The 144,179-nt window shown below is 42.1% G+C and overlaps 6 protein-coding genes and 2 pseudogenes across 9 annotated transcripts in view; 3 read left to right on the top strand and 5 right to left on the bottom strand.

The window, feature by feature from the left end:
* Nucleotides 1-19,314: 19,314 nt before the first annotated feature.
* Nucleotides 19,315-21,672, bottom strand: LOC135574792 (RNA exonuclease 1 homolog; annotated as a pseudogene).
* Nucleotides 21,673-21,956: 284 nt separating this feature from the next.
* Nucleotides 21,957-23,552, bottom strand: LOC135574793 (uncharacterized; annotated as a pseudogene).
* A 7,614-nt stretch (nucleotides 23,553-31,166) lies between these two features.
* On the top strand, nucleotides 31,167-35,513 carry LOC115139829 (ras-related protein Rab-27B-like). Of its 2 annotated transcripts, none has more exons than XM_029677647.2 (6): nucleotides 31,167-31,265; nucleotides 32,583-32,784; nucleotides 33,045-33,130; nucleotides 33,349-33,452; nucleotides 33,700-33,823; nucleotides 34,600-35,513. In XM_029677647.2, exons 2-6 carry the CDS (start codon nucleotides 32,629-32,631, stop codon nucleotides 34,784-34,786), a joined length of 657 nt encoding a protein of 218 aa, XP_029533507.1. In that variant the 5' UTR covers nucleotides 31,167-31,265; nucleotides 32,583-32,628; the 3' UTR covers nucleotides 34,787-35,513. The 2 variants fall into 2 exon arrangements, with proteins under 2 accessions (XP_029533507.1, XP_029533506.1); XM_029677646.2 differs by having other exon boundaries at nucleotides 32,604-32,784.
* On the bottom strand, nucleotides 35,127-44,192 carry LOC115139830 (alpha-N-acetylneuraminate alpha-2,8-sialyltransferase ST8SIA3-like). Its single transcript, XM_029677648.2, has 4 exons — nucleotides 43,312-44,192; nucleotides 42,363-42,485; nucleotides 41,633-42,190; nucleotides 35,127-38,648 (listed from the first exon to the last, which is right to left on the bottom strand). Exons 1-4 carry the CDS (start codon nucleotides 43,470-43,472, stop codon nucleotides 38,366-38,368), a joined length of 1,125 nt encoding a protein of 374 aa, XP_029533508.1. The 5' UTR covers nucleotides 43,473-44,192; the 3' UTR covers nucleotides 35,127-38,365.
* A 1,549-nt stretch (nucleotides 44,193-45,741) lies between these two features.
* Nucleotides 45,742-53,330, bottom strand: LOC115139831 (cyclin-G2-like). Its single transcript, XM_029677651.2, has 8 exons — nucleotides 53,139-53,330; nucleotides 49,046-49,175; nucleotides 48,797-48,934; nucleotides 48,330-48,580; nucleotides 48,111-48,189; nucleotides 47,918-48,016; nucleotides 47,475-47,677; nucleotides 45,742-47,246 (listed from the first exon to the last, which is right to left on the bottom strand). Exons 1-8 carry the CDS (start codon nucleotides 53,174-53,176, stop codon nucleotides 47,132-47,134), a joined length of 1,053 nt encoding a protein of 350 aa, XP_029533511.1. The 5' UTR covers nucleotides 53,177-53,330; the 3' UTR covers nucleotides 45,742-47,131.
* Nucleotides 53,331-53,809: 479 nt separating this feature from the next.
* LOC115139832 (coiled-coil domain-containing protein 158-like) lies at nucleotides 53,810-63,765 on the top strand. The gene is given in 26 exon segments (XM_065026546.1): nucleotides 53,810-54,269; nucleotides 54,419-54,473; nucleotides 54,653-54,795; nucleotides 55,007-55,203; nucleotides 55,369-55,435; nucleotides 55,438-55,477; nucleotides 55,614-55,920; nucleotides 56,027-56,103; nucleotides 56,273-56,383; nucleotides 56,548-56,662; nucleotides 56,990-57,109; nucleotides 57,345-57,542; nucleotides 57,661-58,113; nucleotides 58,381-58,549; nucleotides 59,025-59,168; nucleotides 59,589-59,639; nucleotides 60,189-60,301; nucleotides 60,516-60,674; nucleotides 60,781-60,864; nucleotides 60,985-61,104; nucleotides 61,438-61,586; nucleotides 61,820-61,879; nucleotides 62,042-62,112; nucleotides 62,322-62,498; nucleotides 62,706-62,810; nucleotides 63,634-63,765. Coding segments are annotated over 26 exon segments (3,480 nt in total). The 5' UTR covers nucleotides 53,810-54,160; the 3' UTR covers nucleotides 63,720-63,765.
* Nucleotides 63,766-76,324: 12,559 nt separating this feature from the next.
* On the top strand, nucleotides 76,325-102,049 carry LOC115139833 (lysosome membrane protein 2-like). 2 transcript variants are annotated; one of them, XM_029677657.2, is made up of 13 exons: nucleotides 76,328-76,859; nucleotides 84,630-84,787; nucleotides 85,099-85,246; nucleotides 86,419-86,613; nucleotides 87,870-87,961; nucleotides 88,295-88,414; nucleotides 88,889-89,067; nucleotides 91,171-91,289; nucleotides 92,221-92,294; nucleotides 92,416-92,467; nucleotides 92,694-92,846; nucleotides 93,684-93,731; nucleotides 96,458-102,049. In XM_029677657.2, the coding sequence occupies exons 1-13, from the start codon at nucleotides 76,737-76,739 to the stop codon at nucleotides 96,593-96,595; spliced, it is 1,599 nt and encodes a 532-aa protein (XP_029533517.1). In that variant the 5' UTR covers nucleotides 76,328-76,736; the 3' UTR covers nucleotides 96,596-102,049. The 2 variants fall into 2 exon arrangements, with proteins under 2 accessions (XP_029533518.1, XP_029533517.1); XM_029677658.2 differs by lacking the exon at nucleotides 93,684-93,731 and having other exon boundaries at nucleotides 76,325-76,859.
* Nucleotides 102,050-136,428: 34,379 nt separating this feature from the next.
* LOC115139834 (long-chain-fatty-acid--CoA ligase ACSBG2-like) overlaps nucleotides 136,429-144,179 on the bottom strand; it is an 18,084-nt gene continuing 10,333 nt past the window's right edge. For both annotated transcript variants that reach the window (XM_029677661.2, XM_029677660.2), the window contains 9 exons: nucleotides 144,150-144,179; nucleotides 143,650-143,799; nucleotides 143,208-143,375; nucleotides 142,830-143,011; nucleotides 141,980-142,213; nucleotides 141,535-141,752; nucleotides 140,050-140,189; nucleotides 139,615-139,858; nucleotides 136,429-137,111 (listed from right to left, as the gene is read on the bottom strand). The exon at nucleotides 144,150-144,179 is cut by the window's right edge and continues 51 nt beyond it. In XM_029677661.2, coding sequence (XP_029533521.1) covers nucleotides 137,026-137,111; nucleotides 139,615-139,858; nucleotides 140,050-140,189; nucleotides 141,535-141,752; nucleotides 141,980-142,213; nucleotides 142,830-143,011; nucleotides 143,208-143,375; nucleotides 143,650-143,799; nucleotides 144,150-144,179 — 1,452 coding nt within the window. In that variant the 3' untranslated portion in view covers nucleotides 136,429-137,025. The remainder of the gene's footprint in view (nucleotides 137,112-139,614; nucleotides 139,859-140,049; nucleotides 140,190-141,534; nucleotides 141,753-141,979; nucleotides 142,214-142,829; nucleotides 143,012-143,207; nucleotides 143,376-143,649; nucleotides 143,800-144,149) is intronic.

Raw genomic sequence — 144,179 nt, forward strand, 5'->3', positions numbered from 1 at the left:
AAGATTTTTATTTTACCATCTTTTCTCAAGGCTATTGTGATTAATATGCTTTTTGTAAAATGTTGGTTAATATTGTTATGTTATTTATTGGAACTATTTATTTAATAAATTATTTGTAAATTAATAAAAAAAAATACTTTGTTTGAATTTATCAAAAGTAATTAAGTGCCGTCCTCTTATCGTTAAAAGAGGATTCCATTGACACCATGCAACCATTTTTACTGATGTAACAGAAAGTGCTGATCCAGTAAGTCAAGAGTACAGCTGCTCCCTGTGTGTTTGTACTGGTCCATTCTGGATCCCATAGTCTAGTAAAGCCCTTGTTCCCTCTCAATGGGCCAGTAATGGCCATCCCTCTGATTGTCCACTACAAACACCCTGCCCACCGTGTGGACACAGCAACCACCCCTGACCTCTGAACCCTTATCTAGTGTCCGAGGGCAGAGGGAAGGGAAGTGTAAAAGGACAGCTTAACTTGTGCCCTGCAGTCACACAGGTCACCATGCAGTCAAACCCTGACCACTGACCCAACAAGCAGATGTAGTACTGCTCATCCTGAGGGTCTCCCATGGGCTCTTGGTGTGTTTTTCAAATCACAAATCTTTGTAAACAAAGTGAAACAGTGAAATGCTTACTTATGGCCCTTCCAAACAATGCAGAGAGAAAATAAAGATAAATAACACGAGGAATAAATACACAATGAGTACCGAGTCAATATGCTGGGATACGAGGTTATTGACGTAGATGCACTACATGACCAAAATTAATACGGAGTTTGTCCCCCCTTTGCTGCTATAATAGCCTCCACTCTTCTGGGAAGGCTTTCCACAAGATGTAGGAATATTGCTGCGGGAACAAGAGCATAATTGAGGTTGGGCACTGATGTTGGGCGATTAGGCTTGGCTCGCAGTCAGCCTTCCAATTCATCCCGGAGGTGTTTGATGGGTTTGAGGCCAGGGCTCTGCAGGCCAGTCAAGTTCTTCCACACCGATCTCAACAAACCATTTCTGTATGGACCTCGCTTTGCACGGGGGCATTGTCATACTGAAATGGGAAAGGGCCTTCCCCAAACTGTTACCAGAGTTGGAAGCACAGAATTGTCTAGAAAGTCATTGTATGCTGTAGCATTTAGATTTCCCTTCACTTGAGCTAAAGGACCTCGCCCGAACTATGAAAACAGCCCAAGACTATTATTCCTCCTCCACCAAACTTTACAGTTGGCACTATGCATTTGGGCAGGTTGCGGTCTCCTGGCATCTGTCAAATGGTGATCTTAAGCTTGTGTGCTTCTGCTCGGCCATGGAAACCCATTTCATGAATCTCCTGAAGAACAGTTTTTGTGCTGACGTTGCTTCCAGAGGCAGTTTGAAACCTCAGGAGTGAAAATAGCAACCGAGGACAGACGATTCTTTACACGCTACGCACTTCAGAACTCCGCGATCCCGTTCTGTAAGCTTGTGTAGCTTACCACGTCAGTAAAGCCATTCTACTGCCAATGTTTGTCTATGGAGATAGCATGGCTGTGTGCTCAATTTTATACACCTGTCAGCAACGGGTATCGCTGAAATAGCCGAATCCACTCATTTGAAAGGGTGTCCACATACACTATATATACAAAAGTATGTACAGTGCCTTCAGAAAGTATTCACACCTCTTGACTTTTATTGTCCCCAACACAAGGTGCACCTGTGTAATGATCATGCTGTTTGATCAGCTTCTTAAGATGCCACACATGTCAGGTGGATGGATTATCTTGGCAAAGGAGAAATGCTCAATAGCAAGGATGTAAACAAATTTGTGCACAAAATTGGAGAGAAATATGCTTTTTGTGTATATGGAACATTTCTGGGATTTTTTTTAGCTCATGAAACATGGGACTAACACTTTAAATGTTGCGTTTAGATTTTTGTTCAGTGTGGCTTGCTAATTCTCTGTACAGACAATGATTATGACAGCAATTCAGTTCTAACCATAAATTCATATTTTGTGGCACTGGCCTTAGACGATTGAAGTTCAATATGTAGCCTAGATGTAGGCCTTGTAGGCTCACATTAACTAACTAGCTAACTTAGCTTGTTCATTGTTGCCCATGTTAGGAAGTTAGGCTAGCAAGCATTTTAGCTAGGTAGCCTATGACAACAAAAACTAAAAGTGTACTTACTGTATGACAGAGCCATAGACCGTTTAGCCAACATGAAAGAGAGGAGGATGACATTGGCATTCAACTAGTCTACAAGTAGATCACATTGTTTTTTATTTTACTTGTGCACACACACACTCATGCACACACACACAGATCAGTACCATGGACAGCAACATGATATTTAGCAGCACTGATTGATCTAAATTGTTTTTTGATATCCAAGTTTGTTTTCGGTGTATTAAACTAATGTATATAGCCTTGTTGATGTGTAAATGTTTCAGTTGAAATGTTGCTAGAAAGCGGAGGCAGTGCTCCTGTTGTCTTTGTGCTGACTTGTGGTAACTCCTTGGTTCTAAATCAGTAGTTAAGTAAATTGTCAAAAATATTACATTGGTTCAATGCGGGTAAACTATTTAACTAACTATTTCGCAGTCTTATGGCTTTGTGTTAGAAGCTATTCTGGGTCCTGTTGGTTTCAGACTTGGTGCATTGGTACCACTTGCCTTGTGGCAGCAGACAGAACAGTCTATGACTTGGGTGGCTGGAGTCTTTGACCATTTTTAGGGCCTTCCTCTGACACTGCCTGGCATAGAGGTCCTGGATAGCAGGGAGCTTGGTCCCAGTGATGTAAGCACAACCCTCTGTAGTGCCTTGCAGTCGGATGCCAAGCAGTTGCCGTACTAAGCGGTGATGCAGCCAGTCAAGATGATCTCAATGGTGCAGCTGTTGAACTTTATGAGGATCTGAGGGCACATGCAACATATTCTGAGGGGGAAGAGGCGTTGTCGTGCCCTCTTCACAATTGTGTTGGTGTGTGGACCATGATAATTCCTTAGTGATGTGGACACCGAGGAACTTGAAGCTCTCAACCCTCTCCACTACAGCCCCGTTGATGTGGATGGGGCATGATCGGCCCTCTGTTTCCTGTAGTCCACGATCAGCTCCTTTGCCTTGCTGACATTGAGGGAGAGATTGTTGTCCTGGCACCTCACTGCCAGGTCAGTGACCTCCTCCCTATAGGCACTCTTATTGTCGTCGGTGATCAGGCCAACCACCATTGTGTCGTCACTAAACTTAATATTGGTGTTAGATTTGTGTGCGGCCACACAGTCGTTGGTGAACAGGGATTACAGGAGGGGACTAAGCACTCACCCCTGAGGGGCTGGTCAGCGCATGCTCTAAGTACAAATCCTGATAATCTGTCTGTGAATGTTGACCTTTTTAAAGGTCTTACTCACATTGGCTATGGAGAGCGAGATCACACAGTCATCTGGAACAGCTGGTGCTCTCATGCATGGTTCAGTGTTGCTTTCCTTGAAGCGAGCTTAGAAGGAATTTACCTTGTCTGGTAGGCTCGTGTCACTTGGCAGCTAGCTCGCAGCTGGGTTTCCCTTTGTTGTCCGTGATAGTTTGCAAGCCCTGCCACGTCTGACGAGCATCAGAGCCGTCATAGTAGGATTCGATCTTAGTCCTGGTTGACGTTTTGTCGATGACTCGTCGGAGGTCATAGTGGAATTTTCCGCTTACTGAGGCAAAATGTCATTGAAGTCAGATGCCAGTGTAGGTTACACAGGCTTGGCCATTTCTTTGTCCAATGGTTTAATTTTGATATTTTCCCTTGATATAGATACGCACATCTTAGATTTAATAGACTTGAATTACTGAATTTCCCTGTAGGCTCTCCATCATGGATTACTATATAAGAACTGTGAAATTAGATTTAGAAAAATACATAAACTTACAGCAAAATAAATGTATTGAGAACAAAGGCCTATTTTGTCAAGTAAGTACCAAAAAGTACCCATTGTTACCCCCACTTAATAAGGGCTCCCGAGTGGCGCAGCGGTTTAAAGCACTGCATCTCAGTGCACGAGGCATCACTACAGTCCCTGGTTTGAATCCAGGCTGAATCACATCTGGCCATGATTGGTTCCATAGGGTGGTGCACAATTGGCCCAGCTTTGTCTGGGTTTGGCTGTCATTGTAAATAAGAATTTGAAATAAAGGCTAGTTTAAAAAAATAAAATAATGTCCTATTAAATACAAAGAAAATACCAGTGGAAACAATCATGTAAAATAAAGTGCTACTGATTGGTGAACAAACAGAAACAGAACAAACAGAATGAAAGGTTCCCTTGGTCCACCATTGTGTTGGCCGAGACGTCATCAGCTAAGAAGACGATTACACCCCAAGGTCACAAGTCTACAGCTCTAATCACCTAGCCTGGTTAAACCAGCCTAAAGGCGGAGCTCACCATTGTTAAACATTTAACCAGGCTACTAATCACCCATTGTCACTGTTTAAAATCTGCCCCGTGTCCTGACTGTGCCAACAGGCTGCAACTACTGAGCTGAAGAGTCAACTGTGAGTTGGTGTAAGGCTTTAGGCCTTTTCTCCACCGCCATTAAACCTGCTAGTGGTGTGTAAACGGAGCAATGTGCAGCTGCTGGACGCAGGCATACAGCCTGTGGGAATGGACAGGCGACTGCTCTTAATCCATTGGGGATACACTAGACTAGAATCCTACTTCATTAGGATGACAGTACTACAGTGCCAACAGGTTTCCTATGCAGTTATACCCCCCTTAATCCATCCGCAGTTACACAGCATCCCGGTTGTTTACAATGTATATTACAATGTATATACGCCTGTGTCTTTTTGCTGTGCTAGTATTGATATATGGTAGAGAAATTGCACACACGATGCAGTACATGGATTTGTTGTTGCTCAGCAAACTATAGCACTCTTTTAAGGCCAAACAAATGTGACGTTTTCAACACAACACATAGGCCTTCAGTGTAATCATATTAAATCGAAGTATCATTTACTGTGTCATTTATGCACGTGATTCGCAGAAAACATCCAAACACTGTAGACGTTTCTCTGACATTTCTTTCTTCTTCAATGCTAACTCACTAGCTACTGAAAATCAAATCTGTATTCTGCTCATCTTATTCAAGTATATTTGCCTGATTGACTATTCTCTCCCAAGTACAGGGGTAATGGTCTATTGACAGCACATTTCCTTATCTGCGTCTAGCACACTGTCTGAATCTGTTATCACAATGGACCAGATCAGTGCAGGCAAGCCCTCTCACTCCCGGCTGAGGCGCCATGAAAAAGAATTTCTGGAGCTGGGTGCCAACCGATAGGCCCTGAGCTCTTTATCCCCTTAAACCAATTCACACTCTGCATGTTTAAATATTTCAGCACCCCCCTTCTTCCCTATCCCCTCCTTTCCTCCCCCTCTTTTCTTCCTACCCATTGCTCTGGTCTTTCCCCAGCAGCGTCGGCAGGGAGAGGAGGGAAGCCCAATGAAGGATGGATGCAGGTGCAGGCTCATCGAGGGAAGGGGGACCCCATTGTTGGCTGGACAGCACCCTCTCCTCTGGAGCACTTTCTTACAGGGCCTGACACAGACTAACCCACATTCTAATCAGATTATGCAAATGTATACTTCAAAAAGCAACACGCTGTAACCCACACCCAGGCGCTGAGAGGGAGGGAGAGAGAGAGGTTGGTGGGAGGGACAGAGAGAGAGAGAGAGAGGGGTGAGAGAGAGAGAGAGAGGTTGGTGGGAGGGAGAGAGAGAGAGAGGTTGGTGGGAGGGGGAGAAAGAGAGGTTGGTGGGAGGGAGAGAGAGAGAGAGAGAGAGAGAGAGAGGTGGGTGGGTGGGTGGGTGGAGAGAGAGAGAGAGAGAGAGAGGGGTTGGAAGGGAGAGAGAGAGAGGTTGGTGGGAGGGGGAGAAAGAGAGGTTGGTGGGAGGGAGAGAGAGAGAGAGAGAGAGAGAGAGAGAGAGAGAGAGAGAGAGAGAGAGAGAGAGGGGTGGTAGGGACAGAGAGAGAGAGAGAGAGAGAGAGAGAGGGTGGTAGGGACAGAGAGAGAGAGCGATAGAGAGAGAGAGAGGGTTGGAAGGGAGAGAGAGGAGTGGGAGGGAGGGAGAGAGAGAGGAAGAGATTACTAAGGATGGTTAGAAAGAGGAAGGAGAGCAGAGGCAGCCGTTTAGAGAAGAACAACTTATAGTGTATACTGAACGCTCCACGCTAAAAGTTCACTAGACCTTATTAATATAATACCCACGTCCTTCATCATAAAAGTAGCATAGAACCATAAAAAGGAAGGCTGACTTTCTTACAGCCAGGCAAATTAACCATTCAAATCCTTATTGTTTTCACAGACATTCCTGGATCCAATGTCAAAAGGAATCTACAATGATAATGTGTGTGTGTGTGGGGGGGGTGCTGTGTAGGAGATGACATTATTTGCCAGATAAAAACAGTCAGTCACAACACCACAGCTTCCTAAAGGACCCTGACCCTGGAAGAACTCGGTGGCCCCACACTCAAACCAGCTGCCTCATTCACCTGATCACTATACTAGTGCTACATTTCACATTAAAAACAGAGATTAGGTCATCTACAATAAAATATACTATACTGAGTGAGAAAGTTTACGAGTGTCTATTCCCAATTATAATAATTGTTTGTCACACACACATAATAGTAACACAAACATTTACAATGATGACTTCCATTCACTTTTATATTCGTTCTACTCTGTTGACTTCCTCTGTTTTTTAACCCTGTTCAGATTTACAATGTCGGCTTTTACTTTTCACCCCCAAAAGACCAGCTGTTGGCTCTTTAATCTGGTGACGTGCGATACACTGAGGGCAACTGTGATTCAGAGTTCAAGTTGTTCTGTGGATGTTTGCTTCACTTGAACGACTAGTTTAAAAGCGATTGATTACAGCTGTTAATCATACAGTTATGTATCATAAGGCACATAGACTGTGGAAGCATATTAGTTTGGCCCACTGAAGCCAGTCACTGGATCAACTTCTAGCATCATATTGGACACTGATAGACAGAGGACACAACGTTACTGTGCTGGTGCACTGTGCTTCTCTATACCTGGACCCCACGGAATGCTATTGTTTCAGCTACGAACCCTTTCATTTCTCCGTTTCTGTGGAAGCCTTGGAGGATTTCCTTGAGTTCATACACTTCTCCGTGAACGAGATGGACTGCCTGTACTACTAGCAGATCCACTTGAGACTTCATGAATTTAGACAAAAAATAAATTCAGTTTAACATGCAGATTTGTAACTTTTTGGACTGTTATTTAAGGTAGGAGAGAGTCATGGGGAGACTGAAAGAGGTCAAGTACAACCAACTGTTAGCTGACCCCATTTTGCCCGGCGGTGAGCTGATGGCTGAGATTCTGGCCATTCCTCTCGTGTAGAACCTGCGTTTCTCTATCACCCACACCTGGGAGAGGCTCTGTGAGCAGCTTCCCACCCCACCGTCCTGCGTCCCCGGTGCCATGGTGAAATGAAAGGGCAAAATAAGCTTCCTGTTCTGAATGGTCTGTTCTATGCGTCCCAGGACATGACAATACAGTCTGTGGCCATGATATGGATGACTACTACAGTGAGGCTATGGGTGAGCTCATTTACAATATCATTGGATGAGGTCAATTTGATCACACCACAAAACAACCGAGTACAGTGTATTAAAAAAAAAAAAAAAAGTTTAAATGGATGTTCTAATGCCAATACTACTTATATTCTACCGATTTGTAGTAATTTGTCATGTCTAATTTTATTGGAGAAATTACTTTTTTACTAAGCCAGAGCATGGTGTAACAGGTAGGCAACTGCAGCTGCACTCAATGTGTGTATAGGGTGCATTCCAATACCCTAGCAATGATACCAATAGGTGCTCAAGTGCTACGCCCACTGGTGGCGTATATGTGTATTACGGTTAATACCACATTCCTCCCCTCTTAAATAAGTCCTTTGTTAGGACATACAACATAACACATTGCCTATGCTCTCCTATTGCGTTAATGAACTCATTATGAAATGTGAAGTTCCTTTAACTGAAACATTCTTTAAAACGTGTTATGTACTCTACTGATCCAAACAAGTCAGTGTAAACAATAAACATGACATTTCACATGTTCACAATAATTGAATGTTCTTTTCACACGCTTGGGTAACTGTTATGCATTTAATTATTGAGTCTCATTTACTGTGTCTTTTAGTTGTCTTTAAAAAAAAACATTTATATCCGTTCTGTTTTTTTCTTGTTCAGAGTTAAAGGTTTTTTAAGCAGCTTGGAAGCTCTGCATGCCTCTGAACGAAGAACACTAGGGGTAGTATTTATTCTCAACGATGGAAAAGCCACCGAAAAGCCACAAATACTCTGAGCCAGGCTCGGAGTATTTGACTGAAACTGTGTTTTTCTCTCTTGGTGAACTGTTTTCCCTGTTACAGTCTCTGTCTGTGGCACGTGCACCACAGAAGCACTTGGAATAGCTAGAGAACAGCCTGTCCTCTGCCATCACAACTGGTAACTCACTTGTTGTTCCTTCCATCTGGAAATAATTGGATCAACATGTCTGCAAACCACTTTACCATCTCCCAACATTTCCTTGTAAGAGACAGGACCCGTCACTGAGTCTATGAGGTATCAGGTATCCAGGTATCCATTTTGACCTCTGACTGAAATTTATGGTAAGGACAGGGTCGCCCTCTCCAAAACTGCGGCCCTTGGTGAATTTGTCATGGTTCTCTTTCTGTCTGTTTTGTTTGCGTTCAACTTCCCTTTTCAGGTCTGGATAGACCAGGTCCAGTGTGGAGCGTAGTCGACAACCTGGTAACATCTCAGCAGGAGAACGTCCTGTTGTGGGTCGAGGTGTTAAGTCTGCAGCTGAACAGAACACGTGACACTTTGCTGCTACGCTCCCATCTGTGCTTTACTTCCTCGTTTCTTTGAATGTCTGCACTGCGCATTCCGCCGGGCCATTTGAAGATGGATGAAATGGAGCAGATGGCACCTGCACAATGCCGTTGTTTCTGGGGAACTCCCGTGTTTCTGTACTCATGAAACAGGTTGCCCTGTCGCTCGCCACCCTCTCAGGTGTCCCCTTTATTACTAAAACTCTGTCGCAGGCCATCGATAGTAGTGGTGGACGAAGCAAAACTAACAGGATACACATCCCATCCATTTTTTGAATGTGCATCGATGATTATCAGGAACAGTTTCCCGTGAATGGCCCTGCGTAATCTATATGCAATCTTCTCCAAGGTTTCTCTGGGAAGTCCCAAGGGTGGAGGAAAGCTGTTGCTTTCGCCTGTGTTCCTTACATGTCTTGACTAGATTCTCTATCTCCTTATCTAGTTGAGGCCACCATACGTAACTCCTAGCCAACCCCAGGGCGACTCTGAGGTAGCTGCTGTAGGATAGCCTGGCGTGCTGATAGTGGAATAATCACTCGTGCTCCCCACAAAATGCAACCATCCTGTACGCAAAACTCTTGTTTTCCTGACTCTGAAATTCAATCCCTTCCGTTTGTTGTGGTCATCCCCTTACCATATATTGTCTAACTCTAGACCGTCCTGTATCTTTACCTGTCCAGGTTCTCACTTGCTCTGCAGTCACGAGTGCCGTGTCTGTCCACAAACATCAGCACTCTGTCCTGTAGAGCTGTTATGATGGCGTGTACGGCAGCGGAAGACGGCTCCAGGCATCTACATTCCCGTGGTACTTTAAGCCTCGAAAAACGATGAAATACTTATACGCCCTCAACGTCGCTGCCCACCTCTGAATCCTCTGAGACACCATCTGTGGAACTGCCTTCATTTCTTTGAAAAGAGACCGTAAAGGTTTATGACCTGTACATGTGGTAAACTTCCTGCCATATACAGGGCATTCGGAAAGTATTCAGACCCCTTGACTTTCTGCAAATTCTGTTACGTTGCAGCCTTATTCAAAAATGTATAAAAATGTTCCCCATCAATCTACACACAATACCCCATGATGACAAAGCAAAAACAGGCTTGTAGAAATTTTTGCAAATGTATTAAATATTTTAAAAATGAAAATGAATCACATTTACATAAGTATTCAGACCCTTCACTCAGTACTTTGTTGAATCACATTTGACAGTGATTACAGCCTTGAGTCTTCTTGGGTATGACGCTACTAGTTTGGCACACCTGTATTTGGGGAGTTTCTCCCATTATTCTCTGCAGATTCTCTCAAGCTCTGTCAGGTTAGATGGGGAGCATCGCTGCACAGCTATTTTCAGGTCTCTCCAGAGATGCTAGATCGGGTTCAAGTTCGGGCTCTGGCTGGGCCACTCAAGGACATTCAGAGACTTGTCCTGAAGCCACTCCTGCGTTGTCTTGGCTGTGTGCTTCGGGTCGTTGTCTTGTTGGAAGGTGAAACGTCGCCCCAGTCTGAGGTCCTGAGTGCTCTGGAGCAGGTTTTCATCAAGGATCTCTCAAGGATCTTTTCCCCAGTTTCTTTTGGTTCTAGTCCTCCTGGTTTCGACCCTTGCCTGTCCTGACTACGTACCCGCCTGCCTGACCACTCTGCCTGTTCTGTCTTCAAGCCTGCCTATCCCCTTGTACTGTTTGGACTCTGATCTGGTTACTGAACCCCTGCCTGGCCTGACCGCGAGACTGCCCTTCGTCTGGTACTGTTTTGGACTCTGACCCGGTTTATGAACTCTCGGCTGTCCCCGTCCTACCTTTTACCTACCCCTTGGAGTAATAAATATTGGAGCTCAACCATCTGCTTCCTGTGTCTGCATTTGGGTCTCGCCTTGTGTCCTTATAGTCTGAATACTTTCCGAATGTACCCCAAACTGTACTGCTAACCCCTCTTTGTCTAGTTGGGAATAGTTATTTTCTAATGGTTTAAGAAGCCTCCTGCTCTTCCCCCTACTGCCACTTTGTCTCTTTACGCAGTAGTGTGTGAAGAGGTGCAAAAGCCTGTTATAATAGTTTAGCAGTCCCAGGTAAACTCAGTCACATTTTTATGAGCAGGTGCGTTCTGGATTGCTTGTACCTTGTCATTGAGTGGATGGATACCCGTGGCGTCCAATCTGTGTCCTAGGAACACTGCCTCATTCCCCATGAAGGTACACTTACTCCGCTTGAGACGTAAGGCCGCACTCTCCTCCCCGTAACCAGCACGTCCTCTCTCCTCCCCGTCACCAGCACGTCATCTCTCCTCCCCGTCACCAGCACGTCATCTCTCCTCCCAGTCACCAGCACGTCATCTCTCCTCCCCGTCACCAGCACGTCCTCTCTCCTCCCAGCACGTGGTGAGGAGACAGATTCTCACCACGCCACCTGGTAGGAGCGACCTGTCAGGTAGGACGCAATCCAAGCGTGGGCCGCGCCGGAGATGCCCAACTCGGAGAGGGTGGAGGAGGATCTGATGGTTCACAGTATCGAAGGTAGCCGATAGGTCTAGAAGGATGAGAGCAGAGGAGAGAGAGTTAGCTTTAGCAGTGCGGAGCGCCTCCGTGATACAGAGAAGAGCAGTCTCAGTTGAATGACTAGTCTTGAAACCTGACTGATTTGGATCGAGAAGGTCATTCTGAGAGAGATAGCGGGAGAGCTGGCCAAGGACGGCACGTTCAAGAGTTTTGGAGAGAAAAGAAAGAAGGGATACTGGTCTGTAGTTGTTGACATCGGAGGGATCGAGTGTAGGTTTTTTCAGAAGGGGTGCAACTCTCGCTCTCTTGAAGACGGAAGGGACGTAGCCAGCGGTCAGGGATGAGTTGATGAGCGAGGTGAGGTAAGGGAGAAGGTCTCCGGAAATGGTCTGGAGAAGAGAGGAGGGGATAAGGTCAAGCGGGCAGGTTGTTGGGCGGCCGGCCGTCACAAGACGTGAGATTTCATCTGGAGAGAGAGGGGAGAAAGAGGTCAGAGCACAGGGTAGGGCAGTGTGAGCAGAACCAGCGGTGTCGTTTGACTTAGCAAACGAGGATCGGATGTCGTCGACCTTCTTTTCAAAGTGGTTGACGAAGTCATCTGCAGAGAGGGAGGAGGGGGGAGGAGGATTCAGGAGGGAGGAGAAGGTGGCAAAGAGCTTCCTAGGGTTAGAGGCAGATGCTTGGAATTTAGAGTGGTAGAAAGTGGCTTTAGCAGCAGAGACAGAGGAGGAAAATGTAGAGAGGAGGGAGTGAAAGGATGCCAGGTCCGCAGGGAGGCGAGTTTTCCTCCATTTCCGCTCGGCTGCCCGGAGCCCTGTTCTGTGAGCTCGCAATGAGTCGTCGAGCCACGGAGCGGGAGGGAGGACCGAGCCGGCCTGGAGGATAGGGGACATAGAGAGTCAAAGGATGCAGAAAGGGAGGAGAGGAGGGTTGAGGAGGCAGAATCAGGAGATAGGTTGGAGAAGGTTTGAGCAGAGGGAAGAGATGATAGGATGGAAGAGGAGAGAGTAGCGGGGGAGAGAGCGAAGGTTGGGACGGCGCGATACCATCCGAGTAGGGGCAGTGTGGGAAGTGTTGGATGAGAGCGAGAGGGAAAAGGATACAAGGTAGTGGTCGGAGACTTGGAGGGAGTTGCAATGAGGTTAGTGGAAGAACAGCATCTAGTAAAGATGAGGTCGAGCGTATTGCCTGCCTTGTGAGTAGGGGGAAGGTGAGAGGGTGAGGTCAAAAGAGGAGAGGAGTGGAAAGAAGGAGGCAGAGAGGAATGAGTCAAAGGTAGACGTGGGGAGGTTAAAGTCGCCCAGAACTGTGAGAGATGAGCCGTCCTCAGGAAAGGAGCTTATCAAGGCATCAAGCTCATTGATGAACTCTCCGAGGAACCTGGAGGGCGATAAATGATAAGGATGTTAAGCTTGAAAGGGCTGGTAACTGTGACAGCATGGAATTCAAAGGAGGCGATAGACAGATGGGTAAGGGGAGAAAGAGAGAATGACCACTTGGGAGAGATGAGGATCCCGGTGCCACCACCCCGCTGACCAGAAGCTCTCGGGGTGTGCGAGAACACGTGGGCGGACGAAGAGAGCAGTAGGAGTAGCAGTGTTATCTGTGGTGATCCATGTTTCCGTCAGTGCCAAGAAGTCGAGGGACTGGAGGGAGGCATAGGCTGAGATGAACTCTGCCTTGTTGGCCGCAGATCGGCAGTTCCAGAGGCTACCGGAGACCTGGAACTCCACGTGGGTCGTGCGCGCTGGGACCACCAGATTAGGGTGGCCGCGGCCACGCGGTGTGGAGCGTTTGTATGGTCTGTGCAGAGAGGAGAGAACAGGGATAGACAGACACATAGTTGACAGGCTACACAAGAGGCTACGCTAATGCAAAGGAGATTGGAATGACAAGTGGACTACACGTCTCGAATGTTCAGAAAGTTAAGCTTACGTAGCAAGAATCTTATTGACTAAAATGATTAAAATGATACAGTACTGCTGAAGTAGGCTAGCTGGCAGTGGCTGCGTTGTAGACTTTGTAGGCTAGCTGGCAGTGGCTGCGTTGTTGACACTACACTAATCAAGTCGTTCCGTTGAGTGTAATAGTTTTTACAGTGCTGCTATTCGGGGGCTAGCTGGCTAGCTAGCAGTGTTGATTACGTTACGTTGCGTTAAAAGAACGACAATAGCTGGCTAGCTAACCTAGAAAATCGCTCTAGACTACACAATTATCTTTGATACAAAGACGGCTATGTAGCTAGCTATGTAGCTAGCTACGATCAAACAAATCAAACCGTTGTACTGTAATGAAATGAAATGAAAATGTGATACTACCTGTGGAGCGAAGCGAAATGCGACCGGGTTGTTGAGTGCGGAAGTTCTATTCGGTAGACGTCACCAGCACGTCATCTCTCCTCCCCGTCACCAGGACGTCATCTCTCCTCCCCGTCACCAGGACGTCATCTCTCCTCCCCGTCACCAGGACGTCATCTCTCCTCCCCGTCACCAGCACGTCATCTCTCCTCCCCGTCACCAGGACGTCATCTCTCCTCCCCGTCACCAGCACGTCATCTCTCCTCCCCGTCACCAGCACGTCATCTCTCCTCCCCGTCACCAGGACGTCATCTCTCCTCCCCGTCACCAGGACGTCATCTCTCCTCCCCGTCACCAGCACGTCCTCTCTCCTCCCCGTCACCAGCACGTCATCTCTCCTCCCCGTCACTAGGACGTCATCTCTCCACCCCGTCACCAGGACGTCATCTCTCCTCCCCGTCACCAGGACGTCATCCAAGTAAATGGTGACATGTGGAATCCCTTGACGTACACCCTTGATGGTCCTCTGAAAAATAGCAGGACTGCTGGAGACACCAGAAGGTTAAAGTTTATACATAAACAACCTCTTGTGTGTGTTTACTGTACAATACTTCTTAGATTCCTCATCATGTTGCTATGCATGGCTCATGTCTAACTTTGTGAACTTCTGTCCACCAGACAGATTTGCAAATTGATCCTGTTTTCTGAATAGGATACTGCTCTAATTTGGATACTCTCTTAACAGTCCATTTCTAATTCCCACAGTATTGTTCGGTTTTAAAACAGGCACTATGGGAGCTGCCAATTCCAAGAATTTGACTGGTTCCATAGTGTCTTCTCTCAAGAGACGGTCAATCTCTGCCTCTAACTTTGACTTCATGGTATAAGGCACAGGTCTTGGTTTGTAAAACCTTGGTGTGTCCTCCTCGTCTACATAGATTTTAGTTGGGAAACCTTTCAATGTTCCTCTTGGAACACATTCTCGTCCTTTGTAAACACCTCTTCCAATGTGCACCATTGACCATCATCAATCTGATTTAATGCTCCCCATTCTAACTTCAGTTCTTTTATCCTGCCTCGACCTAGCAGGTTCTGATAAGACTCCTACGGGTAGCTGAGTCACTGGGTCTCTGTGCTGCACAGTTACATTAGCTGCGCCTAATGTGTCTCTCACCTGTGTACATTTTGAGATGCAGAGAACACGTTGCACTGTCCTACAACTTCGAGTACTCCGATCTGTTCAGTATGTTTACACTGCACCCTGTATCCACTTCAAACTTCACATCTGATTCAATGACTTTCAATGTCAATGTGATAGGATCCACTTTTGGAAAGTCATCTCCGACACGTTGTGCACTGTAAACATATCCTCTTCTACCGCTTTGTTTTTTGTTCAGCTTCCCCACTGATGTAATGTGTCAGTGTTGTACAAATGTTTCTTAGTTTTTGCTTTCCTCGCACTTTTGGATTGGAACTCTCTGCATGGGGTTTACCACACTTATGGCACTTCCTCCTGGAAATGGCACTAACTTCCCATGTGATCACCTTCACATCTGTAACATACTTTCACGTGCTCACCTAGCTCGTGCGGGTTCGTTTTCCTGAGGCATTCTTAGCTTGTGCCCACTTGCCTGGTATGTCCCTTGTTTCCAGGTCACATTAGCACTGTCCACACATTTTCCCTGGATTTCTTTTACACCCTCGTTTGACAGTCTCCATTTGCTTGCGCAAGGAACAATGCTATAATCAAATGTAAGTCCAGTGTCGGATAATAACTTCAGTTGGATCCAGTCATTATTTATGCCGCAAACTAGCCTCTCTCAGAATTTCCTTCAGATTGTCCCCATAATTGCAATCCTGTGCCAGTATACGCAAGACAGCAACACAGTCCACAACACTCTCATCTGTATTTCTGTTGCTTGAATGAAATTTAAACCATTGCGCAATCTCACTCGGTTTCCGGTTGAAATGTGCTTTTCGCAAACTCCACTGTCTCCTCAAAGTGTTTATCCCCAGGTTTACCAGGATGCAGATTTCTCATAAAATTGTAGGTTTAGCTCAACGGAATGGATCTTTTCTTGTCATAATCTACAATTTCATTTGCCTTGAAAAAATGACCAAGTACTTCACAGTATTCCTCCCACAATTGTGTCTGATGATAAAAGGGAGATACCTACACAGATAGAACAATGAGATAGCTATTTCACTAGATTTATAAATGTGAAGCATCTGGTTGGCATTTCCACTCACTACCAAATGATATTCTGACAGTCTGCTAATTTTCTCATCAATTAAACATTTGATCTCACTACAGTTTTCTGCTCCCAAAACTACAATCTGTTACGAACAGAGTGGACTAAGTTTAGTAGACTTTACCCTTTGCCAAATTTTTTAAATTGCACTGTTTAGAAGGAGTGCAAAGGCGAATTGAGTTATTGCACACGTGCACTTCTCACAAAAGGCGTTCATTAATGGAAATACGCAAATGTAGCTAGAAGGTGAATTCCAATACTCTTAACAATGATACCAATAGGTACTCAAGTGCTACATTCCCTGGTGGCGAGTATGTGTAATGACGAATACCACATTACCACACTATCCCTATTTTTCTGGGGGGGTTGCCTGTTTTGCATTTTATTTTGGTGTTAATACGTGTCACATATCACTTTGCAAACAAAGTAAAAAATGTTTTAAAAAAAACAATCATTGAGTTATTAAAGACGCATTCAAACATGGTCTCTTTGTTTTCTTGAGTAAGGCAGCTCCAAAATGCAAGTGTTTCAGTCTAGCTCAGTGCTTTCTGTGGTGGTGGGGCAGCCAGCGGAAAATACAGAGTGTAGGGGTTGCTAATGTTCTCTACTTGCGCTGTGATCGGCTCAGTGTTCTGTCACTCATGGGGACACTACTTCACTGACAAATCTAAGGGTAGAGCTCGAAAATGTAAGCCCCTTAGGTGCTGTCATACGGTTACATTAGAAGTGCCCATCCAAGAAGGCTCAAGGTCATTGACCACAGATAGAATTAGGTCGAATCACATTATATCTACAGTAACTTTTACTCATGTCAACATCATACTTAATCTTAGCTAGCAGTCATCATCATGAATCAAGTCGACAATCTGCTGGCAAATCCTTTTTAATCCTTGTCATATGAAGAGAAGAAATTATAGATAAAACGTATCGGAGCTCATCGGCCATTGGACTTGAACATCACACAACAAGTTGGAAATTGCAAATTCAACTGAGTGGTTTGGAAGGAATCAGTGGTTAACTGCATGCATTGCAAAGCAATCACTAGCCTGCTATTCAGTGGAGTGGGTGTGTGGTTCCAAGTCTGGGATTAAGGGTCTCTTTTCAAATTTAAAATTATAAACATTCAACATTGACCATGCTGTCAATCCAGCATGATTTCTGCCGCGCTCAAAACAACTGTTAACTAGAAACGGGGAAATTTGACTTCAATGAGTACAAGAGAACTGGGAACTCGAGAAAGAATTTGCTCCGACTGGGAAAATACGTTTTGAACGGTCATCGAACTCGGAATTGTAAGTCAGGAGCTCGTTTTTCCCCCCAGAGTTCCCAGTTGTCTTGAACCCACTGAAGTCAGATTTCCAAGTTCTGAGCTAACTGACGTCATCATGATTTCACCTTGTTTTTTCCCCACTTTTCCAGTGTTCTTGAAAGCACCATGAATCCAGAGAATGCCAGACTTTGATGACAAAGCTTGGTGACAAAATTTGCCCACAAAGGACCACTGAGCCACCTTCCTGTTCAAGTGAGCACAGCACAACAATGTGAGTCCAAAAATGTCTTGTATGCTGCTGTATAAATGATGTAATATGCCAGGGAAATATATATACTGTTGCTAAGAAAGTAATACTAAGTGTATGTTGTGTAGTAAACTGCTAGTAGTCCTTGTTCCTCACCCTAATAATTTGGTCTATTTTCTCTCTTAATTTTGCCTACTATTCTGACTCGGTGGTGCACATGTAGCCTATAACCTGTTTTAGAGAAATGTAAATCATTGAATATTGTAAGAGCTTTCAATGTCTGCTTATATGCCCCCTTTATTTATCCTACGGTTCTAACTTGGTGTACATGTAGAACCCTGTAAGAACAGCACATGTTCTGAATTCTGTTGCTGTACATTTCAAAAGTGCTGAACAAATAGTTATATTGACGACGTCCGTCCTAGCTCGCTCATTAACGTCTTAATCTAAATTACGGATTGCCTCTTATCCACTTGTCGTCCCAATGTGCCATAATTTGTACATCTCATTTGTCAAGAGAAACCACGTTTGTTTAAGCAAGTCAGCCATATCAGGTATGTATTTATAAAATCTAGTGAATGAGGCTGAATGAACTGTTTCGCTGCCAGACAAGGCTCCGCTGATAGCCAGGTGTAGCAGTGGTAAGGTGTTGGAACTGCTGTTGGGACTCTGCTGTTGGGCCAGCTTCATGTAGACCCTAACAGTTTGTCGGCACCGTTTGTCACCGTTACAGTGTAATGAATGTATTGTTTAGTGTTATGGCTTTTGCTGGCATGCATCCCCCAATTTTTGGTGTTTGTTTGCCCCACCAAGATTTTCATTCTAAAATCGTCACTGCTAGGGGCTAAGAGCAATGCGGTGTGAAAAGGCCTCACGAGGAACAAAAGGGCCAAGCACGTGCTGGTTCTGCTTGTTGCTATCCTGATGCTCCTCTTCATCAAAACAGGCCTGCTCTTCATCAGGAGGTTCTGTTAAGTCTAAAAGGAAGAGAGTGACAGGTTCAGTACGCAATATTATTTCCATATTCTTGTACTGTTATTTAACTTGACTCTCTTCCTCGCCAGGGAGAAGTGATGGACACCAAACGACATCAGCATTTTGTGTCTCATATCTGACATTTCTGTGAGATTGCTCAGTTTATTTTAGTTCATGTTTGTGTTCATTCACTTTTTTGAGGAAGTAATAGGCTTCACACAATTTGAACCTGTTCTTTCAAAAGAAGTGTTCATACTTATGGAAATAGTTCATTCTCTGACACTGTTTGAGGTTTTATGTGTCCATTTTGATTATGTAACATCGCATATAACATCTGAAAGTGTTGAGGATTAGTAGATAGCACACTGGGGAGGAGACTATGCATTGTTCAAATTCTTAGTTAATTTTATTTTGGAATTATTGACCCTAATCTCATCAATTGGAAATTGAAATAGTCTTCAGGTGTTCCTTCAATCAACACAGCCACCATCAACATTAACGAGGTTATTTAATGTTAATAAAACCCCATAACAGATTTTTCTTTTACTTTCAATGTATTCTTATTTCCCAATGTTCAGAGTGCATCCCCAAATAAATAATTACATTGACGAGAGAGACTGCGGAAGGAGCATAACATGGTAAAAAAAAAAAAGGAATTCCACCAATTGACATAAAAATGATAATTTCAGTCCCTCTCCAAGCCTACCCACACCATTCGAAGAAAAGACCCAACAAATAACACTTCACCTTTATGCACCAATTTGTAAGTCGCTCTGGATAAGAGCGTCTGCTAAATGACTTAAATGTAAATGTATACAAATAAGTGACATTTGAACATCAATATTTGTGATTTCATAAAAAACGTAGGTGGGCGATGACAGTTTTATTCAGGTCACCATCGTTTAGTTTTGCCATCTTTGACCTTCCACAACGTGAGCGGTCACGTCTACTCCCGCTCCATCTCTCTAGCACTCGATATCGCCAGTTTATTCACGCACACCTGCCACAATCATTACGCACACATGCGCCTCACCTGGACTCTGTCACCTTCCTGATGACCTCCCCTATATCTTTCACTCCCTTTGTTTTTTCCCCCCAGGCGTTATTGATTCTGTTTCTGTGTTTTATGTCTGTACGGTAGTCGTGTTTCTTGTTTTGTTCCATTTATTATTAAATTCACTCCCTGTACTAGCTTCCCGACTCCTAGCGTACTCATTACATGAGCAGGCAGCAGCTTCTGCAGAGTCATGGCCACCCACTGGAAGGGAGCAGAGCAATACCATACACACAGTTACTATAAACCTATAGCGCACATGCACAAAATCTGAAAACCTTGGATCAGGAATGATTCTCAAATTAGTGGATACATGTTTAGGACTTTTGCCTACTACAAAACATGATAATCTCTCAGATTGTCTCAACTGCTTTTACAAGTGTTCTAAGAACACATTTAACAGTAAGCAGTGAATGGACCGAGTTGGGATTGTGAGACGCTTCATTAAAAGATTCATGCAACATCTTTCCCTACTTACACCATGATCAGTTTGACTGTTTAGAAATGTAATGACACACAGGTGATGGGTATTATTCCCATTGCCAGAGACTTGTTTGTTTGACCCTCCACTCTCCTCGATGATCCTCCTAAGGTAGTCTGCTGTCAGGTTGTGGAGCTTAATCGTATTCACGAGGCTGAGATTAGGCCTTGTCCTGGACTAAGACAAATATGCTCAAAGACAATTCTCATTGACAGTTGTAATGTTTTTTATTTCAATATTAATCTATACTGTATCGAGAGAAAAAAAGCAACTGGTATTGATAGACTTTCCATATCGGTGCGTATTCACTAATACATAGTTACTATTAATAACTAATGCAGCTGAACCCACCTTAAGTGCACAGAGGTCAGTTTCTAAGCGTTGGTCAATCAGTATAGTCTCTGCGCTTACAAAGCTCAGAAGAGTCTCCTGAACATCCCGTGTGGACGAGCGTGTTCCTTTCACATGAACTTCACTGGTGCCTGAAAACCTGAGCAGAAGAGAGCATTGGCGATGCCATCTTTGTTTAAAATGCTGGATAAAATGAAGCAGTCTGTCGAGATTCTATATGAATTCTGGAGTGTTATGTGGCCCTTCCTGGTGTTGTAGTCAATGACTTCATTATCAGCTTTCACAAAAGGCATCATAGGTTACCTGCAAACTGGAGTTGACAGAAGTCACTCTAGCCAGCTCCAGACCATGAGTGGTAAAGCACTGAAGGAAGAAAGACTAAATCTATTAGTCATACAGTAAAGAAAATAACTTGACCAGATCACTAGTACGGCAGTGGGGACATCGATGTTCAAAACACACTGACCTAACTTTAAATTGGCATGTCATGCAAAAGGTTGCCTAGGATTTCCATAATCCGACTGTTGAATCTCACCATTTCACAGTCGACTGAGAACACCTCCAGGCAGCCCGTATCAGAGGCAGGTCTAGGAAGGGTACTGACAAAGGCATCTAGGCTGACTGTGTCATGGACATGCGGCTGAGGGGGAGAAGTATGTGGGGGATACTATGTTTCCTGACATCTTTGAAAAGTCTTGCGGAAAATAGGTGCTATGCCCTTTTTGTCTTCTTATTACCTTGAAAACGTGGCATCCAGGAATGACACCCTCACAGCAGCTATGGCGTGTTTCCACTCCACCTGGAACTGTAGTAAGAAGTTATTCAAACAGGATTACATTTCTATATTCAGAAATGTGGAACATAACATAATGTCCTCTCACCCTTCTTCTCAACTCCCTTCCCATTCTGGTAGTTGCACTCCTCCTTGCGAGTGTGCTTTCCCACTTGGTTCATAGAGTAAGTGGCCCCACACCGACAGAAAACCCTCTTTAAAGCTTCTTTACCCAGAAACAAAAACACACAAGTTGCCAATTTGGAAGTAAAACAGGACTAGCCCTGAATGCAAATACATCATAAAGCTGAAGTATGCCCTATTCTGGCATAATGGGGAATGATGAACAGAGCACGAAGAACAGCCCCATGTTGACTACAATACCCAAAGTAGGCCAGTCCTAGGGAAATGAATCATACCACAGCCTATAGGATATACTGCCTATGCCAAGCATGTAAAAGGCATGCTTATGACTAAATCTGTCACATTTCAAGAGGTGCATTTTTACATTTGGTCAGCCAACAGCAATATACAACTGAACAATGCTTTGCTTCATACTGTACTCGCGGTCAGTGAACATCACTGAAGCCATTTTAGTCCACCTCTACATCTTTACGTTTGCACTCACCTTAGCAGGAATGAAGGCAGTAGGCTGAGGTTCTACAGGAACAGGGGAAATGGGTAAAACTGTGACTGGGTATGGACTGGAGTGACTGGAGTGACTGGAGAACTAACTGAAGTGATGGGCAGAGTATAGCTTCCCTCTGGGAGGATGAAGTGCAGGTTGTTGCCCACCTGGATGGTTGTTCCCACAGGTATGATGTTCACACAGGCTAGCAGGGGGAAAACACAAGCAATGACTTTGTACACACAATATCAACATGTTCCAATCTCCAACTGTCCAAGTATCCTGCCCAGTGTGTGAGAGTGTGGGAGTATCCGCCTGTTCTGTTGATCCCTCTTCAGCTTGTTGGCTTTCTCCAAGAAGATACGGTAGCATTCCTCCATTGCATCACTATCAGATAACTCAATACTCAAGCTCCTCAGAAGTCAATAACTTGTTCATTCACTTCGTCTATGGTAAGTGGTTCAAAAGGAGCAGATTCTAATTCTATTCCATTAGTTAGCCCATATAACAGCTGGCATTTTGTGATACCCGGGGTAGTGGCTGCTTGCTCTACAAAGTTTGTTGCCGGAACTGGACTAGACAAGGCAAAATCATGCCCTGGAGTTTGGCCTGGTATTTTCTGAAGACATGGCACTGATGTACAAGTGACCAGGAGCTCTGTGTTGCTGGCTGCTTATCTCTCTGGGGTCTCAATGACGAGTTTATGGAGGGAGGAGATCGAGGGAGGGACTAAAACCTTGTGAGGTAGTGAAGATACATGCCCATATAAAGACTTCATTGGGTTGAAGAGGGTTACTGTTCTCAGCACAGTTGAAGGCAAGCTCACTTTCAAGCAATTCAGGCTCTGCCATCAGTAAGTCGACATCCGCATAACCAACTGGATCATTATGGTGAGGTGTCTGTAAAGATGAAGCATCCCTTTTGGGACATTCAAGATCTGTCTCAGTTACTTTCCGCAGTGGCCCCAGCCTCTTGGTAACAAACTATTCTCTCACTTTCACTCCTCGGGTTTTCTAAGCATTTTGACAGGTCATCAAACATACTCAGCACTGGGTTTACCTTCAATTCCCTGACTAGCAGAAACACTAGATATGACAACACTTATCACCTTATCTTTCACAATCTCAGACACTGCAGGTGGGGATATGACTTTGACTACTTAAGGACTAGGAGTGGACACGGGAAGTGGAATAGCAAGTGGAGCATCAGCCACAGCAGGAACAGCAACAGGAACAGGGTGGACTTCCGCTTTGACTTCCTGTGGAAGGTTTGTGGTGGTCTTTCTGAGCTCGACTCTTCTTCCTGTCGCTCTCCAGAGGTGGAATATCAATGATGAGGACCCCTTTTTCATCAGGGTCATCAACTAGCTTGTGTCTACTAGCTTGTGAGGGAATGGGCTCTTGAGAAGGCGGCTTAGTTTGGTTCCCCTTACAAACATTCTCTCTCGTCCTGTTAACACCTTGCCCACTTATCCCTTTACTTAAAACAACAACTAGATAACAAAGAAGCTGAGAAGTTGGACAAGGGCTATTATTCCAAATCAATCTTCTGTTTGGAGCTGTCAAACACGTACTTCCTCGTAGAAGGAGAATAGACTGTAGTGGGCTGCCTGTGTGAAGATTTGGCGCTATTTCCATTCAAATCTTTCACCTGCCGTTTCAGATTTGGGAATCGAGACTTTCTTGGACTCTATGCTTTTACTGTTAATCTGCACAGTTTGGTAAAGGGATCATCTCCTCTACCTCATTCACAGTCTCTATTTCCTTGTTAATCCTCTCCAACTCCAAAAGGCAAGGGTCTTTGTCCTCATTGACCTGTGGGGCTGTAACGATCTTCGTCTTCATCGGATGAGGAGTAGGAAGGATCGGGCCAAAATGCAGCGTGGTAAGTGTCCATGATTATTTATTACACAAAAATACAAAATAACAAAGTGAATGTAAGAAATGAAAATCAAAACCGTCCTGAAAGGTGAAAACAGGAAACAACTACCCACAAACACCATGTGGGAAAAGGCTACCTAAGTATGGTATTCAATCAGAGACAACGATAGACAGCTGCCTCTGATTGGGAACCATACCAGGCCAAACACATAGAAATAGAAAACATAGAACACAAAACATAGAATGCCCACCCCAACTCACGCCCAGACCAAACTAAAAAAGAGACATAAAAAAGGAACTAAGGTCAGGACGTGACAGCTACATCCGCAATAACATCTGCTAAATATGTGTATGCGACCAATAAAATTTGATTTTATGGAATAACTCTCACCTGTCTCTGTGTTTTCCCCCATTCAGAGTCGCTGATGTCATTCTGTCCATTTAGTCAAATGTCTGGGATATGTTAAGAATTTCATGGACATCACAGAGATGGTTGAGAGGAGGAAGGAACTGACTCCAGAGTCTGCTCGCTATTCATCATGACAGTGAGTAGGCTGTCTAGCAGCATTCAGACTGGGTACTTACTGTTAATATGGTTCTAGGTATCCATTTGGCTTAATGAAACCAGGATATGGGTTGTGAAACAACCTGTCAGGATATACGTTTCGGAAAGGGTTTGGATTCTTAACCTTAGCCTTTAGTTCCTCAGTGAATATTTTCTTAACTCTATTTCTTGAACTGCATTGTTGGTTTAGGGCCTGTAAGTAAGCATTGTATTCTGCGCATGTGACAAATACAATTTGATTTGATTTGATTTTAGTTCGAAGAAATGAAATGTCTTCATACTAGCAATCGGTTTACGATGATGTGAAATGCAACCAAGGATTGTATATGTTATTGTTTTGTTTACTCAGCCTCAGATGCCAAATTCATGGACCACCGTGGACTGGGTTGTGGTGGGCTCACACATCACAGCGGAACTGAGAACAGCCATCCAAAGCAAGCTGGGCCTCACTGGTGTCAGGCACCTTCAAGCCAAATCAACAAACCACACTTTTGCCAGAGAGTGTCAGAGAAATCATGGGTAGTCTAAGTGGTTCAGATAAAGTACCAGGTTTAGATATATGTTTTATATCTAACTTGACTCAATTTAATGTATCCAAATCACTACATGAAGTATTTGTATATATTATGGATCCCCATTAGGGCTCTAGCAAAATGAAGGCAGTTATAAATTTGTAAAAACATTACAGTACATTCACAACAGATTTCACAACATATTAAGTGTGTAGAGTAGAGCTTATTGATGCTCAATGTAACCCATAGCAGTTATCGCCTCTGTAGCTGTTGTCAAGCCATTCAGGAGTTAGTTTAGTATGTTTGGATAGGAACAAGCACAAACACATTGAACAAACAATTGTCCTATGCATTGCCTAACTCACGCTTCATTTTCAACACCTATCCCTAGTTGGACTTGAATGGAAGCCAAAGCTAAGAAACAAGTCCATAATCAATGTTTAAAATAATAATTACATTAAAAAAACATATCTGTACATTATCATAATTATATCACAAAGCAGATGTCAGTCAGCAATTAGACGCACAAAGCAAATCTCATACATCCAGTATATACCCCTAATATTTACAACTCGGATGTACAGCGCTCTTAATGGAAGCACTTCATACAGTTCATACATGATTGCAATATTGGCGCTGTAGCAACCAGTTGTTGTTGTTTCTTTTGAATGTATTGACATGTTCCAGCAGTTTATGTTCTTCTGATAAAGTGTTCCATGCATGTATGTGTCTCCTCGGTAAGAGGACTGCCCTACAGAAGTTGTATATACAGGGACCTTGCAGTTTCCCTTGGTGCACCCCCTGGTGGACATTCCAGGCCATTGCAGCTTCTGCATGTGTTTGGTCAGGGATTCAGTGGCAATACCATTGAGACACTTAAACACAAGCTTCACATTTGCAAATCTGATTACGTTTTTAACAGCTCAGTACATTGTACTTTTTCAGGAATATTTGGACCAATATTTTCAGCGCACACTTATACAGTGACTCTAAGGGTCTCAGCACTGTCTGGCTGGCCTGGAACCAGGATGTTATACAGAGTGACATGTGAGAGAACCCCATTGCATGTAAGAATAAAAAAGGCACTGTCAAGACACAGACAAGGTCTTATTAGTCTGAAACAGTAGAAGCTTGCTTTGATAGTCCTACTGATCTTTTTAGCATGTTTGTCAAACTTCATATTTTACCTCTGTGACTTGTTTGTCTTTTCTTTGATGCGGACAGAGAGCGACTTTGTCACTGGCAGCTTCCTTGTTGAGAAACAGATTGAGACCGTTTACTTTACATTCAGTCAGACAGAGTTCAACCAGGTGGCCACTGAGTCCAGGTGTTTTGTCAAATGTTTATTGACATCAGCACAGGTTTTATCAGACACATAGACAACAGTGTCATCAGCGTACATTTGAAGGCCGGTACTTACTGGCTCTATGTCATCATACTGGCTCTATATCTCCTCTGTTATCATACTGGCTGTATATCTCCTCTATGTCATCATACTGGCTGTATATCTCCTCTATTTCATCATACTGGCTGTATATCTCCTATGTCATCATACTGGCTGTATATCTCCTCTATGTCATCATACTGGCTCTATATCTCCTCTATGTCATCATACTGGCTGTATATCTCCTCTATTTCATCATACTGGCTGTATATCTCCTCTATTTCATCATACTGGCTGTATATCTCCTCTATTTCATCATACTGGCTGTATATCTCCTATGTCATCATACTGGCTGTATATCTCCTCTATGTCATCATACTGGCTCTATATCTCCTCTATTTCATCATACTGGCTCTATATCTCCTATTTCATCATACTGGCTGTATATCTCCTCTATTTCATCATACTGGCTGCATATCTCCTATGTCATCATACTGGCTGTATATCTCCTCTATATACTTAGAGTTATCTTCAGTGGCTGGACTGCATTCTGGGCTCGGTGCTATCACGTTTCAGGAGAAGAACCAGATGCAGACAGTGTCAAAGTAACAAAAGTTTATTACTAGGGCAGGAAAAACGACAGGTCAAGGGCAGGCAGAGGTCAGTAATCCAGATCGGAATCCATAAGGTACACAACTGCAGGCAGTCTCGGGGGTCAGTGCAGGCAGATGTCAATAATCCAGGGTGGTGTGACAAGGTACAGAACGCCAGGCAGGCTCAGGGCAGGCAGAACGATCAAAACCGGGAAACCAGGAACTAGAAAAAGACAGGCGCAAGGGGAAAACCACTGGTAGGCTTGACGAACAAAACGAACTGGCAACTAACAAACAGAACACAGGTATAAATACACAGGGGATAATGGGGAAGATGGGTGACACCTGGAGGGGGGTGGAGACAAGCACAAGGACCCGTGAAACAGACCAGGGTGTGACAGGTGCAGGGTATTGTGCCGGGCCGTCTTGACACTGTGCATTGCCCTGTCCAGAGTAAAATATTTTGACCCAGTGTGGATCGATCTTTGCAGAGCGGGGTATGGGCTTGCTTCAATGTAAACAAAGCAATCTCCATTGGAACAGTTAATTAGTTGGTTCTTGTATAGAATCATGCGTTTCATCACTTTCCCCACAGTTTTGCAGCCTGCTTTAGTTAGACACTAATTCAGCCAGCTCTTTGGTTGTCTTAGGTCTCTCTTTATGTAGTGTTGTGGTGTCACTCTTGTCGTGATGTGTGTTTTGTACTATATTTTATTTGTAATTTTTAATCCCAGCCCCTGTCCACGCAGGAGGCTTTTTGCCTTCTGGTAGGCCGTCATTGTAAATAAGAATTTGTTCTTAACTGACTTGCCTAGTTAAATAAATAAAGATAACTTGGACTGAGTTCTGATTGGCCATGCATGACTTCAGACTGAAAGGGTTGTTTTCCTTGAACACTACATGCTTTCCACAGACAGATATTCCTCTAATTGGAGATTTGCCCTTGCTTCCTTTTATGTAGACGGATACACCAGAGTGCTCTAGCTCTCTGCACTGACCTAAGGTGGCCTGGGTTGATTTCCTGGGTGAGGCTATGGTAGAGCTCTTCTTCTTTCAGAGGGTTAGCTGTGGCCTCCTCCCTTGTAAGGATTTCTCTCTCCAAAATGAAGATAGGAAGAACAGTTTCCCTTGACGTGTTGCACCTGGCAAATGTACTCCAAGCCCCCTTTTCTTTACCATTTTCCTTGATGCTGCTTGATGTGTCAGCCTCCATGCACTTGGCCATGTTGACTGGATCTGATTTCCCTATATTATGTCACAAATCACAACAAATGCTTTCTATCATCACAAAAATACTTATCTAAGATTGTCGGGAGTAATGGAGTGAATTGAATTCCCGCTGTATAAACATTGTGGATGGTTGATTTTGTACTATATATTCACTAGGCTACCAGACTGCTAAGCGATTTCAGGCCCTGGGATTGATTAGTGTGCAGGACTTGCAGCTCTCCCCACTGGCTGACCTGGTGAGGGAGTTCAGAGCCTCCAATGCTCATCGTCTCCAGAATCTAGCTTTGGACATAGATGACACTCCAGTCACCCCACTGAAAACTAAAAACTGATAAATGAAAGGACCTTGTGATTTAAACCGTTTTCAGCTAACACTGATACGGTGCACATATTGATATGTCTTTCTGTCTTTTGTCTTCATATCTCCGTAATATCCCAGTCTTTTAGCGATGAAGACTCCCTTCATGAAAAAGTCCTCAACCAAAGATTTGTTGAGTAGCCTTCTACACAGTTATTCATAAGGTTTGAACTGCAAGGTGCAGAAACGGTTAAGTCTGTAAGTAGTGTGTCTGCATTAAGTTTAACTTCAGAATGCTGTCTTGGTTTTAGTATGCATAAAGATGGAAGGCAGGCTCTGACACTTCGACTCACCATCAGACGCTACTCAGCAACCAACAAGTGGTTCAGCCGGGAGAGCAGGCAGTGACCATCCCCAACCACATTGAGCAGAAGATCAGCTCTGGTATTGGGAAATAATTCTCACACAAATAAGGAGTATATTTTGTCTGTACGTCATTACGATTTGAAAATGGACTACCAATGGCTTTGGCAAATGTGCAGTAACTATTGATTAGAACCTGCTGTAAATCTACATTTTAATAGTACATTAATTTCTAAGGCTGGATTTCACAGATCTTAAATGGTAGATCAGTTACTGTACATTTAGCAACTTATCCCACTTAAATCTGCTGTGTTGTTCATCAGGTGACAGTGATGCCTTGGCACAGCTGAGGGAAACTCCTCTACAGGCCTTGTGTCGCAAAGGCAGTCGGCTGACTGTGGATTTCCAGGAAACGTGGATATTCATACAGATACACTATACAGTTCATTATTAATATTCTAAAATGGATTAAATAGTTTTTTACCCTCATCAATCTACACACAATACCCCATGTCAACCAAGCAAATGTATAAAAAATAAAAAACTGAAATTTCACATTTACATAAGTATTCGGACCCTTTACTCAATACTTTGTTGAAGCACCTTTGGCAGCAATCACAGCCATGAGTCTTCTTGGGTATGACGCTACAAGCTTGGCTGTGTGCTTAGGGTTGTTGTCCTGTTGGAAAGTGAACCTTCGCCCCCAGTCTGAGGACCTGAGCGCTCTGGAGCAGGTTTTCATCAAGGATCTATCTGTACTTTGCTCCTTTCATCTTTCCATCCATCCTGACTAGTCTCCCATTCCCTGCCGCTGAAAAACATCCCCACAACATGATGCTGCCACGTCATAGGATGTCACCTTTCCAACTAGTCAGTTCGTCAAATGTTTGCCCTGCTAGAGCTGACCCGGTAAACTGTAAGTGCTGTTATTGTGAAGTAGAAACATCTAGGAGCAACAACGGGTGGGCCGTGAAGTGGTAGGCCACACAAGCTCACAGAACGGGACCTCCGAGGGCTGAAGCATGTAAAAATCATCTGTCCTTGGTTGCAACACTCAGTTCCAAACTATCTCTAGAAGCAACGTTAGCACAATAACTTTTCGTCAGGAGATTGATGGGTTTCCATGTCCGAGCAGCCACACACAAGCCTAAGATCACCATTCGCAATGCATCGGCTACGCATCGGCTAGAGTGATGTAAAGCTTGCCGCCATTGGACTCTGGAGCAGTGGAAACGCGTTCTTCCCGTCTCTCTGCCTTCAGACACTAGATAAGGGTTCAGAGGTCAGGGGTGGTTGCTGTGTCCACACGGTGGTCAGGGTGTTTGTAGTGGACAATCAGAGGGATGGCCATTACTGGCCCATTGAGAGGGAACAAGAGCTTTACTAGACTAGGGGATCCAGAATGGACCAGTACAAACACACAGGGAGCAGCTGTACTCTTGATTTACTGGATCGGCACTTTCTGTTACATCAGTAAAAATGGTTGCATGGTGTCAATGGAATCCTCTTTTAACGATAAGAGGACGGCACTTAATTACTTTTGATAAATTCAAACAAAGTATATATTTTTTAATTGACAAATAATTTATTAAATAAATAGTTGCTATAAATAACATATTAGCAACATAATATTAACCAACATTTTACAAAAAGCATATTAATGAATCACAATTGCCTTGAGAAAAGATGGTAAAATAAAAATCTTTGGCTACATGACATGCCTATTGTACAAAAAGAGCAAGATGGATAAATACTTGAATGGACAGACAACCAAAACTATTCCTGTTATGTGTTCAGTCCTACAATTGAAGCATATTTCAAAGAGAATTGTCAGTTGTGTTATCCTACAGCTCCTTCCCTGTCGTCCAATAAATAATCAATCAATATGGTACGTAATCAATACATACAGTGGGGCAGAAAAGTATTTAGTCAGCCACCAATTGTGCAAGTCCTCCCACTTAAAAAGATGGTAGAGGCCTGTAATTTTCATCATAGGTACACTTCAACTATGACAGGCAAAATGAGAAGAAAAAAAAATCCAGAAAATCACATTGTAGGATTTTTAATGAATTTATTTGCAAATTATGGCTCCAACATCTTGTAGCTGAATGGAAGTCCCCACAGAAATGCTCCAACATCTAGTGGAAAGCCTTCCCAAAAGAGCTGTTATAGCAGTAAAGGGGGGACCAACTCCATATTAACTCCATATTAATGCCCATGATTTTGGAACGAGATGTTCAACGAACAGACTGACTTTTGGTATGTAGTCTAGACCTGGTATAAAAATGATGTACAAACGGTGGGTGACACAATACAAGTTACCCCCACATGCCTCCCCACAAGTTGACCTCAAGATGATGTCCTAATTAGAAAGGGAAAAACTCTGTTTAGAATATTAGCCAACTTGTTGAGATTCCAGAGGAATAAGAGGGAGAAATTACTTTTAGGGGTGTTTACAAAGCTCCCAGTTTCCCGAGTTCCATTGAAATCCACATAAGCACACATTATTTGTAGACAGGGCCGCAATCCAGTTATTAAAGAGCTTTCTTTCCCCCTGAGAAATACCAGAAAACACAAGGTCTGTGAACACCGCACTCTGTGGTTATTTTTTTTAGCTGGAAACTCCTCCCTTTAGCATGTGAGCGGGGGAAAGGTTCAGGCAATAGCTATGTGTTTGCCAAGGACTGGTTGAGCTCCCTGAATGGAAGTTGGCAGTACCTCTGGCTAAATCGGTAAGATTGAATTTATTTATCGTTTTTCTCCAATCTTGGTAGAGTGAAGTTCATGCATTTTGTAGCAGCATCATTGAGTGGCATATTGGTTTACTCATCTCCAGGCATTTCATCGGGCATTGTATTGTCTGTCACACTGTATTGTTGGGGGCATTATAGTTGGCCTACATTTTCTGAAAACGCATTTTGAGACGTTCCTTATGTGCACAATGGCCATTTATCTTCAAGAGAATCTGCATGCAGATTAGTTTGTTCTATGGATAACTTGCACATTCTCTGCATACAAAATAAACATTGTCCAATGTCTTAAATATTTCGGGCATCACAGACACATGCCATTGAAAGAATTTAATCAGGCCTACTTTTTCTCATCTTTCAATAAAGACACCAGACAACTGAGCAGAAATATCATATTGATAATCCACACTGGAAATGAGTCAGCATTTCATATTGGCATCTCATTCCTTTTTCAGTGCCTAAGGAATCTGAGACAGGCCATTTCCAAGTATGATTGGAAATAAAACATTTTAAATAAACTACAAGGTTGTGCTTTTAGACTGTTCCCAACACAATAATGGATCAATTGAAGTCCGCGACGGTAATGATGTGAAAATGTCAACATCCCTTTTGATATTTTCTTCCACTTGATCGTCATACACATTCTACAAGTTGCTTTGTCGTGCTATTACTCAAACAAAGACTTACCGGTGTGAGTGAATGAGCTACAGGAGCCCAAGGTCTTTCTGACCTCTTTGTATTCTGTCTCTGTACCATTTGAGAGTGTACTGTATGTAGACAATGAATAGAAGCCACATGTTTAGAGCTTTCCTGCAGCTCACACAGGACAGCCACTTGACCGCTCATGTGAAAGCTGGGTCGAGTCATGTGCCTGCTCTGCTCTGATCGGCTTTTAATGACTCGAGTTGTGACGGTCTACGAAGCCCCTGTGATCATGAACCCACTGACTGGGAATTTCAGCTGTGTGTTAGGCCAATATTTGCCTCTTTGTTCAATCCTTTTAGGGCACTTTGTAGTATACTGGCTATATTTACAGTACTTACAATGAAATTTACAATAGCCTATATCTGTATGACAGTTTCAAAGTATATTAGTTAAGGGCACGAATCAAGCCAGCAATGTCTTCTGGGAGACCTGTATTCAATTTTCTGAAGTCCTGGCAATGTAATAGTAATTCCGCTGTATTCATTGTTGCTGTATTAATTGTAAGTGTGGTGAATGTACCACCATTCACAGTAATGTCTGTAATGTCAGTTATGGCTATATTTGCGAGTAAGATATGACTATAATAGCCTACAGTACTTTGGTTTCATATTTTAGGGCAAGTTTGGCACGAGGCTGCACAATGACGACTGATTGGGATTACGACTACCTGATCAAGCTCTTGTCGTTAGGGGACTCTGGAGTGGGGAAGACCACTTTCCTCTACAGGTACACCGACAACAAGTTCAACCGCAAGTTCACCACCACAGTGGGAATAGACTTCAGGGAAAAGAGAGTGGTGAGTCGTGCTGCTTTACTTGTGTGCAGCCCATGACATTCCTTTCAAACACACCATTCATGTTCAGTCATCCTTGCTCCACACCAGCTTCCAATGATAATGTGGTTATACAAATCCAAATGTTGGATGGAATAGTAGGGGATCAACTCACAATAAAAAAAATAGAACGTTTGTTGAAAACATATTCAAGAGCCAAAGAGCATGCCTTTGGTCCCAGCTCTTGAGATGACACTTCTTCTACAACTGTCTTGTGTCTCCAGACGTATTTGGGGACTGGCTCTAATGGAACGACAGAGAAGACTTTTAAAGTGCATCTACAGCTCTGGGACACAGCAGGGCAAGAGAGGTAGGCCACAACAAGCAGACAGTACATGTGATATCTGAACTGTCCTGCTCTGCAAGTCTGTCACATTTCACGGTAATTTGCTGTTTTTCTAGGAGTATACTGTATTTAGAAATTCAAAGGCAATTTTGTATCATTGTAAGATGAGCATTTTCAATGGTAAAATCCATATCCATAACGTTACCAGTGTTCGAACATTGTTGTAATTGTGTAAATTCCAGGTTCAGAAGTCTCACTACAGCCTTCTTCAGAGACGCAATGGGCTTCCTTCTTATGTTTGATCTGACCAATCAGCAGAGTTTTCTGAATGTCAGGAACTGGATGAGTATGTCTCAGCACACGTATCTCCCAAAGCACTTAGATCAATGTCAGCCTATATATAGTCAGTTTGAATCATCCATTTAGTAGAGCATGTAAGTACAATACCACATTGATAGTGTATTTTACGTTGTATTTGGCATTATAGTAAATTATCTCAATCTAGCAGGGTAGGTTACTGTTTGTGATTCAAATACTAACTTACATATCCATCAATAACTGGAATTTGATTACCTCTTTTTGTGATTGTTCAGGTCAGCTACAGGCAAATGCCTATTGTGACAGTCCAGACATAGTCTTAGTTGGCACCAAAGCAGACCTCAAAGACCTGAGAGATGTACAAGGAAAACAAGCCAGGGACCTGGCGGACAGATATTGGTAAGTGAGATGGATACCTGCTTGCTCAGGACAAAGTTCTGCTACCTCTGCGAAATGTGATCTGACCATTGGCACGGCTCTCTTCTCCAACGAACCTCCATGAACTGAGGGTGTTTGAGTTCATAGTTTTAGCACAACTGTAAAGCATTCGTACCAATCTAGAGCGAATGCTCCAAACAGAAGGAGTACTATTGTACTCCTTCTGTTAATTCACCAGGAGGTTGAGTCAGTTAGCTACTACTTGTGGTTTCCTGTGTTTTATATATATTTCCACACAGAGGTTAGAATAATTGTGAAAATTATTATAATGGCCTTTTAGTGTAAAAGCTGTTTGAAAATACTGGCTGAATTTTCAGCCTGTTTAGGTGGGATGGAGATTTGGCTTGCCTTTTTAATTCACCAGGTGGTAAATGAGTTAATAGACCAATAAGAAAGAGAGTTCCAAACCTCTCTGCCAATAACGGCTAGTGAAATTTCCCCCCCTCCCCACTCATACAACTCCCAGACAGTCTGAGAAATTTCTCTTTGCTAAGAAGATATTTTTGCTTATTTCTGACCATTTAAATTAAAAACAATCACAGTAAGGTACTTAATTGTTACCCAGAAATTAATTTGATATTAAGATTACAAATGGCTGCATTAGACCTTTAAAATAAAAATGACCCTAATAGAAATAAATCACAATTCAACTGAACGTTGTGGCCTTCATCCATTCATTAATAATCACTATAATCAGTATAGTGTTCAGGTTAATAAGTCCCTCCCTTTCTCCCTAGTGTACCCTATTTTGAGACGAGCAGTGCCACAGGGGATGAGGTAGACCAGGCAGTGACCACTCTGCTGGACCTGGTGATGAGGCGCATGGAGCAGAACACAGAGGGGCCTGTGTCAGAGGCTGCCAATGGGAGCGCAGTCATTAACAAAGTGGCCGAAACCTCCACCAGCAGGAAGTGTGCCTGTTAGGATGTCAGCCACATTTCATGGACATGTGGTTGGCTACATTCAGAATGAAGGACCATTCATTCAAATGTGTAACTATTGCATCATAGGAGTTTTATTATATTGGAAAAGTTCAATTATCCCATACAGTATTTCAAGGATGTGTATTATCCTCTTATGTAATAATGTGTGTTTATTTTTGATTGATAACTGCTGCACTGGCTATTTATTCCCAACCTGGTCAGTATTATCTTCAGTCTGTACTTGTGATGTATGTTATTGATCAGAAATATAATATGACTCGGCTTTGTGTGATTCTAAATGGTTAAATACTAATCAAAAGTGTTTGAAGAAGAGTCGCATGTAAAAAGTATGTTTCTTTTTTATTTGACACATTGAGGCATCGATGGAAGGAAAATGCAGGCACATACATTTATAATTGACAATATATAATCCAAAACTGATTATGCAACAACTCATTGACAGTCATGGTTACATTTCTTATATATGAATGAGAAAATCTATTATTGTGTTACAATAATGCAAAGTGCATTACAGGATCCATGAGTTCTACTGTATACGACAAAGAGCACATTTGGTACTTAAGCTTGATTATTACTGGAACAAAATTGTCATGCACATTGAAGAAAGTATAGAAAATGTTAAAGAGGTCATAAGTACTGACAGAAAAAAATATGAAATTGTATTAAAACCTAAGTCTTAAGAATAAATGCTGTCATTTTAAACACAATTAATGTCGGTTTTACCAATAATTGCCTTTTGACATGAAAATGGCTGGCTGCTTTGATGACTTATCAGTTTGTTCTTATCAAATAAATACATGCAAGCACAAACTTGGAGTGATTTGCAATCCGGGATTCTGTTAGTACCTTTCCTTTTGAACACAAACGCGTCTGCACACACATTGGACATTTTGCTCTAAGGAAATGTGGGGGAGCATACATTCTCTTCATTTATGTGAGTAGTACTGTAGTTTTCTTTGGAGATGATCAGTACATGGAAGCATTTAAAGGAGGACATTCATAGAGGCATTATAATTCAACAACAGAACCCATTAGACAAGACATAAAAGGCAAATATACCACACAACTACCCAAGTCTTTTCTATGTCAGGAAATCATTTGACAACACATCAAATACAAAACATAAATTGAATGAAATATATTGTTGTACATTGGTTGCCATACTTAAGCCAACATTTTAAATCACATCACATTCAGATAAATGAGTATCTCTTGATTAATGGGCTTTCTTTGGTGTATTTACCTTTAAGAAATAAACATGAGTGAAAATATAAATCTAATTTAATCTAAAATCGAATCTACATGACCAGGGTATGGACTAAGAGTAAACTACTACCTAACAAATTAATGGCACATTCGTATCATATATTTGTGTCATAATAATGACAGACAGTACTATGATAGGGGGAAAAAACGGTCTGTTCTAAAATACTTCTGTGAGCATGACACCCATGGTCGATGTAATACTGACTAACTTGTCTTTTAAAAGTACCCATAATCTGGTTCATGAGCATAGTAAATCTGAACTCATAAGAAAAATGTTTTAAGGTAAATTCCTAAGATTTTCTACCCCTGCTCATAAGGGCAATCCCATATCTTGTGCATGACATGTACACTATGACGCAACCCTCTGTCTAATAAATACAGCCAACTTGTGGTGTTTTCACCAACCTCACCTCCTTCCCAATGTGAGCATGTGCTGTGAGTCATCATGTGGCTATCATATGGTACCGTTTGAGCAAAGTCAATGTACAGACATCAATGGTTAAATCCTGAAAGCTACAGTACCAATCCATACCCAATCCTCTAACATAGTGGAGCTTGACTTGATACAGTATATGTTTCATGTAACACTTTTGTTGAGGAGAGTAAATATAATCTAGAGATATAAAAATAAAGTTACATTAGTTCTTTAATTGTCAGAAAGGTAAAACAAAGAATTTTGGTCCCAGTGGTTTGATAGGAATTTCTGCCTTAAAACAGCTTTCATACAATGTTTCTGGTGCTGTTTAAATTAGAATATCAGCACAAATAATTTGTTCGTTTCTTACATGCAGTGTCATTCAATAGTGTATCATGCTCTTTGTACAAGGTGCTACAATTATTCAACTAAACTTAATTTCTCTGGATTATGTCTCAAAAGTCAAAGTAATGTATACACCGAGTGTACAAAACATTATGAAAACCTTCTCTTTCCATGACATAGACTGAACAGGTGAAAGCTACGATCCTTTATGGATTTCACTTGTTAAATCCACTTCAATCAGATCAGTGTAGAGGAAGGGGAGGAGACAGGTTAAAGAAAGATTTGTAAGCCTTGAGACAATATTAGGAAAGCACTCTTAAAGTTTTGTACACACAGTGAATGTGGTGGGAAACAAAACCCTGTGCTGATACATGGGTCATAACATGAGTTCTGTGTTCAGTGTTTGACTAAAACCAAAAAAATGCTGTTACGGTATGCACCCCACAACATAAAGACTGGTTGGTGAAATTCCTTTTCCCTTTAGCACCATGGTGTTCAATGGTATTTTGAAAATAGGTAAGAGTTGAAATCGTATGAAACTAAAAACAGAATTCTGACACTTTTTCTGAATGTTTTGTTCAATTCCTCAAGAACAATTCTTAAAGCGGGATGATAACAACAATATATATACTTTAAAGTGTACTGTAACTAAGCTCAGTCTATGGCTTGTTGTTGGAATGTAGATTATTCATTCGTAAATTTAAATATTACCAGAGCGATCACCAGAATCTCAGTAAAATAGTGGGACTGTGGCTATCGCTACAGTATCTTTATCTAAATAGGGCAGCAATTATATACATTAAGGGGCATTGTAAACAAATCTCACTGCTACAGTAGTTAGCAGTGCAGTGTGCTGGCTGGGCCCATTGGCTGTCTGCTGGCACCTGTGGTACTTCACTGTATGCTGAAAAGGGATGGAAAATAGACAGTGTGTCTGCTTGGGAGCATTTGCATCTGATAATTTTTTTTTTTAAAAACATTCCTTCTCTTAAATCCTTCCCTGAGACTAAGCAGTGATATCAAAAGAACAATCAAATCCCTTTGAAATAAGGCTATAGCCTAATAATAATTATGCCCCCCACCTCACCCCTACATTCTGGAAAAACCTTTCGTTTGGAAATAGTGATTATTTTTCATAAAATGTATGTCTGTTGTGTTGATCTATTTAACCCAATAATTATGATAGCAATGCAAATAATGTGATGTGAAATATTGTATGATAAGTACTATGATAGTGTGACATAATATATTCAGCATCATAATGACATCAACCAGTAATCCACATTTGAAATACTGTGCCATGTTCCCCGCAACCTAAAGTGTGATTTACATACAGTATGACGAAGCTGAAAGGCAAGATGCAGTGGTGGTATGATGGTGTGTTTCTGGAGTGAAAGAGTAATACATCTTACTACTAAATCATGCATTGTCTGCTTCGAGTCGCAAAATATGTTACGTGAGCGCAAGGTCAGCTGCTGTGTTGGAGCTCCACCAAATGAATCTCTTGACGCACTGTCACCCAGGCTGGAATGTCTAGGAACAGTGTGAAAGGCTCAGCTTGGTCACACCTTCTCCATGCATCTTGTAGAGCAGCTTAAACTCACTGGGCAGCTGGTGGGTCTCCTGCCACTTGGTGGTGAACTTGGTTCCTTTCTTGTCGTAGTAGTGGTAGGGCAGCTCCTTGCCTGTGTTGGGATCCCAGCCGAAGGGCCAGAAGCCATACAGATGGATCTCCTCACACATGGCCGAGGCCAGAGTGTACATGAGGATACCAGTGCTGAGTCGCTTCGGGGACAGGTTCTTGGTCTTCCAATATCTATGGGGGAAAAGTAAACACTTTTTTTGGACAATGAAGTGTTCGACAGATGGCAAAAAAGACAGTCAGAAAAAAATCATAAGGAATAAAGTTTTGAAGTGTCTGTCCTATATCTAAGTGATATAAGAAAGCTTAGGAAATATTTGAGCTTTATTTTGGCACAAAACTACCTCCATACTTCCATTCGTGTTACCTTCAGGCAATTCCCATGACACTTGTGTGTGTCATAGAGCAAAACAGAAAGTCCCCCCTTTCCATAGTGGGGTCCTATTAGTTTTGTAAGCCAAACTGTTTGGACGCTACAGATGTTTTCATGAAAATATCGATATTCGGTATGTCTCATGAGCTGACAAACACAGCTGTAGCTCGGCCACTTTCCGGATATGTCTAGCTTAAACTGACAGATTTTGATGGAGTTTTTTATCATGTTACTTAGATAGACTCTTAAAAATAACCCAATTTGTTTTTTTGGTTAACTCATTGTATTACATGTTAAGATTGTACAGTGTAATTTTAAACGTTCCTTAAATATTTTTGGATATTAACATTATTAATTACATATTGTAATAAAGTGGTAGCTATCTCAACACTGGAACTTACATATGTTTTTCAAGATGGAATCCGCAGTAGTGGGAAACAGCGCCAGTGGCCACCCCACCACCAATGTTTTTTTAATTTTAATTTTTTAGATTGGAGGAGCGTTGCACAGCATGATAAAACAAAAATCATATTGTGCTCTTCTCTCTCGCATCCAATAAAAAAAAAACGTATTTGCTGTTGTAATATCACAAACGAATTTGGCTGTTTCACCATTAAGGACTCCAGCTTTAAATATCCAATGCAGACATTTTTATCTCAATACCTAATCATTTCTAGGTGTCAGTTAAGTACCTTACTGTGATTGTTTTCAATAAAAAATCAAATACAAATAAAAGCTTCCTAGCAAAGATTTTTCAACACCGATACCGATTATTGGAGGACCAAAAAAGCCGATACCGATTAATCGGACCATTTTTTATTTATTTATTTGTAATAATGACAATTACAACAATACTTGAATGACCACTTATTTTAACTTAATATAATAAATCAATAAAATCAATTTAGCCTCAAGTAAATAATGAAACATGTTCAATTTGGTTTAAATAATGCAAAAACAAAGTGTTGGAGAAGAAAGTAAAAGTGCAATATGTGCTATGTAAGAAAGCTAATGTTTCAGTTCCTTCCTCAGAACATGAGAACATATGAAAGCTGGTGGTTCCTTTTAACATGAGTCTTCAATATTCCCAGGTAAGAAGTTTTAGGTTGTAGTTATTATAGGAATTATAGGACTATTGCCCTCTATACCATTTGTATTTCATTAAACTTTGACTATTGGATGTTATTATAGGTACTTTAGTATTGCCAGTGTAACAGTATAGCTTCCGTCCCTCTCCTCGCTCCTCTCTGGGCTCTGGACAATTAGCGTGTGCTAACTAGCTAGCCATTTCACTTTGGGTACATGAGCCTCATCTCGGGAGTTGATAGGCTTGAAGTCATAAACAGCGCAATGCTTGACGCACAACGAAGAGCTGCTGGCAAAACGCACAAAAGTGCTGTTTGAATTCATGTTTATGGAGCCGATGTGAAATGGCTAGCTAGTTAGCGGTGGTGCGCGCCAGTGGCGTTTCAATCGGTGACGTCACTTGCTCTGAGACCTTGAAGTAGTGGTTCCCCTTGCTCTGCAAGGGACGGAGCTTTTGTGGAGCGATGGGTAACGATGCTTCGAGGGAGACTGTTGATGTGTGCAGAGCGTCCCTGGTTCGCGCCCAGGTCGGGGCGAGGGGACGGACGTAAAGTCTATACTGTTACATTTACGCGGCTGGTTCTGCCTACCACCACTCAGTCAGATTATATGCAACGCAGGACACGCTAGATAATATCTAGTAATATCATCAACCAGGTGTAGTTAACTAGTGATTATGATTGATTGTTTTTTTACAAGATAAGTTTAATGCTAGCTAGCAACTTACCTTGGCTTACTGCATTCGCGTAACAGGCAGTCTCCTTGTGGAGTGCAACGAGAGAGAGGCAGGTCATTATTGCGTTGGACTAGTTAACTGTAAGGTTGCAAGATTGGATCCCCCGAGCTGACAAGGTGAAAATCTGTCGTTCTGCCTCTGAACAAGGCAGTTAACCCACCGTTCCTAGGCCGTCATTGAAAATAAGAATGTGTTCTTAACTGACTTGCCTAGTTAAATAAAGGTATATCATTTTTTAAATTTTAAATGTAATACAAAAATCGGCAAATCAGCGCCCAAAAATACCGATTTCCGATTGTTATGAAAACTTGAAATCGGCCCTAATTAATCGGCCATTTTGTGACAGGTTTGTGACTCTCTTTCTTATTGGTCTATTAACTAATTTCCTGCCTGGTGATGTGACCAGGCAGGCCAAAACTCCATCCCACCAGGCGGTCTTTGCAAAGTGCTCTTGCACAAAAAGGAAATGATCATATTTTTCAACAGTTTCACAGTATTATTCCTAACTCATAGTGTGGAAATATATATAAAATCAGGAAATATCACATTTTTGATTGCACTGGGACTTTAAGGAACACAAAACCTCTGTAAGCCTCCTGTGAGCTTCATAAAGGCTTCAAACTGCCAGTGTTCAACCTTAACATGCAGTAATAATACAACAGAACAGATTAACAGGAATTACATTTACTTTCACAGGTGGCTATCTGAAAGCCACGCCCCTACTAAGCCACGCCTGCAGTCTATTTCAATAACCCAGCATCAATAACCCAGCATTAAAACCCAACCTTGCTCTTTTAAAAGAATACAACCTAAGTGACCCAATGCCTACAACCCAGCAGTTGGGTCATTTTTTGTGTGTACATTATGTAGGAACAATGGTGTCTGAAAGTGAGAACAAAACCACCAATGACAGTTCTGATTCCCAGAACTCTGGCACAATAAACTCAGTCTCTCCATACTCACTTGTTGACATCCTGCATGATGTTTCCAGGCCAGGCCAGCTCGATTTTCAGCTGCCCCTTGTGCTCAACAAAGAAGTCCACCAGGGTCCGTGTGACGGTGGCCGAGGTGTGGAGGAAAAACGCAGGGATCCACAAAATGGCCCCCTCCAGCTTCTTCAGGTTGAGGAAGAAGTTGTTGCGGTCCTGGATGGTCAAAAGGTTGTTGTAGTACCTCTCCAGGATGCTGGGGTTAAAGGTGGTGAGGTTGGTCTTCCGGCCCACATCCTTGTAGTAGGAGTCGGTAGGGGCGAAGTTGCAGCGGAAGATAAAGTCGGCGCTGTCGATCTCTGGCCCACAATGACTACCAGTCAGGATCCCACTGTTACCCACCACGGCACACACGTTGTAGTGCTTGTTCTGGATGGGTGAAGCATCAGGAAGCAGTGACTTCAGGTTGTTGCTTATAGAGAAGACATACTTGTGACTGGAGTAGTCGAAGTGCATCAGCTGGCCGACGCGCACACCGTTCTTGGTGAGGGAGAAGTTGTTGGCCACATCAATGTAATGGAAGATCTCTTTCCTGAAAAGTTGTAAACAGATCAAATTATCAGCTCACAGCTGCTGTTTCAACCAAATGCAATGTTGCAATGTAGCCAACTGCAAACGACAAATAAACTGAAATGTTCTACTAAACACATAAACAGTATTCTGTTTAAACCGAATAATAATAATAATAATAATAATAATAATACCTTTGCTGATAAAAAGCTGTCCTATTGAATTTCCATTTGGAGGGTTTGCCTTGCAGCTCCTCGTTCAGAGCATTGGTTAACGGGATGAAGGATGGGTCCAGGAAATTCATGGCAAACTGTGACCTGAGAAGAAAAGGGTTTTCCTTAGTAAAGAGCTATTCATATTGTCAGCATTATTGTCAGCATTATTGTCAGCATGTCCAAGCCAATTCATAGCATGCATTCACGTGTGGGCTTGTAACAGTATAGGCACAATAACATCTAGCAGCACCTTGGACTGTCAAAGGTGTGTATACTGGTGGCGAAGTCAGATGCAGGAGAGCAGAGTGTTGTGAACAGGCGCACACTTTATTCAGGCTGGAGTGAACAAACAGACGGACGCAAACTGCGTCAAAACCTCCTGCAAAAAGGCAAAAGTGCAACGCGCGAAAAAACACTCACCAAAGCTAATGTACCAAATGAACATACGAGCAAAAGCACGAAACATGGAAACATAGCCTGGCGCGTCACAGTCACAATAACCACATAACAATAAACAATATATATATATATATATATATATATATATATATATATATATTGGGGGGGCAAAAGCCTACTGTCGATGATTCTACAGTTGAAATGTCATTAAACCTTTAATGTAAGGCTAATTAATTGAGGCAGGGGTTTGCATTAGAGTTAGGCTACTTCCGCTTGCAGAGGAATTATTATTTATTTTGATTATTTATTCAGGCCCTGATTCCTCTAATACAGTTGGCCATATAATGCCATAGCCTACAGAACAATGTAGACATAATCAATCATAAAGATTACGTTGGAAAAAATTGTACCGCGTGCGCCTTGTCAGAATGAAATAAATCACACATTATCGGACCATTTCAGGATTTTTACATGCGTCATATCAAAATAAAAAATGATGAGCTTCCAAATCTTGGTTTAGCTTACTCACCGAAATCCTGCGTGGAACATTATCCGTGGTCCTCCCATATTGTCATTTTTTGTGGAAGAGAAGATGCTGTCCTTTCTAATGGACACATAACTTATTAAGGATAAAATGAGAAGAGCAACCATCAATATGACCAGACCCAGAGCGTTTGCGATGCGGACCATCTTGGAGCGTTTTCATTCCTTGAAGAATAGCGATGGAAATGTGCCAGCCTTCATCACCTCGATTCTAGATGATGATTTTGTCTATACATATTCGTATTATGACACAAAATAAACATGTTTTCCAATGTAAAATGGACGGCAAATATGCAATGTGGTTGAAATGGCAGTTAGCGATTTGTCTTCGTGCACTCACATCATCCCAGCTGCCTTGCCTTGCCTTCGCGCTGAACTGAATTCTCTCCAGGCAGCCAGATTAATACCATTAGGGCGATGCATCTGAAATTCACGTCAATGTATCAATCCAGCAAAATTCTCACCGGTCTCGGCTACGCAACCTCTCCCCATTAAATCATTTCACATATTCCGGTGCAAATGGAGAAGTGTTTGTTGAGCCCAGATGAAAATACGACTAAAAGTGTCATGACTGTATTACACCTCCGTGGTTTAGAGATGGGAGCAATAAACTTAATGTGTTATGCATACCATCGAATATTACTTGTTGACTGTACAAAATACTGAATCACATAATATTTTGCAAATGTGGAAACCTGATCAGCATCTGAATAAGGGATGTCCCTACGAATACTAAAGTACATCTCATTAACAGTAGCATATCAGTTTAAAGGTCCAATGCAGCCGTTTTTTTACGACAACAAATCATTTCTGGGTAAAAATTAAGTACTTTACTGTGATTGTTTTCAATTGAAATGGTCAAAAATAAACAAAAATGCTTCTCAGCAAAGAGCAATTTCTCAAGCAATAATTTCCTACAACTGTCTGCGCATGGTCTGAGAGGGAAGGGGGGAAATAGCTGTTATTGGCAGAGAGGTTTGGATCTAATTTCTTATTGGTCTTTAACTAATTTACTGCAGGCAGACCAAAACTCCATGCACCAAAACAGGCAGACATTTTCAAACAGCTCTTACACTGAGAGGGCATTATCATGTTCACAGTATTATTCCAACTTCATGGTGTGGAAATATATACAGTGCATTCGGAAAGTATTCAGACCCCTTGACTTTTCCAAATTTTATTACGATACAGCCAGAACAAAAACCAAGCCATGAGGTCGAAGGAATTGGCCCTAGAACTCCGAGACACAGATCTATAGAAGGGTACCAAAACATTTCTGCCGCATTGAAGGTCCCCAAGAACACAGTGGCCTCCATCATTCTTAAATGGAAGAAGTTTGGAAGCACCAAAACTCTTCCTAGGGCTGGCCGCCTGGCCAAAATGAGCAATTGGTAGAGAAGGGCCTTGGTCAGGGAGGTGACCAAGAACCCAATGGTCACTCTGACATAGCTCCAGAGTTCCTCTGTGGAGATGGGAGAAACATCCAGGACAACCATCTCTGCAGCACTCCACCGATCAGGCCTTTATGGTAGAGTGGCCAGATGGAAGCCACTCCTCAGTAAAAGGCACACGACAGCCTGCTTGGAGTTTGCCAAAAGGCACCTAAAGGAATCTCAGACCATGAGAAACAAAATTCTCTGGCCTGATGAAACCAAGATTGAACTCTTTGGCCTGAATGTCAAGTGTCACGTATGGAGGAAACCTGGCACCATCCCTACGGTGAAGCATGATGGTGGCAACGTCATGCTGGGGGGATGTTTTTCAGTAGGGAGACTAGTCAGGGAGACTAGTCAGGATCGAAGGAAAGATGAACGGAGCAAAGTACAGAGAGATCCTTGATGAAAACCTGCTCCAGAGCGCTGAGGACCTCAGACTAGGGCGAAGGTTCACCGTCCAAAAGGACAAGGACACCAAGCACACATCCAAGACAACGCAGGAGATCCCGGACTAGAACCCAAGCGAACATCTCTGGAGGGACCTGAAAATAGCTGTGGAGCGACGCTCCCCATCCAACCTGACAGAGCATGAGAGGATCTGCCGAGAAGAATGGGAGAAACTCCCTAAATACAGGTGTGCCCAAGAACACTCAAAGCTGTAATCGCTGCAAAGGTGCTTCAACAAAGTATTAAGTAAAGGGTCTGAATACTTACGTAAATGTGATATTTAATTATATATTTTTTATTTATAAATGTGCAAAACAAATAAAAAAAAACATTTTTCTTTGTCATTATGGGGTATTGTGTCTAGATTGATAAGGGGGAAAAAAACGACTCAATCCATTTTAGAATAAGGCTGTAACGTAACAAAATGTGGAAAAAGTCAAGGGGTCTGAATACTTTCCGAATGCACTGTATAAAGTACAGGAAAATCATTGACTGCACTGGGCCTTAACAATAATAGGGAAAACACAACAGGGTTTAAAAATTGTAATCCTTTTATTTGCAGGGTTCTTTTTTCCAAGCAAACATGGTTTGTTTATAGCAACATGTTGATATACAGTAACATAAAATGGCTTATTCACAAAGAATGATAACACATTCACTTTTTTAAAATAATTTCTTATACAAGTTATGTAAATGTTTTATTCATTTACATATAAATATTTTGCACGTGTACTGAATCAACAATCACCATCATTCTCTAACAGAATCCCATTGACATACTTCCATACAAGCCACCATTAATAGAATACAGTATCATCCTGCATATAATCTCACAAACACATTACAATAACATGGTGAATTGGCAACTACTACATTAATACTATTCTATAAAACCGGTAAAACTTGCACAATGTACCGATGTTGGGTATTTCCCATTGATTGAACAGTTACTGTGCGGGACGGACATCCTAGGTAGAAAATAATTTTGCCATTGTGCTTAAAGGGATAGTACACCCAAATTACATACTGTATTGGTTTCCTTACCCTGTCTATGGACAAGGTTTGACAGCAATCCATTATTTGGTTTAGCATCCCTAGCACATGCTAAAGTTTTAGCATTTGTGGAACAAATCTAATGTTGTATTTTTCATGCAAAATGTTCAAAACATCTAGAAGTGACTTTGTTGAGCTTCATAATCAATTTGAGATACTTTTGTATGATTTGGTGTAGATGTGCAAAAACAGCTAATACCAATGACTTGAATGGGATTTGTGCCACAAATGCTAAAATGTTAGCATGTGGAAACAGTGCCAGGGAAACTAAACCAAAGCATGGATTGCTGTCATACCTTGTGCATAGACTGCTTATTACACGACAGGTAAGGAAACATATGTCTCATTTTAAATTTGGATGAACAATCCCTTTAATGACAACTGGAACGTGTCAAGTTTTGACATAGATTGACACCAGGAACATATTTAAAAAGGCATTTTAAGATCTTATTGCCAGTCAGCTGCCAAGATATTGCAATTTAAATTCCACTAAGATCTATCTAAAATCATAACATTTTTAAAACTGCACATGGATTAACACAGGCACTTGGTAGGTCCTGTCATTCAGTATTTCCAGAATACATACGTATGTAGCAGAGGTGGTTTGTTGAATACGCTCCCGTGATCAGTAAACTTACTTTGGACCGGAAGATTTGTTAGCTTCCACACCTAGGCTTTAGCTCAGAGGTCTAACAAGTCGCGCAGGCAGCTTGAGTTAGATACCCATCTGCCACACATACTGAATAGTAATTAACATAAATGTTTTACGAACGACAAGGAAAGTTACATTTAGGGAAAAGTTACAGATAGCACCCTGGTTACACATACAATCCCTATCGAGAATTTAAGCTCATCAAAAAGAGAGGAGTATCATTTTCTGCCCTGGTTGCAAAACTCTGAGGGGAAGAAGGCTCCCTCTGCATCACTGCCAGGAGAGCCGCACAGGCTGTCCTCTTCACAGCTCATATCCTCACAGGAATCCTCACTAAATATATGCAGGGGAGAACAGATGTAATCATTACCATCTTCAGATTAGTGCGTTAACTTTTCTTTCTTCCCTGAAACATCATAGAAATGTAGAAGTGATGTGGTGCATTGCGCTGCAGTACAATTCAATAATGAGCCTTTATGTTCACACACAGTAGCTCTAATGTAGTCAAATGTTATTATATTATTAAACAGTGAAGTGCATTAAAAGGGGCTGTTTGTTTACCTCTCACTTTCATCCCAGCTGCCCTCTGGAATAGTCGGCAGTTCAGGGACACTGAAGTGATTAGCGTGCAAATTTTGGGCGGTTCGTCTGGACACGATCCACACCAGTTTTTTGTTGTCTGGTTTGCTACATTCACTTGAGCTGTACTCAGTCATGCATTTGGCCACGAGTCCCCTCCAGTAGAGTAACTCACTGTCAACAATCTGTGAAGGGAACAGGAAACATTTGAGAAGCTGGCGGAAGACATAGAGTAGTCATCCAAGCCAGAAGGTGCTAGTTTCATGTAGCATGTTGTCAGATGACTTCACTTGTTCAGTGCCAGGGTAAAGTATAATGCCAGTGTCAGCCTCAGTGGGTCTTTGTATTCTAACAATATAATAACGGTCATTGGTCACAACACCGTCATATCAAACTGAGGGCTATGTAAGTAAACTGTATAATACCTTTAAGTGCCTTTGGAGTTCTTGGACAATTTCCAACATGGCAAGAGACTGGAGGGCATCAAATTCCTGAGTAATGACAGACAGTGCCAGCACCGATGGCTGAAGAAAAAACATGAAAAAACGTATCAGTCCTACAACTCAAAGTTAACATTCTTGTCATTTAAAAGTGTATTGGCCTGAGAATAATTCTTACTTTTGCTTTAGAGAAAATAAGCTGGCATAAGCAGGCTTTTAGCTGGGCTTCCAGTCTTTCAATGCTTGGGATCTCCCCCCTTAAAATAAAGGGAACTCTCATGTGATCCTCATGTCAACTGATCATTAGGATATCAACTTTACAGCTTCTAGCCATTGGAAAAATACATCACTGATGGCATAACGTGAAAAGTGATCAATTGAGAAACAAAGTGCTCACCTTTCTGATGTAAGTGATACAATGACAGCATGGTATAAGTGTAAAAAAGTTAAGGCTGTGATGGCTTTGAGCTCCAAGTTGAGTTTTCCAGAGATGATCTTCTCCATTCGGCTGAGGTCAGACACAGTGAACTTGCTTTGGCTGATGCGGATGAGTTCATGGGTGGGTGAGATGTTGCACTCGTCCTCAACCATTTTGGCAGCAATATGGAGACAGGAGACTCCAATGCAGGGCACATGCTTAGGTTGGACCTGTGAACATGCCATTATAGTGATACACTAGTCAGCATTAATGGGCTACTTCTGCAGAGTTCGATTATAATTAAAAACAAAATAAAAAGCATGCAAATTTACACAACGTAAACAACAAGACAGGTATCAAACCATAAAGAAAATGCATACAATATGCAATTATGTAGAATATTCAGTGTGACCACATCACAAAACAAATATCTTTAAAAGACACACCTTCATAATGGCTAAGAACCTATCCAGTAGATTGACAGCTAGGACAAATGTCTGGGTGCTGAAACCAAAGAAACTGGCCAGGCTCCACAGGTCTTCAACTTTGGCATTTCTGCATTTTGCAGAGACTCCATCGTGATTCTGAAAAATGAATGTTAAACACCACAACAAAACATCAAAATAGCACATCAAAACACTACTGAAAGGTAAGTACAGTATATAGAACTGAGTCACTGGGATAGCAATACCTACCTCTGCTGCAGACTCCATTATATTGAGGCCAGTTTCCCTTGGTAAAAAGTCTGCTTCTTGAGCAATGTATGACTTTAGCTCTTTGACAAGCCAACATGTTTCATTGTCAAGGTCTTGAAGATCCTGCATCCTGAAAAAAACATTTTGTTTTATGTGATTAGATCCAAAACAAATAAACTGTAACATTTCCCTCAGAGAAAGGGGGACTGTTTTACCCCACCCACAGGGTGTCAAAATGTCAATGGCAGCCACCCATAATCATAGCTAGCTAGATTGCTAGCTATGATTTACAATAGGCCCAATACAATTCTTGAAAACGAAAAGCATAGCATTATTGATAATTAAAACAGTGACAGGCAAAGGTTTCTCAGTTGTAAAAATAAAAACAACAGCTAAACACAAGAGAAAATAATCAGCAATAATATTTTGTTCAGATCAGATTTTGGATCCTTGATATAACACTTAAGCATGACCACCTGTCAACATGTGCCTTTGAAATGCTTGGAATTGGTCATTTCAGGTCAATGTGAAAATGCCATCATCTGAAAAGGTTCAGTTATCTGATTTAAGTCACAATTTCACACATCTCTGAGCTCACATGCTCGATATTGTACAGTTGAGAGCACAATCAGAACTCAATTTCACATTTTACATTTGATCCAGCTATTTCAGTCAGGACATCTTCTGTTGCTGGGATTTTAAAGTATTTTTTCCCTTTTCACTTGCCCTGCGCCATGAAGCTGTCGGCAGTAGGTCAGATTTATGCTGCAGAATAGAGCTCACCAGTTTGTAGTCCTGAAAAACTGAAATTAAATCTCTGGTTCGTTCAGCCATTCCTATGGGGGAAATTTATGGGGAAAGACTGGGTTTTGGGGATAAACGCCAAAAATAAGGTCTGAGGTTAACACAGGCTTAGAAGATCTTATACGTTTTGTTCTATGAGATAACATCAGTTAGTTAACATGACCTTTATGAATTATGAAGCATAATTTTGATTACATAAATGCTTCAAAATTCACAAAAAGTTACATTAGATGATGAAGATGATCACGTAGAACAAAACGTATAAGATCTCCGAAGCCTGTGTTTACCACAGACCTTATTTACCACAGCTTTTAGCCAACAAGCTAAAGTTAAGTCTGTTGCATGCTTCCCAGTCAAAACAGTTTTTTTCCGGCTGTTCGAGCGCACACATTTTCCTATTGAGGCAAGTCGAAGTTCGGCAATAGTGTGCAACTGCAACTGTCTACCAGTCGCCCCCGCCTCCCACTAGCACAGCCGGGCGAGAGGCTTGGACAGCACCGTGTGCTAGCTAACTTGCTAATTAGCGACACCTGGGGCGAAAGACGCCATCTGCCCGTGTGTACTAGCTATAGCTAGCTACCATTGTCGACCGCTCAGTAAACAATGGACCTGATCGGACAGCTCAGAGCTTCTGCTCTTTTCTGTCCATAAGAAACAAATGGATTGGTGGAATAGGCAGAGCAGGGCAGGAGCAAGGAAGGAAGGTGTGGTCAAGCAAGGCATCCCCCGAGGCTAGATGCCCTAACGTTTTTATAATTGTCGGCCGCGTCTCTTCTGTGGGTTTTATCAGCGGTCGGAATCCAACATCATAGTGCATTACTGCCACCTACTGTGTTCCTGCCCCTCCCCGTCTATGTACAGGAGATGCAGGAATGTCCCAAATTGCGGACGCAGTTGCACTCTTCTCATATTCTGTAGCCGAAGCCTACACCCCTTCTTCGGTGATTGGTCAACAGTACTACTCCTAGTAGGTGTGGGAACATGAAGAATTTGTTATCATTCGACGAGAGACGGCTAGTTTTCATGCACCAAACATTTTAGCTAGATGTAAAATTGCGTGACTAAGACCTCTTCGGCAAACACTTCCAAATTAATGAGATTTCTTGATATATCTTAGATTAATTCTTATTATTTTGATCAAGTGTTTCTGACTATGTTGTTGCTAGGGTGGGTCAAGATGAACAGAAAATTATATTGATGCTTTTTCAAATATTTCAAGTGAAGGAATTATGCGAGCACAGACGGTTGCTGTTAACTAAAAATGACACAACGATTAGGTTCCAGTTTAACGTTTAATTCATCGTATTTCCACAGTACATAGTTGCCATTGCATTCAGGCCAGGCCCATCTCCAGTGAGACTGTTGCGCAGGTGTAGCCGATGTGAAATGGCTAGCTAGTTAGCGGTGGTGCGCGCTACTGGCGTTTCAGTCGGTGACGTCACTTGCGCTGAGACCTTGGAAGTAGTGGTTCCCCTTGTTCTGCAAGGGCCGCGGCTTTGTGGAGTGATGGTTAACGATGTTTCGAGGGTGACTGGTGACGTGTGCAGAACGTCCCTGGTTCGCGCCCAGGTCGGGGAGAGGGAACGGACGTAAAGTCTATACTGTTACACAGGCGAACTAAAAACAGAGTGATAGCACCATAATGACAGAAATATAGGGATACTTAAAACATGAACTTAACAGTTGCCTTGCCGAGCTCTGATAGGAGCGAATGGAAACTATGTATCCGCACGCCTTAAGCCTCCGTTAGTGCCTACAAAAAGACGCCATTACGATTGCGCTCAATGTTTTTCATTTAACTAGCTAACCGTAATAAAATCACTTCAAACTTCACTGCTGTCTACAATTATCTTTATTTAGGAACAGTGGTAAGAGTATTGAGAAAAAGATTTTCAAATGAATTTTGCCAGGAGAAGTCACATGGATATCCTTGGTTAGCTAGCTTAGACACAATAGGGTAGCTAATGTTTGCTAGGTAACGGTTTGTTCAGAGTACATATATAATTATTTATTTTTCAGAGTACATTTAGCAGAAAGGGTCTAGCTATATGGTAATATTTGATCAGAAATACAATAGCTATATTATTTTCATGTTGTAGTTAGTCACGTTTTGGTGGTTAGCTAATGTTAGTTGGCTAGCTGACTGCAGTATTAGCTGTTTAAAATGGCAGCCTCATCAAGTTGATAGGGAATTCACTGACTGGCTAACTAACAACTACATCATATCTCATTATCTGCATATGAGTGATCATTATTGACAAACGTTTATTCCCCACATATTCTCACATCAGTATCATTAGTTTTCATTTCTGATCCAGAAAAGGACTCACAAATCTTAGCAGACTAAACTCAACTCCTCAATTTGAAATGGAGTTGAGCAGTGTCTAGGGTGGGTGGACTGGAGCACCAATGTCACATAAAATGTCATTAAAAAAACTACTTATTTAAGCAACCAAAGAATAGCACACAATTACACAGAACAATATTGTGTGTAATTGTGGGCTATTCTTTGGGTGCTGAAATCAGTAGCTAGTTTAAAAACAATGTGAAGTCGCCGCTCAACTCTATTGTAAATGCTGGCGTTAATCAGCTAACAAAAGCCAAATCTGTAACTTGTGTTGCTTGTATTATTCTTTTCATTTTGACCTGAAAGTATGTCAGCAAATGATGTTATGGACAGAAATGACATATTCACCTAAATGTAGAAATAACAGCCAAATGCAGTGATAGACAAAACTGCTGATAAGGCTTATTTAATGAAACATAAATCAACATTATTATTATTATGTTTTATGGTTTACATGGAGACCTTTGCCTGCCATCTTTAACATGATTTCTTAAAAGGTATCCAACAAAATGTTACTGATAGTAGAATGGATGTATTGAAAAGCAAGCAGTCTCGTCTCATAGGCGGGGCACAATTGGCCCAGCGTCGTTAGGGTTTGGCCGGGGTAGGCCGTGATTGTAAATAAGAATTTGTTCTTTAACTGACTTGCCTATTTAAATAAAGGTTAAATAAAAAACATTGAATGATTACTATATTATTTAGCTTGCTGCTAACGCTAGCTGGAAAAAAATGTCGTATATAGGTCACGTATCAAGCTCATATTGAGACATTATTTTTGACGCAATTAATTAACGTTAATAATCTTTAATGAAAAACGATCCCATGTATCTCAAAATGGCATGCTAAGAGTATACAGTATACCAGCTGCAAAGAAAAAAGTGTCAACAAGCTAGGCTAGCTAATGTGAGCTAAGTTAGCTAACAAGACAGAGTCATTTCGTACCTTGCCAAACGCTTGGAACAAGACGAATTTGTGCACATATCAAATCAGAATTCACATTTCCATTTCGATTATGTTTGCTATAACGTAAATTAACACTATGTTTCCTAAATGGTAATCTAATGTAATGTTGGTGTTGATAATGTCCGTCTTGAAATAAATACAACAAGGCTTGAACCACAGAACAATGAGAGATATTTCGACGAATGTATAAATGTGAAGCTTCCGCATGGCGTTTCCAATGACTACCAAATATGATAGTGAGAGGAAGCCCAGTGGCCGGTAGTGGGAGAAGATGGACCGAGATAGATTTTGTCCGACATTCTGCACATTTTCTCATCGATTACACATTTGATCTCAAAAAGGTGTTCTGTTCTTAAAACTATAATATGTTATGAGCAGAGTGGACTAAGTTCTGTAGACGTTACCCTTTGCCAAATAAAAATAAATCGCGTTGTTTAGAAGGAGTGCAAAGGCGTATGTCGGTATTGTACACGCGCACTGCACGAAGTAGGCGTTTCCGAACGAAACATGCAAATACTTGCTAGAACTTACCAATAGGATCTCGCTAGCTTTGGCTTGGTTCTGCCCACCTCCTTGCTTGTTCGGCCCACTATGACTCATTTGTCCCCATTGGAAACAATAGGCTGTGGTCTATCTTGGGTTAATTATAACATCTTTGCGGATTCAACGACTGTCGTTGTCTCGTAAACTACAACATCCATCGGGCACCGATGGATGACAACAGGTTCTACTACCCTTTAATATTTTGTATTTAACAGTAAAGTAAACATCTTTCTGTTCGTTCTTGAGATAGTATCTATAAAGTCAGGAACAAGTTTGTGGAGTTAGCTAGCTAACGTTTCTAAAAATCCACCAACTCTGAAGAAAGCACGAAATCAACGGTTTCCATGGCGAGCGATTAAGCTTCCCTAACGTTATAACGTTAGTAGTTACTTGTAGCTGCAGGCGCTTGTGGATTTGCACATGCTATCTCACAAGGCTAGATAGCTAACCAACTGATAATGTCATCTGTATCTCAAAATGCCATACCTAAAGATAGTGATTTATCGATCCATAAATCGTCTGAATTTTTTGATGATGGATTATTGCACGATATTCCAACAACAACAAGTAAGTAAATTAACCTGACTAGCTAGTTATAAAGTCGTTAGCTAGCAACGCTTATTTGTCATAATGCTGGTCCCTGGCGCCATCCGCAGTGGCAGCACTGAGCCACCCTCTTTGGCTATCTAATTAAGATAACTACCCCTACCTTACAGGTACAAATGACACCAGTACTGTCCCTAAAAGGTACAAGAATCTGGAAGAGTTGAGGTAATTTTTCCACTTTTTAAGTTTCTCTAGCTAGATAACACGTTACCTGTTAACTGCCCTACCTCCTTTTTCAAAACACTGACGTTCGCTACCTACCTGTATTTGAAAACAGTCTGCCTTTTGCACCATGAACCGTCATCCATTTGGAAGCGAATTTGTTAGGTTGGCTTTCTTTACAGTGAGGAGCTCAACAGACGAACCAAGGAGACCCAAATGCTGCAAGAAGAGGTGGAACATGCAACTAAAATTACCATGGAGAAAATGGAACGCACATTTCCCAGCAGCTCACCCTCACAAATAAATCACTTTCCCATTTTTATGGGTGAGTATGAGGTTTTCTTGTATCATCAATAAAAATATAGTCATTGCAAAGCGTATACACTAGCTAGCTAGTACTAGCTCTATACAGTAACACGTCAAAATAGGACACTAACCTATTTTGAATTCTGGAGCTACCTGTGGTACTTTGCTGTGATATGTTTTTCCCTATTGCCCCCTTTTTATTTATATATATATATATATTTTTTTTACAGATGGTTCATCGGAGGAGAACTCAGAAGTGCTGTCTCCATACCGACCGTCTTTGATCCAGCCTCTTACATATGACCATGATGGCCTGGATCTGATGGTGGTCAGAAGTGGTGTAACCTTCCCCGGGAAAGATGTTTTGGAAAATGTAATAGAGGACTACTCTCAGCAGGTGTCGGAGCTCCAAAAGCAACTGAGTGAGGTTAGTCTGAGATGGAGGACTATTTATTTTCCTTTCCTGCTGAGAGTTGTTGATATAGTCTGGTTGAAGGAGGCCTCCTGAACTAAGTTATTCGATTCAAAAGCCATGCAATTATGTGCCACAGAGTTGCCATTGATTGCAGCACATTTGCTAATACTTTTTCAGATGTGTGCTTTTCATGAACAGCAGAAGTTCAAATTGCGTCAGTCCATCATCAAGCTGCAGACAAAGTTGCACAGGTCCAGACTGAGAAAGATGCCCTGACTGATCTCAGGTAATTCATGCTAAAATCCTTGCAATGTAGGCCATTCGTACTGTATACCTTTGGACAGATCTCAGCTCATTTTAACTGTAAAAGTAAGGAAGTAAAGGATATAAGTTGCGTGAATGTTAATTGTTTTGTCCCTCAGAATGAAAGAGAGCAGAAAACAGGCAGATGTAATGGGGAAAATGCATGCAATAATCAGAGCGCTGCAAATCAATAAACAGACAGGGGACCAGAGGCTACTGGAGGCTGAGGAGGAAGCAAAGTCACAAAGCAGTAAAGCAGAGTCAATGGAGCGTACACTACAGGAGGTTCACTCCACACTGTTGGCTTATGAGAAACGGTGTAGAAACTATTTGTACTCCAGCCATGACGCACTGGGAGTTGCGGTGCAGAAAGTATTACAGGACTTGGAGCATGAGAATCACAATCTGAGAGAAAGATTCCTGCTGGTAATACAGTCAGTCTTGTGTTTTATGCCACTCTAAACACTTTTGTCAAAGGTTTGACGTGTTGTTCTTTATATTGTATCTTTCTATTCCAAACTCATTGTGCCAGGTGGAAGAGCAGATGGAGACTCAAGAACAGAAATGCCAGGATAAAGCAGAGATACGGTTGAAGGAGCAAAGGGAAAGGTACTTTTTCATTAACTTTTGACAATTCTTGCCTCAGTCACTTGGGTTACCTGGGATTAGTCATTCATTCACTTCTCTGATAAAAAAAAAAACTGTAAGTATGTTTACGACAAGTTCCTTGAGGCGACATGTCAAGTTGCCTTGCTTGGCTTGCTTTGCTCTCTTCCAGACTGGAGCAGCTTATTACCAGTCATGACCAGGAGGTGGCGATATTGACTGAGAAATTGAGCAGCTCCAGAAGCAGTGCCTCCAGTTTGTCTGTCCAGGTGGAATTGCTACAGTGAGAGATGTTAATTAACTCGCAATACAATATCTACACATTTCCTGAGTTGAAATAATTAATTTGCTTTAAATTTAAATCCCCTATATTTTAATTTATTTGTAAAACATCAGTCTTTTCTTTCAGAAAGTGTCCAAAAACATGCATTATTTCCTTCTGACCAGAAAACAAGGTGAGAGTCAGGCTTCAGTGCACCAGTGTCAGGTCAAGGACTTGGAGTCAGCTTTCTCCATCCTGCGCTCCGATCTACTGGATGGCCAGCGGATCCATGAAGACAAGGTAATGGCTACATATCTCTATTGTGTTTTAAATGATTAGAAGAATAATGATAGTGGCCTTGGCCTATTCAAACAGAAGTTTAGGGGGTAGACATTGTAACACAGGAGGTTGGTGGCACCTTAACTGGGGTGGAAGGGCTCGTGGTAATGGCTAGAGTGGAATAAGTGGAGTGGTATCAAACACATGGTTTCTATGTGTTTGATGCCATTCCATTAGTGGCGTTCCTGCCATTATTATGAGCTGTCCTCCCCTCTGCAGCCTCCACTGCATTGCAATATTCTATGTGAAGGTTCTGAAGGTTTGGGTTGTCATGATGTTGTGTGCCAGGTGAGTGCTCTGGAGAAGCAGTTGGCTGAGGCCCAGTCCCAGGTGGAGGAGGCCCAGAGAGGGAGAGACGGATCTCTCCAGCAGGCAGAGGAGCTGGACTCTCAGCTCTGCCAGCTCACGGTAAGACAGCCCAGCCTCAGACATAAACAAGGAGGATACAGCCATAGTGTGCTCCCTGCTGCTGTGGAAAAAGCACATTGCACATTTTTTAGATTCCAGAAAGCCTACATCTATCAATGTATTTGATATATAAATGGTAAAGTGGCTTTGATAAAAAAAAAAAATTAATAAATCCAAATGTATGAACACAAACTGCGATGAGTAAGAGTGGGTACTGTGTTACGTGTGGGGTCAGTCAGAGCTCCGGCAGGTCCGTGAGGAGTTGGCCCTTGAGAAGGAGGAGACCAAACAGCTGCTGGAGCGGGACACGGGCCACAGTGTGACCAGCGACGGGCTGCGCAGGGAGCTGGAGGAGCGACGCCTGGGGGTGCAGCAGCTGGAGGTTCTGGTGGGATCTCTCAAAGATGACTGCCAGGCACAGATGGAGGCTCAGGTGAGAATTAAATGAAAGGCCTTGAGCTGTTTGTTTAAATGTTGTAATTTTTTAAAATTAAAAATGACACCAAGGCCTTAGTTGTCAAACACTTATGGTTTTGTATCTCCTCTGCCAGTTGTTGGGCGAGAAGCATCAATCGGAGCAGCAGGAGGAGCTGGCTGTGCTGCGAGGGGAGCTGAAACTGACCACAGACCAGCTAAACAGGGCCAGGGACGAGGAGCTGAGACTGCAGGCCCTACAGGGGGACCGGGATGAGGCGCTGAAGAGGGTCCAGGCGCTGCTGGAGGAGAGGGACAGGGAGCTGCAGCTGAGGCAACAGGAGGCGCAGCAGGGCCGGGCCAGGCTGGAGGAGGCCCAGGGCCACTGCCAGGCCCTCAGGGCAGAGACTGAGGTGCTGAGGCTCAAGCTGGAGGACCGGGAGAAGATGGTGAACCTGCTGCGGCTGCAGCTGGAGAGCACCACCCAGATGACCGTACAGCATGGACGTAGCATTGACTCCCTGCATGACGAGAAGAGCCGCCTCAGCAACCAGCTCAGTGAGCACAAGCTGGAGATCCAACAGCTAAGGGTTGGTTTGTTAGTTAGCTAGCTAGAGTTAGTTGACTACTTAGTTTTGATCATAGTTTATTTGCATCATCCTACTTTCATTTCATGGATGGTCGTTTCCTCCACCTCTGGGCCAGAGGTCATACGGGCTGCTAAAGGGAATCCTCAGTTAACACCAAGAATTGTTCCTTGTCTTGGATTATAATACTCCAATGTTTTCTTTTTGGGTGTGTTTTCAAAGCTATCCTACCAATAATGTTCAAACCCTGCTGTGTCCCACCCTGTACAGACAGACTTGGAGCAGCGTGAGGAGTGTTTGGCAGTCCTGGAGAAGGAGAGGCGAGTGCAGCAGGCTAGCCTGTCCGAACAGAGCCACTGTGACAAGGAGCTAAAGCTGGAGAAACAGAAGCTCACCGCTGAGCTAGAGATGCAACGCATGCAACTGGTCACCCTCACAGGTACACTAGCTGTCATTATAGATGGCTTTCATATGAGAATATTCCCCGTGCGCAGATAAAATGACGCACCCACTCTGTCAGTTCTTTCATCAGCAGGATAATGTTGTGGTTATCCGTCTAGAGGCCGGCCTTCTAATCAACATAAACGATTGTGTTGACGTCGTGTCCTTGATTTAGCCAATTAAATGTTTTACTCCTGTGACCAAACCGTTATTTGTTAACGTTTCTCTATGAATTATGATCTTTATTAATTCTGTAATATTGAAGACCTTTCAATGATTAGATATAACGGCCTCCATTTCTCCAGTCTTTGGGGTAATACAGGTCTTTAGTGGCAAAAGGCAAGAATAATGATGAAGTTGCTACAGTGTGTTGGAAAAACACTTCAGCATGTACTGTATGTGTTTCATGTTCATCAAGCCTTCATTGTGCTTGTGTGTGTGTGTGTGTGTGTGTCCATCTGTCTGTTGTCCAGAGGAGCATGAGGAGTTGAAGAGGCTCCACAGCAGTAAGAGTGAGGAGCAGGAGGGTGTGGTGGTGAGTCTCAAAGCCCAGCTGAAGACCACCCGGGCTGAGATAGACCAGGCCAGGAGGACCCTAGAGGGGGTGGACGGACACGGTCAGCACTGCACATCTGACAAACATCACAGAGAACATTTATAGTATAGTAGAGAATTTTGTGTTTGTATGATTATGGGAAATATACTCTGTGTTTAGGCATGAGGTTTTTAGTTGAGAGAACTGACTATTGCAATGGATGAGTAAAGAGCTCTGGAAGAAATACAGTTTTTTATTTGTTTTATCCCAACCAACATATTTCCAGACTAACCCATCTTTCCCAGTACACTACCATTTTACTATTTGATTTGCAATATATGCATCTGTTTTACTGTGGTGTCTTAACGAAGGTCTAAACCTCTCTATTTGTACCATTTCTATCGAGATTGCCCCCCAAAATAAATTGTTTACCTACGAGTATAATCATATTTTCCATTGTTTGATCGTGGTTCTTCAGATCTTCTAACAGTACTGTTTGTAGGTCCACACAGACATCGTGACTTAACAACCAGTCCTGGACCTGACACCAAAAGTGAGCCCCCGAAGGACAGAACCAAACGAGATGATCTATTGGTTCTGTTTCCTAGTGGCAGAGTCTGTTCAATGCCCCAATATATTGAGCCTTATTTTTGTGGCGAGAATTTTATATAATAGTTTTAATTGAAAAGAACGTATTTTGATGTGTCAATTTGTTTTCTCTATCAGTTCATAAACCCGATGCCTTGATATAGTTGTCAAACCTCTCGACCTTAAGTAAAACTGATACATTTTACAATTTATACTAGTCATTTTAAGCCATGCATGGATTTTCTTTGGAGGCAGGCCAACAAATTCATTCCTTTCTCTTTTGAGCAATTGCCTCTGCCATTTTTGTGGCAGAGCTGCAACAAGTTTGTTATACTTCTGTATTGGGCATACACCTTTGTTAATAGCTTGTGTGACAATTTGGATGTAAATATAATTTCAGTATAATGTAGGCTTTAATTAATTCTCCCCCTCCATTCAGTAGACAGAAAGAGATGAGAGTAGATGAACCTTCATTGACTCGTCCTCTCTGCCCTGCATCCCCTTTTCTGTCCAGGCCTGAAGGTTGCCATGGGAATGCAGAAGCAGATAAAAACTAAGCGAGACCAGATTCACTCTCTCCAGGGCCGAATCCAACTACTGGAGGAAACCATGGACAAACTGAGCCAGGTAGGAACACCTGACAGTCTGCTTTAGGGCTCCATGATGCAAAACTCCAAATTCTGAGTTAATCCCCATTCTCTCACTATTACACGTGCCCTGGCTTCCACACAGAAAAAAGGCCCGTGTCCTTAATTATGTAGGGGTTTTAAACAACAAGGGATTCTAGTGTTTACTTAAATGTATAATAATCTGCCATTCAATATGGTCTCTCTCTTCCCAGGAAAAGCATTACCAGAGTCTGGAGAGTAAGCGTCAGGTCCAGGAGCTGGCCTCAGTCACAGAGGAAAAGAGACAGATGGCAACTGAGTTGGAGACCGTCCGTTCCCTGGAGAGACTGCTCAGGGAGAAAGTGGCCAAACTGGAGGCGACCCTACACAAGGTGGTGTGGCACTACCTTGTATGTAAATTCACTTCATCACACAGTATGCATATATATATGCTTTGACTGATCCCCCTTTTTTTTTTACACTTGCTACTTTCCTCAGATGTCTGGGAGTGTTATTGACTGTCAAGACTTCATCCAGTTGCAAGAGCAGGCGTTTGTGCGGCTGAAGCTGCAGCATGCTCAGGTACAGTTCAGTAAGACGGGTGTCCATTTGCCTCTATAGAGGTCTAATGCATATGATGTCTTGTTGTTTCTGTCCCTACCTTTTCTACTGTGTGCATTTTCAAGTGCTGTGTCTTTTCAGCAGGAGCTGCAGGGTCAAAACCTGCGAGACACAGGGAATGCTCAGCGTTCTTCCCCTACAAGCCCAACAGCCTGGAATGCACTAACCTCAACCCAGCACCGCTCTAACTGCCTGCTAGAGGTAAATCAATACAGAAATCTCCTACAAAATGGCTCCAATCCTCCCAGGGCCTGGCTTTATCGCTGTTTATTCAGCTGTGGAAAACAAAGATACAAGCTCAGCACATCTGACTTCCCCAAAATTAAAAACACACCCTGATTGCATTCCTGTGGTAGCACGACAGACTCGCTCATCAACCGTTTGACTTGACTCGGACGGATTTAAGCCAATTTATTCAAAGCATGGAGGGATTCCAGATAGTAAACAAAAGATGTATGTGTTGAATATACTGTAATCCTTATTGGTATTGGCCATAATGGTATTTTACACAGCACCTCTTCACCCCTCTTGCAGTTGAAGTCGCAGCGGCTGCTGGAAAGCCCCACTATGGAGCTGCGTTCTCTAGTCAAAGAGCTGCGACGTGTGATTTCTGGGAACCCCGGACCACACACCAGCATTATCAAAAGGACGTCTGCTCCAGAGAGAGTGCACAGGACCACCCTGTAAGTCTGTCCTCATCTATTAGAGATCACGTGACCATTAGAGGTCATGATGTTACTAGTTTTCACCCCACATTTTAGAGTGTGCGCCAGTCTGTTTATTTCACAACCACTAGTGACCTTTTACGCAAATGTTTACAAAGATTGTGTTCTATTTGGTTCTCAATCAACCCATTAACTAAAATAATGTGGAGCCTCTTATTCAAATGTAATACAATAAAATATTTATCTTACAGCAATGAAGTCACCGATTGTTTTACAAACAATGCCAAAACGACAAAGGGGACCTACAGCAGGTAAGAGCATGTATCCTTGAACCTCTTGTGTCTGACTGCCTGAGCATGGCAGTTGGCAACCGGCCCCTACCTGTGTCTTGGCATTTCTACTCCTCGGGCCACATGCATGTGCAGTGTCTGTGGCATCGTTCTAATGCATGTTTGTGTATGCAATATGTGTAGTGGTGTGCCTCACCTCCTTAGGACAACTGATCTGGATGAGCGGAATTTAAACAGCACCTTCTCAAGCGAGAGTGAGTTTGTCTTTGTTGGTACGACCAACCACTTATACACAGTTAACAAAGCCATGTGCTTAATTTCCCTTATTTCACACGTTTCGAATCACTCTTCGAGTCTCCTTTATCATCCCTGTGGTCCCCTCAAACGTAATATGATTAAGGAACACACTATTTTGATCAGTTAATCTTTCCTCCACTTTAGACATCGTTTGCTATTTCTACAGGCCGGGACTTCTCTTTTGTTGCATCTCTGCCTTGCTACACATCGTCACCTCAAGCCATGGCACTGGGCCACACGTCCCCTGTACACTCACTCCTGACTACTGACCACAGCCCCACGCATCTACAACCGAGCAGGCCTCTGCCTCAGGCAGGAAGCCCTCTTGCAGACATGTGCACCTGTAAGTCCAACTGCCTTCAGTGTTATTACACCTCTGTTGTGTAACCAATGTGGGAGATGACCGAGGCCTTCTTTGCACCAGTTAAATGGGCTTGAAGTTCCTCTGTTACTACAGTATGTCGTCATAATAATGTTTGAATTTCTGAACTCTAATCTGTTGACCTTTTTGAGTGAGTTACTTGTGGTTTCACTTGAAATGTTTGTCCAGTGGCCAATCCGCAGGCTGAGTTGACAGGGCGAACATGCAAGCACTTGCAAGGAAAACTGGACAGCCTTCAAAACATGGTGGATGACTTGCAGATGAAGAACCAAGGTTTGTTGAGCCAAGCCACTGGTTTTTGAGTTCATATGACTGTTGTGCCGTGGTTGGTGACTGACACCCGTGCTAAAGAACTGAATCTGTATTTAGTGTTGAATTAGCCTAGATACCAATGTTGTCCACACTCTACAGTTGTGAGAATCCAGACTTATGTCTGTCCTTCCCTGCCTCGTGTAGCAGACAAATATTTAATAGGAATGTAATCAGAAAAAATAGGATATTGGCTTGGGTAGGTCAATTTCATGATTGTATAAATAGATGGTTTATAGCTGACAACGTCACAAACGATGCACACGCTTCAATGGGGCAGAAGTCCGTGACTTGTTTTGATTCTGGATGGCCAGATAGCTACCAACAATGACAAGAAACTGCCATGTGGGGAATCACAATTGGCTTGTTTCATCTTATTCTTGATACCATGTTTTGACTGATTTCATGTCAATGCTAATATGGATAAAAATTCACAAGCTAGCTATCCAATGTATCAATGTATTTGTGAGACAATAAGTGCTCATTGTGCAAATGTATTTATGTTTTTAATAAACATTGGAGACAAAATATAGTTTACATGTTATACATGTTATCAACAATCTGTCTGTTTTGCCCCATTATTGAGCATGCATCGCTTTTGTTGCTAAACAACCAACCCGTAAATGTAAAAAATAAAATAAATGTCAGAAAAACATGAATTCCTGATTAATCCGGAGAAATTCCATTTGCTGTTTGTCCGATAAACTGGATTGTCCTAAAGGTGGAATTTGACATGAAAACTCACTTTCTGTGAGAAACTTTTTTTTCTTCTTTTTTTTTTCTACAGACATGTCCTCTATGATAAAGGGTCAGGAGAGGAGGTTGATGTTCAAAGACAAAGGGAGGCTTTATAACAAGCAAGGCTCTGGGTGAATGTCTACATGTGTAACAAAAATAAACTTGTATTTAAATGAAGGCACTCTGATTGTGAATGGTCTTTTATTATTAATTGAAATGGCCAATGTCCATGGCATGTTACTTTCAACACAGCAAGATTGGCACTAAATATGATGACAGAAGGATAAACAATCTCTTGTTGTTCATAAAATCTGTCATTTATTCAAGGTAACTGAGGATGATCTGTGATGTACATGCATTGACAGACAGTCAATGTTTTCTAAACATGATCTGGAAACACGTGAAAAATTAAGATCCACTTTTTCTTTTTTACCAGCATAGTGTCTTATTCTTGTGTACTATTGTGAAACAGACCTACATAATGCCTAATTGAAACATGCCTGAAGGACCAATTTCCCTTTCCGTGTTGAAGCAGAGCCTGCTGCATCTGGCCTTGATCAATTGTCTCGCTCCTCTTCTGCAAAGAGAAGACTCAGAAACCGAAAAATAGAAAAGTCCCAAGTTAAAAAGTCAAGCAATCTGTATATAATATATATATTTTTTTATCTAATAATAATCTGCCATTCAATATGGTCTCTATCTTCCCAGGAAAAGCATTACGCCTGTGCTGGGAAGCACTCACTACGTAAACGTGAAGCAATGTTGTCATACCCTACCCTCAGCCCCCTGCTGATGATGAACACTTGAGTCCAATGCATCTAATATAATTTCAGATCATTTTAACTGAAACGTCAAGGGGGATTGATGGTCTCTCAAAATCAATTGTCTCATAAATACCCACAAAGAACAAGGACGAGTTATACCAAAGACCCACCATTTCACTTGGTTCTGGTGGAAACTCAATGTCCTCAGGGATGATATTGGGGTCTCGTAATGGTTCATCAGCATCTCTTTACTTCCATGTTTTAGCATCTAGGAACCATGCTCCATATTTGGGGCTTTTAGTTCCTGGTTTGCTCTGTTGAACATGAGCATTATTATATATATATATTTTTACATAGGCAGGAAACAAGAAAAAAAAATAAAGACTGCTATATTGGTCTACACATTAAGATAGATGGCAAGACTAATCTTACTCTCAATTGTAAGTCGAGATCCCGACTGAGTTCTTTTTGGTCAGGGGCTGTCATGCTAAATAATACCTGCCAAAGAGTGTCCCCCTCTGCATCACAATGGGATTCCCACTGTGACGCAGGGGGGACACTTTGGCAGGTGGACACTATTTGGCATGAAAGGTCCCCTTGTGGCCGGGCGCCCTAAGCAATCGCTTATGTCGCTTATGCCAGGAACCGGTCCTGCACTAGATGTACAGTTTATACCCTAGTAATGAAGAGTTTGCCCCAAAACAAACTTCTCTGGAAATGACATTGCAGTGACAGATGGTCCCTCTCTCACTTCCTCCTCTGACTCGGATTCCTGTATGATGGTTTCACACAGCTCAGTGCAGTCGTCTGGTGAAGTCACTGCAGAAGCTCTGTTCACACACATATCCGGCCCCAGGACACAACCTGATCAAACAACTATCAGATGAAGGACAAACCGTAAGTAGTACATTCAATTGTGTTGTTACAAGTAAGCAAAACAAAGTCATGCCGTAACAACAGCGTAAGAGTTGATTACTTTTATAATTCAGAATTGTGTGTGCGTGGACCATCTGATGTATATTTTAGGGTCTGGTTTCTCGGACACAGATTAAGCATTCTGTTGGACTAAAACCCTTTCAATGTGTTTGGAAAGATGCCCTTTATGTCTTATTGCAAAAAGGAGGAGGCATCTTTTATCTTCAATGTGATGACATGGCTAATTAGTCTTGTTATCTACCTGCCACTCACCTCTGGGGGCATGCCATGCTCTTAATGTGGGTACAGAGCCAGAGGGTGCTGTTTGAGTTTGAGCTCCACTGCAGCCACATGCTCCCTGTGTGCCTGCTGCAGAGCATTCTGCTTAGAGAAGCAAGCCTGCTATTTTGAGAAGCACTTCCTTTTGTGTTTTATCAGAGAGAGATGTAAGGACATCCCAACTACAGAACCATCCAATGATGGGATTTATAAATTAATTATCTGGGCTCACAAAATAACTGATCTCCAGAAATAACTTTTAGATTGCTCAAATTCTGAGCTAGCCATTAAAAAAGTATGGTCCGCAGATCTAACTAAATCTGTACAACCCTTTAACTGGAACAGAATATGGCATCCCGTAATCCGAACCATCAATTTACAACTTTTACATTTGTTCACAGACTGTATTTAACACCAAGGAAACGTTTTACGATGAAATTGGCCCCATCTCCCAAGTGTTCACTGTGTCCCTACATCAGCTAGGCACATTCCTTCATATGTGGGAGTGCCCTGCAGTTAAACGCTTCAATGCTTTGTATCTACTATGTTACTTAACGATGATAGCCCATTGAATATCTCAATACATTTTTCCTTGTCCCTGTGGGGTAAAAGCTAAACGGTGATTACTTTCACATTGCCCACATTTGGAAACTCCAGCGAGAGTGGGTTGTGGAAGGTCTTCAATTATTTGTCAATTAAACACATTTTTATTTGTAACCTTCATTTACGGCCTACCCCGGTCAAACCCTCCCCTAACCCGTACAACGCTGGGCCAACTAAGTCAAATAAACATATGACAAAATATGTCAGCCAGATATTAAAGTATGACTGTAATCACTATAACAAATGCAACACAGTGCTGTCTTTTAACGTTAGCTAGCTAAGGTGGGAGTGGCTAAGGACTTAACCGTAAATTTAGCCCAAAGGCCGGCAGCTGGCGATATTGAGTCAGATTGTCAGTCATATTGGTCAAATGAAACGACGCAATGTCGCCATCTGCCGGCCTATGGGCTACCGTTAACTCTAATGGTCGACCGTCAACATTTGGACCAACGTTGACCATTAAGTCCTGAGGTACTCCCACAATAGCTAGCGACAATCTTTAGCTAATGTTTGTGTGAGAGATGTAACGGGCAAGCTAGCAGCACATCCACATTACCAAGGGTAGGCAGGCATCATCTTTCTGATCTCCATTGGTCCATTTTTAAAAATGTTTTATCAGTCTTTATGTATCCTTGTTTTGTCAAATGTCCATGTATTGAACAGTAAAACGAGTCTTGCCCTTCGTTATTTAGTTATATTTACATATGTACATTGTTTATTTAGCCCATATTTAAATATGGACTGTGCACTCCAATGTTGTACACCAGGCTTGACAATAAATTCAACCTTAACACATACAAAATAAGAACAAAATCATCACATACCGTTTTGACCACTAGATTGTGGTATTTATTTTTATTTTTTATTATTCTGACAAAAGAGTGCTTACTTACTGGGCACAGATGTCAATTCAACATTATTCCACGTTGGTTCAACGTAATTTCATTGACATTATGTTGAAACAACGTTTGTACAACCACTGTGTGCCCAGTGGGAAAATAAAGGATTGTTTAACATTGTAAGTTTGGCCTGTCGTGTACTTTGGGTCTTCAGAGTTTTCATTCCTTCTTGCGCCATGTATTCCTCCTGCTGTGTCACAGGACTGAGGTCAACACTGTTGGAACAACATCACAGCCTCTTGAATGACAAATCCTCAGTGTCATCAGCATCCGATTCCACCAACAAGGCACCATTTGTTAGGCCAGTGAAATTCCACTTCATGGATTTATGGACTGTGGAAGACCCAGCCTTTAGTAAATGCCTCTGACAGCATTTTGACCTTGTCGGCCAACTGTGAAACAGCTTAGGCCTGTTGGAGCTGTCACAGAAAGGTTATGAACTTTGTTTCAGCCAGACTACCAGAACAGAGTGTGGTGCGGTCTGCACAACGCATCACCGGGGGCAAACTACCTGCCCTCCAGGATAGCTACAGCACCTGATGTCACAGGAAGACCAAAAAGAACATCAAGGACAACAACCACCCGAACCACTGCCTGTTCACCCCTCTACCATCCAGAAGGTGAGATCAGTACAGGTGCATCAAAGCTGGGACCGTGAGACTGAAAAACAGCTTCTATCTCAAGGCCATCAGACTGTTAAACAGCCATCACTAGCACAGAGGCTGCTGCCTATGTACAAACTTGAAATCATTGGCCACTTTAATAAATGGAACACCAGTCACTTTAATAATGTTTACATATCTTGCATTACTCATCTCATATGTATAGGTATTCTATACTATCTATTGCATTTTATCCTATGCCGCTCTGACATTGCTCATCCATATATTTATATATTTTTATTCCATTCCTTTACTTAGATTTGTGTGTATTAGGTATTTGTTGTGGAATTGTTAGATATTACTTGTTAGATATTGCTGCACTGTCGGAACTAGGAGCACAAGCATTTCGCCTGCACTCGCAATAACATTTGCTAACCGTGTGTATGTGACCAATACAATTTTATTTTATTTTATTTGACATATTTGAACTTCTTTGGCAAATATGTCCTCTTGGCTCCAGGACCATCTCACAAGGAGTTTTCCCTTTGACAAAGCCTGCCTACTTTCCTTGACATCTTTAGGTTATTGTACCATCTTCCATCATACCATCATGTTACTGTCCTCTGGAAAATGTGGTATGTGGTTCAGAACACTTGATAATAAATAGACCTTAACAAGACTGTACTGTATACAGTATATGAAAGGACTAGAAAAAGTATTAATGTATTCAAAATATGAAAATAAGTTTGAAATGGGCTTTGTTTGAACCCTGAGGTTTGTTAACCGTCACTGTCAGATTTTAAGGTTTTGAAGAGGCGTAAAATAAATTCTCCCTATGTTGTAATCTCAAGCATTTCTAGTTGGGAAACGATTTCATCACTTGTGTCATGGATTTATATTGCCTGAAATATGACACTTTTGGAAGTGATCACCTGGATGATGCCTCCAAATAGTTGCGTTGACCATGGTCCGACTCTCCCTGGAGCCTTGCCATTTGGCAGATCCGTAAGAGAAGTAAATATTTGGAATCGAAAAGGATCTCAGGATTATTTGTCCGACATACTCCCAAAAAACAAACACTATTTACATGTACAAACTTTGGCACTGTGACACGTGACATACTTGAACTTCAAAGTCGGATTGTAAAGGTGGAGTTGTCAGTGTACTTTAACATTAGTACTCCTTGCATGATGCAAACTTTGTAACTAACTTAAGTGGGTGTGTGTGGAAATATTATTCTATGGCTAATCATATTTTGTAATATATTCCATTGTATATCTTGTTCCATTTGATGTTGGGTGTTGACAATCGAGTGTGCATTTCCAAAAATGTCCCAACAACTTGGGAACCAAAGCAACAGGACAACATTAGTTTTTTTCTTTATAATCATCTGCAATTCGTAGATTTCAGAAATCTGCAGAGAAGTAAAACAATAAAAATAAAGTGAGGTACTGTCAGTCTTTTCCTCAAATTGTGTGCAACAAGAAGATATAAGACATTTCTGTTTTGTATTTTATTTACATTTTTATAATCTGCAATTAGTGGTTTTTCATTTCTGTTTACACTTCAAAAAGTTGCATTGCATCCTCTTAGTCTTGTTGCAAAGTCTCCACTCAAAGTTGGGAATACGAGGACCACATCTACAGTTGAAGTCTGAAGTTTTACATACACCTTAGCCAAATATTTCAAAATAAATAAAATATGAAATAAATCATTCTCTCTACTATTGTTCTGACATTTCACATTCTTAAAATTAAAGTGGTGATCCTAACTGACCTAAGACAGGGAATTTTTACTCTGATTTAATGTCAGGAATTGTGAAAAACTGAGTTTAAATGTATTTGGCTAAGGTGTATGTAAACTTCCGACTTCAACTGTAGAATTACTGGGACATTATCATTCAATTGCATTTGACATCTCATGTTTTGTCTGAGAAAAGCTTCACTGTTGTGCTACAGGTACTGCCTCCAAAGTGCAAACCAAGCGCTATGGGCACACTTTCTTTCTTCTAGGACAGGAACTTGTGAGAAAACAATGAATGATATGTGGGGAAAACAGATACCCAGACAGGTTAGATTAGAAGAATTTATTCAAAATGATTTACCTTCTAATTAAAAGTCTCCTTGTCCTGGTATGTATGAATGGTTGCCTTATTTGCACACTGGACCCTTTTAGAGTGCACAAAGGATATGTCCCTTGCACCCAAAAGTTTTTGTTCCCAATATGATCAAATAATGTTGTGTGTATGGGCCGTCAATTTTTATTTATTTAACTAGCCAAGTCAGTTAAGAACAAATTCTTATTTACAATTGACGGCCTACCCCGGCCAAACCCTAATCCAGATGACGCTGGGCCAATTGTGCGACTCCCAATCACGGCCGGTTGTGATACAGCCAGGAATCAAACCAGGGTCTGTAGTTACGCCTCTAGCACTGAGGTGCAGTGCCTTAGACCACTGCGCTACTCGGGATCCCCTCTTAGGAGCATCTACAAATAAAATCAGTTTTCGCTTCACTAACCAAACCGTTTTTCCCCCCCAGAAACAATGTTGCTGCATTACTTGCCTATTATCATTCTTCCCTGATGATTTGCTTCAGTATTTTTTCGCTTCTCTTGTTTGAACAGATGCCACCCCCTCCAGCATGGCCCGATTGTTATAGTACTTACTTATTAGTACATTGAAGTAACACTTTAGTAACATTTTAGAGTACACCCAAGTAAGTTCCTTTTTGTTAACAAGCAACATCTAATAATATGATGTATAACTTTTCCCATGGACTATAATCAATGGGCATCTTTTGTCTGAATACAGGGAATGGCATGCAACAACCTTTTGCATGCCATTCCCTGTATTCAGACAAAAGATGCCCATTGATTATAGTCCATGGGAAAAGTTATACATCATATTAGCTCAGTCTGTAGCCTCCAATACTGTTCAAACAGCATTTTAGCAGGATGTAACCTATTGGCAAACCAAATTACAATGAAGTCATGGCACAGCAGCTCAGTGCTAGAGGTGTCACTACAGACCCCGGTTCAATTCCAGGCTGTTGAACAACCGTCCGTGACTGGGAGTCCCACAGGACGGTACACAATTGTCACAGGTTTGGCCGGGGTAGGCCGTATTTGTAAATAAGAATTTGTTGTTAACTGATTTCCCGAGATATAAATATATATATTTTTAAATAGTCAATGGGAAACAGATTACATTTTAGGAGCCGGTCTACTTGTGAAACTTATATTAGTTTGGTGCTGGATTTTACCTCATTGTAAAATAAGAGTGGCTGACTGTTTTGCCAACAATAATTTCAGGGCGGATATGCAAAGTGTTGGCAGTCTTTAGGGCCAACACCCAATGACTGTTCTTTATAAATATTTGCCTAATTTTCCAGGCCACGAAAATAAGAGACTTTATTGGTCGACTTATCCATTTCCCTATGCATAACCTGTTATCTGACCGCTAATTCACTCCATGGAAGTTCTGTGTAAATACATGTCCTTGAGTCAAGCAGCAGGTGTTATCTGTAAATACGGATGGATGCTCACAATGTGCTCTAAAAGCACCCGTGTTCTATTTCACCCAACTGTCCATCACAAGTTGTGAATGACACACAATCCAAAAGGTTGTTTGAAAAATGTCCCTGAAACCACATATGGTGGCAATGAGCTTGAGCTATGACACCCTGGCATCCAGTCTCAACATGGCGTGATCTGTTTCTGAAGGTTAACTTGTGTGACTGTGAAACAAATGAACCTAAAAACTTGATAACTGTCCCCTATAGAATACTGGTTATCTGCTATGCAAGGCCCTCATATGCAAGGGTTCCAAAATTGGGGAGTGTTGTCAAACTTTTTTTTGTTGCTTTGGGGAGGGTTGTATGTTTTTTTTGGGGGGGGGGGGTAGTGCGTTTTTTTCCCTGGTTTAAATTCACTCCGCAGGTACTATATAATTGCTTCCATCCTAGCCAAATTTCCTAATCTGCTTGCTTGCCCCTCCCCTATATCAAGCTGTTTTGTTACTTTCCTTATGCACTACGCTTTTCTCCGCACAAAATTTTACTATACCACAGGTCAATATAGTCTACCAGTCTAACGGTCTATCCTTCCATCTCATTTGTCCAGATCTGCAATAGGCTAACTAGCAATCATATCACATATAAAATCATTCAAAGCTGCATACATTTTCAATATGAATCCACAAGAACAAATAGCAATAGCTGAGAGGCAGCGGAGAGGCCAGATGCATTCTTACAATGGCGCTGGAGGGGGTGGCTGCCATTTTATGGGCTCCTAACCAACTGTGCTATTTTGTGTGTTTTTTTACATTGTTCTTAACTTATTTTGTAAATAATGTTGCTGCTACCGTCTCTTATGACCGAAAAGAGCTTCTGGATATAAGAACAGCGATTACTCACCTCTAACTGGACAAAGTTTTTTCTTTAATGAGTCCGACGTGAAGGATATAAAAACCGATGCTGGCACTAAGATCATACTCAACGAGCTGTTTAAGGCCATAAGCAAGCAAGAAAATGCTCATCCAGAAGTGGCGCCCCTAGTGGCCGGGTCACTTTAATGGAGGCAAACTTTTTACCATTTTACCTCATTTCTACCAGCATGTCACATGTGCAACCAGAGGAAAAAAACTCGAGACCACCTTTACTCCACACACAGAGACACATATAAAGCTCTCCCTCGCCCTCCATTTGGCAAATCTGACCATAATTCGATCTTCCTGATTCCTACGCAAAAACTAAAGCAGGAAGTACCAGTGACTCGCTCAATACGGAAGTGGGCACATTTGCTATACCTATACAACATTTGTCGTGACAAAATCAATTGTAAGCCTAGAGTTGGAAAAAAGTCAATTAGATGGAAACACAACTCTTATGGGAAAATGTGCATGTTGTTTTTAATTCAGATTTTAGAATATTCACATGAAAATCTGTAGCCAATGGGATGAAAACCTAGCTATAGACATCCTAAAGACTCTGGCAAGTGCATTAGTCCAGTTTCACTGTGATTATACCTGCACATCATGGTTTACCAGCAGCCCCAAACATCTAATGAATAAGCTTACCAGCCAAACAAGCTTGTAAAAATTGTGTTTAAACTCCCCCCTCACACTCATCTGGAGGTCAAGCATTTGTTGTCTCTGTAATGTGTCTATATCTATCTACAGTTGAAGTCGGAAGTTTACATACACTTAGGTTGGAGTCATTAAAACTTGTTTTTCAACTACTCCACACATTTCTTATTTAACAAACTATAGTTTTGGGAAGTCGGTTAGGACATCTACTTTGTGCATGACACAAGTAATTTTTCCAATTGTTTACAGACAGATTATATCACTTATAATTCACTGTATCACAATTCCAGTGGGTCAGAAGTTTACATACACTAATTTGACTTTGCCTTGTAACATCTTGGAAAATTCCAGAAAATTATGTCATGGCTTTAGAAGCTTCTGATAGGCTAATTTACGTAATTTGAGTCAATTGGAGGTGCACCTGTGGATGTATTTCAAGGCCTACCTTCAAACTCAGTGCCTCTTTGCTTGACATCATGGGGAAATCAAAAGAAATCAGACAAGACCTCAGAAAAAATAATTCTCTCTATTATTATTCTGACATTTCACATTCTTAGGATCACCACTTTATTTTAACTGACCTAAAACAGGGAATTTTTACTTGGATTAAATGTCAGGAATTGTGAAAAACTGAGTGTAAATGTATTTGGCTAAGGTGTATGTAAACTTCTGACTTCAACTGTATGTAATTGTATATGTATTTATGTAAAAAAAAATAGGGACCACAATGCAATCCAGCAAATAAAATTAATAAATCAATCCAGACTGTGCAGAAGGCCATTTGGTGAATGGAAGGACACATCATTGCAAAACACCAAACAGTTGAATGACATTCAGACATTGTCATGCCAAGCCTTTGATGCTGGGTAGGCCTACAAGGTAGGGAGGGATGTATTTTCTGTTTGTCAAGATTGACATAGTCTTTTTATAGTGGTGTTGAAAACGCAAACCATGATATTGAAGTGCCAGAAGTAGGTATGCTTTGTTTATTGGTTGTGTGATGCATTGGCACAGAAAGCTGTTGGTGGAAAATTTGTTGCATGTTTTTGTTATATATTCATAAATATGGAATCAAAATGTTGAAAATTTGATTTCCCCCCTTGCGAATCATTGTCTGCAGCCGGCTCTGACCGTAGTGTAATGAAACAGGCAGGGAGAGTGAGCTCGTCCATGGTGGTAGGTGAACCCTCAACCTTCTGGCTCGTAACCCTGCGTGGCATTGACTTTTCCACAAAAACATGCTGAAGTGGCAAAGTCGATATCCCCATTTATAAACACAGGGCTTCTACAGTTACTGTTATTTCTTTGTCGTAAACACTATTTTGATATAATTCTATGAGGGGAGAGGGTGTGCAATTTATTTTACAGAACAAGGGAAGGGTCATGTGAAAATATTGTTTACATTGGGGAGGAGTGCACTATACAGTATAGACATACATTACCGTTCAAAAGTTTGGGGTTACTTAGAAATGTCCTTGTTTTTTAAAGAAAATCATTTTTTGTCCCTTAAAATCATATCAAATTAATCCGAAATACAGTGTAGACATTATTAATGTTGTAAATGACTATTGCAGCTGGAAAAACAGACAGCTCACAAGTCCTCAACTGGCAACTTCATTAAATAGTGCCCGCAAAACACCAGTCTCAACGTCAACAGTGAAGGTGCAACTCCGGAATGCTGGCCTTCTAGGCAGAGTTGCAAAGAAAAAGCCATATCTCAGACTGGCCAATAAAAATAAAAGACTAAGATGGGCAAAAGAACACAGACACTGGACAAAGGAACTCTGCCTAGAAGGCCAGCATCCCAGAGTCGTCTCTTCACTGTTGACGTTGAGACATGTGTTTTGTGGGAACTATTTAATGAAGCTGCCAGTTGAGGACTTGTGAAGTGTCTGTTTCTCAAACTAGACACTAATGTACTTGTCCTCTTCCTCAGTTGTGCACCGGGACCTCCCAATCCTCTTTCTATTCTGGTTAGAGCAAATTTGCACTGTTCTGTGAAGGGAGTAGTACACAGCATTGTACGAGATCTTCAGTTTCTTGGCAATTTCTCACATGGAGTAGCCATCATTTCTCAGAACGAGAATAGACTGATGAATTTCAGAAAAAAGGTATTTGTTTCTGGCCATTTTGAGCCTGTAATTGAACCCGCTGATGCTCCAGATACTCAACTAAAGGCCAGTTTTATTGCTTCTTTAATAAGCACGACAGTTTTCAGCTGTGCGAACATGATTGCAAAAGTGTTTTCTAATGATCAATTAGCCTTTTAAAATGATAAACTTTGATTAGCTAACACAACGTGCCTTTGGAACACAGGAGTGATAGGCTACAGAGGCCAATTATCAGCAACTATGTAGATATTCCATTTAAAAAATCAAATCAAATCAAAAAGTTTCCAGCTACAACAGTCATTTACAACATTAACAATGTCTACACTGTATTTCAGATCAATTTTCTTTTCTTTTAATGGATAGAAAATGTGCTTATCTTTCAAAAACAAGGACATTTCTAAGTGACCCCAAACTTTTGAACGGTAGTGTAAATGTATCTGCATTTTGTCATTAGTGCAGAGGCAATAATCAATGGGAAGCATAGTACAGATGGGGGAAATTGTATAACATTTCACAAAGGGAGAACCAGATGATAACTATTTGCTGAAGGTAGGAATTATTGCAAGATATGTGTCTGTACTTATTTAGCATTTTCTCTTTCCCTCTCGACATTAGCTTGACTGAGTAGTCTGGAGACTTTCCAGTCAGCTCTCTGAGCACATCTGATTCACTTTGCATTCCCCCTTTAAACGAGCCCCGCCCCGAAATCAGTCGATCAAATTCTGCAACAACTCAACCTCGTCTGTCCAATCATAACCCACTGGGGGTGGTCTTAGGATGGTGGTCCGGGAGGTTGTTAGCCAATAGGATTTACTGCTCAGTGAACTAACGGTTCACGTCAACTATCGTTGGTTCTCTGAACAAGACATTATTCATGTTTATGTTGTAGTTATTTAAAGAGACACGATGAGGTGATATAGCGGAATTTAATTTTGAGAAGTAACAGTCGGTTACTCCTAAACATGTATGAAGGCAGTATCGTGTATACATTCATTTGGGTAACTCCTCAATTCAGATGCACTGTTTTTTTTATTTAAATGTTTCATAGTGTCGCAATAGTATATCCCACCCTGCTAAGCAGTGGCTTTAGTAGGCCTAGGCTACACTCAACACTCAGTTTATAAAGTTAGCTGGTGATGTGTGAATTAGCATGCGACGCCAATTCATTCACAAGCTCCCTTCAGCACATTCACGTTGTTAGCCTCACTACTTCATAATATTACTTGCAGTTTCATATGAAAGTGAACTGGTTGTCAGAAGTTTACTTTAAAATCATTGCATGGCTGAACGTATCCAAATACAAATCATTAGCCAACTATGTAGAGAAAATCAACGGCAAACATATCGAACGTGTTTTAGTTTGTGCTGTCTTATTATGGTGCTTTAAAGTAAAACACTGACCTCAGCCACACGGAAAGCACGCTACATTTTAACATCATATACCGTCATTGATTCTAACACACCCACCGCCCACCAGAGACCAAAACGACGCCTTGTTCGAGTTAATTTGAATCTGGTAAGGAGGGAGTGGAGGTCTTCCTGCCCGTCCTCTGCACTGTGAGCTGCTATTTCTCCCGCTGCCTCAGAACAACACAGTCGATTTCCGTTAGGCACCGACTGTATGGGCAGAATAACAGTTTTTTTGACAGCACTAAGTATAAGTATTTCTTATTATCTAAGACAGTTTGCGAGTAGATAGCTACATATCAACGAGCAATTTTATATTCGTTTCAAGCGTTGTCTGTAGTGAGTATGAAGCAAAGTGAGAAGTAGCAGCTATCTTCGAGGAAAGAAAGTCAAAATAAAGATCAGAACCTACAGACAGTATTATCGTTAGTGTTATAAATAATTTCAAATTTGCCAAATTAGCTGGTTTGATAGCTGGCCAGCATCATGACTCGGAGATCATGTGCAATTTACGCTACTGGGATTCTCTGCGCCCATCTACTGATAGTGGGCATCGCATTGGTCGTGGCTCAAGTCTTCCAAACAATGATTTACAATCGGCTTAAAAAGGTGAGTTGTAACTTTTTCCCACTTCAAACATGCATTTTATAGTTTTTTTGTTGTCTGGTGGCTTTAACTTGTTAACGTCTGTTGTCTTTGCACTGAACAGCAGACGGTGAGTCACATTTCCCATCCCTTCTCGTTACTAGTTTTCAACCTGGGCTCAGAAGTAGACGTAACATAGTAAACGTACCTTTATGGGAGTTTATCATTATTTCTTGTGATGTGTTATGAATTACAATTTGTACGATATGTTACGGATTGCAATTCGTACAATATGGTACACATTGCAATTCGTACAATTCGTACAAAAATGTATATGTTACAAATTCTAGTTTGTTGTGGTTAATGTTCGCTAGGTGGCAAGGTGGTTAACGTTAACTAGGTTAGGAGTTTGGTTAAAGGGTTAGAGGATGGGTTAGCTCCCATTCCAAGTAGTTGCAAAGTAGCTAAAAAGTAGTAAGTAGTAGGAAAGTTGTTTGTGATAAGATATGAACACGCAACCTTTGGGTTGCTAGACATTGAAGTTATACCTTCTGTCTTATGTAACCATACTCTGGATAAGAGCGTCTGCTAAATGACTTGAATGTAAATGTAAATGTAACACATCATACACATTTCAGAGTCCCGGTTTACTATGTTACGTATAGTCTGAGACCAGGCTGGAGCTTTAAATGTGATGTTTGCTAGCTAGCTACAGCATTGAGTTCACTCAATCCCCATCTCCAGTCATTAGCCCACCCAACATGGGTCAGTGCAACATACCATGCATTCCAAGGTCGCCAATTTATGTGTTGCATTTTTTTTTTAACACCAACCAGTGATGGTTTTTGTGGTAGGATCGCAACATTTTATCATTCATAAATCCGCAACATTGATTCAAACCTCTTGAACAGCTCTGCATGTAAACTCAGTGTATTGTAGTAGCCTATGGATGGAATCTCTGGCAGATTTACAATGCGGGGTATGCTCATGTCACAGTGCGTCGTGGTAAGACCATCACCATGGATGGGTGCTCTCAGAGCAAGCAACCTGCTTTATTCCATCAGTACAATAAACCCACCATAAATAACATTTTTAAATCATACTTAGCCAAGCTTTATTATACACGATACAGATGATTTTAATTAGAACTGCTGCACCTTCAACTGCAGTGTATTCATCTTATCTACATGTGTGTCTCACAATATAATTGATTTGGGATTTAAAGTTTTATATGAGCTTCCCAAGTGGCTTATTGGGTTTATCAGTCAGGGGTTGTAGTAGGGTAGGAATCCCGTCAGAGGAGGGCAGGGAGGCGTGTGCGTGCGTGCGCATTGGTGGGGGGAAGGGAGAGAGCTCGTGAAGGCTCGGAGTCAAGCTTCCTTTTGGAATACTTTGCATTTCATTCTTCCCCGTATTTGCTGACAAGGTTGAATACCACACTATAAAAGAATCTCCCCCAAAAATGTCCTGGAGATCTGAACAGGTTCAATTTCTTTTTCTCAAACTGCGAACCTCAGCAGAAATGTCAAACTGGCAGGGAGAGTATACAGACACAAGCAGCCCAATGTTCCCTGCCACAGTTTAATTGCTGTTGTTAAATTCGCGTCTGTGTTTATTTCGGATATGGTAGTGTCATCCTAGACCTAGAATACATAACATCAAGAAATGAAACAAACAAAAAAATGAAAAAATATCAGCCTACCAGGCGCTTTACGTTCAATAGAGTGCCCGAGTCGTATGTGGACATTGCCGGTGACTGGAGAAATAAAGAAGTTCTGTCCATCCACAACTGTACCACTTCTAAAACTGATCTGATGTTGTTTCATGTCATGGTGCACTTTTAGAACAACTTCCCAGTATCATACCTAGAGGACTTCTGGTAAAAGGGCGTGGATGGGAAAGGAGTGTTTAATTCACGTATGGAATCTGACGGACTCCTTGGCCTGGAGGCTGGATATTTTTTGGTCAAACAGCAGTCATCTGTTAACTTGTTGTTTCAGCCCTGGCCTGATCTAGGTCTAGAGGACTGCTCTTCCAGGAAGAAACCCTCTGCCGCTCCTCAAACTATATTTTTGAGGGTAGAGTAAAAAAAACTTCACAACAAATTCATGGGTGACAAACCTGTTTACTTTAATTCAAACAGGTTTCTTTCGTAATTCATAGATGGGGAAAACCAGAGAGAAATATGGCACTGAATGTAATTTCATATTATCTTGAACAGTTATCTAACCACAACTCCTGCATATATTTTGGCTTTAAGTTTTAATTTATTTGTGAGTGACCCTAACAGTTGTTATGCTTTCATGTCCTTACCACTCATCATGTGACCCACCCCCACCCACCAACTACATGCACATAGTGAGTTTGATTTATGATAAGATTGATAAACCGCAACCCTCTGTCCCTGCTTGCTTGTGAGATCAAGGCTTTAAGCATTTCTAAGAGATAAATGATGTAGACATGATGTCTATGGAAGCCTTTAGGTGGCCTTCCTTTTTCAAGGTTGGTAAACACAAGAATTCTTCTAATCTAAACCTTGGTTTTAGTTAAAATGTTGTATACACAGAAACTGTCACTCTTGAATTGTATCTGTTTGAAAGGGACTCAGTTTAATCTAGAAAACAGAACAAACTTCAATGATTGCGAAATTTGGAAACTTGGTAGAACACTGCTGATGACTGAATTGTGTGTTAGTGTTTCCCTCACTCTCTCATATTCTGTACGCAATCAGTGTTTGGCTTTAAACGCATTCAATCCAACACACAGCATTGGAATAGCTAGCTGACTTTGGCTTTACTTTTTAATTCACACCATTCAGGTGACTCAAATGATCTTGTAAAATAAAAGGAAATGTCTTCAAAGTATCAAATAGGCTTTTTGTTGCTTGTTCCTAAATAACTTGGATATTTTTTCTTTAATGCGAAGTGATATTTGACTCTATAGCAATCATAATTTGCTGTACAGCATTGATTATTCAATTAGAGTTGATTCACATTCAAGGCTCTAAAGTGCGACCATGTTGGTTACATATGCTCCGAGATGTTTTATTTTGGGAGTACCAGTGAAAGATCCCCCACCCCCCAGATACAACTTCTTGTAATGATAGGCTTCACTGTGCAGTTGTTTCCGAGTGACCTAGAGAGAAAAAAAAACGTGAGTGCAGATTTGTTCAGTCAAAAGCCTAGATTTTAAAGACTGCCTGTATTTCTTGTAACTTTCTGAAGAGGTAATGGCTTGGGAATGCCTCTGTTGGCCACTTTGTGTAGCCTGTCAGCAATGCTGAAACAGTCATTTCTAAAGGCTTTCTCATAAAATATAACAAATTAAATGTGAATTGCAAAGTTGGCTTACCTTTTTTAATGATTATATCATAAAGATCTGTATCAATCGGGTAGTCATTTGTTTTGCAAACTCTGCTATTGCGCATGCAGTACAGAAACACTGCCAGCCAAACACCAGCCTCTTGAGGTGTGCAATTGAAATTTAAAGGGCAACAATACCCTCCAAAATATGATTTTTTTTTTTCTTCCCTAGACCTCAAGTGTTCTTCATGGGCATTTGTTTACACCTTGTCCAGTAATGTTACCTCATTAGCTAGCTTTTGTAGCTAACAACCTGGTTACTTTACCAGTATATCTGAACATTTGGCAGCACAGAAGGAAAGCAAAAAGGATAGCTTCTTTAGAAGATTAATGACAATACCATTGAATGAATGACCGAGCTCATGTCGTCACTCAAACTTCACCCTCTTAACATCAGTGTAGAATGTAATGAATCTCAATAGGTTGCTCTTTTACACCGTGTAGAAATGTGATATTCCACAAATGACTTTAATTTCAATGACTTGTTTTTGTATCAACATTTTAGCTTTTTATAGTAAACAAATGTTTCTACAGGGTTAAATATTAGTTTCTAGAGTACAACGTTTGCTTAAAAAGTAGCTAGAATTTATATAGACCAAATATGCTACATACAGTGCATTTGGGAAGTATTCAGACCCCTTGACCTTTTACACATTTTGTTATGATACAGCCTTATTTTAAAATGGGTTATAGTTTTTCCCCCTAATCAATCTACACACAATACCCCATAATGACTAAGCGAAAACAGATTAAGATTTTTTTTGCAAATAATTAATTACGTAAGTATTCAGACCCTTTGCTATGAGATTTGAAATTGAGCTTGGGTGCAACCTGTTTGCATGGATCATCTTTGAGATGTTACTATAACTTGATTGGAGTCCACCTGTGGTAAATTTAATTGATTGGACATGATTTGGAAAGGCACACACCTATCCATATAAGGTCTCACAGTTGACACTACATGTCAGAGGAAAAACCAAGGCATGAGTTCGAAAGTCTTCGAAGTCACCAAGTCTTCCTAGAGCTGACCGCCCGGCCAAACTGGGCAATCGGGGGAGAAGAGCCTTGGTCAGCGAGGTGACCAAGAACCTGATGGTCACTCTGACAGAGCTCCAAAGTTCCTCTGTGGAGATGGGAAAACCTTCCAGAAGGACAACCAGCTCTGCAGCACTCCACCACTCCACCAATCAGGCATTTTATGGTACAGTGAGTGGCCAAACGGAAGCCACTCCTCAGTAAAAGGCACATGACAGCCCGCTTGGAGTTTGCCAAAAGGTACCTAAAGGACTCCCAGACCACGAGAAACAAGATTCTCTGGTCTGATGAAACCAAGATTGAACTTGTTGGTTTAAATCTCAAGCATCACTTCTGAAAGAAACCTGGCACCAACCCTACGGTGAAGCATGGTGGTGGCAGCATCAAGCTGTGGGGCTGTTTTTCAGCAGCAGGGACGGGGAGACTAGTCAGGAGATCCTTGACGAAAACCTTCTCCAGAGCGCTCAGGACCTCAGACTGGGGTGAAGGTTCACCTTCCAACAGGACAACGAACCTAAGCACACAGCCAAGACAACACAAAAGTGGCTTCGGGACAAGTCTCTGAATGTCCTTGAGTGGCCCAGCCAGAGCCCAGATTTGAACCCGATCAAACTTGTCTGGAGAGAACAGAAAATAGCTGTGCAGCGACGCTCCCCAACCAACCTGACAGAGCTGGAGAGGATCTGCAGAGAAGAATGGAGGAAACTCTTCAAATACAGGTGTGCCAAGCTTGTAGCGTCATACCCAATAATAGGACTTTAGTCTGTAATCGCTGCCAAAGGCATCAACAAAGTACTGAGTAAAGGGTCTGAATACTTATATAAATGTAATATTTCATTTAAAAAAAAATTAGCTAGCTAACTCTATAGCTAGGTGTCGTCATCTAAAATAACCCTAATTTATAAGACAATTCTTATTTGATTAATGGTGGTCTGACCCATCTATGTGAAGCTAGCTACAATAAGTATTAGCCGCAATAGTGGACTTTGCAGTTAGCCTTCAAAATAAATGCATGACATAATTCTACTATTTGTATTCTTTTGCAAACCTGTCATTGACATACTTTTAGTTTAAAGGCAAACCGCAAATTCCATTATTGTGCCTAATCCTTATTGTGGCTAGCTTCACAACACAACCCAGTCCGGTCAAGCTTCACTAGCCAGATGAAGGTAGCTGGCTGATTATAACGTTAGCTTTGGACAACAGGGTTAAGTAGCTGGCTATTTCTTTTCATTAAATTAAGTTAAATTTCAATAGGCGAGCAACAAGTGGCAACCTAGCTAATGCTTACTCACAAGGATTCCTAAATCATTGATAATAGTGAAAATGACTGCAGTTTCTACTGATCATTGTTTTCAGGCTGGTTGTATTGGTGCTAGCTAGGTACCAAGCTAAAGCTAGCTACCACAGAAGTTGTGGTCAAACAAATTATACTTTATTACCAGCGCGGTATTGTAAACGCATAATTCGTAGCCGGTGTTTGCTTGATTGCCGACTTTTTTGTACAGCTTTGACTGGTGTCAAAAAGATACAGTAGCAAAGACCCAAATGGCGTTCCATAGTATGTATGTCTTGAAGCTAATAGCAGTGACGCTTTTACTGTGTAACTCCGGTAGGGCAACATCTGAAAAATAGAGCACTTGGTAGTGTGTGTACCGGTGCTTGACCAGTCGGTGAAAGCCAACATCGCCCACGACAGAGAACGGTTGATTGTCAAGGGCAATGAATTCCATTATCTTGGCATTAATGGATTTCACCTTTTAAGTTGTCTCGCTGAAAAATGATTACTCTTTCAAATTACTTTTGACTGCTTGATCCACACAGCAGACATTGTGGGCTTGGTTAAGAATGCTGTGCTGCACGTGTAGTGTAACATTTTACGCGCCGTCATTACGTCATGTACCTACTTTATATAGGAATGCACAGTTGCTTTAACATCGGTTTTTAACATCGGCGTTAAACTAGATGTCGCGCCGATACCGATGTTGGCATTTTTAGCTCGTATCAGCCGATTCTGATATGTTCACCAATATATCGTGCATCCTTAGTTGTTCTCCTAACTTTTTATTAGAACCCCGTTTACAAGACTTGTGCTGGAAACTAGCCTATTACACTGCTGCAATATGCCCGCTCGAAGTTATGATCATGCTTAAAAACTGACTGGAGTCTAAATGAAGCAATAGGCTTCTGTTTTGCCCCCGAGGAGTAAGCCCCCCAGTTCAATGCTCTAGCTAGGGTGTTCTGACCTTTGGCCCAGTTGTATAGTGTGTGTTTCTCAGAATGTGTGTGTATGAGCCAAAATACTGTTCTAACATTTAAGACTCCATAGGGAGTATGCACCTCCATTGTAATGAGTCATTCTACCATCTTATATCATGGTTGCACAAAAGTCTTGACAGGAAACAAGAGTTTTTGTGCATCCCTGTTGGGCCACACCTTAAAATAAACATCCTCTTTCAATCACCGAGCTTTGCTGAGCTTCTCTGAGACTTCAGCTGAGTGAGCTGTGTGAATGGTGAAGGCCTTTCCCAAGTACACCTCACTTTACTCAGAGGACAGAGAAAGCAATCAGGAACCCCTTACATAAAGGACGGGGGAAGTGAGAAATTTCTCACTTGAAGTTAGTAATACCGATATCTCTTTACGGTAGGCCCTATTGGCGTCGTACTTACCAGTATTTTATGGATCAACAGACAGCTTAACAGTAATTTGCTCTTCAGATTTGACAACCATGTTTCAACACGCTTCATTCATTCAAGGTGTTGAATGTCACTGCGTTAGTTTTAATTACAGTTGAATTACCTTGTTGAAGCTACTGTCTTTTCTAGTCCAGGCATGATGGCTAACTTTAACCACTTTCCTGTATTCAGATGATGACTAATAGGACAGTGATGCTAGTCCATATTGTCTATTCAAACTGTCATGCTGCCACTATGGTGGGTAGTAATTTAGGCTTTTTGAAGATTGTCCTGAGCAAAATGCAAATCTTTCTCATCCTGCTGAAGTCGACAGAGACTCCCCCTGGGCAGTTTTCACTCAGGTTTTCTGCTTGTACTGACAGTTATTCAGCTGTGAAGGACCTTCCCCCCCTTACCCTGTTTTGGTGTGCTGGCAGAGGGTGTACACTACATTAATTGCAGTGTGTGCTCTCTCCTGGCATAACCTGAGAAGGATTGTTGGTGGATGATGCTGCCGCAATCAAAAATGTAATTGCTTGAAATATCCTTAGTTTAGAAATGAATGAAATGGTTTTAAATTGCATTTTTAGGCTAAATAGCTTTCTATCCCTCCGGAATGTACTACTGTAAACAAATTATGCTTGGAGATATCATTGTTGTTTTGGTCTGTCCTCCATCATTAACTGTATTTCACTCTCTTTTTTTTGTTGTTGTTGTAGGAATTGACCTTGACTGAGGCGAGCCGAGTATTTGAGTCGTGGAAGAACCCACCGCCTCCAGTCTACATGGAGTATTACTTCTTCAACGTGACCAACCCTGAAGTGTTCTTAGCAGGGGGCAAGGCAGCTGTCACCCAGATTGGACCTTACACTTACAGGTAGGTTGACAACACGCTCACTGCTCTCCTTTCAAATGAGATGGCCTCAGTTCACAAAGGGCTTGAGATCAACACTCGTAACTCAGACTTCAGTGGAACTCTTATATCGATACCAATGAAAGGTTATTGCTAATATTTGTTTTTCGTGTGTATATCTCAAGTTCAGATTCGGTCCACTATGTATTTGTTTTATGATCTGTTTGTTTGATCATTGGAAGCTGGCGATGCAGGTCTTGGGAAAGTCATATGGGGGAGGGGGGAGGATATTTGTTTGGAATGACAACCTTTCTACTCACACCTTTCCATAACAGGGAATACAGACCCAGGGAAAATGTAACTTTCCTCGAAAATGGAACCAAGGTTTATGCCCTGAACCCCAAAAGCTTTGTCTTCGTCCCAGAGAAGTCCCGGGGTAATCCAGAGGTCGACATTCTGAGGACAGTCAACATCCCAGCTGTGGTGAGTTAGTGTGTGTGTCTCTTGGTCTCTGCTTGTTACCTCTACGTACTTGTAGTCTTCACATATGCACTTTATCTTAGCTGCCATGGACATGGTATATCCGCAATACAGTGTGTTGGGCTGCAGATTAACTAGTGGTTAAGAGCATTGGGTCAGTAACTGAAAGGTCGCTGGTTCGAATCCCGAGCCAACTAGGTAAAACAAATCTGCCGGTGTGCCCTTGAGCAAGGCTCCGGGGACGCATTCAATAATGGCTGATCCCTGGCCATGAAGACCCTCTCGGAGAGTGGGGTCAAGGGGAGAGTGGGATATGCAAAAAACACATTTCCAATTCACACTTGTACGTATGTGAAATAGGACAAATGTAAGCACCCACCACCAGGGTAGCCTAGTGGTTAGAGCATTGGACTAGTAACCGAAAGGTTGCAAGTTCAAATCCCGAGCTGACAAGGTACAAAATCTGTCGTTCTGCCCCTGAACAGGCAGTTAACCCACTGTTCCTAGGCCGTCATTGAAAATAAGAATTTGTTCTTAACTGACTTGCCTGGTTAAATAAAGGTAAAATTAAAAAATCATTATTATAAACTATGGTGCAGCGCCTTTTTAAGAACACATAGAAACATGAGGGTGTGAATCATTCTACAGCTGTTTTGTTTTGGTCAACTTTAACCTTTCGAGAGTTTCAGTATAGCCACTATAACAATGTACTGACATTCCTTTACTGCTGAAGTATCAAACTCATTCCACTGAGGGCCGAGTGTTTGCGGGTTTTCGCTCCTCCCTTGTACTTAATTGGTGAATTAAGGTCACTAATTAGAAAGGAACTCCCCTCACCAGGATGTGTAGGGCTTAATTTAAAGGAAAAAATAAAAACTAGACACTTGGGCCTCCATGACATTTTGATAACCCTGCTTTACTGCATCATTCCAGTAGACTTTCCAAGCATTATGCTAAATGCCATATTATGACATCATGGTGACTTGTTCCTATAAGCTTGTTACTTTATCACAGACACTTTTGTGGACTTCATCCAATTTACAATGACAAGGACCAGACCAGATGGCAACAAAAGCTATGGACTTACAAATGTTGCTGATGGTTGTGTTGCATAGTGCCTATGATCTCTAACCCTCTCTCTCTCTCCTCTCCTCTCCTCTCCTCTCCCTGGACAGGCGGTGATGAACGAGCTGAACTCCTACTCTTTCCTGCTGCGCACCTTCGTCTCCATGTGGATGAACTCCATCGGTGTGGAAATCTTCATGACCCGCACCGTTCACGAGGTGCTATGGGGCTTCAAGGACCCCCTGCTCTCCAAAATCCACGCCATGAAGCCAGAGGTGGACGAGATGTTTGGACTGATGTGGAAGGTAAAGCACTGTTTTGTATTCAGTAAAAACCTTGAAATACTGTAATAAACCATATGCTCACTCAGATTACAGTTCAGAGATGGTCCTTGTTAATCCAGTCATTCACTAAAGGTATAGCCTTAGCTAATGGCCGGTCTTGAAATTGTGATTTTAATAGAAGTGTTGACATTGCTCGATAAATCCTGTAGTCATCGGACCTGACGGCTGTTGGTAGAGATTGAGAGACGGGGATGAGGTATTGTGGGGTCATCACATGATGAGAGTGAAAATGACTATGCTGAGGAAGCTTGCTTAGTTCCTCTTTTTCTGGGGCTTTGGAGACTTGTGTCTGCTATTCTGCCTCACGCAATAAAAAGCAAACAGTCCGATTTAATAAACAAGTTCAGTGCATTATTTGGAAAAGCCCAGAAAGAAGTAGACGGGTAGAATTTTACCTGTACCTAAACTTTCAAATCTCAACTGTCAAAGCGTTTATCTGGAAGGGACTTCTTATTTTTAGTTTGGCACTCTTACGGACTCTTAATGTTGCCCATTAGGGTTGAGCGCTATCCATATTTTCATACTGTCATATCGTTTCTGTACCATACCGGGGTATTACTGGAAGTGCACACAAAACAATTTAGGCAATGGGGATCTTGATCCAGGAGGGGATAGAATGCCTCTGCTGTAACCAAGAAGCTTGATCTTGACATCTAGCCACTTAGCTAGCAAGTTAGCAAACCAAATGCAAAACTGGAGCCCTGAGCTGAATATATTTTATTTGGCATGAGGGTGTGAATCATTCCATACTTAGAAATCTTAGATTTCTTATAGTTATAATTCTAGTTATAAGCAGTGGCGTAGCCCCCCCCCCCCCGTTTTTTAAAATGGTATTGAAAAGCATACCCTCCGTATTTAGAAATACCCCAGTATAAACGGTATATTGTCTAAACCTACTCCCTAGAAAACTGTATTATGAGAAAGAGAAAACAGAACTGGGGGGGCAGGCTACAGTAATAGTGGCATTTTTATTTGAGCCTCTAGAGCACAATATTCCTCGTCAGAACATTTCCAACAACGACAACCAGCCACTTTAAACACAGAAATTACTTCCCAATTCACTTAACAGCAATAAAGGAAGATGTTCTAAATTTAACGCTGCTTGTTTGTCTGTTTCTAATTCTGTACCTGTCCGCTGTCCCCCTGTTTGTTGGATGTTGGATTTGTTTTGATACGACAGTCTCTCTGAACTATTGTTGCTCTCTCTATCCTCCCAGAAAAATGGAACTGACGAAGGAGAGTTTGTGTTCCTGACTGGCGAACGGGACTATATGGAATATGGCAGAATAGACACATGGAACGGGCTGACGTAGGGACCCTTTCCCTCTGTTTTTCTGCTGTGATTAATGGATAACAAAGTTTCTCATGTCATAATTGAGCTTTTTTGGTCCTTGCCCCGGCCATTGGGTTTGCTCATTGAACAGGGATGACTTGGTATCTGTCCAATTCAAGTATTCAAAGTCCAAGGTTATTCCCAGTTGCTCCCTGTCATGACAGAGCAGATTGCAAAATGTTATGTTTAATGGCTTCCAGGCAGTTTAAATGGAATCAATATTTGGTTCCGTTATGTTAGAATAACCTTATGTAGACAAATGCGTCCTCTTGATGTCTAACATTTCCCCTACCTTTCCCCTATCAACAGTGAAATGTCGTGGTGGTCCTCTAACCAGAGCAACATGATAAACGGCACGGATGGCAGTGTGTTCCACCCTCTGTTGTCCAGGAAAGAGCTGCTGTACATCTTCGCTGCTGACCTCTGCAGGTACGTCACAGTCATATCTCCAAATCTTGTATTATCGGTAGTCTATGATTTTTGTTTACAGTCAAAGTAGCAAGTACAAAGAGGGGCGGTGGTTTAGGTGACAACCAGGAATTCTTGGAAACGACGGACTTGTATCCCTATCAAACTGATAAACCACTGTAGAAGACGTTTCCCATGGTCAGGGCGTGACAAGTGTGAGCTGAGCATGGCCCAACCAACACCACGATGCGTGAGGAGAAACTGGGAAAACAGGACATGATATGAAAAGGAAGCTTTGACTCAGTCAAAACAGTTTCACTTTATCTTCTCATAGTTAGCCAATGCTCAGCACAGAGACCTCACACTCTTCTATGGAAATGACATGTAGCATTGAATGAAGAGTTTCAAAATCCTGCCATAATTTTGACATAATGAGAAAGTCCTACTACACGTCTTGTGTCCATATCCTTATTCCCACTTCTCCCTGTGTTCTAGGTCTATCCACCTGGCTTATGTTGAGGATGTGGAAGTGAAGGGCATCCCAGCCTACCGCTTCGCCCCTCCACGTGATGTCCTGCAGAGTCCTAAGGAGAACCCTACCAACGCCGGCTTCTGTGTGCCAGCTGGGGACTGCCTTGGCACCGGGGTGCTTAAAGTCAGTGTTTGCCGAGAAGGTACGAGACGGTTCGTCACCCTGTTGCAACCCTGGTTTGCATAACAAAGCATGCGCCCCCACTTACCCACTGTTTGAGTTGACTAACAACATAACCTATTGTTTTGGACTGAAAAGAATACCCCAGTCAATCCAGTTCTAGCTGCGCTTCCAGCTGCAGTAAATATCCGAAATTTCCCATGTTTGACTATCCAGATTTTACAATGGTGTAGATGGTGAATGATTAACTCTGGATGAGGGCTATAAAACACTTGAATTGCCTGCATAGCTGTGGACTTCAGGGTTAGGATACGGCTAATCTCTAAATGATTTCCTCTCCTAAAACAATCCATGTACAAACACATGGCATATAAATGCCCGGCTGTAACCCTTAATTCTCGTGGGTAGATGCCTTTTTAAGTCCTGTACTGTATGCGTGTTAAACATCCGCATTCACGGTGTGGTGCAGCAGAGAAAGTTCAACAGTCTGGATGCTGTTATGACGGAGTCATCTCCGGGCCTAGAAGTGAACTACGGCCCTTGTTAATTCCTTTCGTCAGTTTGAATTCCGTTTGTCAGATATTGCAGTTTTAAGTCGTTTCCATATTCCTTAGTGAGGGTTGTTAACTCACTCAAGTTGCGCCACATAATGAAATGGAACACATTCTATTGTGTCTCTGAGGTAGTACCTTGTGGAACTTCAGAATGGTAATTATGACCTCAAAGGAATGGTTTTTCTCTTGGGTTATGAAAAACAGCCATGATTTCACTGTCTGCTTATCAGAACCTGTCTGGTATGGGCTGTCTTTCCAATGGCTTATCAGAACCTGTCCGGTATGGGCTGTCTTTCCAATGGCTTATCAGAACCTGTCCGGTATGGGCTGTCTTTCCAATGGCTTATCAGAACCTGTCTGGTATGGGCTGTCTTTCCAATGGCTTATCAGAACCTGTCCGGTATGGGCTGTCTTTCCAATGGCTTATCAGAACCTGTCCGGTATGGGCTGTCTTTCCAATGGCTTATCAGAACCTGTCCGGTATGGGCTGTCTTTCCAATGGCTTATCAGAACCTGTCCGGTATGGGCGGTCTTTCCAATGGCTTATCAGAACCTGTCCGGTATGGGCGGTCTTTCCAATGGCTTATCAGAACCTGTCCGGTATGGGCGGTCTTTCCAATGGCTTATCAGAACCTGTCCGGTATGGGCGGTCTTTCCAATGGCTTATCAGAACCTGTCCGGTATGGGCTGTCTTTCCAATGGCTTATCAGAACCTGTCCGGTATGGGCTGTCTTTCCAATGGCTTATCAGAACCTGTCCGGTATGGGCTGTCTTTCCAATGGCTTATCAGAACCTGTCCGGTATGGGCTGTCTTTCCAATGGCTTATCAGAACCTGTCCGGCATGGGCTGTCTTTCCAATGGCAAGGAAGAACTCTACACATATTTTTGCTATCTGTTCCGCTGTCTCTGCTTGGGTTATAATACCAGATAGCACACATTAGCAATATCTCACATCTGTACATGATATTTCCTTTTAAGACCCCCAATTTTCAAACATTTGACTTTGTTTTGCTTAATCCTCCCTGATGGCAGTCCAGGATAAGGATATAGGTTAGTTGTTCATATTGGTTGCTCGTGTTTTATTTTTGTCTCTTTAAGGTCCAATACAGCCGTTTCTCAATGTCAAATAATTTCTGGGTAACAATTAAGTACATAACTGTGATTTGTTTTCAATTAAAATGGTAAAAAAAAGAAACAAATAGCCTCTTGGCAAAGAGCAATTTCTCAAGCAAGAATTTTGCTAGGACCGTCTGGTAGTGGTCTGAGTGGGGAGAAGAAGAAAAAGGTGCTGTTATTGGTAGAGGTTTGGAACTCTCTTATTGGTCTGTTAACAAATTTAGCACCTGGTGATGTCACCAGGCAGGCCAAAATTCCATCCAACAAAAACAGGATGAAATTTCAGGTGCTCTTTTCAGACAGCTCTTACACTAAAGGGCATTATCATAATTTTCACAATTTCATAGTATTATTCCAACCTCAGAGTGGAGATGTATATAAAACACAGACCATTTTTGACTGCACTGGGCCTTTAAATCATGTTTTACCCCCATCTCCTTCTTCTTGTCCATAGGTGCCCCTATCGTGGTGTCATTCCCTCACTTCTATCAGGCCGATGCCATGTACATTAATGCTGTTGAAGGACTGAGCCCCAACAAGGAGGAGCATGAGACTTACCTTGACCTTAATCCAGTATGAACAAACATTTTATCTAACATGTATGTCATAAGGCCAATATGTGGGATTTGTTATGGGCCCTAAACTCGGTGGCCAGTTTATTAGGTACACGCATCTAGTATCGGGTCGGACCCCTCTTTAGCCACGAAGGGATGCACCTGGTCAGCAACAATGTTCAGATGCACTGTGGCGTTCAAACTTTGCTCAATTGGTATCAAGGGACCGAACATGTGCCAGGAGAACACTCACCACACCAACTCCACCAGTCTGTACCGTTGACACTAGGCAGGATGGGGCCATGGGCTCACGCTGCTTACGCCAAATCCTGACTCTGCCATCAACATGACACAACAGGAACTGGGATTTGTGTTCCTGTTTGGCCCGCCTCGCCTGTTAGCTTACACGATTCTTGCCATTCTCCTTCGACCTCGCTCATCAACAAGCTGTTTTTGCCCACAGGACTGCTGCTGACTGGATGTGTTTTGCTTGTTGCACCATTCTCGGTAAACCCAAGACACTGTCATGTGTGAAAATCCCAAAAGGCCGTCCGTTTCTGAGATACTGGAACTGGCGCACCTGGCACCGACGACCATACCACGCTCAGTCACCTAGGTTACTCGTTTTGCCCATTCTAACGTTCAATCGAAACAGTAACTGAATGCTTGTTTGCCTGCTTTATATAGCAAACCACGGCCATGTGACTCACTGTGTAGGAGCGAACCATTTTCATGAACGGGTTGGTGTACCTAATAAACTGGCAACTGAGTGTATACTGTTTACATAGTCTCAATCTGATTATAAATAGACCGTATTTAATAGCCATGTGACATTTTTTGCATTTGTGTGTTTTATGTAGTACCAGTGGATTATTAAAATAAGCTGTCTCCATATCGGAAAGGACAAGATGTAACTGCATTTTAAATCATATTTTATTTTGTATTTCTAGACCACTGGGGTTCCCATCCGTGCCTGCAAGAGAGCCCAGCTCAATATAATTTTGAACAGAGTTCCAGGCTTTCCGTAAGTAAAGACCAGAACAGTTTTACACACTTTGAAGCCTGCTCTTTTCCCACTCGATTCGTATGAAGGATGAGAAGACCCATTGTTGAACCTTGTCCTCATTACATTTTCTCTTCCTCAGCAAAACCAAACATCTAAACGTTACAATTTTCCCTATCATGTTTGTCAATGAGGTAAGACATATCTCCTCCCTCCCTCTCTCTCTCTCTCCATTATTTTGTGAAATTCAGTCTGCCTCACGTGCAGCCTAGGAATGTCAAATGAAGTTTCAAAATTTTGCCAGAGAAAATCCTTTATTACTGGTCTATTATTAAGACTAGTTAATAACTGGTTTGCAGCATCTCACACCAGTTAATTAAATAGTAAAGACTGGTTGATAACCGTAGTGACCTCCCCCAGACGGCCACTATCGACGATGACTCTGCTACCCAGATGAGGACCCTGCTGCTCATCGTGACCCTGGTGTCCAACTTCCCTCTGCTCATCGTGGGCATGGGCGCCATCCTGCTCGTAGTCTTCGTCCTCCTGGTCTGCAGGTCTCGCCAGAAGAAGGTAAGACCTCCCCTCTACCCCTGCACTTACTCCCAGGACACCCCAAACAAGAATATTCATTAGCTTCTTCTGAGATATAGTGTCAATTGTACATTTTTAATTTACAATTGGGCACTTCACTCACAATGTCAGTTGTGGTGAAGGATTCCATAAGTGGTTATTAGTCTATAGTGGTGCAATGTCACAACAAAGGTTTAATGTTAGCTTTGTTCAATGTTTATCTGTTTATAGACCATTTATACTTCTATATTAACATCACTGGTCTGGTGACTGGGGGTAACCTCCAACTACTTACATGATAAAACTCACATGGTCAGCATGTCCTACCTCCTGTAATGTCTGTATCAAATGTTATTCCGGCTGGCCTTTCTAACAATTGAAACCACTGAGGTCAGAACAGGAAGTATACATCTGAATTGAGCAGTTCCTCATTGGCAGACAAGTCACAATGACAACAGTCTACAGTGACGTACAGGCACTGAACTCTAGTAATCCTGTAGGTTAGCCAGTGTACTTTCAACACTTATCTGTGTTTGTCTTGGTTAGTCGTTCTGACCCCTTGTGCATGACCCCATTCCCCACCCATCAGTCACGACTCGGATAAGAGTTATCTTAGTATCTTCCCCACGTGGTTCAACAAAACAGATATCGGCCTGCCGGCATGTTCATGCTGAGGAACAAAGTAGGAGTTCACATCACAGACAGAATTGGTATTTTAAAGTATTCAGATAAATCTTGTTTTATCAAATAAAGCTATTGTAAAGAACTGTATAGTTATAACGTATTATTATAAAACATTTCTGTAACCCCCTTCCCTTTTTTTCCTTTCTGTTTTAGAATGAAGTAAAACGTATTGATTTTACTGAAGCTTTTCATTCTTTTACTGTAAGTCTTAATTTTGCTTCGTTTGCTATTTTCTTTGAATTGTTAGCAATTCTTGCTTGGTGCTTATTACTTAAAATTATCTTCAGGGATTATTTTTACACACAAGTATGTGGACACCTGTTCGTCGAACATCTCATTACAAAATCATGGTCATTTATATGGAGTTGGTCCCCCCCCCTTTGCTGCCATAAAACAGCCTCCATTCTTCTGGGAAGCCTTTTCACTGTTGGAACATTGCTGCGGGGACTTCCATTCAGCCACGAGCATTAGTGAGGTCGAGCACTGATGTTGGGTGATTAGGCCTGGCTCACATTCGGCATTAAAATTCATCCCAAAAGTGTTCCATGGGGTTGAGGTCAGGGCTCTGCAGGCCAGTCAAGTTATTCCACACCGATCTCGACAAACCATTTCTGAATGGACATCGCTTTGTGCACGGGGGCGTTGTCATGCTGAAACAGGAAAGGGCCTTCCCCAAACTGTTACCACAAAGTTGGAAGCACAGAATCGTCTAGAATGTCATTGTAGCATTAAGATTTCCCTTCACTGGAACTAAGGGGCCCGAACCCTGAAACAGTCCCAGACCATTATTCCTCCTCCATCAAACTTTACAGTTGGCACTATGCATTGGGGCAGCTAAATCAAATCAAATGTATTTATATAGCCCTTCGTACATCAGCTGATATCTCAAAGTGCTGTACAGAAACCCAGCCTAAAACCCCAAACAGCAAGCAATGCAGGTGTAGAAGCACGTGAAGCTAGTGTTCTCCTGGCATCTGCCGAACCCAGATTTGTCCGTTGGACTGCCAGGTGGTGAAGCGTGATTCATCACTCCAGAGAACGTGTTTCCTCTGCTCCAGAGTCCAATAGCGGCGAGCTTTACACCACGCCAGCCAGCACTTGGCATTGCTCATGGTGATCGTAGGCTTGTGTGAGGCTGCTCGGCCATGGAAACTAATTTGAAGCTCCCGACTAACAGTTCTTGTGCTGACGTTGCTTCCGAAGGCAGTTAGGAACTGTGTAGTGAGTGTTGCAATCGAGGACAGACCATTTTTGTGCGCTATGTTTCCACTTCACAATAACCGCACTTACAGTTGACCGGGGCAGCTCTAGCAGGGCAGAAATTTGACGAACTGACTTGTTGGAAAGGTGGCATCCTATGACGGTGCCACGTTGAAAGTCACTGAGCTCTTCAGTTAGCCCATTCTACTGCTAATGTTTGCCTATGGAGGTTTGCATGGCTGTGTGCTCAATTTTTATACACCTGTCAGCAACGGGTGTGGCTGATTTAGCTCAATCCACAAATTTGAGGGGGTGTCCACATGCTTTGTGTGTGTATATACTGAACAAAAATATTAACGCAACACAATGTAAAGTGTTGGTCCCATTTTTCATGAGCTGAAATAAAAGATAACAGAAATGGTTTATATTTAGCATTTATAATTTTGTTAAGTAATTGCAACAATTTCAAGTTGTTACAGATCATATAAGGAAATCAGTCAATTTAAATTATTACATAATGCCCTAATATGGATTTCACATGACGGTCTACAGATGCATCTGTTGATCAGAGTACTTAAAAAATTAAAAAGTTAGGGGTGTGGATCAGAAAACCAGTCATTGTCTGGTATGACCACCATTTTGTTTCATGCAGCGCGACACATCTCCTTCGCATAGAGTTGCTCAGGCTGTTAATTGTGGCCTGTGGAATATTGTCCCACTCCTCTTCAATGGCTGTGCCAAGTTGACATGTATGTTGGCCATGGAAGGACTGTGATGGTTTCAGTTTCCAGGAATTGTCTACAGATCCTTGAAACATGGGGCCGTGCATTATCATGCTGAAACATGTGATGGTGGTGGATGAATGGCATGACAATGAGCCTCAGGATCTCGTCATGGTATCGCTGTGCATTCAAATTGCCATTGATTAAATGCAGTTGTGTTCGTACCATAACACCACTATGGGCCACTCTGTTCACAACGTTGACATCATTAAACCGCTCACCCACACAACAACATACCCATGGTCTATGGTTGTGAGGCTGGTTGGACATACTGCCAAATTCTCTAAAATGACATTGGAGGCGGTTTATGATAGAAAAATGTACATTCAATTCTGGCAACAGCCTGGTGGACATTCCTGCAGTCAGCATGCCAATTGCACACTCCCTCAACTTCAGACACCTGTGGCATTGTGTTGTGTGACAAAACTGCACATGTTAGAGCTGCCTTTTATTGTCCCCAGCACAAGCTGCACCTGTGTAATGATGCTGTTTAATCAGCTTCTTGATATGCCACACCTGTCAGGTGGATGGATTATCTTGGCGAAGGAGAAATGCTAATTAACAGCGACGTAAACAAATTTGAGCACAACATTTGAGAGAAAAAAGCTTTTTGTGCATATGGAACATTTCTGGGATCTTTTATTTCAGCTCATGAAACATGGGACCAACACTTTACATGTTGCATTTATGTTTTTGTTCAGTGTATATCTATCTCATTCCTGCTTCATATTATATTTGTTCTTTTAAGTTGAAAAATATTTTGGGTTTGTTGGTTTGTACAGTGACATTAATTCATGATATATCCACAAATAGTTTATTCTATAACATTGCATTAAACATTTCATTTTCATGTGTAAAATATTTCCAATTTAGTTATAAGTATATAACTGGTTGTTTTCATGGTGGGATTATTATGACCTTTACAAAATGTTTTTCCCTCTTCAGACGGCAAAAGACGACACTGCCTACACTCAAGTCAGCGACAAACCAGAGGTTGAACCATCAGAAAACAACCACACCAACCAGCCAATGAGGAACGGCTCCTACATCGCCATGTCTCCTGTGGAGGCTCAGAAGTGTTGATGGAGGCTGCAGTGTGTGGAGGGGCAGGTGGAGCAGCCTGGGCGCGATATTATAACCAAGGCAGGGTTTTGCAGTGCGGACATGGGATTTCACTTTTGGGGACTGTCCTACTCTCCTGCTGAGCATGGCCTTTCTTCCTGCCATAGTGCAAAACAACATCTCCGGTCTACTACTAATGTCACTTGTCTTTTTTCTGTCGAGCTCACCGCTGATTTCATGACACAACACTAGTTATCTCAGCCAGGACAATAGGTTTTGTGAGTATTTTCTGCACTTTGAAGTAGAATATTAGTCCGTATTCTCAATGATTAACAACCACTGAGGCACCACTATCAGCCTTCCAACAGGGCGCAAAGAGCACTGACTGACCGTAGTATTTACCTGAACAATGAAGATCAGAAGGTCCTCTAACATTTCTTTGTAACGGTGTTTCTGAGGTTACCTCCAAAACAAGCCAACAGATTAAAACCTTTGCTCCTTAAATAGTATGACCAGTACTATTCCCTCCCTCCCTCCCTGTAACTGAGTTTTCAGTGACTCAGAATGTGGGTTTGCTAACAAAACTGTGTACTTCCTTACCATATCCGTTTTGTAGAAAAAAAAACTATAGAAGGGAAAGAAGAAAAAAAAAGAAATGAACTGAGCCAAACTATTCATATTATGTTGAGCAATCAGTCAGGTCACATACCCAAGTTGTCATCAAATAGAATTTGTGACTGTGTGTGCATGTCTTACACTGTATTGTCCAGTTTTGATTGGACTATACGTAACTTTTTCTTGATGCAGGCACTGTGTAGTATGACAACCGAGAGATTTAGCTTTTTTTTTTAAATTCTTTTTTTTACATTGACATTTTTGGAAGCCTTTTTGAAGACATGTCAAAGTCCTCAGAAGATAAGACATTAGTAGATAGCTGCTTTTCCCATTATGTGGTGTTAGGGGATTGTACCTATAGCCGAAGTAGATATACCATAAACCTTCATCTAATATTCAAAATGGAAGAAAAACCTGCATTACAAGGGAGACTTGAACCTACTTTCTGCCTTACAATTGTTCAGTGTGTTGATTCTTCATGTGGATATGGTAAAAAGCTGGATATCTTAGTTGTACATGCGTAATGGGGAAATGTTAGGCTACCTCTGACCTAATCCAGCAAGTAGTCAAAGGTGTGCCTAAAACACTTTTTAATTTTAAGTGTCGACCCACGTTGTGGGTCTGCACTGATACTTAGAATAAGCACAATTTGGATTGCTAATACAGTCCTCATAAGGTAACAGGTCTTCACATAGACTGTACCCTGCTAGAAGCATATTATAGTACTTATATTTACAGTTTTGTGTTTTAACACTGCATTGTTGGGAAAGGGCTCGTAAGTAGGCGTTTCACTGTAATACAACACCTGTTGTAAATGGGCTTGTATACGATTTGATTTGAAGACCGATGGGTGCCCTGTAAAGAAAACAACTAAGTTCTAGAATAAACGGTCAGGCCCTGCACACTGCTTCTGCTGTGCATGTTATGTCGAACAGAGTCAACTGGCTAGCCAAGGCGCTTCAGGTATTCAGACAAACATGACACTTGAATCACTATTTGTCTTACTGTATGTTTTGATGTGGTGTTTTTTGTTGCTGTCGTCGGTCACTAGTCTCTGTGTCGTGTCAAGGCTTTTGGCAGTCGCTTCTGGAAAAAAAAGTACTAAGTCCATAATACTGTCAACTTCAAAATGTGATTCCTGCACTTTCCAAAAAAAGAACTTGCCCTGTGTTTTTTGGGCTTATGTCAAATGCAATGGTCCTTCGGTGTATTTCAGCGGTTTGACCCAGGGTTGTTTTTCATTGGTTCCTGAGGTGTAATTCTAGATGGACACTTTGCCTTTGTTACTTGCTTTTAGGTAGATAGAATATTTTTTATTCTTTATCTATTATTGCTGCAATGAATTACCATAACCTATGGGCTTGTATTTTTCTGTGGAGAAACCATCCATGCTCATATTCTGTTTAGGGTTGTTCCAACAAACTGAGATCAACTCTTCTGAATTGTTAAGTCTGGTCTGTGAACTCCTTAAATGTTTAAGAATATTTGAGCATAGGATACAATGCCCAAAACTTGCTGTCATTTACTGGAATTAGCAGACAACTATAGATAGCAAAATTGTAACATCAAGTATAATGGTTTTTAACCCCACTTATGTTAACTGATGAGGACTTGACCTCACTTGTCATTGTGGCAGACAGTGGCTGAAGAATTGTCCATATTGAGAATTTTGTTTCTGTGGGTGATGATGGCTTGGGTTGTTAAAACTGGAAACTATTTCTGGAGGTCTAGATGGATACTCTAGTAAACAAATGAAGGAGAGTTGTTCAAGTATTAGTTTGTTTGGTTGTGCCAGTAAGGACGTCTGTCCGACATGGCTTTGGGCTGTACTATGATAAACTGGTCCTGATTTTTTTAATATATCATGATTATATATCAAGAACCAATTCACAATAGGCCTTTTCAGTTTGAAACCTACTGTACTTATCAGGCAATTATTGCATTGTGCACGCATGGCTGTACTTGTATAACCATCACAGTATATCATACTATCCTTTTTTAAAACTTTAACATATAAGACCTTGAACCAGAGCCATGTGTGTTGTATGCTTAACAGTGCGCATGCACGCACACACACACACACACACCTACCTGAGACACTATCTGACTGACTAGTCCCATTCACCTTTGTACCCAATCATTCATGTCCATTCGCTCCTCTGTGCGTGACCAAAGATAACCTACATGGATCTGTTCTAGCTTGTGTCTACTCTCCTCCGAGATAACGGTTGTGCCACCGCCTACCTAATAGTAATTGCACCATATACCTTTTATACAGTGCACTATTTTAGGCCAGGGCCCAAAGGGCTCTGGTCAAACGCAGTGCACGGTTTAGGGAATAGGGTGCCATTTCAGATGCAAGCCATCTAAAACAGTGCCAGGATCCAATTGCAGTGTATTTACAACAGTGTTTTGAGTTGTCTTTTCCCAACAAGACAAGAATTCCATAACTATTGTTAATATCAAGAGACTGGGGCGATCTGTATTGCTTGTTATGCACAAATGCTGCTCTAATGTGCGGGAGAAAAAAAATACGTTTTATGTATTGACACAACAATATAATGTTATGTAAAAATACATTTTATTAAATGTTTTTTTAATCTGACACAATTTATGTATCCATATGTTCAATGTTGTCTTTGTTTTTCTGAATTTGTATGTTTTTTTTGTTGTTTGGTCCCGTTTTCATTTCCTTTAATTTTTTTCTTCTGTTTAGTAATATTCAACTTGGTCATCAAGCACATTTCAGTTGAACATTGAATTTTTCTGTCTCACAAATGTTCTTAGAGAATTCCTAGTTGGTCGTGTGTGTGTTGGATGATAAGCTTATGTAGACATTTTTGTACAGCCAATGTACTGTTTTGTCAAACTGGAGTGATTTTTAATTGGAAGGCTGATAATGTGTATGCATGTGGAGGTAGATTGCCAGAGTGCCTGGATGGGTACAAGGGTCGTGTACAAGCAGATTGCCTTAGTGCCTGGATGGATACAAGGGTCGTGTACAAGCAATCTAACCCATAGATGAATGAAGCCCTCCTTCATGGAAAAACAACGGTAATACCATCCTTTTATTTCCTTAAATTGCTTTCAAGTAACCAATTTAGTTACGCAGTGTGGCAACTGTATATATTTTTCACATTTCATTTTGTGTACATTTCTAAAGGTCTCAGTCACCATCTAACAGACATTTTAATGTTACTTCTGAGTTTAAGTTTTTTGCTGCTGAAAATGACAATCGTCATGTTGGGGTGAAGAACTATTTCAAATGTAATATACATTAGTTTTGATAATTTACACTGCACAAATGTTTATACAATGCTTTTGTAAACATTTTTAGTGTATTTGCCAAAAAAAAATAAAGTAGCAAAGAATACAGTTGATGGCTGTGTTTTGCTTTTAACACGATACCAACATTACCATGAAATACTGTTTTAACTTTGAATTAAGACTAGTTGTTAAGCTTTTTTTTTCTGCTCATGGTATTTATTGGTGCCTTCACATAGTATGTTTAGAATCTGCTTTCAGTTATTGAGGATTTAGGAGAGCTTTGTGCAGCTTATCCTAAATATAAGAAATGGTCACAAACTATAGCTTTAACTTATCAAAATAGTACTGTTTTCCTCCTTAGTAACACCTTGCAAAACTGTTCTAGCTTTCCCAAAAATGTTGGGTTTCCCAGTTAAAATATTCCTGGAATTGGGAGCAAATAAGCAGGAAATCTGATATCCTTCAATCAGGATTTCTGGAAAACCAGGGAATTTAGGGAAAGATACCAGAATTTTGTGGGGTTGTGACTGAGAATAGGGTCGGCGGGCAGGCTGTGCCATGTGTGTTACCTCTGTAGAAGTCAGCCACCACCCCCACAGGCCCTTATATGGATTCTGGGAAACAAAGGAACACAGTTTCAAAACATAAAAAACCTTGCCTTGCTTCCAGCATAGAATAATGCTGTTTGTCCCTCTTCTAACATGACCTCAGGCTCAGAATTTCTATAGGCCATCCTATTCTTCCTACATACATTGAAAATGGACACTTATGGCATGTTTTTCCATCTCCATATCCTCTACCATAGTTGTTTTGAAAATGGACATACCACCATGCTGAATTTCAGGCATGTTTGGGCACTGTCTGCAATGCCTGGGTGTAAGCTTATCTTTTTTTAGTGTTCTCATGTCCTTTTATTCCTGTTGAGTTTAGTCATTCAAATGTAGGAATTCAATGAACATCAATATTTTTTCTTCAGAAATCATACATGCAAAGCAATAAAACAATATTGATTCATCACGAAAGGCTCATGCAGGGCAAATTGTGCACTTCTACCCATGGTTGTATCTGAAGTCTTATGGTCCTCTTTCCTTCCTGACGGCTGATATGAATGAACATGACAGGCGAAAGAGGTGTGGCCTATCAGTAATAATTAAGGAAAGGAAGTAAGAGTACTGAAACTGTCTTCTGTCTGATTGGATATATCTGCGTGAATAAGTAGTGTATGTGCGCCATCTGGTGGTTACTAGTATAAAGAGCTCAGTATTCACATCTTTAAAAAAAATATTGTTTTAAATGTAAATGCATTGAGCGGCTTGCAGTGTTAATTATTTACTAATACCAATGTTTTCCTTTTGGATATTTGACATTTTTATTTGAATGTATTATGATATTATGAAAAAATACTTGCAACTATTGATCTCCAGTGCCTGTATTCTATTGTACCTCTGAAGCAACAATGAGTTTCTTTTTAAACATACTTTTTTTTAATGATTTCCAGAACTTCCATTGTTACATTACCAAGTTTGCTATCATGTCATCAAGATTTTGTGTGACACACACACACACACACAAATAAAATACAGAAACACTCTACCTGATATTCTTGGATTCATTACCCATACGTACACAAGCTTAGCATGTTTGGTTAAAAAGATTAATTCAAAGTAATGTCACTTATGTTTACATCCAATGCATTCCCAATGTTACCTTCCGATATGTCAAATAACATTTCAACAGCAACTTACAGTAATTACAAGCGAATCAAACATCTGGCAAAGTTAAAGGTTGCCCAACGATTGCATTTTAAAAAATTGTTTCTTTATGATGGAAGGAATTAGGGGTCTTTAGTAAAAGTTAGGACAATTACAGTGATGGGTGCAAACATTTGGAGAGGCAGGTTCTGCGTCGTCCTCCTGTAGTTGTGTTTATACAGTAAACCAGAGGGTGACACTGAGCTGGAGTTCCGCTCTTGTGAGAAAGGACCCATGTCCCCATGGAGATGTAATCCTACTGCAACATCCAGTGAACCGGTGTCCGTTGGTAATGACCGTACAGTCCGTACACTAATAAGAGTGTCACTAAATTGATGGCTTTCCCCGCTTTATCACTAAAGCACCAATAACAGTTAGTCCAGATGTATTTATGGGAGTCTGGCATCAATTGGATTTTTGAAAGTTTAAAATAATGCGTAAGTTACTCTGCTTGGAATGACGATGACGTGTATATTGCTCATTGGCCTCTGCATGTGGACTAAATGAATGCAAACCACATCCCTCTGTGGTGTCTTCTTGAACGTCAACCTATGATGAACATGATATCCATCCATCTCTCACCACCACCAAGGAGATGAATGGGCTTCTATTCACCTTCTAGCCTGTAACACTCCATAGTGTCAGTCTCTCAATGTGCGTCAACGATCAAAGCAGCTTGTTGGTTGATTTGTTTGTTCTCGATTCCTCGTCCCTGAGGTAATGAACAAGCAGTCTCTTCCATCCTCTCTCTCTCTCTCCATACGGAACTACTCCCATTTAGTAGTAGTTCCTGGTCTGGGGTGTATTGGGTCTTGAGTGTCTGCTTTTTTCACTTATTCCCACTACTCCCTCATTAGTGCACCCCTCCAGCCCCACTGCTCCCTCATATTGGGGTCCCCATCCAGCCCCACTGCTCCCTCATATATTGGGGTCCCCCTCCAGCCCCACTGCTCCCTCATATTGGGGTCCCCCTATAGCCCCACTGCTCCCTCATATTGGGGACCCCCTCCAGCCCCACTGCTCCCTCATATTGGGGTCCCCCTCCAGCCCCACTACTCCCTCATATTGGGGTCCCCCTCCAGCCCCACTACTCCCTCATATTGGGGTCCCCCTCCAGCCCCACTGCTCCCTCATATACCCTGTGCTCTGACCTCTTTCTCCCCTCTCTCTCCAGATGAAATCTCGCGTCTTGTGACGGCCGGCCGCCCAACAACCTGCCCGCTTGACCCTATTCCCTCCTCTCTTCTCCAGACCATTTCCGGAGACTTTCTCCCTTACCTCACCTCGCTCATCAACTCATCCCTGACCGCTGGCTACGTCCCTTCTGTCTTCAAGAGAGCGAGAGTTGCACCCCTTCTGAAAAAACCTACACTCGATCCCTCCGATGTCAACAACTACAGACCAGTATCCCTTCTTTCTTTTCTCTCCAAAACTCTTGAACGTGCCGTCCTTGGCCAGCTCTCCCGCTATCTCTCTCAGAATGACCTTCTTGATCCAAATCAGTCAGGTTTCAAGACTAGTCATTCAACTGAGACTGCTCTTCTCTGTATCACGGAGGCCCTCCGCACTGCTAAAGCTAACTCTCTCTCCTCTGCTCTCATCCTTCTAGACCTATCGGCTGCCTTCGATACTGTGAACCATCAGATCCTCCTCTCCACCCTCTCCGAGTTGGGCATCTCCGGCGCGGCCCACGCTTGGATTGCGTCCTACCTGACAGGTCGCTCCTACCAGGTGGCGTGGCGAGAATCTGTCTCCTCACCACGCGCTCTCACCACTGGCGTCCCCCAGGGCTCTGTTCTAGGCCCTCTCCTATTCTCGCTATACACCAAGTCACTTGGCTCTGTCATAACCTCACATGGTCTCTCCTATCATTGCTATGCAGACGACACACAATTAATCTTCTCCTTTCCCCCTTCTGATGACCAGGTGGCGAATCGCATCTCTGCATGTCTGGCAGACATATCAGTGTGGATGACGGATCACCACCTCAAGCTGAACCTCGGCAAGACGGAGCTGCTCTTCCTCCCGGGGAAGGACTGCCCGTTCCATGATCTCGCCATCACGGTTGACAACTCCATTGTGTCCTCCTCCCAGAGCGCTAAGAACCTTGGCGTGATCCTGGACAACACCCTGTCGTTCTCAACTAACATCAAGGCGGTGGCCCGTTCTTGTAGGTTCATGCTCTACAACATCCGCAGAGTAAGACCCTGCCTCACACAGGAAGCGGCGCAGGTCCTAATCCAGGCACTTGTCATCTCCCGTCTGGATTACTGCAACTCGCTGTTGGCTGGGCTCCCTGCCTGTGCCATTAAACCCTACAACTCATCCAGAACGCCGCAGCCCGTCTGGTGTTCAACCTTCCCAAGTTCTCTCACGTCACCCCGCTCCTCCGCTCTCTCCACTGGCTTCCAGTTGAAGCTCGCATCCGCTACAAGACCATGGTGCTTGCCTACGGAGCTGTGAGGGGAACGGCACCTCAGTACCTCCAGGCTCTGATCAGGCCCTACACCCAAACAAGGGCACTGCGTTCATCCACCTCTAGCCTGCTCGCCTCCCTACCACTGAGGAAGTACAGTTCCCGCGCAGCCCAGTCAAAACTGTTCGCTGCTCTGGCCCCCCAATGGTGGAACAAACTCCCTCACGACGCCAGGACAGCGGAGTCAATCACCACCTTCCGGAGACACCTGAAACCCCACCTCTTTCAGGAATACCTAGGATAGGATAAAGTAATCCTTCTCACCCCCCTTAAAAGATTTAGATGCACTATTGTAAAGTGGCTGTTCCACTGGATGTCTTAAGGTGAATGCACCAATTTGTAAGTCGCTCTGGATAAGAGCGTCTGCTAAATGACTTAAATGTAAATGTAAATATATTGGGGTCCCCCTCCAGCCCCACTGCTCCCTCATATTGGGGTCCCCCTCCAGTTTTGTCAGGTCAGTGGCGGTCCCCATGAAGCTACCCTATCCAGCCGGCTCTTATTGTCGGTCAGCAGGAAGGCCTCCTTGAACTCATCAGTGTTGCCTTCCCGATTGGTGTCTATGGTGATGGACAGGTCCGAGATGGCCTCGTCAGTGATCTCCATCTTTAAGTAGGCACTCAGCAGCTCCCACATCTGACGGAAGCCCTCCATCGTGATAAACCCTGGAGGGAAGAGGGGCAGAGAGCTGAGGAGGAAGGGAGGGAGAAGCAGGAGAAAGGGGGAGAATGAGAGGGAGAGCCAGTGGGAGGAGGGGAGAGATGGGTAGTAGGAATGGCTTCAGTTGGCTGGATGTGACACTAGGAGATCAGTGGGTTAATTCTCAACTTGGAGAATCAGCCACCACATGCTGCTGACATTAGCTTTAACACCTCAGACGGATTACAGGGTGATTGTCTTCTAACTACGGCATCTGAGTGTACGCACGCAAACCACACTTCCCAAACAAATAACCGAGGCAACACAGGTAACAGGTGGTTGACGTCACATCTTGTGGGATCAAAACGTTCACCTGAAGAAACGATACATGGACTGAAAGTGGAGTAAAACAGTATTGTTACCAAAGTTGTTTAAGTCTACTATTCTGAAGACTGTCTCCAAGGTTGCACTTTGGCGATACAGGGTCTCCAGCAAACCCTGCTTGACGTGCTGAATGGGCAGACAAGGGGAGAAATGTCTGACACACAATATTTTCTATGGCATCAGGTTTTTGAAACAGAGGTGTGTCATGACATAGCATTGAGGGAACCCACCTATTATATAACCACAGTATGCTTGGACAGGACACACAAACACAATTAGCCTGGGAGAGTATGGGCATTCATTAGGATTTAATCAAATTTGATTTGTCACACGTGCCAAATACAACAGTGAAATGCTTACTTACAAGGCCTTAACCAACAATGCAGTTAAGAAATATACCCCCCCAAAAAGTAAGAGCTAAGAATAACAAATCATTAAAGAGCAGCAGTAAATAACAATAGCGGGGCTATATACAGGGGGTACCGGTACAGAGTCAATGTGCAGGGGCACCGGTGTCGAGGTAATTGAGGTAATATGTACATGTAGGTAGAGTTATTAAAGTGACTATGCATAGATAGTAACAGCAAGTAGCAGCAGCGTAGAAGAGGGTGGGGGGCAATGCAAATAGTCTGGGTAGCCATTTGATTAGCTGTTCAGGAGTCTTATGGCTTGGGGGTAGAAGCTGTTTAGAAGTCTCTTGGACCTAGACTTGGCACTGTGGTACCGCTTGCCGTGTGGTAGCAGAGAGAACAGTCTATGCCTGGTGTGGTTGGAGTTGTTAACAATTTTTAGGGCCTTCCTCTGACACTGCCTGGTATAGAGGTCCTGGATGGCAGGAAGCTTGGCCCCGGTGATGTACTGGGCCATATGCACTACCCTCTGTCGTGCCTTGCGGTTTCAGGCCAAGCATTTGTCATACCAGGCAAGGATGCTCTCGATGGTGCAGCTGTAATACCTTTTGAGGATCTGAGGACCCCTGCCAAATATTTTCAGTCTCCTGAGGTTTTGTTGTGCCCTCTTCACGACTGTCTTGGCATGCTTGGACCATGTTAGCTTGTTGGTGATGTGGACACCAAGGAACTTGAAGTTCTCAACCTGCTTTTTTCCTCCTTTTCCTGTAGTCCACAATCATCTCCTTTGTCTTGATTACGTTGAGGGAGAGGTTGTTGTCCTTGCACCACACGGTCAGGTCTCTGACCTCCCTTATAGACCGTCTCATCGTTGTCGGTGATCAGGCCTACCACTGTTGTGTCATCAGCAAACTTAATGATGGTTTTGGAGTCGTGCCTAGCCGTGCAGTCATGAGTGAACAGGGAGTACAGGAGGGGACTGAGCACGCACCCCTGAGGGGCCCCCGTGTTGAGGATCAGCGTGGCGGATGTGTTGTACACGTCCTGGTAATCCGCCTGGTACTGCGGCCTTGTGAATGTTGACCTGTTTAAAGGTCTTACTCACATCAGTTGCGAATAGTGTGATCACACAGTCATCCGGAACAACTGATGCTCTCATGCAGTGTTGCTTGCCTCAAAGCGAGCATAGAAATTATTCAGCTCGTCTGATAGGCTCGTGTCACTGGGCAGCTCTCGGCTGTGTTTCTTTTTGTAGTCTGTAATAGTTTGCAAGCCCTGCCACACCCGACGAGCGTCAGAGCCGGTGTAGTACGATTCGATCTTAGTCCTGTATTGAAGCGTTGCCTGTTTGAGGATTCGTCGGAGGGCATAGCGGGATTTCTTATTAGCGTCCGGGTTAGAGTCCCGCTCCTTGAAAGCAGCAGCTCTACCCTTTAGCTCAGTGCAAATGTTGCCTGTAATCCATGGCTTCTGGTTGGGGTATGTACGTACAGTCACTGTGGGGACAACGTCCTCGATGCACTTATTGATAAAGTCAGTGACTGATGCCATCTGAAGAATCCCGGAACATATTCCAGTCTGTGCTAGCAAAACAGTCCTGTAGTTTAGCATCTGCTTAATCTGACCACTTTTTTATTGACCGAGTCACTGGTGCTTCCTGCTTTAATTTTTGCTTGTAAACAGGAATTAGGAGGATAGAATTATGGTCAGATTTGCCAAATGGCGGGCAAGCTTTGTATGCGTCTCTGTGTGTGGAGTAAAGGTGGTCTAGAATTTTTCCCTCTGGTTTCACATTTGACATGCTGATTGAAATTAGGTAAAATTGGGGCCTCCCGGGTGGCGCAATGGTTAAGGGCGCTGTATTTCAGCGCCAGCTGGGCCACCAGAGACTCTGGGTTTGCGCCCAGGCTCTGTCGTAACCGGCCACGACCGGGAGGTCCGTGGGGCGACGCACAATTGGCCCAGTGTCGTTAGGAAGGGTTTGGCCGATAGGGATGTCCTTGTCTAATCGCGCACCAGCGACTCCTGTGGCAGGCCGGGCGCAGTGCACGCTAACCAAGGTTGCCAGGTGCACGGTGTTTCCTCCGACACATTGGTGCGGCTGGCTTCCGGGTTGGATGCACGCTGTGTTAAGGAGCAGTGCGGCTTGGTTGGGTTGTGTATCGGAAGACGCATGACTTTTAACCTTCGTCTCTACCGAGCCCGTACGGGAGTTGTAGCGATGAGACAAGATAGTAGCTACTAAAACAATTGGATACCACGAAATTGGAGGAAAAAGGGGTCAAAAAAATATTACATTTAAAAAATAAATGAGGTAAATCTATTTTAAGTTTACCTGCATGAAAGTCCCCGGCCACTAGGAGCGGCGCCTCTGGATGAGCGTTTTCCTGTTTGCTTATGGCGGTATACATCTCATTGAGCCTCTCTGAGGTCATTAAAGATCCCATGGCACTTATCGTAAGAGTAGGGGTGTTAACCCCGGTGTCCTGGCTAAATTCCCAATCTGGCCCTCAAACCATCACGGTCACCTAATAATCCCCAGTTTACAATTGGCTCATTCATCCCCCTCCTCTCCCCTGTAACTATTCCCCAGGTCGTTGCTGCAAATGAGAACGTGTTCTCAGTCAACTTACCTGGTAAAATAACGGGTAAATAAAAATAAATGGTCTACAGCTTATCATGAGATACTCTACCTCAGGCGAGCAGCAAAACCTCAAGACTTCTATAGATATCGTGCACCAGCTGTTTACATATATGCATAGGCCCCCGCCCCGTGTCTTACCAGAGGTTGCTGTTCTATCCTGCCAATAGAGTGTATAACAGAGATGGGAGCAGTACAAAACAAGTTACGAACAGTCTGTTTATTTCTTATGAAATATGAGCACAAACCGGTGTTGGTTGGAATAACCCACAAACTCTTAATCCTTTGGAATAATATTTGATCATGGCTATACTGAGGTTATGACACCGGTTTTGTCTTTGTCAAACTCTTGAAAGGCACTGACGAGGTCCGACTTGTGTGAAAACAACTGTTCCAGCAGGACATTGAGGGCTGAATGTTTCCACCTTCCGCACACTGTAAGCCAGACAGGGAGAGCAGATCAAACTTTTTCCTTGTCAATTGAATAATCTAAATACTTTGTATGTATGAATGCGTAGTTGTGTACAAGCTATTGTCTAATCCTTAATACAAAGAGACCAAAGCTTTCTCTCATGTAGTGCCATATCAATATCTATATAATTACAGTCTTGGATGTGAAATATCACAGCGCAACATTCTCTCTCAGGGAAACTATTAGATAATGTGGTTTTCCATTGTCTGTTGCATCTTTTTCCTCAGGGTGAGTTCTCGAAGTCATACTGCTAGCCTGATACTGAATCAACTAAGGCACAAGGCCTGGTCCCAGTTTCATGTAGGCCCCCCCTGTTGCTGCCCACTTCACACTAGTTGGAGGCAGAGAACGGGGTGAGGACATGTTGTTCAGAAGTAAACAATACATAATTACCATACAGTGTAAAGCAGTGTTTTAGTTTGTTGCACATGTACCAGAAACCTCTCGTACTGCACTTCCAAAGCAGACACATTTAAGTTGACTCAGGTAAGTGATAAGCTTTGCAACTCTTAACTCTGCAACTCCTCCCGTCTGCCAAGTGAGATAATACCATAGTGTGGGCCTATGCCATGACAAGTCAGTGGGCGTATTAGCATTATGGGCATAAAGAGATTTAGCTTTAAAAATACCCCATTACCAAGGCCAGGAGGTTCTTCCTGGCTACATACTGTAACCTGACCAGGGCCCATATCCACAGTTTCTCAGAGTAGGAGTGTTGATCTTGGATCAGTTTTGCCTTTTCGATCATAATGAGTAATATTATATGGACAGATCCTAGATCAGCGCTCCTACTCTGAGATGCTTTCTGGATACTGACCCAGGACAAACTCTGAGCCAATGTTATAGCTTATAGCGAGGGTCTAGAATCTTTCATGATCCGGTCACATGGTCAGGAAAAACTCTTGGGCTCGGCTCAGAGTAGTGCTGATCTGATATCAGTTTTGCCTTTTAGATCATAATGAATGAAGATTATTTTGACAGGTGGGAAGAGATACAAGATCCAAACTCTTTTGGATCTTACCCATCCTGGAAGAGACACTTTTTGAAAATGGGCCATGGTCTTACCCATCCTATGTAAACCCTTACATCTGACTGTTCTCACCCTGCGGTTGTGGCAGGCCATCATGTTTGCACTCATGGGAGCGGCTGATGAGCTGCATGTTGTGTCTGTTGAGGAAGACCTGGGTGACATCTGGCCCCCAGGAGCAGCCTCCTCCCCACACCTCGCTGGGCACGCAGCCATTCTGAGGCATGGGGTCACTCCACAGCAGGTCCAGGATCTAATCACAGAAATAATACAGCATATTTTTAGTATCATTTTTTTTCAGATCCAAAGACTTTACAATAGGGAATTATAAGAAAAACAAATACAACATTAAACAAATGACTTATATGGACATAAGGGGATATAGAGAAGACCATGTCTGCATCTCAAATGGCACTCTATTCCCTAAATAGTACACTAGATTTAGCCAATGCTTATACCCTATCCACATCAACGGGACAGTAGTGGTAAAGGTGGAAAGTTTTAAGTTCCTCGGCGTACACATCACGGACAAACTGATTTGGTCCACCCACACAGACAGCGTGATGAAGAAGGCGCCGCAGCAGTGCCTCTTCAACCTCAGGAGGCTGAAGAAATTTGGCTTGTCACCAAAAATACTCAAACTTTTACAGATGCACAATCGAGAACATCCTGTTCACCGCCTGGTACGGCAGCTGCTCAGCCCACAACCGTAAGGCTCTCCAGAGGGTAGTGAGGTCTGCACAACGCATCACCGGGGGCAAACTACCTGCCCTCCAGGACACCTACACCACCTGATGTCACAGGAAGGCCAATAATATCATCAAGGACAACAACCACCCGAACCACTGCCTGTTCACCCCGCTATCATCCAGAAGGCGAGGTCAGTACAGATGCATCAAAGCGAGCACCGAGAGACTGAAAAACAGCTTCTATATTAAGGCCATCAGACTGTTAAACAGCCATCACTAACATTGAGTGGCTGCTGCCAACATACTGACTCAAATCTCTAGCCACTTTAATAATAAAAAATTTGATGTAATAAATGTATCACTAGCCACTTTAAATAATGCCACTTTTTATAATGTTTACATACCCTACATTACTCATCTCATATGTATATACTGTACTCTATACCATCTACTACATCTTGCCTATGCCGTTCGGCCATCTCTCATCCATATATTTTTACGTACATATTCTTATTCATCCCTTTACACTTGTGTCTATAAGGTAGTTGTTGTGAAATTGTTAGATTACTTGTTAGAGATTACTGCACGGTCGGAACTAGAAGCACAAGCATTTCGCTACACTCGCAATAACACCTGCTAACCATGTGTATGTGACCAATTACATTTGATTTGATATATCATATGAGAATATACTGAACTCTGAAAACACTATTGGCGGATTCAGTCGACTAACTCTTGTACTGTAAAATCCCTTTCATACACAGACCAAGATCCCACGAATGTACCACGCCTGCTTCTTTTTGCCTGCTTCTTTTTGCCTGCTTCTTGGTATATCTGAAAGAGGTAGGGGTAACAGCAAATTCCTCCAACAGGAAAGTTAACTTAAAAACTTATCAGCTTGCCATTCTTGTAAATCATTTGTAAATGATTAACTTGTGATGTGTTCATTTTCTAGTTATATGTTGAATAAAAAAGTAGGCTAGAGTTAAACGCAATAACGTTGGCAGATATGTTCTGGGTATTATATGAGCTGGCCAGCCACACTGAACAAAAATATATACGCGACATGCAACAATTTCTGTATTATCATGCTGAAACATGAGGTGATGGCGGCAGATGAATAGCACAACAATGGGCCTCAGGATCTCGACACAATTGCCATCGATGAAATGCAATTGTGTTCATTGTCCTTAGCTTATGCCTGCCCACCACCACGGGGCACTCTGTTCACAACATTGACATCAGCAAACCGCCATCTGCTCAGTACAGTTGAAAGAAGGATTCCTCCATGAAGAGCACACTTCTCTAGTGTGCCAGTGGCCATCAAAGGTGAACATTTGCCCACTGAAGTCGGTTACAACACCAAACTACAGTCAGGTCAAGACCCTGGCGAGCACGCAGGTGATCTTCCCTGACAGTTTGTGCAGAAATTCTTTGGTTGTGCAAACCCACAGTTTCATCAGCTATCTGGGTGGCTGGTCTCAGACGATCCCGCAGGTGAAGATGCTGGATGTAGAGGTTCTGGGCTGCCATGGTTACCCGTGGTCTGCGGTAGGGAGGCCGGTTGGCTGTCCTGCCAAATTCTCTAAAACAATAGAGGCGGCTTATGGTAGAGAATTGAACATTCAATTCTCTAGCAACAGCTCTGATGGACATTCATGCAGTCAGGATGCTAATTGAGATTGAGTTTATTTTATTTTTACAGGGACAGTGCACATTAATCAACGTTTCAGTAAAAGTGCCGATTTTAGCCAGCCGGCTCATTTTCAACCGCAGTCCCTGGGCAGGTTATTAAAACAATTACAATATAGACAATCAATGAGTATTGAGCACACGCAGAGCAACATAGGACAAGCAAGATATATCATACAGACAGGGCAACATAGGACAAGCAAGACGTAGCATACAGACAGAGCAACATAGAACAAAAAGCAGCAAGACAAAATTCATAAAAGCAACAAAGTGTTTCCACACCTCACAAGCTACAGACAACAGACAACATGGAAAGCGGCAATACACAGCTAGGGATTATGTTCACAAATCTGATTGACCTTTAGTCATGTCTTCATGCATTTTGTGAACGTGTGATATGTGGTGCAGTTATGTGTGTCTGATGGCAGGGATTTCCAGACATGGGAAACTCTCACAGAGAAAGCGGATTTACTAAAAGGTGCTTTTCCTAAAAGGGAACTATACAGTCACCTCTCATGCCAGACCTTGTGGATCTGCTGCCATATGTTTGGGTTTTCTGTTTAACAAAAATACTGAGTGGAGGGGGAGCCAGGCCATTTAGGATCTTGAATACAAGACCTGCGTCGGTGTATTGCACAAGATTTTCCCAACTCGGGAGCTCATGCTTTCTGAGGATGTAACAGTGATGATGGCTATTGGGCTTCCTATCAAGCACTTTGAGAGCCTGTTTGTAGACAGACTGAATAGGTTTTAATGTTGTACAGCAAGCTTGGGCCCAACTAGTCAAGCAGTATGTTAAGTGGGGGAGTATCATAGATTTTAAGTACAGTTTTGCTACCTCTGTAGTCAAACAATTTCGTATAAATCAGAAATTAGCTAGGTTGAATTTGGTTATTTGAATTACCTTTTTCACATGCTTTTTAAAAGAGAGGTTGGAATCAAGTATGATGCCAATGTACTTAAAATCAGATACCACCTGGAGCTTCTCCCCTGACACAATGACATCTGGCTCAGTAGCATCCGTTGCCCTCTTTGTGAAGAACATGCAGTTTTATTCACATTGAGATGCAAACACGAGTCACTGAGCCACTTTGTAACCTGGACCACTACAGTAGTGAGTTCTTGTGCAGCTTGTTGTTTGCTCTTTGCATGCACATATATCACTGTATCATCTGCATACATTTGAACTTCAGACCCAGTACAGACAGAAGGCAGATCATTAATGTACAGGCTGAACAGGAGGGGCCCCAGTATTGACCCTTGGGGCACGCCCACATCATAGCTAAGTGGGCGACAGTTCATTGCTCAATCTGACACACTGAGTTCTGCCTTCAAGGTATGATTTCATCCATCTCAAGGCATCGGGGGAAAAGTTGAACTTGGACAATTTTGTGATGAGAATCTCATGGTTACCAGTATCAAATGCCTTCCTTAGGTCCAGAAACACAGCCCCAACAACGCCTTTGTCCATCTTGGACTTCAAATTCTCCAGAAGGAAGCAGTTGGTCGTTTCTGTGGAGTGTTTCGCTCTGTAACACTCCACAGTGTTACACTCCATGCAGGAGTGTAATGTGAAGGGGCTGTTGTTGAGGTGGGCGATCAGTTGTTCTGCTACACACTTTTCAACAACCTTTGACACCACAGGTAGCATACTAATGGGCCTGTAGTTACTCACATCAGCAGGGTCGCCTGATTTAAAAATGGCCGTTATTATGACCGACTTCCATACCCTTGGAAACACCCCGAGACCAATAGATGTGTTGGTGACTGTTATGGGATTTTTATGAATAAATGACTAAATTATGTATACATTTAACTTAGAACTTTAACTAAACAGAATACTACTCTGTTACTGTATGAATGTATAAATCTTATTATAATCATAATACTGAATATAATGTGTGTAGTTTTAGTCAAGAATTAGAACAAGGACTTTCTGTTCCTTGTTAGGAACAAATGGAGCTATCGTCAGACCGGCTGGAATACTGTGTTCCTTACAGGACATTCTGTCCCCACCCAGGGAGGGGAGAGACCTTGGGCTTGTAGTAGATTGTTTAACAGGTGGCAGACAATGTGAGAAGGCTTGTGAACTATATTGCCATTGTATCTGAGAGGGACATTTATGATGAAATGTGAGGTATATAAACCAATGGTAATTATGACCAGAGCTCTCGAGAATAAACGCTATTGGCTAATTTTGGTGGCTGGTCTCTGTCCATTTTATGCAAATAAGAACCTTACAAATTCTTAGAAACGGACAGAGTGTTTTAATTGAATTGGTTAATGAACACATACGAACTAAATTCATCTAACAGTGACCTTAGTAATGGGGCCAATGAGTGACTCTTTGTAGTTTTTAAGAAAGGTAGAGTCCAGCCCAAACACATCTTTGGCTTTAGAGTTCTTTAGTGAGCTAATCACATTTACATTTACATTTAAGTCATTTAGCAGACGCTCTTATCCAGAGCGACTCAGAAACCTCCCTTATGATGAAGACAGGTTAAGCGTCATTCACTAGCACCGAGCCCATGAAACGAGTGGAGGGGTTCTGTGTCGGTACCCTGACAGAGTCAATAAGGTAGGAATTGAAGGCTATTGCTATTTCGACTGCATCCTGTATTAGATTGTTATACACCATGATTTCTAGTCTGGTCTTTCCCTGTTAACTTTTTTAGATTCTCCCAGATCAATTTAGAATTTCCTTTTGCTTCACCAATTATGTTAATAAAAAAGTTTGCCTTGGCCTGTCTGATTTATTTCATCACCTTATTTCTCAACATGGTAAACCTGCATCCATCATGCTCTAATTTGGATCTTAGGGCTATTTTTAGAGCATAATCTCGTTCTTTCATCAATATCCAGATTTCTCCATTTAGCCAAGAAAGAGTGCTCTTTTGGCCAGGTTTGGATTGGATTTTCTTTAGGAAACCATTTATTGTAGTCTGGATTGTGGATAGAAATACCTGACTATCAGCTTCCATGTCTGTATAGGACAAGAGATCATTCCAGTTAATTCCCTTAATAGCCTTTTCAAAATAGTTGAATTCACTCTTAGGTATTCTTAGTTGATCCGGCTTTCTAACAGTAGAGAGGTTAAACCTTAAACTGATCAAAAAACACACTTTTGGTGGAAGGTGGCCTATACATTCCAATAAGGGTAAAAGACATTTGGGGAGACAGTGTAACATTCAAGCCAATACATTTTAGTTCATTATCTCATGACAACTCAATTTGTTTACATCGGATATGTTCTTTAATGTAGAACATCACACCTCTTCCTCTTCCTTCAATCCTGTCTCTCCTGAAAACATTGTAGCCAATCACAATCAAAGCAGCATATGGAGAGGTTTTATGGAGCCACGTCTCTGAGAGGCAGAGGAAGTCAAGGTTGGAGTCTGTGTAGATGTTGAATTTGATCACTTTTTAGAATGACACTACAAATGTTGAAGTGCCCCCCCTAGTAGTCCCTTGGGCTTAGCTTGTGGGTCCCAGGTGACTCGAGAGTGATTGACACATAGAAAAAAGTTTAATTTTATGTGTTAAGCTGTTTTGATTAGGGTCAGTTCGGTAACGCAATTAACAATCCCTCCTGCCTGCACTGGATGCGGGGAACTAATTAAAACAGCTTGCGTACCAGAAGCAGAGTCAGGGATCGCATATAGCGACTTGGGTATGTTTGAAGAGTCAAAGTCTATCCTGGAGCCGGGTGAGTCGAGAGAAACCATGGGACCATAGCACTCATCCACTTCCACAGTGGCGACGATCAGTGGACGAGGCCATTATTCAGAACATTATTGGTAGGCTGTGTGCTGTTCGCTCCCGTGGAACGGTGAACCAATGTGTTTGGTGTTGATCTTCTCCTGCAGTAGATTTGTGTCATCCCAGCAAGGACGCACTGAGATTATCAGTAGAGCAGCTACATAACTGACAATCATGGCAAAGTACTGGAGATAAAACATATAATTGCGCTTTAACTCTTTGCATGAGTTACTTAGCTGGGGTCGGCGTACACCTGACGTTTTAGATAAAATAACAGCATTTGTATGAGAAGCGGCACCTGCCGCACCACCCTGTCTTCCGTCCGCCAATATTATTGCACGCTCCCTCAAAACTTGAGACATCTGTCGCATAAAACTGCACATTTTAGAGTGGCCTTTTATTGTCCCCAGCACAAAGTGCACCTGTGTAATAACTTTTGCAGGTAAATTAATTAATACTCCATTGTTTAACACCTCCCAAATTTGAAATTCAAACAGCCCCCATGGTTTAACAACACCCCCCACCCAGTTAAGCTTGAAGGAGTTGAAGTCTTGAAGGACTTCCCACATATGCTGAGCACTTGTTGGCTGCTTTTCCTTCACACTGCGGTCCAACTCATCCCAAACCATCTCAATTGGGTTGAGGTAGGGTGATTGTGGAGGCCAGGTCATCTGATGCAGCACTCCATCACTCTGCTTCTTTGTCAAATAATTCTTACACAGCCTGGAGGTGTGTTATGGCTCGTTGTCCTTTTGAAAAACAAATTATAGTCCCACTAAGCACAAACCAGATGGGGTGGCGTATCGCTACAGAATTCTGTGGTAGCCATGCTGGTTAAGTGTGCCTTGAATTCTAAATAAATCATAGACAGTGTCACCAGCACAGCACCATCACACCTCCTCCATGCTTCACGGTGGGAACCACACATGCGGAGATCATCCGTTCACCTACTCTGTGTCTCACAAAGACACGGCGGTTGAAACAAAACATCTCAAATGTGGACTCATCAGACCAAAGGACAGATTTCCACCGGTCTAATATCCATTGCTCGTGTTTTTAGGCCCAAGCAAGTCTTCTTCTTACTGGTGTCCTTTAGTAGTGGTTTCTTTGTAGCAATTTGACTGTGAAGGCCTGATTCGCTCAGTCTCCTCTGAACAGTTGATATATATGTTACTTGAACTCTGTGAAGCATTTATTTGGGCTGCAATCTGAGGTGCAGTTAACTCTAATGAACTTATCCTTTCAATGTTCTTGAAATGTTCCAGATTGACTGACCTTCATGTCTTAAAGTAATAATGGACTGTTGTTTCTCTTCGCTTAATTCAGTTGTTCTTGCCATATTCATATCATCATTGCTTTGCACAAAAATAATTTCAAGGAGAGTGGTTCAATTGTTGTGAAGAAGGCTTCAGGGCGCCCAAGAAAGTCCAGCAAGCACCAGGACCATCTCCTAAAGTTGATTCAGCTGCGGGATTGGGGCACCACCAGTACAGAGCTTTCTCAAGTGTGAGTGCATCTGCACGCACAGTGAGGTGAAGAGTTTTGGAGGATGGCCTGGTGTCAAGAAGGGCAGCAAAGTAGCCACGTCTTTCCAGGAAAAACATCAGGGACAGGCTGATATTCTGCAAAAGGTGCAGGGATTGGACTGCTGAGGACTGGGGTAAAGCCATTTTCTCTGATGATTTTCTCTTTCCGATTGTTTGGGCATGCGGAAAAAAGCTTGTCTGGAGAAGACAAGGTGAGCGCTACCATCAGTCCTGTGTCATGCCAACAGTAAAGCATCCTGAAACTATTCATGTGTGGGGTTGCTTCTCAGCCAAGGGAGTGGGCTCACTCACAATTTTGCCTAAGAACACAGCCATGAATAAAGAATGGTACCAACACATCCTCCAAGAGCAACTTCTCCCAACCATCCAGGAACAGTTTGGTGACCAACAATGCCTTTTCCAGCATGATGGAGCACCTTGCCATAAGGCAAAAGTGATAACTAAGTGGCTCAGGGAACGAAACATCGATATTTTGGGTCCATGGCCAGGAAACTCCCCAGACCTTAATCCCATTGAGAACTTGTGGTCAATCCTCAAGAGGCAGGTGGACAAACACAACCCCACAAATTCTGACAAACTCCAAGCATTGATTATGCAAGAATGGGCTGCCATCAGTAAGGATGTTGCCCAGAAGTTAATTGACAGCATGCCAGGGCGGATTGCAGAGGTCTTGAAAAGAAGGGTCAACACTGAAAATATTGACTCTTTGCATCAACTTCATGTATTTGTCCATAAAAGCCTTTGACACGTATGAAATGCTTGTAATTATACTTCAGTATTCCATAGTAACATCTGAAGACACTGAGGCAGCAGACTTTGTGAAAATGTATATTTGTGTCATTCTCAAAACTTTTGGCCACAACTGTACATTCAGACTTATGAATTGAAGAAAAATTATGAAACACAGAGACGAAAGATAAATGATTTAGTTTTTTTCTTGGTAAATGTTTTGGGGAAGCCTGGCTTCCCTTGGCAACCATGAATACATGCCACTGACAGGCCACTGACAGTTGTTTTGGACTGTTGTTTAAGGTATTTGATGTTATTGTTGCAAACACAATTATTTTGACAGTCTGGGAGTAAACGTATAACTGGTTACCTTGTAAAGTGGTGGAATTTTCTTTGAAATATTTTTTATTTTTAACACTTGACCTCAGAAGGCAATTAGCTGTGGTTTTATGATATAACCTCTGTGTGGTATTGTATTTGTTAGGCTTGTGTTCCACACACTATCAAAACCAGTTTATTTTACAAAGATTATGACTGGGGCTTTTTTTATTGCTAATTTGAAGGCTACTGAGTCAATATTTATTTCAAAATACACACACTAATTATACATTTCTTCAATGTGATGCATAGAGGATTCATTATTATGTATAGTGTGTTGAAGGCAATTAGCTATGCTTGTATGATTTGTTAATGTTAGAAAGTGTGAATTGACAGGTCTGGCTAGGGTCACCAAGTGTCCAGTAGAGGGTGCAGCTACACCAGGAATCCACTGAGGTGAAGCTTAGCCTCCTGGCTTCACTACTCATGAAGCCAATGCAGAAAAAACAAAACACTAATCTGATCAAGCTTTCCTGTCAATTCAATTCTGTATCGGCAAGTATCCCCCGCAAATGACATGTTAAAAAAGACAAACATGTGAAGCTATATAATCAAAACTGTGATGAACTTGTGATTGTTGCAAAATGTGTTGTTTACTCAACTAATGTTGCTAGCATGCTAGCTAGTAGTAATCATTTTGCTGATGCTAGCCACCATAGTAACTGATCTTGTTATTTGGGCTCGCTAGCCCAATAATATATATCCGAGGACTGCAGTAACTACTGTTAAGGGTTGCTTGCGTCAATCGAATCAGGTATCAGGATAAATATGACACCGATTGTATACTATGTATACTATGTATTTTTTATTAGCTAAGCAATAAGTGGTAAATGCAATTTTTGTATATACGGGTCTGCTGTAACACCACGCAGGGTAGAACCGAGAACTGGCCAACACCCTAAAGATATCTTCTGACAATACTCTGACAGAAGTAGTTCCTGCTTCCGAGCCGGCCTGTCAGAGTAGAGACTGGGCGTGGTTTAAACTCACTCAGCCTATCGTTGATTGTTGGCGCACAAGCTGGTCCCAGCCCCCTAGGCGCTTCGGTGGTCAGTCGTTGTAGTTGTGTAGAATATCCATGCGCTCATACTCTCGATACAGTTATCTAACAAAAGACTGTACAGTTCCTGTTTTTATGTTATTCTGTATTTTTCCTTCACGAGAAAGGCCCATGGCCCTGAAACTGTTGACAATGTCTCAAGTCACATACACCCACACAGGACAACAGCAGATAATATTCAATCACATATGATATGGTAACGGGCTATAGTTCATAACACAGAACCGCACACTACGTACACACCACACCAACTACATGCCGTTCCCGCTGGTACTTGTAACAGTACGACACCCATTGGCATTACTACATGCACACTAGCTAGCTAGGACACCCTTGCTAGTAGAACACTAGCTAGCTAGTCCACTTATCCGCTGGAGCCAGACCCTGTTGAACCCAACTCTCGTGTGGCACTACTTGGTAGCCAGCTGGCTTTATTGCTATGTAAAACGTGTTGTTCTAATGAATGTCTCCAATTCATGACTGTTGAATGTCAAAACGTAGTCTGCTAAATCACTGACGGGGAAAATGTCACTCGTCATCCACACAATTCATAATGATCTGACCATCGAGCATCACTTCACTCAAACACATCGTAAAACAGTCAACATACCCTTTGCCTCTCTGAATAGGGCTACAAGAACCACACCAAATATTTGATTGGATTCTGACTTGGATGTCAATCTGTCAGCAGAGAAAGATGATTATCTTGCGATATCGAATGGTTCTAGCGCTCTAGCTGTTCCCTGGCAGAAACTTTCATTCTGAAATCCTCAGAGTAGGAACCCAAAGCAATTCCAACCGTCTCTGCTCCAGTCATCATTCGGAACTGGTGAGACACACCTGGAATAGATACTCTCAATAAGTCATAATCAAAGATATGAGTGTAAAAAAATGAGGATAGTCGTTCTTAGCAGGTTGTTGGACAAATGTTGTGTGACTACCAGTTTCTTTTGTATCATTTGTTACTGGAGAGCATGATCATTATAATTGTGCAGGCAATAAATGGTGGTACATCACTGAACATTAGCAGTCAATGTCACCTCAAATTCACATTGAATGCATGCTATGTTTTTGATTAATGAAATGATCTGGAGTTACTAGTTTCAAATATAAAGATATGAATAACCTACTTTAAAGATGCAGATGTTATAGTTAGGTTGATTTGTTTCTCCCATTGCAATGTACTTTAAAAACTGACATGCTGATGTAATCATCAGTCAATGTTTTGAGCAGAGAAAATATCAGTGTGCAGCTGTAGAGATCAGATGTTTACCCATGCTAAAGATATATCCATAATCATCCTGTTCCAAGCACACTGAACACAAAAATACTGCTTTCAGATATCCTGTGTTTTTGTACAAGCTTAGCTTATATTCATGGTTTTATTATGGTTTTCAATGTCACACTCAAATATTAGATGCATAGCTTCAGAGTAGTGGAAAGCATGAGGGACAATTGTTGCCCTTTTCTGCACAGTAAAGTTGATCCACTGGGCACACACTGGTTGAATCAATTTCATGTCAATTAAATTACATTGAATCAACGTGGAATAGATGAATAGTTGAATTGACGTCTGTGCCCAGTGGGGAATGTCATGTAGGCCACTGCATGAAAAAAAATCTAAGGAGTAATGGTCCCCTTATTCACTTGTTGCAGGTGCCGATGGGAACCACTTTTAGACAAAGCAGTTCCTGTGGGGGGTCTGAACCTGCAAAGAGAGCCTCGGATGGAGGGGGCTGGACTGGCCTCACCGAGGGAGAAGTGGACAGCTGTGTTCGCAACCCAACACAGTGTTGTGTCTTTGGCTATGCCGGATTAAGTGATATGACATGCTATTCTATAAAATCATTTCTCTGTAATTAATATTACCTGATTAAGCTAATCAGGTAAATTATTAACTAGAAAGTCAGGGCACCACGAAAGGTATGTTTATAGAGCTGTTATCTTCCGAATAAACTCTTAAAGACCTAGTAATCTTTTACATCCGTAGCAGTTAATATTTAGCCGTCACTTTATTTAGTCTCATCTGAGTGTTGTAAATTCTTGGTTATCTTCACGAACCCTGGCTAACAAGTTGAATCAGCAATACAACATTTTGTTTAATTACTAAATAATCACATACACACAGAATGTATCATACATTGATTACAAATGTCATAAAGGAAAATGTCCCTAGCGGACGGAACAGATACGACGACTGGTTACACAAAGAGAGGGGGTTGGGTTAGAATGAAAGAGCAGTCTTCCCACTGAGGAGCAAAAAAGGTTTTTATGCATTCTAAATAACTGCCCATTTGAAAAAGGAGAATGCAATAAATACTTACTCGGAGCTGCGCTTCAGTAGCTTGTTCGTAGGTGGCAGGCAGGGTGGTCCAGCATGGATCTCTGGTCACTGTCTAGTGGTGAACTGGAGCGTGGTAGAATGCATACTCTGTCCATCCTCTCCTAGCCCACGTTTAGCAGGGTCGGAGGGGGTAGCACTTCTTTAGTGAATAATAGTTTGAAGTTCATACCCCAAGTTGCCATACTTTAAGCTCATGCTATATTCTGGCTGGCATAATCGAAATTCATCGATGTTCTGTAGGTGTTCTGTAGGTGGCCTTTGTACTTTCAACGTGGGGACTGCCAGTCTGCACATCCTTGGAACAGGAAGTTACATTTGTCAACGGGTTTATATAGTGGTGAAATAAGGGTGCGTTTCATAGCTTATACAACCCATGTCTGTTCACGTCTGAGTGAGCAGAGTAGAGTTTCTCTATGATAAACTGTTCTCATTTAAGAAGCTAAAATTACATTTAATCTTTCCACAAATAGTTTCATATTTAAAAATGTAAATTGCACAACAATTCCATGTGAATCTGAGAACTAGAATGTGCAACTCAGGGCCTCCCGGGTGGCGCAGTGGTTAAGGGCGCTGTACTGCAGCGCCAGCAGAGACTCTGGGTTCGCGCCCAGGCTCTGTCGTAACCGGCCGCGAGGTCCGTGGGGCGACGCACAATTGGCCTAGCGTCTTCCGGGTTAGGGAGGGTTTGGCCGGTAGGGAAATCCTTGTCTCATCGCGCACTAGCGACTCCTGTGGCAGGCCGGGCGCAGTGCGCGCTAACCAAGTTTGCCAGGTGCACGGTGTTTCCTCAGACACATTAGTGTGGTTGGCTTCCGGGTTGGATGGCGCGGTGTTATGAAGCAGTGTGGCTTGGTTGGGTTGTGTAGCAGAGGACGCATGACTTTCAACCTTAGTCTCTCCCGAGCCCGTACGGGAGTTGTAGCGATGAGACAAGATAGTAGCTACTAAACAATTGGATACCATGAAATTGGGGAGAAAAAGGGGTAAAATTCACAACAAAACGTTTTTTTTTTTAAATGAATGTGTCGACTTTCCAAGATACAGTTTGTCGTAATGTCTCAGATGCCGACCGAATTAAGTTACCGAAATATGGTTCCGTTTCCCACCTTTTGATGTCCCCTGAATCTCTGTTAACCAAGGGCTTTTCAATAGTCACATCGGTAGAGTAGAGGGAAAATGGGGAAAAGTATTTATGAGGGACATAAACCTCCCGACAGGCCAATGTCATGACAACAGTGACTCAGACAACACTGGACAGCAACAGTAAAGCTGTGTAATGTAACTCAGAAGACCACTGACAATGAACATTTCATCAAATCCAGATAATGAATCCGAGATTCCCACCATTTGGTTGAGTATTGCTACACAAATTTGTTGAAGTTGCTCTCCATTTCAGTTGAGAACTCCAAGCCAGAGTTAGCTGGAAACAGGGACACACTGCTGTCAACTGGCATCTCAGATCTTCATACAAGGTTTGTGTCACATGATCATTTTCCAATTTTACAACAGAAATAATTACAATCGTGGACAAATAAGTAGTTTATCTATCAGATGCGACAAACCTTACAAGCACGGTTTCCAACATTTGGAGTGACTGGATCTAGAGCGTTTCCCCCGTCACCCAGTGTGCAGCCTGCACCCCACAGCTGGACCCCACAGGCCCACGGTGGGGTGCACACCTTTCCCCGCATGGAACCCTGGCCTCTCAACCAAGAATGTCAAAACTGCACTAAAAACATTGAAACTTCATCACACTGCAAAAGCGTTGAAGTGGTAACAGTTGGCATATGATTAAGTTTACAGTCAAATACACTGTTTCACACATCTTGGAGGGAATGCAACACCCTGCTACACTCAACTTCCCGTGGAGTTTAAGAGGTATGTGACTGTAGGCACGGGTAAGGATGACAGAGGCAGAGAATATTACCGTTTACGGGGAATTTATTTCCTTAACAAGGTCAAATGTGGGAAAAAGGAGCTGGACGGAACCAAAGCAAAATAAAGTAAAAGTTAGAGTACCCTCGCCTACCCACCTAAACTCCACCTGGCGCGCTAACCAAAATACGGGGTGGTCCACCCAGGTCTTACCTAGTGTGCAGAGACAGAATACATACTACGGATATATGTAGGCCCACAGGCCTCTTGCCTAAGCACTCCCAAGGTGGCTTCCCCTTCCTCCCTGGGAACAAATGAAACAGAACAATACAAACTTAAAGTTAATCATTTCAATAATCAAAAACACTGTCCTTTTGGCATACACATACCTCAGCAGGACCAGCTACAAAACCCTTTACAGAAACTTATACAGGACATACAAAGAAGCTCTCTTTCCTAACAAAGGAACACTGGCTTTATCCAGCTGCAGAAGGAGTTTGTAATTGCCGACAGCTGTATCCTCTAACGAGAGGGCGGGATCAGAGCTCCAATCTGCAATGGGGCCGACCAATCAGCTGCTTGGGGGAATCCAGGAAGCCATCCTGAAACATACACACACACACAAACAAACCCAAAACAGCACAGAAACTGGGGAACGTAACATGCACATTTTGCAAACACAATGTATATGTGTGGCTATTCCACCTGATTCCATAGAAGTGGCTCCCTGTGCTTTGTCTGAACAAAGTGATAAAATAGAATGTGTTATGCATCTCTCAGTACAAGGTCACAGTACAAGGTCACAGGTTTAAGGGTTGGGTTTAAGGGTTGTTCATCTAATTGGTTCTCACATTTGTTCAGCCAGGAAATGGTAGACTCAAGCAGACAGAGCAGACGTCTTAACAACCAAATATGATTTAAGGGTAAAATTAGGACACTACTGCGACCAACCTGCCTCTTTTTCTTTTTTTACCACAACTCAGATATTACGCTTTCTTTAATATTTTGTTTTCTTCTCCCTTTCTACTCCCTGAACAAAATGTGCTACTGGACAGATCATACCTGATTACTTCATTGTATTACTATAGTCTTTCATTTCAGATGATCAGCCTCGCTAAGAAGCATAATGATGTCAATATACTGTATGAGTTTATTGGTCGCATACACAGATTTGCAGATGTTATTGCAGGTGCAGCGATTTGCTTGTGTTTCTAGCTCCAACAGTGCAGTAATACCTAGCAATAATAATATGGGAAAAAACAATACACACGGTAATCCAGAAAAATGATCAAGTTGAAATTAAGAAATATCAGAACGAGCAACGTCAGAGATCGGAATATATATATATATATATTTATACATATATGCACATAAATATTTACATACATATAATGGTGTGTAAAGACATTATGGACAGTGTATGAATAGAAAAAGTGTGTACAGCAGTAGGTATATAGGATGAAACTTGACTAGAATACAGTACATACATATAAATAGGGTAAAACAGTATGTAATATAATTAAAGTGACCAGTGTTCAGTGACTATGTACATAGGGCAGCAGTCTCTAAGGTAGAGTACCGGGTGGTATCCGGCTAGAACAGTGACTAAGGTTCAGGGCAGGGTACTGGGCGGAGGCCGGCTAGTGGTGACTGTTTAACAGTCTGATATGGCCTGGACATAGAAGCTGTTTCTCAGTCTCTAGATTCCAGCTTTAATGCACCTGTACTGTCTCCACCGTCTAGATGGTAGCGGGGTGAACAGGCTGTGACTTGGGTGGCTGAGGTCCTTGATGATCTTCTTGGCCTTCCTGTGACACCAGGTGCTGTAGATGTCCTGGAGGGCAGGCAGTGTGCTCCCGGTGAACAAGGAGTACAAGAGGGGGTTGAGCACGCACCCCTACCTCCTGTGTTGAGGATCAGCGTGGCAGAGGTGTTGTAGCCTAACTTCACCACTTGGGGTTGGCCCGTCAGGAAGTCCAGGACCCAGTTGCACAGGGAGGGGTTCAGAGCCAGGGCCCTGAGTACTACGGGGCGATAGTCATTTAGTTCAGTTACCTTACCTTCGCTTACTTACTAAACAGGTCCATTCTCCAAGTATTCAATACTATGGTATGTAAATGTTCTGTAAATAGGACCTACTTCATTGTGTATGGTCCTGCTCACATAACTGACGTTGCAAATGAAAACATAGGGTTACTTTGAATGAGGTGTTACTTTTAATGTCTGTTGTTGCTGATCAAGTTTTTGGGGATTTCTTATAACTATAATCACCATATTATTATTCATGGAATAGACCTACTTTATTGTATAGTTATTGGGGCTGACATGCAAAGCATCATTGTGGTTGTGTCAAAATAGCTTCATTATATTGTGTAAAAAGTATTTTATCCTGTGTAAGGTTGGATCCTTCATGTACCTAAATACAGTGCATTCAGAAAGTATTCAGACCCCTTGATTCTTTCTACATTTTGTTACGTTGCAGCCTTATTCTAAAACTGATTAAATCGTTTTTTTCCCTCATCAATCTACACGCAATACCCTACAATGAAAAAGCAAAAACAGGTTTTTAGACATTGTTTCAAATGTATTCCAAATATAAAAACGGATATATCACATTTACAGAAGATTTCAGGCCCTTTACTCAGTACTTTGTTGAAGCACGTTTGGCAGCGATTACAGCCTTGCGTCTTCTTGGTTATGAAGCTACATGTTTGGCACACCTGTATTTGGGGAGTTTCTCCCATTCTTCTCTGCAATTCCTCTCAAGCTCTGTCAGGTTGGATGGGGAGCGTCGCTGCACAGCTATTTTCTGGTCTCGCCAGAGATGTTCGGCCGGGTTCAAGTCCGGGTTCTGGCTGGGCCACTCAAGGACATTTAGGACATTGTGTGCTTAGGGTCGTTGTCCTGTTGGAAGGTGAACCTTCGCCCCCAGTCTTAGGTCATGAGCACTCTGGAGCAGGATTTCATCAAGGATCTCTCTGTACTTTGATCTGTTCATATTTCCTTTGATCCTGACTGGTCTCCCATTCCCCACAGCATGATGCTGCTACCACCATGCTTCATAGTAGGTACAGTGTCAGGTTTCCTCCAGATGTAACGCTTGGCATTCAGGCCAAAGTGTTCAATCTTGGTTTCATCAGACCAGAGAATATTGTGCTTTAGGTGCCTTTTGGCAAACTCCTACCTTCTGGTTGCAAATGAAGGCTACCCAGCAATGGGTTTACCATGCTGTTTCCTTTACTGCTAGGACGCAAGGTTCATCTGGAACCTGCACGGGTTTGGTAGCATTTTTTATTCAAGTGCCACTTCCTACAGTTTCTATGGTAGTGTTGCAATAGTGCCTGATTTCAGATCTCATTTTGGGTTAGACAGTTGGCTCTGAGTACGGGTTTACTACAGACGCTACCTATCCGTATACCTTTGGGGAGACTGTCGGACTAGTAGTCCACAGTTCATCGTTTTTTTACTTTACGTATAATGATTGGTGAATCTTTAGTGGGCCTCAACCTCATAGACCTAGCGTCAGCATGTAACACACTAGGCGAATCACATGAGTCAGGCACTACTATGCTGAGTTGCATCCTCATGTGCCATCTTTTCCCGTTATATCCAATCAGCACAACTGTTCATTGCAACACAATGTTTAATCTCTCCACTAAGCTACTTGCTATGTCCTATTTTCCAGTATATGCTCACAGCTTCAGACGAGTGTGCAAAGCCGTCATCAAGGCAAAGGGTGGCTACTTTCAAGAATCTAAAATATAAAGTGATTTGTTTGACACTTTTTTGGTTACTACATGATTCCATATGTGTGATTTCATAGTTTTGATGTCTTCAATATTATTCTATAATGTAGAAAATAGCCCAAATCAAGAAAAATTCATTGATTGAGTGGGTGTGTCCAAACTTTTGACTGGTACTGTATATATTTCTCACACTGACTGACTCACCCAGTTCTCCCCCGGATATGGAGAAGTCTCTGTCCAAAATGACTCACTTCTGGACCCTCTGGGCGTTGGAGTTGGCCTTAGCTCTATGCCCTCCTGGATGGCCTGGTAAACAGCTGGCTCCTTACTGGCTATAATCTCAGAGGCCTTGGTTTCCATGACACCACACTGCTGGCAGAACGCCAAGGCCTCTGGGGTCAGCTCGTCCGTCGTATAACCGTTGTCGTCGACTATACACTACGGAGGGAGAGTGGGGCCCAAGGTTAGGAGTGATCCAGGAGTCTTTCTGAACAGAGCCTGGTTCCAGATCTGTTTGTGCTGTATAATTCTATTTGAATTGCTTAATAATTCTAAAGCAATAATTCTAAAGTATGCCAATGAACATAGGAGTTGTCAATACAGTCCACAACTAATGTTTGAGGTCTTACTTTGAGTGTGAGCATCATAGAGAGGAATTTGAGCTTGTCTCCGTTGCTGATGATGGCAGTCTCTGCTTTCACTGCATCCTCAATGGGCACAGGTGGAATATTCTCTCCTCCTGCTGTTATGATCAGCTCTGCAGGACAAGATATGTTATACTTAGCTAGATATTTAGATCATAGATCTACATGATGTTCAATGATGATTATCTTGTATATCCAGGCTCAATGTAGGAGTTACCCTTAGGCACAGACTTAGGATCAGGGGAAGGTACACAAAGGAAACAGCATCTTTCTCACATCAACACCCAACACTGGCAGCCATGTTGTGTAATGGCTATATACAGTACTGTACATCTAGAAAACAAACTAGAAATAAGTACTATACCCTTTATCCTCCCATGTGATGACCAGGATGTTGTCCTTTTCGTGCTTGCTCCAGAGTGCAGCCAGCCCTCCTGGTCCAAGGCCTCATGACGCCCCCAGAAACAGATCTCACCATTCCTATCCTCGTCTGGCTTGTCCAACTTTGTCTGGCAGCCATTCACCACCTTTCCACAGCTGAGGACAACATCAAGATATTCTTTGTTGTTGACAGTTTGCTGTCTACTCTTTCTACGGTGAGACCGCAAAGGAAGAATCTATTAAATGTCACTTTTATATCTGATGGCTTATCGGTATCAATTCATGTTTTGCTATCACAGTGCTAGCAACTACAAATTAATGAATGTAAACAGTCATTAAAAATTGTCAGTGGACATCGTAGTTTTCCAGTTGCTGACCTCATGATCTTGAAGTTATTCTCCCAGGAGATGGTGTGAGGGCCGGTGCTTTCACTCATCCCATACAGCTCATACAAGGGGAGGCGAAGGCTCATGAAATACTCCAGGGTCTCCATAGTGATGGGTGCGGCCCCTGTTAAGCAGTTCCTGCAGCGGTCCAGGCCCATGGCCCACCTTCTTAAAAACCAGGTTGTTTGCCAGCATGAAGCCCCAGGGCAACAATATTTGTATTTGTAACACTTTTTTGGATTCCATATGTTTTATTTCATAGTTTTGATGTCTTCACTATTATTCTACAATGTAGAAAATAGTACAAATAAAGAAAAACCCTTAAATGAGTAGGTGTATCCAAACTTTTGACTGGTACTGTTTATCTTACATCATCCAGAAAACAGTCGCTTTCAAAATATTGATTTAATTGCTTATTGAGGTAAAACAGAATACAATATGGAATTTTATTGAATAGTTTGGGGTAAGCCTCATCCTCGAGGAATGCTGGCTTTGAGGGGCATTTCTTGGAGACAAGGCCTACCCCAAACTATTCAATAAAATGACGTATTGTTTTCTGTCTCTGTTGTCATTCAATTAAGCTTGTACTCACTTGAACTCGAGTTGTAAACAAACTTCTGCAATTCAGGTTTAGGCTACAGAATCAAAAGTCATTCAGATAATTCTGATGCTTGTCTATTTTACATTTTGAGACCAACGTTATAAACCCAACTTTTGGAGAAAATTAGGCTACTAGAACTTCTGTAAATGGGTCATTCTACAAAAATGTCACGGGTTTAATATATTGTAGAACATTATCTGTACTATGAAACTGGCTTGTACCTGAGTCTTGGTTTAGTGACATATTTTGAGTTTTAAAAAAAAGATCTCCCACATTAAATGTTAAAATGCAAAAGCAAATATTAGCATTATTTAGTGGATTACATAAAGGCCCAATGCAGACGTTATCTCAGTATCAAATCATTTCTGGGTAACAATCAAGTAATTTACTGCGATTGTTCGCAGTCAAAAAGAAACAAATTCCCAGCTAGCACAATGTTTTGAGAACCATGTTTCTTAGATGGGGATGTCAGTACTTCAGCATAACGTTTTTTACAGGTTTCATCATGGTTATATTTAAAGTCATGTTCTCAGAACATTATTAGAACTTTCCATAAAGACCACAAGAAAACAGTAAGGTTCCAAGAACGTTCTATGAATGCTATTTAAAAACATACATTCTGTTCTCAGCGTCAACAAAACTCAGGTTCAGGTGTGTTGGCCGTGCCCACTAACTGGCCACAAATGATCTTAATGAGTGCTTGTTTCCTTTGAAATGGGGTCTATTTGAATAGACTAAAATGAACAGCTTTGGTGCAGTGGACTAATTCCAAATGATAGAAAACAGATCGTAGGTTTGACTCAAACTGATGCTGTGGCACATATATATATATATTATTTATTTTTGCATGTTTAATGCTTAAGCAGACTCATTTTCATGTGTCCTATCTGTGCTTGGAGTTCAAAACAGTTAACCTAAAATAAACTAGCAGTGTTACTAAAAGTCGTATTGAAACATATAAAAAAACATGTAAACTCAGCAAAAAAGGATTGTTACAAAAATAAAGTTGCACACTCTAAATATGTTCCCAACAATTTAATGGGTATAACCACACAGTGCCTTCTTCAGATTTATAATTATTTTAATACAGTTTAGTTACTTTAGTCAGCACCTCTTCAAAAAAATGGGTGTGCATCAGCATATTATTCTTAATTGGATCAGTGATTGTTGCCACATGGGGGCATTACAGTATCATCAACTGTAACTAATGTGTGTGTATAACTTTTTCATATGGTGTAAAAAGAAATGTTCCATTTTGTAGTTATTCATTAATGATAGTCAGATATTATTGATTCAATGATTAATTGAATACTGTAATACGTAAACACATTTTGAACATAATAATGAACCCATGTTAACCGAAGTAGGTCAGCATTCTGCTGCGTGTCGTTGACAATGGGTTCCCGGTGCAGGTGTGAATGTTGGCCAATAAGGAGCTCATTGCTCTCTCAATGGATCATTTGATTGACCCTTTACATAAAATCATCTCTCTTATGTTCAACCTCAGAAATGGCAGTTGCCTATCTTGCTGCAAGCACATAAGGGATTTAACTCCGTACAATCAGTATGCAGCCATCAGTCATCTTTCCCCACAAATAAAATGCTAAATTACTTTGACCATTTACATTTACATTTAAGTCATTTAGCAGACGCTCTTATCCAGAGCGACTTACAAATTGGTGCGTTCACCTTAAGACATCCAGTGGAACAGCCACTTTACAATAGTGCATCTAAATCTTTTAAGGGGGGTGAGAAGGATTACTTTATCCTATCCTAGGTATTCCTGAAAGAGGTGGGGTTTCAGGTGTCTCCGGAAGGTGGTGATTGACTCCGCTGTCCTGGCGTCGTGAGGGAGTTTGTTCCACCATTGGGGGGCCAGAGCAGCGAACAGTTTTGACTGGGCTGCGCGGGAACTGTACTTCCTCAGTGGACCAGTCATTGATTTGATCAATTTGTCTGTTAACAACTGTTTGACAATTGGCCAAATTCTCTTTGTCCTACATTGGCCTTGACGCCTCATAAACTACAAGGACACTGCGTTGAAACCAAACGTGAGAACAGCAGTCAGTCTGGTTGACCAGGCTAGTGGCCTGGAGGGCTTTGAGAGGACATTCCTTCAAATCTCAACTGGCCCTTACTGTCTGTCACTCACACCACTGACAGTCGTTACCCCCTAAGCTTTTCTTCCCACTGTAGTTAGGTTCTGAAAGGAGTGGATAGGTGTAAACTATGTATGAATAGAAAAAATTGTGAAGCTTACTTTCAATTGTCCCTCCCTGTTGCACACAAGAAATGTCCATTTCCACTGACACAAGGGGATTTATGGCTGATTTAAGGTGAAATCGCCAACTCTGTTTGCCAACCCTGTTACTTTATTTGGTACTTAAAAGGCACTTACTATAGTACATTTTTTCTTGAGATGGCAAAACTTGTTTACATTAAGTTGATCATGTGCTCTATATGAAATAATTTTAAAATGAGGTGAAATCAAGTTTCTTTTCACAAAGTTACACATGTCAAAAGGCACCAAATTGGTGGAACAACCTATATATTACTTACCTACCCAATCCTGTTGGATCTTTGAGGGGAAAAGTGGTCATTTTAAAAACGAGTGATCATTTGATGGTAATTCTAGTGTTAAGAATTTGAGACCCATTTGTGTGGAACCTCAACGTTTATGGCTTCAGTTCTTAGAATGAGAAACTCTGCCGTGGATTCCCGTAGTTTGGTGACATCAATAGGTTCAGATACAGTACCCGAAGAACACCAGTGGTTGGTGTCACTGTTTGCAAATACGGTGCATTCAGAAAGTATTCAGACTCCTTGACTTTTTCCACATTTTGTTATGATACAGCCTTATTCTAAAATGGATGAAATTGCTAATTTCCCCCTTAATCCACACACAATAACCCATAACGACAACAAAAACAGTTTTTTAGAATTTACATAAGTATTCAGAGCCTTTCCTCAGTACTTTGTTGAAGCACCTTTGTCAGGTATTACAGACTTGAGTCTTCTTCAAGCTACGGGGTGGCAGGTAGCCTAGTGATTAGAGCATTGGGACATTATTTGAAAGGTTGCTGGATCAAATCCCTGAGCTGCAAAGTTGAAAATCTGTCGTTCTGTCCCTGAACAAGGCAGTTAAGCCAATGTTCCCCAGTAGGCCGTCATTGTAAATAAGAATTTGTTCTTTACTGACTTGCCTAGTTAAAGTTCAATTAAAATTTAAAAAATTGAATCCTTGATGAAAACCTGCTCCAGAGCGCTGTCGTGTCTTTACTATCATTAAACTGAAGATTCATCTTTATCAAATGACTCTCTGTAATTATTATTACGCGATTAAACTGATTAGTCATGTAACTGTAATTAACTAGGAAGTCGGGGCACCAAGGAAAATATTCTTATTACAAAGTTAGAATTTTCCTAATATAACTTTTCAGATATTTTCATATCTGATCAATAGTCTTCTGATTAATGAATTCTTCTTTACCTCACGTTAGTCTCATTCCTCATTCAATCTGCACGAATCCAGTCTTAACTATGAGTCATCCATACATGAATTGTCTTAAAATAATTTATTTACTAACTAAGTAATTCACAGAAATGCATAAACAAACAGTAGATAGTTACAAGGAAATGATAACAGTTTCCCTAATGGGATAAACCGGCAACGTGGCTTGGTGTACAAAAGGGGAGTGGGGGTCAGCTGAGAAGTCACTACAGAGTTGATCATTATAACAATTGAAATGCTAATCCTTTGCACATGAACACTCACTCATTCGGGAACAATTGCAATCAATCAATTGCAATCAATTACGCTCAGTGTGTCGTCGGGGTCTCTGTTAAAAAATTTGTTTCTGTTGGAGAGTGTCCATCCTCTCTCTCTCTCTGTCGTGGTTAGAATGGATAGTTCAGAGCGACATTCATTCATGTCGTTATGGATAGATGTTTCGGCGGTTGTCGGTCTTCGCGTTCAATGATACCGAATTCCTAGCTGCAGACTAGTAATTAATATCAAAGACTTGTTCTTATTCTGTCGGTATCGATAGTCTAAGAGTTTAACCACGTGGTATGGTTAAAAGACTCAGCCATCTACTCAAACCTTGGCTCTCTCGTTATCGAGGTAAGCTGGTCTGCAGCCTTTGTCCTCTCGTAACTGAGGGAAATATGGTCTGTTGAGAAATTCTCAAAGTGGGGTTTTTATTCGGAACACCGATAAGGACTGTCTCATGACGCCTGGTCCTGTCTGTGCCCCTGGGGGCGTGCCAAGAACTTAGTGAAACTTTTTAGGAAATTGGAGTTTCCTTCATTAAACAGTTCAAAATCACATTACACAATTTTACAAACAGTATCATCCTCACTCATTCATCTTATACAACAATTAGATGTAAACCTCATATCTGAGGCTATTATATGAAGAGCGTTATGGTAATGTGCCCTTATTGTCTCCCATGAGTTTCACAAAATTGTACCAAACGGACCAGTTCGTAGCTGGATTCTTCACCGATCTTGTATACCTTCTCCAGAACATAAATGTAGTTTGGTTCTCCAGTTCTGTGAGGTGGAAGAAATTCCATTGTTCTCTATGAAAATTCACTCTGTCTCTATACTGTGGCCATGAGGAGATAATCTCCTCCAGGAATTTACGACCTCTCTCTGACCACATCAGCCTGGGTGTAGGAGACAGGGAGAGGGGGATGGGGCTTGCTGTACCCAAAGAGGGCAACGTCATGACAGCGCTCAGGACCTCAGACTGGGGGTGAAGGTTCACCTCCCAACAGGACAACGACCTTAATCACACAGTCAAGACAACGCAGGACTGGCTTGGGGACAAGTCTCTGAATGTCCTTGAGTGGCCCAGCCAGAGACCAGACTTGAACCCGATCGAACATCTCTGGAGAGACCTGAAAATAGTTGTGCAACGACACACCCCATCCAACCTGACAGAGCTTGAGAGGATCTGCAGAGAAGAATGGGAGAAACTCCCCAAATACAGTTTACTGCCTTGTTAACAGTGGGTTAACTGCCTTGGCAGAACAACAGAATTTCACCTTGTCAGCTCAGGGATTCAGTCTAGAAACCTTTCGGTTACTGGCCCAATGCTCTAACCACTATGCTACCTGCCACCCCAGGATCTCTCTCTACTTTGCTCCTTTCATCTTTCCCTCGATTCTGACTAGTCTCACAGTCCCTGCCGCTGAAAAACATCCCCACAGCATGATGCTGCCACCACCGCCCTTCACCATAGGGATGGTGCCAGGTTTCCTCCAGACCTGACGTTTGGCATTCAGGCCAAAGAGTTCAATCTTGGTTTCATCAGACCAGAGAATCTTGTTTCTCATGGTCTAAGAGTCTTTAGTTGCCTTTCGGCAAACTCCAAGTGGGCTGTCATATGCCTTTTAGTGAGGAGTGGCTTCTGTCTGGCCACTCTACCATAAAGGCCTGATTGGTGGAGTGCTACAGGGATGGTTGTCCTTCTGGTTGGTTCTCACATCTCCACAGAGGAGCTCTGGAGCTCTGTCAGAGTGACCTCCAATGCCTTAGAATATTTTTGCTACCCTTCCCCAGATCTGTGCCTCGACACAATACTGTCTTGGAGCTCTGCGGACAATTTCTTCAACCTCACGGCTTGTTGTTTGCTCTGACATGCACTGTCAACTGTATAGACAAGTAGGTGCCTTTCCAAATCATGTCCAATCAATTGAATTTACCAAAAGTGGACTCAAATACAATTTTAGAAACATCTAAAGGATGATCAATGGAAACAAATTTTCAATTTTGAGTCTTATTGCAAAAGTTATAAATATTTCCGTAGATAAGATATGTTTTTATTTTTTTAACTTGCAACAATGTCTAAAAACCTGTTTTCACTTTGTCATTATGGGGTATTGTGTGTAGATGAATAAGGAATTATTTGTATTTAATCCATTTTAGAATAAGGCTGTAATGTAACAAAATGAGGAAAAAGGGAAAGGGTCTGAATACTCTACCAAAGGTGCTTCAACAAAGTACTGAGTAAAGGGTCTGAATACTTATGTAAATGAGATATTTCAGGTTTTTTTGCATCTAAATTTGCAAAAATATATAAAAACCTGAATTTTGCTTTGTCATTATAGGATATTGTGTGTAGATTGATGAGAGAGACAATTCAATCAATTTTCGTGGAAAATGTGGAAAAACTCAAGGGGCCTGAATACTTTCCAAATTTACTGTATGTAGCTAGTATAAAGCCTCTTCACAAATGGTTTCTATCAAGTCATAGCTATCACATCACTGGCACCGTTCTCTGATGAGGAGATTTTGAATTGCTGCTCCAGTGAAAAAACAGACATTAAATTGGACAGCAGCAAGTAAGGTGTGTGTGAGATACTACCAAAGTTACTTTTTTTGTCCAGAAGAGCTTGTTGGCTTGAAATCGTTCTGATTTTATTGATCAAGTTCATTTAACACATAAACATTTACATTTCAATATTTCTTCATGTACACAGAAAAGCATTGGGTAAAATTCCAAACAATTGTTGTGATTCATAGTATTTTTATGGAATCAAAAACAAACATTAATGATAAAAGAATATGTTTCCGTATCATTGTCCTTCACTTAAAGTGATGTGTACTATATTGCAGTGCTAAATGATTGTCCTTGGTATGTCCTTAGATTCTCCTTGAACATGTTGAGAGAAAATAAGTGTGTTTTTGCAAACATATATTTTACAAATAATAAAATAAAAGTCTATGACAGTGATACGACTTTGAAAGTATTGCTACAGTTGCAATTACAGTTATTTTTTTATTACCAGAAGCACAAACTGCTTGCACAGTTGTGGACACTAGATTTGGCAATGATGATTATATGGTTGAATTACAAAAAAGTGCTAATATCGTTGCTGTGTAATCTTATGTGCATAAAAACAGCTTAAATATTGACATAGAGCAGATATATTTGATAGGACAATAACTACAACAGTCCAATGTTCTCCAGTCCTGTTTGAGTGCCTCTGTTACTCTTGTGCCATTCCATAAATAGCATTGATTTTCTCCTGGAACATTTTGACAACAACCCCCCTCTTTAGCTTCATGGTAGGTCCTGGAGAGAATATTGAAGAAAGAAAGGATATTGAACCAGACTTACTGTGCTCTCAAAATAAGTGTCCCCTCTTTCCTGTGCTCCAATCACATTTGATGTACTCAACAGCTTGGAAGAAAGATTATATCATGTAATGGTATCCAGAGGAATGTTGATTAGTTTGAAACAGTCACACGGCTGCCTCGTCAGATACTGTATGTGATGAACATTACTGGCAAAACATTCATTTCAGATACCGTATGTGATTAAGTTCAGATATTGTGCGTGAAACATTACTGGCAAAACATTTACTTCAATCTCGACGTTCTTTGTAAAAGTGTGTCAAATTCTGAAAAAGCGAATTATCTATTGAAAATTACATACAGTAACATCACAAGACTAGCTTTAGTTTAACAATCTAAGTTAGTTTAATATACAGTACTATCAAAAGTTTGGACACACCTACTCATTCAAGGGTTTCTCTTTATTTTTACTATGTTCTACATTGTAGAGTAATAGTGAAGACATCAACACTATGAAATAAAACATATGGAATCATGTAGTAACCAAAAACGTCTTAGACAAATCAAAATATATTTTATATTTGAAATACTTCAAAATAGCCACCCTTTGCCTTGATTACAGCTTTGCACACTCTTGGCATTCTCTCAACCAGCTTCATTGAGGTAGCCACCTGGAATGCATTTCAATTAACAAGTAGCCTTGTTAAAAGTTCATCTTAATGCGTTTGAGCCAATCAGTTGTGTTGTGACAAGGTAGGGGTGATATACAGAGTAGCCCTATTTGGTAAAAGACCAAGTCCATATTATGGTAAGAACAGCTCAAATAAGCAAGGGGAAATGACAGTCCATCATTACTTGAAGACATGAAGGTCAGTCAATCTGGAAAATGTCAAGAACTTTGAAAGTTTCTTCAAGTGCAATCGTAAAAACAATCTAGCGCTATGATGAAACTGGCTCTCATAAGGACTGCCACATGAAAGGAAGACCCAGAGTTACCTCTGCTGCTGAGGATAAGTTCCTTAGAGTTAACTGCACCTCAGATTGTGGCCCAAATAAATGCTTCAGAGTTCAAGTAAGAGACACATCTCAACATCAACTGTTCAGAGGAGACTGTTTGAATCAGACCTTTATTTAATTAACCTTCATTTAACTAGGCAAGTCAGTTAAGAGCAAATTCGTATTTACAATGACGGCCTACCCAGGCCAAACCCTAGCCAGGACGATGCTAAGCCTATGGGACTTTCAATGGCGGCCTGATGTAATACAGCCTGGAATAAAACCAGGGTCTGTAGTGATGCCTCTAGCACTGAGATGCAGTGCCTTAGACCACTACGCCTGTCACGACTTCCGACGAAGTCGGTCCCTCTCCTTGTTCGGGCGGCGTTTGGCGGTTGACGTCACCGGCCTTCTAGCCATCGCCGATCCACTTTTCATTTTCCATTTGTTTTGTCTTTGACTTACACACCTGGTTTCAATCCCCCAATTACCTGTTCATTATTTAACCCTCTGTTCCCCCATGTTTGTGATTGTTTCTGTGTAGGAAGGTCCGTTATTGTGGGTTCTGTTTTTGTATGGCATTTATTATATGTTGAGTAAAATACGTTTACACCAGCTACACCCAGACTTCCTTACAGCGTCACTCGGGAGCCCAATGGTTGAATTGCTGCAAAGAAACCACAACTAAAGGACACCAATAAGAAGAGGAGACTTGCTTGGGCCAAGAAACATGAGCAATGGACATCATACCGGTGGTAATCAGTCCTTTGGTCTGATGAGTACAAAAGTACATCCAACCGCAGTGTCTTTGTGAGACGCAGAATAGGTGAAGGCATGATCTCTGCATGTGTGGTTCCCACCATGAAGCATGGACAGGGAGGTGTGATGGTGCTTTGCTGGTGACACTGTCAGTGACTTATTTAGAATTCAAGGCACACTTAACCAGCATGGCTACCACATCATTCTGCAGCGATACGCCATCCCAGCTTGTTTGCGCTTAGCGGGACTATCATTAGTTTTTCAACAGGACATTGAGCCAAAACACACCTCCAGGCTGTGTAAGGGCTATTTGACCAATAAGGAGAGTGATGGAGTGCTGCATCAGATGACCTGGCCTCCACAATCACCCAACCTCAATCCAATTGAGATGAGTTGGACCGCAGAGTGAAGAAAAAACAGCCAACAAGTGCTCAGAATATGTGGGAACTCCTTCAAGACTGTTGGAAAAGCATTCTTCATGAAGCTAGTTGAGAGAATGCCAAGAGTGTGCAAAGCTGTCATCAAGGCAAAGGGTGGCTACTTTGATGATTCTAAAATATAAAGTGATTTGTTTAACACTTTTTTGGTTACTACATGATTCCATATGTGTGATTTCATAGTTTTGATGTCTTCACAATTATTCTATAATGTAGAAAATAGCCCCAAAAAATACAAATCCTTGAATGAGTGGGTGTGTCCAAACGTTTGACTGGTACTGTATATATTTCTCACACTGACTGACTCACCCAGTTCTCCCCCGGATATGGAGAAGTCTCTGTCCAAAATGACCCACTTCTGGACCCTCTGGGCGTTGGAGTTGGCCTTAGCATTTACTCGCTCTATGCCCTCCTGGATGGCCTTGTAAATAGCTGGCTCCTCACTGGCTATAATCTCAGAGGCCTTGGTTGCCATGACGCCACGCTGCTGGCAGAACGCCAAGGCCTCTGGGGTCAACTCGTCCGTTGGATCGCCGTTGTCGTCGACTACACACTACAGAAGGAGAGTGGGGTCAAAGGTTAGGAGTGATCCAGGAGTCTTTCTGAACAGAGCATGGTTCCAGATCTGTTTGTGCTGTATAATTCTATTTGAATTGCTTAATAATTCTAAAGCAATAATTCTAAAGTATGCCAATGAACATATGAGTTGGCAATACAGTCCACATCTAATGTTTGAGGCCTTACTTTGAGTGTGAGCATCATAGAGAGGAATTTGAGCTTGTCTCCGAGCAACATGGCGTTGCTGATGATGGCGGTCTCTGCTTTCACTGCATCCTCAATGGGCACAGGTGGAATATTCTCTCCTCCTGCTGTTATGATCAGCTCTGCAGGACAAGATATGTCATACTTAGCTAGATATTTAGATCATAGATCTACATGATGTTCAATGATGATTATCTTGTATATCCAGGCTCAAGGTAGGAGTTACCCTTAGGCACAGACTTAGGATCAGGGGAAGGTACACAAAATCGACCTTAGATCAGTGTCTTGAGGAAACAGCATCTTACTCACATCAAAACAGAACACTGGCAGGCATGTTGTGTAATGGCTATATACAGTAAATCTAGAAAATAAACTATTTTTTTATTTCTTTTTTATTTCACCTTTATTTAACCAGGTAGGCCAGTTGAGAACAAGTTCTCATTTACAACTGCGACCTGGCCAAGATAAAGCAAAGCAGTGCGACAAAAACAACAACACAGAGTTACACATGGGATAAACAAACGTACAGTCAATAACACAATAGAAAATCTGTAAACAGTGTCTGCAAAGGAAGTAATGAGGTAAGGCAATAAATAGGCCATAGTAGCAAAGTAATTACAATGTATCAATTAACACTGGAGTGATAGATGTGCAGATGAGGATGTGCAAGTAGAAATACTGGTGTGCAAAAGAGCAGAAAAATAAAGAAATATGAGGATGAGGTAGATAATTGGTTGGATGGGTTATTTACAGATGGGCTGTGTACAGCTGCAGTGATTGGTAAGCTGCTATGACAGCTGATACTTAAAGTTAGTGAGGGAGATATAAGTCTCCAACTTCAGTGATTTTTGCAATTTGTTCCAGTCATTGGCAGCAGAGAACTGGAAGGAAAGGTGGCCAAAGGAGGTGTTGACTTTGGGGATGACCAGTGAAATATACCTGCTGGAGCGCGTGCTACGGGTGGGTGTTGCTATGGTGACCAGGGAGCTGAGATAAGGCGGAGCTTTACCTAGCAAAGACTTATAGATGACCAGGAGCCAGTGGGTTAGGCAACGAGTATGTAGCGAGGACCAGCCAACGAGAGCATGCAGTTCGCAATGGTGGATAGTATATGAGGCTTTGGTGACAAAACGGATGGCACTGTGATAGACTGCATCCAATTTGCTGAGTAGAGTGTTGGAGGCTATTTTGTAAATTACATCGCCGAAGTCAAGGATCGGCAGAATAGTCCGTTTTACAAGGGTATGTTTGGCAGCATGAGTGAAGGAGGCTTTGTTGCGAAATAGGAAGCCAATTCTAGATTTCATTTTGGATTGGAGATGCTTAATATGAATCTGTAAGGATTACCTAGCCAGGTATTTATTGTTGTCCACATATTCTAAGTCAGAACCGTCCAGAGTAGTGATTCTAGGCAGGCAGGTGCGGGTAGCACCTGCCCGTCTAGCATCACTACTCTAAGTACTATACCCTTTATCCTCCCTGTGATGAACAGGAAGTTGTCCTTGTCGTGCTTGCCCAGGTCTCCAGAGTGCAGCCAGCCCTCCTGGTCCAAGGCCTCCTCAGTCTTCTCTGGCTCATTCAGGTAGCCCATGAACACATGACGCCCCCAGAAACAGATCTCACCATTCCCATCCTCGTCTGGCTTGTCCAACTTTGTCTGGCAGCCATTCACCACCTTTCCACAGCTGAGGACAACATCAAGATATTCTTTGTTGTTGACAGTTTGCTGTCTACTCTTTCTACGGTGAGACCGCAAAGGAAGAATCTATTAAATGTCACTTTTATATCTGATGGCTTATCGGTATCAATTCATGTTTTGCTATCACAGTGCTAGCTTTGTCAACTACAAATTAATGAATGTAAACAGTCATTAAAAATTGTCAGTGGACATCCTAGTTTTCCAGTTGCTGACCTCATGATCTTGAAGTTATTCTCCCAGGAGATGGTGTGAGGGCCGGTGCTTTCACTCATCCCATACAGCTCATACAAGGGGAGGCGAAGGCTCATGAAATACTCCAGGGTCTCCCTGGTGATGGGTGCGGCCCCTGTTAAGCAGTTCCTGCAGCGGTCCAGGCCCATGGCCCAGTGAACCTTCTTAAAAACCAGGTTGTTTGCCAGCATGTAGCCCCAGGGCAACAGGTTCTCACTGGAATCCACAACAAACAAGGAGGAATGCCACACATGGTGTAAAAGATTAAAGAGATTCTCTGTTACCTTTGTATACCTTTTAAGCAGTAGTTCTGATAGTGGCACTCACGAGCCAAAAGCGGTCCCCGAACATTGTGCACCGCGTCATTGCTCGCTGTCTCTTGTTTTGCTGTGTGTGCATCTTGCTAGCTGTCTCTCAAATGGTGAGGGGCTGATTGGCTGAAAATCAAATTGCTAGGGGCCTGGCCCACATGGTGGAAAATGTAGGGAAAATGGCGCTGCAAAGCTTCCAGTGAACAAACTAGGGGTTTGCTGGCTAATTGAGGTAAGACAGTAATTCTGCCCATAGATTATGCATGTATGAACAAAACAAATTGACATATCCAGCCCAAAGCGGGAGGATTAAAAAATATTTACTAGTCGCCAAACTTGGCTGGAATTTAATCTAGTTTAGAATACAAAAAATGCTATTTGGGCATGAGTGAGGATGTATGTTTTTTTTAATTGTTATTGATAAGATCATGTCTATGGGTGAAATTTGATGCACTGAAAATCTGCATTATTTCTACAGTACGGGTTTGATTGAACCACAAGAACCTGAGCTAAATTCTTACCCATTCATGGCACTGTAGCTGGCTTGCAATCCGATGGATTTAGCCCAGTCTGCCACTCTTTTCCTCATACCAGAGGACTTGGCACCAATGGCTTTCATCTTCTCCTGCATCTTCTCCCACACACGGGGAACTCCCAGGAAACTGGTGGGGCGCACCTCTTTCAGAGTAGTCCCCAAAGAGCCCTATGAAATCATAAAGTTGCTGGTTATCAAGTCATATCAAGTTACTCCAGTCCAAGTTACTCCAGTCCCACCCTTCCCAACCAAGTCAAAACCAAACCACCACAATTCAATCAATTGTTCCCAATGTAAATAGCATTTTGAATGGAAAGTAATGCACATCATCAATTTCTGTAGTATAATAGTTATGGATTCTGACCTTCAGGGCGTCTGGTTCTGCGAAATACGTCACCGCTGCGAATCTCATGGCGATCCACATGTCGTTGACCTGGGCAGCTACATGGCTCAGGGGCAGGTAGCTCACCACCACCTCCTCACCATGTTTCAGATCTGGCATGGTGCCCACCGCATTTGAAGTCCAGGTGATCTGAGGAGAGAGTCGGTCACCACTTAGAGGAAAAACTATACGCTACTTTTTTGTTTGTCCTTACCGTGAACAATACACGGACAAAATTGTGACTTTTTCACATACTGTATCCAGAGCACAGTGGCCACAGAGCTATCTCAACCATATAGCACTACTGTCATGTGTCTGAGGGAGCCACCACATTCTGTGAGGATGAAGGGAAGGCCAGCTGGTTACTGCAGTACAGTAAATGTACATGTAAATATAGAGCTTTTTCCTCAATAGGAATACTCACATTGTCATGACTCAGCATGACTCCTTTGGGGTTGCCTGTGGTTCCAGAGGTGTAGATGAGCGTACAACACTGGTTAGCCCTCTGACTGTCCACCACAGCATCTAGCCGTTCATCAGACACCTCCTCACCCAGCTTCATAAACTCAGCCCACTGTAGGAGGACAGAGGTTGAGTCGGTAACACCTGATTCACGTTATAGAGCCAATCCGAATCGTACTGTGCTGGCTTAGATATTTTCTATTCACACGATCCTTTTCAGAAGGGTTCCAACAACTATGGAGGCTGTGTTAACAAAGCCAGCCCAGTGCAGCTCGACTTGGCTCTGTTTGCTCAGTAATGTGAATGGATTAACAGTCTCACAGTTACAGTGTAGGAAAGGAAATATTCTAGGAAATAATGTGTGCTACTAACATTTCTATCTATTAGGCAAATAAATCATGTTTTTTTTTCAGCTGGCTAAACTTGATCTTGTTTATAGATATTATTTTGAGGCAAACTTACAGTGTACAAGTTTGGCAGCTTCTGTTGCAG

This window comes from Oncorhynchus nerka, linkage group LG13, assembly GCF_034236695.1.
Source record: "Oncorhynchus nerka isolate Pitt River linkage group LG13, Oner_Uvic_2.0, whole genome shotgun sequence".
In the NCBI taxonomy this organism is placed as follows: Eukaryota; Metazoa; Chordata; class Actinopteri; order Salmoniformes; family Salmonidae; genus Oncorhynchus; species Oncorhynchus nerka.

Excerpts from the sequence above, each read along its gene's own strand:
- LOC115139829 (XM_029677647.2), top strand. The coding sequence starts at position 32,629 with ATGACGACTGATTGGGATTACGACTACCTGATCAAGCTCTTGTCGTTA. Across the intron at positions 33,131-33,348 it reads GACACAGCAGGGCAAGAGAG|GTTCAGAAGTCTCACTACAG; the intron begins GTAGGCCACAAC and ends TGTAAATTCCAG. Across the intron at positions 33,824-34,599 it reads GACCTGGCGGACAGATATTG|TGTACCCTATTTTGAGACGA; the intron begins GTAAGTGAGATG and ends CTTTCTCCCTAG.
- LOC115139830 (XM_029677648.2), bottom strand. The coding sequence starts at position 43,472 with ATGGTCCGCATCGCAAACGCTCTGGGTCTGGTCATATTGATGGTTGCT. Across the intron at positions 42,191-42,362 it reads ACAGCTTTTTATCAGCAAAG|GAAAGAGATCTTCCATTACA; the intron begins GTATTATTATTA and ends ACAACTTTTCAG. Across the intron at positions 38,649-41,632 it reads ATCATGCAGGATGTCAACAA|ATATTGGAAGACCAAGAACC; the intron begins GTGAGTATGGAG and ends TTTCCCCCATAG.
- LOC115139831 (XM_029677651.2), bottom strand. The coding sequence starts at position 53,176 with ATGTGCACAAATTCGTCTTGTTCCAAGCGTTTGGCAAG. Across the intron at positions 48,581-48,796 it reads GGTTCTTAGCCATTATGAAG|GTCCAACCTAAGCATGTGCC; the intron begins GTGTGTCTTTTA and ends GCATGTTCACAG. Across the intron at positions 47,678-47,917 it reads AACTCCAAAGGCACTTAAAG|ATTGTTGACAGTGAGTTACT; the intron begins GTATTATACAGT and ends TTCCCTTCACAG.
- LOC115139833 (XM_029677657.2), top strand. The coding sequence starts at position 76,737 with ATGACTCGGAGATCATGTGCAATTTACGCTACTGGGATTCTCTGCGCC. Across the intron at positions 76,860-84,629 it reads TTTACAATCGGCTTAAAAAG|GAATTGACCTTGACTGAGGC; the intron begins GTGAGTTGTAAC and ends TTGTTGTTGTAG. Across the intron at positions 86,614-87,869 it reads TGTTTGGACTGATGTGGAAG|AAAAATGGAACTGACGAAGG; the intron begins GTAAAGCACTGT and ends CTATCCTCCCAG.